This window comes from Geotrypetes seraphini, chromosome 7, assembly GCF_902459505.1.
Source record: "Geotrypetes seraphini chromosome 7, aGeoSer1.1, whole genome shotgun sequence".
Lineage (NCBI taxonomy): Eukaryota > Metazoa > Chordata > Amphibia > Gymnophiona > Dermophiidae > Geotrypetes > Geotrypetes seraphini.
In genome coordinates this window covers 109249939-109391154 of record NC_047090.1, presented here as the reverse complement: position 1 = coordinate 109391154, position 141216 = coordinate 109249939, and the positions used below count along the sequence as shown (strand labels likewise).

Here is a 141216-nt window from a genome sequence, read left to right as displayed (position 1 = left end):
TTATATCCCACAAATTTCAGCTAGGAATCATTGTGGTTTACAATGAGTTACAAGGACAATCGATTGAGATTACAGTGAGGTTCCTTGGATCTTAAAAGGGTACTTCTCAAGTGAGTTACAAAGAAGAGAGATGTCTTTAACATTTTCCTGAAATTGTAGCAAGAGTCACAAACTGAAACGGTAGGCTATTCCAAACTTTAAGCCTTGGAATTTGAAGGTAGACTCGAATAACTTTTTTTCTGATGAACTTGTTGGGGAGAAGGGAAAGCCAGTTTCAGGCGTTGTGGTGGTCTTTTTTTAATATTTAGATATTTATTGAAAATACTTTTTATATTACAAATGACAGCCATTATACAGTATACAAAATCAACTGCTCCCCATCAACCGGATAGGAGCAAATAATACAAACATTTGAGCCATGCTTTTTACATAACAACTGAATCTTGCCTCCTGTAATATTCTCAATACACATTCCCTTATTCTCATGCATGCCCAATTTTCTCCCCATAACTCCAATTCCCCCTCCACAGTTTCCCCCATATCCCCCCCCCCTCCCGATCCCCATACTTCTGGCAGACAACAAAATATGCAATTTTGAGAGATCTCCTAGAGAGCCCGCAATATTTCTTCCAATTTGTTCCATGTACTTAAGTATGGTATGTATTTATTTCTCCTCTTGGCCAGAGCTATCTCCATCTTTCCAATTGATAACAATCGATTTACCCATGCAGTCTGTGATGGTGCTGCAACGTTTTTCCAATGGTTGGCAATAAGACATTTCGCTGCCGCCAAGCCCCATCTCAAAATTTTCGTTTGCCATGGTCTTTCCCTATTGTTGTGTAGCCCCAAGAGACAGCTCTGAGGGGATACCCCCACACATTCACCCAGACATCCAGATAGTGTGTTAGTCACCGATAACCAAAATGGTTGAATGATCCTACATTCCCACCAAGTATGCATAAAGGTCCCCTCAAGCAGACCACATCTCCAACAGAGTGCAGATGTACCAGGGAACATTTTATGTAGTCGATCTGGAGTGTAGTACCATCGTGTTAAAACTTTATAAGCATTCTCTTGTAGTAGTGCACAGGAAGAGGCCTTATAGGTTTCCCTACAAATTGTATCCCAGTCTTTAATAGACATTCGTATGTCTAAATCCCTCTCCCATTGTTTTCGGTACAGGAAAGTGGTTTGTGAGCAGCCCCTCCTATACTGATATATCACAGATAATGGTTTCGGAACTTTCTGTAGTAATAACCATAGATTTTCTATCTGTTCTTTATCTAAGTGGAGTCCAGATCCCCAACCTTGCGCCACCATAAAATGTCTTATTTGCAAGTATGCATAATAGTCATTCTCTGTAATATCATATTTTCTCTGGATAGTGGTAAATGGCATGATCCCATCTTCCCCCAGTAGATCTCTAAATTTTCTAATCCCTTTCTGAGACCACCGATGAAAGGCTCGATTGTCTCGGCCTGCTGGAAATAATGATTCAGTACTTATATTTGCCAAAGAAGAGACCCTGGCCCCTCCACCCATCTGTTTGCGCATTTGGTTCCATAAGCGCGCCAAATGTTGCACAAAGGGGTTTGATATGCTCTGGACCCATCTACTTTGCGACCCAGAGGACCACTGCTTGTTTTTCAGAGGTTCCTCAGCGCTATATAACTGTTCTAATTGTATCCCACTTTTATATTCCCCTATTTCCCAGTCTAGCACTAGTTTCAGCTGTGCCGCCTGATAATACCACATCAAGTTAGGTAATCCCCTCCCACCTACCTCCCTAGGTGCCCACATCAAGGATTGTGAGAGTCGTGGTGATTTACGTTGCCAAACAAAACTGCGTATTTCCTTTCCCAGTCTCTTTAACTCTCCCAAAGGGACCGCCAGAGGTAAAGTCTGAAATAGGAATAACAGCCTGGGTAATACATTCATTTTAATGATCGCTATCCTGCCCCACCAGGACACCCAAAGACTGTGCCACCTTTGTAAATCAGTTCTAATTTTACGGTAGATTGGCAAGTAATTCTTTTCATAAAGTTTTTGGAGATCCGAAGGAATATAGATCCCCAGGTACCTAATTCCTTTCTCAGCCCATTTAAAGGGGAATACATCTCGTATCGCTTTTACCTCGCTCTGTGTCAGAGTCAGATTCAAAATCTCAGTTTTCTCCAGATTTATTTTGAATCCTGAAATCTTCCCATAATTATCGAATATCGTTAAGAGATGGGGTATGGATATCTCAGGTTTTCCCACATACAAGAGGATATCATCTGCAAACATCGCTATTCTGTGCTCTACTTCCCCAATAACAATCCCTACCAAGGATGTGTGACGTCTTATGGCCAACGCCAGGGGTTCAAGCGACACCGCAAACAGTAATGGGGAGAGCGGACATCCCTGTCGAGTTCCCCTGAGGATAGGGAAAAAGTCCGTATACGATTGATTTATCCGTAAACAGGCCCTAGGTGCAGCATAGAGGGCCCGAACCCACTTTCCAAACATGCCTCCCAGTCCCATCCTATCCATTACATCCCAAAGAAACCCCCAAATAACCCTATCAAATGCTTTCTCAGCATCCACTGATATCAAAACTGCTTTATCTTGGCCCCTGCCTGCTTCCCATAATATGTTTAAAGTTCTTCTGATATTATCGCTCACCTGTCTCCTCTGGATAAATCCCGCCTGATCTTGATGTATCAGCGTTGGTAATACCTTCCCCAACCTTTGTGCTAGAACCTTAGCCAGAATCTTTGCATCTAGATTCAATAGTGATATGGGTCTATATGATCCACATAGCAAAGGATCTCGCGCTGGCTTGGGTAACACAACCACCCCTGCCTCTCTCATTGTAGACGGTAACCCACCTCCCTCAGATATTCCATTAGCCACTCTTACCAAAAGGGGTCCCAGTTGTTTCGAGAATTGTTTATAATATCGACTAGTGTACCCGTCTAGTCCCGGTGATTTTCCATTCTTCAACCCGTCTATCACCCCTATGACCTCAGTAAGTTGAATCGGTTCCCTTAAATAGTTCTTATCCTCGTCTGATAATTCGGGTAGCTGTAATGAGTCCAGAAAGGCAGTCTGTTTTTCCTTGTCCCAGTTCTCCGGTTGTCCGTATAGCCCTGTATAGAAAGCTAGGAATTCTTTTTGTATCGCTGAATCTGTTACCCTTACCTCCCCACCTACTCCTTTCTTAATTCTCGTTATGGTGCTCCGATTTTGTTTAATCTGTATATACCTAGCCAGTTGCGCGCTAGCTTTGTTACTATGTTCATAGATATGTAATTGAAATCTTTCGCGCGCTCGTTCCGTTTCTTCTACTTGAAGTTGATACAAGTCATCCCTGATTCTTTGCAATTTGGCCAATATGTGGGGTTCCCCCTTACTCTGATGTTGTAATTCCAATGCAGTTAACTGAGTCCTTAAATTTAGGAAGGTTCGGGCCCTCTGCTTTTTAAACCTAGCCCCCCATTTAATAAATTCTCCCCTAACTACCGCTTTGAGCGCATCCCAAAGCATAGCATCTGATACTGCCCCGTTATCATTTAGTATTAAGTATTCATCAATCACAGATTCCACAGCTGATATCACTAGAGGGGAACTCAACAGGGATTCATTAAGTTTCCAATATCTACCTCCCCCCGTATCTACCATATCTTCACATTGTAGCCACACTGGCGCATGGTCTGATACATGCATCGGTTCTATCTCCGCTGCCCGCAGTCCCCCTGCCTGGTTCCTATGTATCCATACCCCATCCAGTCTCGTATAGACATTCTGTGCATGAGAATAAAATGTATAGGATCTCTGGGTCCCATGCAATAATCGCCAGCCATCTATGAGGCCAAGAGATCCCATTAATGCCCGAAGTGCTGCGGCCGGTTTTTGAAGTGATCTACGCCCTCCCCCAGAATGGTCTACCCCCGGTTCAGGAGGGATGTTAAAGTCTCCCCCTAGATATATCGCTCCCTTTACAAATCTTCCCAGTTTTCCTCTCAATTTGTGATAGTAGGCCTCTTGGCCCGTATTAGGCCCATAAACATTGATAAGGGTCAGAGGTCGGCCCTGAAGAACCCCTTGAATTGCCAAACACCTGCCCTCTTCATCCCGATATTCCTTTTCCACCTGCAGGCCTAGGCCCTTTCTCACCATGATTGCCAAGCCCCCCGCCCTTTTTGATCCTCCCTCCCCCTGATGGGTCCAGAGCATATCAAACTTCGGCCGCTGTATCAATGATACATCCCGTGGTCTCAAGTGCGTCTCTTGGAGAAGACAAATATCCCACTTCATCCTATAGAGTTCCCGGAAAACTATGCTTCTTTTACCCGGGCTATTAAGCCCATTTACATTCCATGATCCTATGATCAGCCCCGGGTCCTTCCCCAGGGTCCTCCCAGCCTTCATATTCCCCCGTCCGCCAGAATCCATACCACCATCTTTACCCCTCCCCCCACCCCCCCTCCAGTTAGCTGATTCACCCATTTTCGAATCAGCCATATTGAGAAGTGAGTCAAACCAATAAGGCCCATTAATACCCCTCTTTCTATGCTTAACCCCAGCACGCACACTGTCCCACTCACATTCATCCGCAGAAAAACCATACGCTCGTTAAGTACCTCAGTCACATCCAGATATCTAAATAATCATGAATATCCGCATGGTACCTCTGCCCACAGCAGTTTAACAACTGTGTCCACCATTACTCCTCCATCAGTGTTTATCCAATGGGAGAGTAAGGAGCACACAGTGGGACAGTACGGAGCACAGAGGCAGCCATTAACCTAGATGCCCCACGCTCCCCCCGTCCACTGAATACCAAGTGTAAATGTCTAATTAACGGTCCAAACTCCGCCTCAGGTAGCTGATGTCGAGGGTCGGACTTCTTCAGCCGTGCTTAGGGAATCACCTTCCCCCGTCCCCAGTAGCGAGTCCTTTCGATTTTCTTCCGAAAAATCAGACGGTCGCCTACATCCAAATTCTTTCAGTGCTATCCATGCATCAGTTACCGTGTCCACCTTCCTGTGTGTCCCATTTACAGTGAATTGTAATCCAAAGGGAAACAGCCACCGATATCTGTATCCTTCAGCTCGCAGTAGTTGTGTAATTTCTCGAAAGGCTCTGCGCTTCTGTAGCGTTGCAAGGGCCAGATCTTGATACACCCCTATTTTCAACCCTTGCCATGCAAAGTCAGGGCGGTGTCGCGCTGCTTGTAAGATTTTCTCTTTCAGTTGAAAATCACTGAAACAAGCTATTATATCTCGATTGCCTGGACCCCTCATTTGTCCCAAACTTCTGTGCACTCTCTGCAGTTCAATCATGGGTGTTTCCCTGGATCCCTCGTCTGCAAGCAGTGTTTTGCAAAAATCTGTTACCACTTCTCTTGCATCTTTATATCTCTCCAAGTCTGGAACCCCCTTGAAGCGCAGATTATTCCTCCTGGAACGATTTTCCAGGTCTTCCACCTGTTTCTTTAAGTCCTCTAATTGCACTACCGCTGAATCTACTGCTGTTGTATTTTCCTCCACCGATGTCTCCACGTGGCTTAGCGTCCCCTCTGCCACAAGAAGTCTGCTGTTTAGTTCGCCCACCTCTGCCCGAAGCTCCCCCAGCGCTGCTTTGACATCCGTCCGCAACCCCACCATTTCTGCCTTCAGGTCTCTGAACCATAATTCAATTTTCCCCTCTATAAGTTGTTCCGTGTCCGAGGTATTATTGTGGGGATTTTCAGGCAGTGAAGTTGCTTTCGGTTCCGCCATCTTGGGAGATGCCTTCGGGGAGCTGGGAGCGTGCGATCGGGTTTTTACCGTCTTAGCGCTTGTAAATTGGAATTTCTCCAATCTCCTCCGACTCGCCATATAATCCGCGATCCTGATTTTCAGCGGGTGTTGCGCCCTGCGTCCCGGGAAGCAATTTATAAGTCTGAAACCGCGAGCCCCATCAGAGCTCCGAAATTAAGCGGCCATCTACCGGGGTGACGTCACTTCCTTCCGTTGTGGTGGTCTTGAGTGATGAAGAGAGTGTGTAACCTCAATATCTGATACTAATCCGTTAAGAGTTCACACCATATATTGCCTTGTAGACCATACAAGTGATCTTAAATTGAACTCTTTTTCATTGGCAGCTTGTATAACTCCTCCAGTAATGGAGTAACCTTTTCAAATCGGCCTACCCAAAAATTTAATCTTGCCGCTGTATGCTGAAACAGTTACAATCTCTTATATTCCCTTTCAGTGATACCGTAATACAGAGAGTTACAATAAATTTTATAGAATTATTTATCATTGATGCCCAAGAATCCTTATTTCATTGTTAAATATGCAGGAATGACCCTAACCAGGAGATTTGGTCTGAGGCATGGAAGAGGTTGATCATCTTGATCTCAATCTTGTTCTCTCTCATTTGGTTAGCAAATGGATACCCTGTCTTGTATTCAAGACCAGCATAGAAACATTGATCAGTTGTATTAAGTAGATTATGGTCTTTTGAAAGTTGCCACTACTAAAAGGGATAGAGGAAAACTTAAACAGAAAATAACTCCTAGCTTGTTCACAGCTGCAACAAATATGTGTTACAAACATGTTGAATAATTTCACATTTTGATAATTTAATTATAAAATATTTTAGAACAATAATCATGATGGTTTTAGAATTATTAATAGGTTAAAAAAACCAATTATTCTGTTGAGCCTGTTTTGCACTTTAGGGGTCATCTTATAAAGCCCTTTCTCTGTTAAAAACATGTTTTACATATGGAATATTGCTATTATAAAATTGCATTTCACAGCAAATATAAATGTGTATTGGCATTTTTGTGCACTATTGGACTGGATCTGGGAGTCCATCTTGTCAAGGTGCATAGGTGCTTTTGTTGCTTTTATAAAATAGGCTTAAAATAGGTGCCTTTTTGGACTTTTCACATAGCTTGTTTATAAAACAAAGTCTATGCAGTAATTCAGATAGTTGTGCAATCTTGTCATGTAAATTGACTCCAACCCTACATCATGGCTTGTAAATCCTTTATCGGATGGACCTACCTTTGAAGGAATACACTTACTAGCTGTTACATGTCGGAAGGTTGAACCTGTCAGTACTTTGATAGGAAATCAAACCAGACCGTTCTTGGTCTTCAGTTCTGTAGAAATAGGTGGATTGTGTTATGATCCAAAGAAACATTTTGTCATCTCATGCAGTGGCTTATTGATCAGCTAGAAACTGCAACATTGCATTTGTTAGTTCATAAACCTGTTTCACAAAGTTCATAATCTCTAGTCTTCAGCAGCAAGCTTTCTTACACATTGTAAGAGCTTCTTTTAAGTAAGCAGAGGAAAAGATTAGGGCTTGAAACTCGGAAGTTTAACTATTAATTCTAAACCATCCTTGTCTAAAAACAGTAGTGCTAACTGCCTGTCTGCCTGCCTGCTAGGAACTTATAGTTCAGCAGAGCAGAATGCTGCTTTTTAACACCCTTGTTCATATTCATTGATGTGATAATGCAGGTGGGCCATCATGTGACACATCCTGCCATTTCAGTCAGCTGGATTAGAGTAGTGCTCTTGATAAACATTATCCCATTTACAAAATGGCTGCTGCTGTAGCAGAGTTAGAATTAGAATTGTTATATTGAGATGTACTGAAAGATCAGACATACACAGAGTAAATATTTAAATCTATGTGTTACTTTGTTGACTTGTGCTTGAGAAAATGAAGTGGCTTTGTCCAAGGTCACGGTGTCAATGAGAGAAGTGAGTTTCCCAGATCCACAACTTGTTTCTCGTACCACAGAGCTATTCCACCTTCCAATCTCAGCCAATAATTTTCTTTTGTAAACCACCCCAGGAAAAAGAATATTCCTGCTTTCCTATTTGAAAAGCCTATAGGTACCTTGTGATGTTTCATCAATGACCTCATAATACCTACCAGGTTGACATTTTGCAAAAAGTATAGATTTATTAGCGTCTACTATAGAGAGAAATGCTGATGATTGATAACAAACCTTGATTTCATCAGCTCGGTCAACTACTATCTTAAGAATAAAAGATGTACATTGATTAGCTAATTAGACAAACTGAGGATACTATAAATCTTTTTTATAAAAGTGATGTAATGTACTTGATACACATTCAGGGGAAGATTTTCAACAGGGCTGTTTAATCCTCTCCTTTGCCTGTGGACCTGCAGGTTGATTTTCCCTTTCAATATGTTTATTTAAAAAGCTATACTGCTAAGCTATTTAGAGGTCACATTGATTTACAAATAAAATACTCGCCAGCCAACTAGTTTCCAAGTTTATTCATTGTTTGATATATCGTTTATCAAATATTACCTAAACGGTTTACAATGGATAGATAAAATTATAAGAAATAAAACATACCAGAAAATGGTATGGTAAATAAAATTAATAACAGGGAATATGTAACAAAATGACAGACTGGAACGGAAGGAAGGAGGGACAGGGAAGGTAAATACAAAAAAAAAGAGAGGGTAGTAAATGGAGGGAAGAGTACAGTAGGGATTGGCTCGCTTCTAGAGAAGCGTTTTATCGGCATCTACGTTAGATGTTACTTGAGTTCTGCTAGAGGAGGATTGTGCTGGGTGGGGGTGGGGCAGGAAGAAGCAGGCACAAGTATTTCAAAACAAAATTTCCATCCATACTTCTACTGGCCCACCCAGGCCCTGCCACCAGTTCCATACGTTTAACTCTCAGAAGGCCAAGGGGTGTTGGGTTGATTAATATCTGTTTTGCCCTTGGAAATCCTTCTGAACATTGCATCCAAAAGCTTGGATAGGATTTGCATGGGTAGGCAGTTATCTAAATATATACCCCCATATTCTGTGTCTAGCCATTGTACACGCACAACTTAATTGATTAATAGGCTTAATTGGTGCTAATAATTAGCAATTAATTCATAACTGATGTCACTTGGAGTTGATTGAAAGTTATGTGTCAACTTGGTAGGCGCATAGCACAAAGTGCTATTTGTCATGTCCAGTGCACATATCTAAAAGGGGGTTAATTGTGGGTGTTCTTTTGAGTTATGCGCAAGTTTTTCACCTCTTCACTGATGTGCGCACAACTTAGGCGCAGGCATTTAGACTAAGTTTTTTCTTTGCTTAATAAAATGGTCAAGCCTACAAGTTATGACACATACCAGTGCTAAGAGTGATTCTTTAAGGTGTGCATAACTTTTATAGAATCACGTTTAGCATCATACTAGTCAGTGCTGATTTTTAGTTGCCATGTATAGAATATGACCCCAAATTCATAACAATAAAGGCAGTGGCATAGCGAGGGTAGGAGGCGCCTAGGACAGTGGCACCCCTCCGCACCCTCCTCTCTCCCCACCGCTCCTTCCTGCCTCCCACTCCACACTCGCACTCTCCCTTCCCTCCCAAGTACCTCTGTAAATCTTCACCAGTGCAAGTGGCTTCTCCAGCATGCACTCGTGCCAGCGCTGGGTTTCCCTCTGATGTCACTTCCTGGTCCTGAACCCGGAAGTGATTCAGAGGGGAACCAGGCTAGCATGAGCAACAGACAGGAGAAGTTGCTCATGCTGGCAAAGATCTCCAGAGGTACGGGGTGGGGGGAGGAATGGCACAAGCGTGGTGGGGTGGGGTGGGGTGGAGAGGTGCCGACACCCCTGAGACAGCACCCACCTCTACTTACTATGCCACTGACTAAAGGTTTACCAGATAAAATAAAGGCAATTCGGTGTGTATAATGGATGTGCACTCATAATTTGAATTTCTAATATAGCCAAATGCTGCTTTACAACTGGATATGAATGTGTATTAAAACAAACCATTGTTCAAACATTATAATGGTAATTTTATAAAGTTGTGTCCACAGCTAAGACCTGTTTTATCTTCAGGAAAGGGTTTTAATAAAATTACACTACAGTATATTTATGTCAATGACAGTATGTACTTTTATGCAACCCTTGTGTGAGGATTCCATGGGGTGTATTAGGAAGAGCATGGGCAGAATTGTGTAGAATTGATTCTATAAACGGCTCCTAACTTGGTAGGCATGAAGGAAAATGGCATATCAATGAAAGTTAGGCGCTGTTTGTAGAATCGCACCTAGCAGCGCCTAAATCAAATTAAGTACTGCTATATTAGGCCAGGGTTTTCACTGATATACTGATATATTAGGCTGGCGCCTAACTCAAGCCATGTCCAAACTCCATCCCTAACCATGCCTAATTTTTGGGTAGGTGCCATTAGGCATCTCGGTGTAGATGCCTACAGCTAACTAATTTAAATTGTTTTTTAATGGCACTTTCCATTATTGATGCCAATTAACCAAATAACAAAAACCCATTAAGGTAGGTGCCTCAATCTAGATGCCTTTCATAGAATCGGGGCTTTTGTGTATAATTCATAAAAATACATAAAGACTTTACATGCATATGCAGTACATTTTAGCTATGATTTATGCAGGTTGTGTTTTGGTTTTTTTAGGCTTTTCTATAAAAACACATATGTATTTGCCTGCAGCTATTATATAGAAATAGCTCCAAAATTAGAACATAAGAATAACCTTACTGGGTCAGACCAATGGTCCATCAAGCCCAGTAGCCTGTTCTCATGGTGGCCAATCCAGGTCACTAGTACCTGGCCAAAACCCAAGGAGTAGCAATATTCCATGCTACTGATCCAGGTCAAGCAGTGGGTTCCCCCATGTCACTCAATAACAGACTATGGACATACATTTGTCTTTTCTACCTAGGAGACCTAGATAAAATCTGGTAGTGGAGTTGGAATCTTAGTAAGCCTCTCCTACTAAACTGTGTAAATCAGTGTGTGTCTGGCAAGCATGTAGTGACTGGCTCATTCTCCGCATCCATTTCTGTTATTAAGTTACAAAAGCATAGCCATCACAAAATTCTCCCTATTTGGGTGATTAACTGTAACAGAGGCTGTAATGATTGTATTGCATGCTTTATCTACTTCCTTCAACACATCTAAGAACATAAGAATTGCCGCTGCTGGGTCAGACCAATGGTCTATCCTGCTCAGCAGTCCGCTCATGCGGCGGCCCCAAGGTCAAGACCAGTGCTCCAAATGAGTCCAGTCTCACCAGTTTAGCATGAACTTGTCCAACTTTGTCATGAAACCCTGTAGGGTGTTTTCTCCTATAACAGACTCCAGAAGAGCGTTCCAGTTTTCTACCACTCTCTGGGTGAAGAAGAATTTCCTTACGTATGTACGGAATCTATCCCCTTTCAACTTTAGAGAGTGTCCTCTCATTCTCCCTACCTTGGAGAGGGTGAACAGTTTGTCTTTCTCTACTAAGTCTAGTCCCTTCAGTATATTGAATGTTTCGATCATGTCCCCTCGCAGTCTCCTCTTTTCAAGGGAGAAGAGGCCCAGTTTCTTCAATCTCTTGCTGTACGGCAACTCCTCCAGCTCCTTAACCATTTTAGTCACCCTTCTCTGGAACCTTTCAAGTAGCACCATATCCTTCTTCATGTACGGCGACCAGTGCTGGACGCAGTACTCCAGGTGAGGGCGCACCATGGTCCGGTACAGCAGCATGATAACCTTCTCGGATCTGTTCGTGATCCCCTTCTTGATCATTCCTAACATTCTGTTCGCACTTTTCGCCGCTGTAGCACATTTAAGTACCTCACGGGACGTGTCGAAGTGGAAGATTATATTTTCTTTCTCAAGGGACCCTCGGCCACAAGAGGGCACCCGCTCAAACTCAAGGGCGGAAAATTTCATGGTGACACCAGAAAGTATTTCTTCACAGAGAGAGTGGTTGTTCATTGGAACAAGCTTCCAGTGCAGGTGATCGAGGCAGACAGCGTGCCAGACTTTAAGAATAAATGGGATACCCATGTGGGATCCCTACGAGGGTCAAGATAAGGAAATTGGGTCATTAGGGCATAGATAGGGGGTGGTTAAGCAGAGTGGACAGACTTGATGGGCTGTAGCCCTTTTCTGCCGTCATCTTCTATGTTTCTATATTGTGCAGATGGCTTCATGGACTTGTCGATCAGAACTCCCAAGTCCCTTTCCTGGGAGGTCTCTCCAAGTACCACCCCGGACATCCTGTATTCGTGCATTAGATTTTTGTTCCCGACATACATCACTTTGTACTTATCCACATTGAACCTCATTTACCATGTTGATGCCCATTTCTCAAGCTTGCAATCCCCTGTGTCTTCACTACTTTGTATAACTTCGTATCGTCCACAAATTTAATCACCTCGCTCGTCGTACCAATGTCCTCAATCTTCGCAATCCCCTGTGTCTTCACTACTTTGTATAACTTCGTATCGTCCACAAATTTAATCACCTCGCTCGTCGTACCAATGTCCAGATCATTTATAAAGATGTTGAAGAGCACAGGTCCAAGCACCGAGCCCTGTGGCACCCCATTGGTGACACTCTTCCAGTCTGAGAATTGTCCATTTACTCCAACTCTTTGTTTCCTATGCTCTAGCCAGTTTTCAATCCATGCGAGTATTTCACCCTCGATTCCATGGCATGCAATTTTCCGAAGTAGTCGTTCATGTGGAACTTTGTCGAATGCCTTCTGAAAATCCAGATATACAATGTCAACCGGGTCGCCCTTGTCTATCTGCCTGTTTACTCCCTTGAAGAGGTGCAGCAAGTTCGTCAGGCAAGATCTGCCTTTACTAAAACCGTGCTGGCTGGTCCTTATCAGATTGTGTCCGTCAAGGTGATCAATGATGTGGTCCTTTATCAGCGCCAATACCATCTTTCCCGATACTGAGGTCAGACTCACTGGTCTGTAGTTTCCTGGATCTCCCCTCGAACCTTTTTTGAAGATCGGCGTACCATTCGCCACCTTCCAATCTTCCGGAATCTTTCCCAATTTGATCGACAGATTGGCTATTAGCTGAAGCAGTTTAGCTATAGTCCCTTTCAGTTCCTTGATGACCCTCGGATGGATGCCATCCGGTCCTGGGGATTTGTCGCTCTTAAGCCTGTCTATCTGCTTGCATACCTATTCTAGACTGACCGTCAACCATGTCAGTTTCCCATCTTCTTTTCCAGCATATAGCCTGATGGGTTCCGGTATGCTGGTAAATACAGACGCAAAAAAATGTGTTCAGTTTGTCGGCGATGGCTTTGTCCTCCTTTAGCACTCCCTTTATTCCATGGTCATCCAACGGCCCTACCTCTTCCCTCGCAGGTCGTTTCCCCTTAATATATAGAAAGAACGGCTTGAAGTTTTTTGCCTCCTTGGCTATTTTTTCCTCATAGTCTCTTTTGGCCCCTTTTACTGCCTTATGGCACCTGCATTGATGTTGTTTGTGCTTATTCCAGTTTTCATCCGTTTTTGACCTTTTCCATTCCTTAAATGAAGTTTTCTTGTCTCTGATTGCTTCCTTCACCTCTACAGTGAGCCATGCCGGTTCTTTGTTCTTTTTCCTCTTGGATCCTTTGTTGATATGCGGTATATATCGATTTTGTGCCTCGGTGACACTGTCCTTAAAAAGGGACCAAGCGTTTTTACAATGCTCTAGCGTTTTTACAATGCTTATCCTCTTCTTAATCTTCTTCCCCACCATGAGTCTCATCCCTTTGTAATTCCCTTTTTGGAAGTTCAGCACCGTGGCCGTCGTTTTGGACCGATGTTTCTCACCTGCATCTAGGTCGAAGCGGATCATATTGTGCTCGCTGCTTCCCAGTATCCCCTCCACTTTTACATGTTGTGCCGGTCCTTGTAGTCCATTTAGAATTAAGTCCAGAATTGCGTTTCCTCTCGTATTTTCCTTGACGAGTTGTTCCAGGAAGCAATCGCCTACAGTATCTAGGAACTTGGTCTCCCTAGCGCAGCTGGAGGTGCCTAGATTCCAGTCTATCCCCGGATAGTTGAAGTCACTCATGATAACTACGTTGCCTCCCTTGCAATTGCGCTTAATCTCGTCTGTCATTTCCCCATCAATTTCTTCAGACTGCCCTGGGGGTCGGTAGTAGATGCCAATTTTGGTTTCCAGTCCATTTGTTCCTGGAATTTTGATCCATAGAGACTCTAACTTATCCATCAGTTGTGGTGTGTTCTCTCCAGTAGATTCAATTCCTCTTTTACATATATGGTAATGCCGCCACCTTTTTGAGCCACTCTGTCTCTGCGGTATAGTTTGTATCCTGGTAGCACAGTGTCACAGATGTTTTCCTCAGTCCACCATGTTTCTGTGATGCCGATGATGTCAACGTTATCTTTTTGTGCCATAGCTTCTAATTCACCCATCTTTATTCCTTAGGCTCCTTGCGTTCGTGTACATATACTTGAGTTCACTAAACTAAGCTAAACTAAACTAAATCTTAGGTTTGTATACCGCATCATCTCCACATTCATAGAGCTCGGCACGGTTTACAGGAGATGGGATGGAAAAGAACTACAATGAAAGGTAGAGGTTTGCAGGAGATGGGATAGAAAGGAACTACAATGAGGGGTTAGAGGTCCAAGTATGAAGAGTTTTTAGAGGGCTTAGAATGCCAGAGATGGAGTAAGTATCAGATTTTTGAGAATAGCCAGGTCTTCAGATGTTTGTGGAAAAGTTGGAGAGAGCTCAGGTTCCGAAGAGGGGAGGAAAGGTTGTTCCAGAGCTCGGTGATTCTGAAGGGAAGGGAGGTCCCTAGTTTTCCTTTATGGGAAATGCCTCTTAATGAGGGGAAGGATAGTTTTGATTTGTGGGTGGATCTGGTGGTATTAGGGTTTGAGGAGTTACAAGAAAGAGGGATACATGGAGGGAGGATTCCATGTAGGATTTTGAAAGCTAGACAGGCGCATTTGAAGTGGACCCTGGCGATTATCGGTAGCCAGTGAAGCTTGGACAGAAGCGGAGAGACATGGCCAAATTTACTTTTTGCGAAAATCAGCTTTGCCGTGGCATTCTGGATTCGCTGGAGTCTATAAAGGTTTTTCTTAGTTAGACTTAAGTAGATAGATTTGCAATAGTCCAATCTGGAAAGGATGATGGATTGGACAAGGACGGTAAAATGATTTTGATGGACCCGTTCCGTTCTTGCATTTCCTTCCCTCTTGTGTCCCTTTCAATCTGTCTTTCTTGTGATCCAGTGGGCCTTCCCCTATATCTTCCTGCACGGTATCTTCTGGTGAGTCTTTCCCTCTTATCTTCCTGCACGGTATCCTCCGGGTATACCGGTTCCCAAACCATCGACTCTCTCTCTCGGTTGACTGTCAGCTTTCCCCTTCTTCCTAGTTTAAAAACTTTTCAATTTCTCGCTTGATGTTGCTTGCAAGTAGTCTCATTCCATCTCTGCTGAGGTGGAGTCCATCCTTCCTGTATAGCTTGCTCTTCCCCCAGAACGCCGTCCAGTTGCACACAAAGTGGAATCCTTCCTCACACCAGCGCCGCATCCATGCATTGATTGCATGCAGCTCCATCTGCCTCTTCTCATCTGCCCTGGGTACTGGCAAGATCTCTGAGAATGCTATCCTTTGCGTTCTGGTCTTCAGCTTCCTTCCTAGCATCCGGAACTGGTCCTTCAGTACTTCCCTGTTGTAGTTCCTGTTGCTCACGTTGTTCATCACCACATGGATCACCACCGCCGTATCTTCTTCTTCCACATTGTCGATGATCCTGTCGATGCGGCTCACTATGTCTTCTACCTTGGCTCCCAGTAGGCAGGTCACCAGCCGATCCAGTCTTCCTCCCGCTATGTGGCTGTCAACTTGTCTGATGATGGAGTCCCATATGACGACTGCTGTCCTCTCTATTTTCTCTTGATCCTCCAGACACAGGTCCGTGTCCCTGGTGTATGTCCATCTCTCCTGCCACAGGTCCGTATCCTTCGTTCTCGATGCTGTGCCATTCATTTCTTCGTGGTGGTTGTCTGTCCGCAGGTCCGTATCCTTTGTTCTCACTGCTGTGTCATCCATTTCTTCGTGGTGGTTGTCTGTTGGATGGTCCACACTCTCTGTAGGTGTCTTTCGGAAGTTCCACTGTTGCTGGTGATTTTCCACGGCCTCCCTGTATGCCTCCTCTATGAACTTCTCCAGGTCTCGGACTTCTTCCGTGATGGTGTCCTCTGTCTTGGTGTTCGTTGTGTCCTCGGTCTCGATGTTCACTGTGTCTCTGTCTTCCTCCTCCATTGCTTGAAGTGCCTCCAGTTCCAGTATTCTACCCTCCAGGAGTCTGACTTGTTTCTTCAGGCTCTGCATTGAGTGCATATTTAAGACCACCTCCCAGAGGGGAGGTAGTCATACATATGGCAGACGATGCAGAAAACTGGATAGCTCAACATCTTGCTTCTGTCTGCTGCTTCCATTGCTGCCTGCTTGCTGGTCTGCTGTAGCTGTTCTCTGTGTCTGCCTGGCTGTGTCCTCTGCGCCTGCTCCACAACACAGTAAAGGTCCTCTGATATGCACTCCAGTAAGTTACAATTTTTTCTTCCTTTATGTACTAGCATTTTACAAAAAGGATTGGTAATAGTTCACATATCTTTGAATGAAGCTAATAAATATGTATCTAATGGGTTGGTCATGCCTTATTACATAGTGAAGTTTAAGTGTGATGAACATTATCTTCATATTTTCATCGGTATGGCCATAATTTACCTTTGAAAATTGTACAGAAAAAAAACCCTTAGAGATTGCACCTATATTTGTTCTTGCAGGTTTTATATTCCTTCAAAATAATATGCATAGTTCTGGAAAACGAAAGCTTTGTGTATTATTTTGAACAGAAAAATATCTAATCATGCCTCCACCCATCTACTTTTTCCCTTGGTAAAATGTGTGTGGTAGAGGTCTCCTCATATATATTTACCTGTGGAAAGGATGGGCAGTTTTCAGATAACCAATTCTCCTAGGTAAAAGGCTATACAAAAGTGCTCTGAAGGGGGATGATTTTCAACGCCAATTCCATATATGAGTGATCGGTTATTACAGATGGCTTGTTATAAAATTGTCTGGATTTTACATGGGTAAAGGAATGTGTGTAATGCCATTTTGTGCATCCTTTTGCCCATCATGTATAGAGGCAATTCAGGGGCAGAAATGGATGTGGGCATATAATTTTAGATTTACAAAACTATTCACATATATTTTTGAGAAACTTATGTATCTTAAATAGTCATAAATGCATGCAGATATTTGTAACAGGAAAATGTTCAAATGAAAATTATGTGGATACTTTCCTTTCAAAAATTGGTGCAACATGAGTATGTATTAGTTACACAGGTTAGGCGGACTGTTGAAATATTACCCTTATGTGTCACTGCTAAGCAATAGCCAAGTCTAAGTCGTCTTTCAGCTATGCATGCAAAAATGGCTTGTTTGAAGGTTTCTATTTTGGAACTATATTCTGATAAAATTACCTAATTTTAGGGTGAAAATGACTGGGGTTTCCTACATGATCCCTTGTCATAAGAAACAGGCCAATCTAGTCCATGTTTATACCCTATACGAATGGATTAGTCATTTTTTATATTTTCATGGAAAACTCAATGGAGCTATCAGAAGAAATATCATTTCATGCTTTCACTAGGGTAAAACCAGTTTTGGATGATCCTTCTCCTTCTGACAGTCAAGTGGTAACACCAAAAACTATCCTGATTGTGAACCACTCAGTTGGCTGCACTGATGGATGGTTTATCAAATACAAACTTGAAACTTGCAAATTTTGGAACAAGGAATAGGACTGAATAAACATCTTTCTTTTTACTCACAAACTCAATCTTGGCTTTTGAAACTTGTCCTAGTAACCACACAACTGCTCAGGTTTTCAAAATGTCGTCAACACATGCAAATATCTCATGCGTATTCAGTGGGGATGGCAAGAAAGCTTGGTTGGCTATGGAGTCAATAGGACAGGTATAGGAAGCCCAGCTCTTCAATCATAGGATCCCTGTTGGGCTAATTAATACAGGCAGACTTATCTTGCATGTATTCTAATTATGAAGAACTACCTACCCTATTGGGAAACAGAAGGAGGAGAGTGTGGTGTACTGGTCTAGAGAAGTGGATCCCCACCCTGTCCTGGAGGACTGCCAGCCAGTCAGGTTTTTGGGATAACCCTAATGAATATGCATGAGAGAGATTTGCATATAATGGAGGTGACAGGTGTGCAAATCAGCTCCATGCACATTCATTAGGGCTATCCTGAAAACCTGAGTGGCTGGTGGTCCTCCAGGACAGGGTTGGGAACCACTAGCCTAGAGAATGACACGGGGACAGAATTTTTACTCGCCCCTGTGGATAGTCATTTTTTATTGTCTATCTCAACCTCAGTCCTTCTACACCAGCATTCTTCAGTAGAACGCTTGAGGTCTGTGGCTGTGCCAAGTCATACTCTGATTATTCCCTCTCTCTTTAAAGAATGACACGGTGATGGTTTCCTGTGGGTATGGGGATGTTTAGAGCTATAGCTTCAACACCCTGAGGTTATGGGCTCCTTTTACAAAGCCGTGCTAGCAGTTTTATCGCACGCACCGGATTAGTGCGCGCTAGCCAGAAATCTACCGCCTGCTCAAAAGGAGGCGGTAGCGGCAATGTAGCATACGCTATTCCATGTGTTAAGGCCCTAGGCGGGGCTTTGTAAAAGGATCCCTATGGGTTCAAACCCTGTGCTACTCCTTGTGACCCTGGGCAAGTCACTTAATCAAATCCTCCACTGCCCCAAGTACATTAGATAGATTGTGAGCCTTCCAGGACAGAGAGGGAAAACGCTTGAGTACCTAATTTGTAACTCATTCTGAGCTCCTTTGGAAGGATGGACTAAAAAAGTGAAAAAAACAAAACTTGAAGCTTGAGAGACAATTTCAGATATTTATGGAAAGAGACTTTTCTTGATTATTGTTTTGTCTCTATTTGCAAAATCAGAGGAAAAGCACAGGGTCCAGGTTCAGGTTATTGTAACTAGAATGTGCAAGGATTCTACTAAATAACTGAAATTAAAAAAATTAATAGTAATACTAGCCAGGTGTTTCCTGAGTGTTAGTGTGATAGGGGATGGTGTTAATAAGAGCTGATAAAATATACTCGAAAGGCAAATTGTTAAACTTAGTATGTTCAGTATATTATAGTGTAGTTTTGAGAATGCCATTTTCCCCTTAGATCTTTACATATTGTGTGAGATGTAATTTTTTAGGGGTTGTCCTGCATGTGGGCAGTGTTGAGTACAAGTGTGAAAAGGTGACAGTGTGAGATACAGAAGGGTGGGTTAACACTTGCAACAAAGGAGAAAGTGGATTTTGAATAAGACAAGAGATGTTAATTGTATTCTGAATTTAGATAGATTGTGAACCCATTGGGACAGATAGGGAAAATGACTGAGTACCTGAGTGTAAAAAAATGCATAGATAACCTTGATAGGCGGTATATAAAAACCTAATAAACTTGAAACTTAAGTGTAGGCTAGATACCTTTTGCCAAGCACCCACCTCAGGAAACATGACTCTTGTCTGTTTAGAAACTCCTTTTCCTATAGACATGAATGGAATTTGCTCAGCTGTAGTGCTCAAGTTCAAACGTGGAGAAGCCTAGAGCGGTGGTTCCCAACCCTGTTCCGGTGGACCACCAGGCCAGTTGGGTTTTCAGGATAGCCCTAATGAATATGCATGGAGCAGATTTGCATGCCTGGCACCTCCATTATATGCAGATCTCTCTCGTGCATATTCATTAGGGCTATCCTGAAAACCCGACTGGCCTGGTGGTCCTCCAGAACAGAGTTGGGAACCACTGGCCTTAGAGAAGGGTCTGAGAGCTCCAGGTAACAAACAGAAGGTTCATATGAATTAGGGCGAATAGACGTTTGTGGTTGTACCTGTGAGTGGTGAAGAGATCTTTTAATGTCATTTCAATTGTACTGCTTGCTCCTCCATGCTGTGATTTGTTTTTTTTTTTTGTTAAACAAATACCTCATGAATGCCTTATTTTACAGCATCTATTTGGTAAAACCTGAATTTGTCTCGCCATCTGTACTCCAGAGACAAAACTGAGTTTTGGAAAATCAATACCTAATTGCATCTTCAATATGTTTTTTGTATTTTATGTGAAAAGTAATATTTAAATGAAACAAAATTAAGTCAATGAAAAATTTTGAGTTTTACTGTAAATTGTAAATCCAAGGATGCTAAGCAGGCTTGGCTTATCTGCTAGAGACAGTGTTGTACAGTATTATAGATCTAGGCCTTGTCTTGGATTATACTGCACAGATTCACATATTAAACTGTTATAACAGTAATGTTTGTGGGCATGATGCTTCTTTTATTAATCTATCTATCTGAAGGTGGCAGAATATCATGATGCCACCTACCAAACTTCAGGGACTTGCATTATTGGTCATTTTAACTATGAAATATCAGAGAATTGAGAGATTCATTTTTCATCCAACCATCGGGTGAAAGCTATACAAACATAATATACCCTTACTGGATCAGACCAAAGGTTCATCAAGCTCAGTAGCCTGTTCTCAATCCAGGTCACTAGTACCTGGCCAAATCCCAAAGAGTAGCAACATTCCATGCTACAGATCCAGGGCACGTAGTGGCTTCCCCCATGTCCTTCTCAATAACATACTATGGACTTTTCCTCCAGGAAATTGTCGAAACCTTTCTTAAAACCAGCTACGCTATCTGCTCTTACTACAACCTCTGGCAATGCGTTCCAGAGCTTAACTATTCTCTGAGTGAAAAAATACTTCCTCCTATTGGTTTTAAAAGTATTTCCCTGTAACTTCATCGAGTACCCCTAGTCTTTGTAATTTTTGATGGAGTGAAAAATCAGTCCCATTCTGTACCCATTCTGTACCCATTCTGCTCCACTCAGGATTTTGTAGACTTCAATCATATCTCCCCTCAGCTGTCTCTTTTCCAAGCTGAAGAGCCCCAACCTTTTTAGTCTTTCCTCATACAAGAGGAGTTCCATCCCTTTTATCATCCTGGTTGCTCTTTTTTTTTTTTTTTGAGCTTTGTTTGTGTTTGTACCTCCCCCCCCTTTCCTGAATTGGCGGATCAGCTCCTTTATAGTTTTTGGGAGATTTTTATATAATAATATATATAATAACATATTTGTATAACAATTCTTTCCTAAGATAATGGTAGATAACTTCACTACCTCCACAACAGTCATGGATTTGATGGGGAAGGGCATTTTCGATAGTACAAACTATATCCTGTGTATCAAAAATGGCCAATAGAAACATCCAGCAAAAATGCATACAAGGTCAGAGTTACTGTCTGTCATAAAATGTCTCCACATCTTTGGAAATACTCTATATAAATTGTCCATCCTCAAGTCTTGCTAATGCATAGAAACTTGCTGCTTGTCCAGACATAGACCCTGGTCGAGCTGGTGGGTCTGATCGAGAGGGTGCTGGTGCCTTCACCAACAGTAGCTGAGGCAGGTCTTATGGACACTTCTGGAGAGACATTATGCTTTCCAAGACAGCTGCACTAACTGTATTGAACTAAGTTATGGGGAGGTTGACTGTAAATATACAGTAGTTTTCCCTAGCAATGGGTGTCTCATCTTTGTTAGTAATGGCAGCACACCCTGTGATGTAGGACTGATGGATGAACTGGTCTGTCGTCTCACACTACCAACCTATGAGGGGCAAAGCCTCCATATTGGTTATCATAGGGCATATACAAGGCCTTGCTATGTGTGTCACCATTCAACCTGTGGGCAACCTATATGACTGTAGCCTTAGGAAATGCGCAACACCTGCTACAAAGAAATAGCTCGCACTGAGTGACTTGTGGCAGGAGGGAAATGTCTACACTGTTTATTAATGCAAACTTGACAAGGTAATCTTGTAACTGATTTGCAAGAGCAGAGTGATGGTACACATCAGGTTGACAATTGTCAGAAGAAACGCACAGCTTTCCAAAAATACATTCAGATGAGTAACTTCTGGCATTGTGTCATGTGTCGAGCGTGATGCTAACAGATACCGCTTTCAAATAACCAAGACAGATATGAACAATGTAATCTCATGGGTAACAGAGTACACAAACAGATAGATCTCTGAATGTTGACACTTGTACAGCTGAAGGGGGTAAAATGGAAAGGGAGGGGTGAAGCCAAATGGGTTACAGCGCCAGGAGGAAGAGAGCAGGAAACACAGATGTGTTTTGGCCCACCACAGCAACCTGTCAGGCACAGGCCAGAGCACAGGGGAATGCAGTGGGCAGCAGCCAAGACTGCAAGAAGGTTACTGGGCTTGATGGAACATTGGCCTGACCCAGTAAGGCTATTCTTATGTTCTAAGCTGCCTCAGCTGGGGTGCTCTGGGTGGAGGGTCCTAGGTTCAGGGGAGGGGTCCCTGCTCTACCTCTGGAGAGGCATAGACAGATAAAGGAGTGGGAGCAGGGCCCAACAAGGGCAAGGGAGGGGGTGTAGGAATGGCCCAGGATAGGGAGGAGCACAGGACAGAACAAGGGGGAGAAGGGAGGCCCAATATATACAAAGGGGAAATGCTGCTGGAAGGGGCTAGTTAACACAAAGGGGGCTGAGGACAGATAGAAGTGGGAGGTAGGGGCTCAGGACACATTTATAGAGCACATGACATACCAAGGGGGAGTGAGGTTGTGCAGGATAGGTCCAGGACAGAAAAAAAAATTAGGAAGGGATGGAGTGCAGGATGGGTCCAGGACAAATACAGGGTAGGAAGGAAGTGCAGGAAAGGATCTGGACACACAAATGGGGAAGGGGAAGGGGAGGGGAGCTAGAGGGAAAAGGCATAGGACTGACCAAGGGGGAGGGACGAGGCAGCACAGGATCAAGGTCCACAGCTTACCTTGTGCCCAGTGGCTGTAGTGTATCTTGTCCAGTAGCCACATCCTGCAATAGAGCAAGGAGGCAAATAGCAGGGACCTGGACCAGCTGCTCTGCCAAGCCTAGCAGAGACTGGTCTAAGCAGAGGTGGTAGCTTACCTGAAGATGAAACTGCAAGGGGGCCCAGCAGGCTCAGTGCATTCCCAGGATCAGGCATCTACCCTGTGGAGACAGAGTTAAACAGTTCATATTTCAGGAATAGCACATACCCAAGTCTTATTATCCATCCAAGAGAATGAACATTCAGGTGAATGGAAGAATCAAAAATAGCAACTAAGGGCCAATGTCTCTGCTTGACGGCTTCCTAATTGGACCAAAAGTAATGTCCAACATCTAGACATTTTCCTGATTGGGCAATAGTTGGAAGATAAGATGTCCACCTCCCAAACGTCCAAACAGGTGCTTTTGGGACAGCTAGAAATGGCTTTATAAATGTCCTGAATGAGCTTTTCAAACCATTCCAGCTGGCCATTGGAGACGGTTTCCAAAAAGCAGCCCCAGCCTCCTAGCTGAAAAGTCAAATTTTCAGAAACTTGAGGTAGAGATGTTGGTGCAGGAGATCCAGGCATGGCACACACACACCTCTGTGCAAATACAAAGGGCAAAGAATGGGCTGCTATTTGTCAGCACCTGAATGTTGTCCAGTGCAACAACAGAGACAATGAGGACTGCAAAAGAAGATGGAGGCAGCTGAAGAGGGATGTCAGGCATGAGGCAGCCAAGACACCTCCAGATGCAGAAACATCAGCACTCTCCCCAGTGAAGCAGATGGTCCTCAGTCTTCTCAACCTGCCACCATCCATGGCGTTGGCAGTTTAGATATCTCAGCCCCAACACAGGCCTTGGGTACATTTGGGGGATGGAAGCTATGTTGTGTGGGTCCCTTTTGGTGCAACCACTCCCAGAGGCAGGGCAAAGGGAGGAGTTGCTTCCAGGGTGCCTGAGGTGGGTGGGGAAGGAGGGCAGTGGCCAGGATCTCTGAACTGCAGTGTAGCAGGGCACCTATGTCATTGGTGCAACACATTGGTGAAAGGATGTAGCTGTTGATAGGTCCTGTGCAAATGCTACTGCTTGTGTCCTGCCTTCCCCCTCCCCAAACACTGTACACACCTTTACCCCACACCTCTGTGTTTTCAGCAGTCCTGTATTGGTGTCAGGCACCTTGGCATATTAAGGAACACTGTTCACCATCACATGGGGCTGCAGCAGGTGGCTATGCAGGGGCAGACATCCTTAAAACACATGACAAGATGCTTTAAGGCACTACTTCTCACCTGAGGACTGGAAGGGCAAAGACAGGAATAGGAGTGAACTGTGGAAGGTGGCAGAGGTCTAGGACCCACATTTCCTCATGCAGATGATGCTAACTTGGAGGTATAGCCAGGAACAAGAGGCCTGCAGGTAACCAGAGCAGAAGACCAAACTGCAACAGGGGAGCCACTTATAGACCCTGCCCCACCAACAGAAGCAACAGGATTTTGAGTCCAAACCATGGATATGTATTCTGTACTTGTCAGTATGAGTCTTCCATCTATTCTTTTCAATGATTTGAACAGATTGTGGCCTGTAGGAACAAGTACATAGTGTACTTTATAGGTGCTTAAGTAGACAATTGTTTGTTAATAGAAAATGGAAATAAGGTGATTCTGTTTATTGGACTAATTTTAATACATTTTTTACTAATTCAAAGACCGTAACTCCTTTCTTCAGGACAGGGATACTGTAACAGCAGTATAGTTTACTGACCTGAAGAAAGAGGTTTTAACCCCTGAAAGCTAATTGAGTAATGTATTACTCCAATAAAATGACAGGCACTAAATTTTCGTCCCCCCATGCCTCCTACCCAAATGCAAAATATAAATTGGTGGGCTTCCCAAAGCTCTGCCAGCTGAAGATCATTCCTCTAAGAAGGAAGGGGGGATTTGTTCAGAGATGTTTGGAGGTTGCATAGAAGAAAAACTGTTCACTGGCACTGGTATGGTAATCTTTGTTGTTTGTTTTGAATTTTAAAATAAAAGAAGTAAATAAGAACATAAGAACATAAGCAGTGCCTCTGTCGGGTCAGACCACAGGTCCATCCTGCCCAGCAGTCCGCTCCCGCGGTGGCCCAAAAACAGGTCAAGACCTGACTGAATTCCCAATTAAATCCTGCCTTCCTATCGAAGTCCTAGCCCTCCGGTCTACACATGCACGACCAGGTTGGTTTACTCATTTCCTGGTTAACTTCCTACACCCGTGTTACATCCCAGCTCCTCCCTCAGTATCCCACGATCCCTCTATCCCTCAGGAATCCATCCAATCCCTGCTTGAATCCCTGTACCGTACTCTGTCTGATCACTTCCTCCGGTAGCGCATTCCAAGTGTCCACGACCCTTTGGGTGAAAAAAAACTTCCTTGCATTTGTTTTGAACCTGTCTCCCTTCAGTTTCTCAGAATGCCCCCTCGTATTTGCTGTCCCCTTCAGTCTGAAGAATCTGTCCCTATCCACCCTCTCTATGCCCCTCATGATTTTGAAGGTCTCTATCATATCCCCCCTGAGTCTCCTTTTCTCCAGAGAGAAGAGCCCCAGCCTATCCAGCCTCTCGGCATATGAGCAGTGTTCCAACCCTTTTACCATTTTCGTTGCTCTCCTTTGGACTCTCTCAAGTACCGCCATGTCCTTCTTGAGGTGCGGCGACCAATACTGAACGCAGTATTCCAGATGTGGACGTACCATCGCTCGATACAATGGCATGATGACTTACCGTGTTCTGGTTGCTATGCCCTTCTTTATGATGCCCAGCATCCTGTTGGCTTTTTTCGAGGCTGCTGCGCACTGTGCAGATGGCTTCAGTGATGCATCCACCAGCACACCCAAGTCTCTCTCGAGTCTGCTGTCTCCCAACAATACCCCCCCTAATTTGTAGCTGAACAACGGGTTCTTTTTCCCTATATGCATGACCTTGCATTTGTCCACGTTGAAGCGCATTTGCCATTTGTTCGCCCAGTCTTCCAGCTTGTCCAGGTCCCTTTGTAGATCCTCACACTCCTCCCTGGTCCTAACTCTGCCGCACAGTTTGGTATCGTCTGCGAATTTTATAACCTCACACTTTGCCCCCTTTTCCAGGTCATTGATGAATATGTTAAAGAGTAAAGGCCCCAGCACCGATCCCTGTGGCACACCGCTCGTGACTCCCCGCCAGTCAGAATATTGACCCTTTACTCCAACCCTCTGCAGTCTACCCGACAGCCAGTGCTTGATCCATCTGTGCACATCTCCTCCCACCCCGTGGTTCCACAGTTTCTTGAGTAGCCTTTCATGTGGCACCTTGTCGAAAGCCTTTTGAAAATCGAGGTAAATGATGTCTATGGGCTCCCCATTGTCCATCCGACTGCTTATTCCTTCAAAGAAGTACAGAAGGTTTGTTAGGCACGACCTTCCCTTACAGAATCCATGCTGGCTTGTTCTCAGTAGGCTATTCCTCTCGATGTGCTCGCTAATGCCTTCCTTGATCATAGTTTCCACCATCTTCCCTATTATTGAAGTCAGGCTCACCGGCCTGTAGTTCCCAGGGTCACCCCTCGATCCCTTCTTGAAGATCGGTGTGACATTTGCCAATTTCCAGTCCTCTGGCACCTCACCAGTTTTCAAGGATAGGTTGCAAACATGTTGGATTGTGCCCGCTATTTCCTGTCTTAGTTCTTTCAGAACCCTTGGGTGGATCCCGTCCGGGCCCGGTGATTTGCCGCATTTTAACCTGTCTATCTGTTTGAGGACATCCTCCCTACTTACCTCTATGTGCTCTAATTTTTCAGCCTGTTCCCCACTCATGAGCTCCTCTGAGTCTGGTATATTAGATGTGTCTTCGTTCGTGAAAACCGACGAGAAGAACGTGTTCAACCTCTCAGCTACCTCTTTATCCTCCTTAATCACTCCCTTCTTGTCCCCATCATCCAACGGCCCTACCTCCTCTCTCGCTGGTCGCTTCCCCTTAATGTAACTGAAGAATGCCTTGAAGTTTTTCGCCTCCTTGGCCAGCCCCTCTTCGTATTTCTCTTTTGCCTTTCTTACCTCCCGGTGGCATTCCTTTTGGCATTTCCTGTGTGCCTGGTGATTTTCCTCTGTTGGGTCCTTTTTCCATCTCCGGAAAGATACTTTTTTGTCCTTTATCGCCCTCTTTACTTCTATTGACATCCAAACCGGGTCCTTTGATCGCTTGTTCTTGCAGCCTTTCCTGAAATTGGGTAGATAAATGGGGGTGGGCAGGGGCGGTACATGGTGAGGAGGGGAAGGGGGCCCAGTGGACTTGTGTGCCTAGGGGCCCTCGATGAATTAATCCTGCCCTGCCGATTAGTTATCTGGTTAGTGGTCTGAATATCAACACTAACCATACAATCTCCAGCTCCAGCCAAGCTCAGCCCCTGGACTGCCTGGAGAAATATCCAACAGCAATGTCCGCTTAGGGAGGAATTCATCAAGGGGCACTAACCAATATAGTGCACGCTAATCGCTAAGACACCCAAATGAATATAATGGGCATCGTAGCATTTACAGCCCAGGTTCTATAAGCAGCACCGTCATCGTCGGCTGCTTAAAAAATGGTCACTGATTGCTGTTTATAGAATTGCAATTTTGTGAAAGATAGGCACCAGAAATATAGGCCAGGGCTTTCAAGGCCTACATTTTCAGCACCTACCTTTCATGTGAATCATGGCTATGGCGGTAGTGGTGTAGCGAGGGTGAGCGGTGCCTGGGGTGATAATGCCCTCTCTCCTGCCCTCTTCCTTGCCCCTTGCCATGTGCCCCCTCCCCTGTATCTTTTTATCTTCGGCGGGAGCAGCCATGAACTTGCTGCCCGCATCGGCTTCGGTGCTCTCTGTGAAGCCACTTCCTAGATTCGGGTCCCGGAAGTGATGTCAGAGAAAGCACTGACGCAGGCAGCAAGTTCGTGGCTGCTCATGCCGAAGATAAAAAGGGTACGGGGAGAAGGGAAGGGGGCAGAGAGCAGGAGGGGTGCCAGTGCCCTGAGGAGGACCATGCCCAGGATGGACCACACTCCCCTTACTATGCCACTGTATGGAGGTGCTTTATGATGCCCTAATGCCACTTCTGGTGATAGCTACACCAGGCATTAGGCATCATAAAGCGTCTTTTTAGCTGCGATGTAGGTGGCTTTTTTTTTTTTTAGATGCCTACATTTTATTTATAAAAACACTTTTACTCATTTTAAACAGTGTTTTCCACTTAAGTTAGATGCCCAGTAGGGCACCTACCATTACCTAACTTAAAGCACTGTTTATAGATTCACTAACCGTATTAGAGCGTTCTGATCCGTGGCTGATCCAATCCTAGGCGACCGATTCACAAAAGACTGCCCATGCCAATGCTCTAATTGCGAACACGCCCACAAGCGATCCCACGGATCGCTGCAGAGCGATCCTGACACATGCGCAGGTTTCAGGTTTATTTAAAAATTTGATATTCTGCCTTATCAAAATTTAAAGCGATTTTACATAATATAAGAACAAAATATAAAAAGAGCGTACGTTAAAAACAAATTACAAATAATGCTACAAACAATCAAACGCACTGACAAATATTAACTTACCAATACAGGATGGAAAAGGGCAGAAATACAATTTGTAAAAAGAGAAAGCGGAGGAGAAGGACCAGAACAAAAGGAAGGGGAATAATAAAATAAATAGTCTAGTATTTTGTAAAATAGTCTAAAATGATTAAAAAAATGGCATGGAACAGGTTTCCATTGACGTCCTTAGAAGGACTATTATACACCAAAAGCATCTTTAAAAAGAAAGGCCTTCAAGTTACTTTTAAATTTGTCAAGGGATGTAGTTTCTCTTATATAATTTGTTGCTGAATTCCAGATAGTAGGGGCCATAACAGAAAAAAATGCTAGTACGCATAGTGTTAATGTATCTTAAAGAGGGGATGGATAGCAAGTTTTGATTAGATGAAAATAATGTATGATGGGGGGTATGGGGGATAAGTAGCCTGTTAATAAAATCAGGTTGGCTGGAAGTTATAGTCTTGTATGTCAGTAACATTATTTTATAGGAAATTCGATGATCTATAGGCAGCCAGTGAGCATTGATCAAAAGAGGTGTGACGTGATCGTATTTTCGTGCTTTTGAAATAATTTTAATGGCAGTATTTTGAATAATTTGAAGATGTTTTATTTCTTTCTTAGTGATTCCTTTGTATAGTGCATTAGTGTAATCTAAACATGAAATAACGAGTGAATGAATAAGAATATTTAATGAAGATTGATCTAATAAGGTGGCAAGAGATCTAATCATTCGAAGACGGTAGAAACATTTCTTAATACTGACCTTATTTGTTCATTGAACAAAAGTTTTCCGTCGAAAGTAACACCAAGAAGTTTAATAGAGGTGACTATCTGAATTGAAACTGATTTTATTGTTATGGGACAGGGAAGGGTAAGACCGTCCTTGACAGGGAAAATCATTACTTTGGTTTTGCTGATGTTGAGGGCTAACATATTTCTGCTTAACCAATGGCTGATTTGTTCCTGTTTCAAGTTAACAGATTAAATATCTGCAGGGTTGTCCAGATCAACAGGGTGGGTAAGTTGAATATCATCCTAATGTAATAAGTGGAGCGAGGAAGATATTAAACAACATTGGGGAAAGAATGGAACCTTGTGGGATCCCATAGTTGTTAGAGAAAGTGTCAGAGGTAGCGCCATTAAACTGGACTTTCGAAGAGTGATCTTTAAAATATGATTTAAACCAGTCTAACACTTGATCAGAGATCCCTATGTCACAAAGCCTATGGATCAACAATTGATGATCTATAGCATCGCAGGCTGATGATAAATACAATGAACTAAGTAAAACTGACTTATGATGATCTAATTGTAGATGGTCTGCGCATGCACTGGCTCTTCTAACTTCCCTCTCGCGCCCCGAGTGCAAACTGACCAACTTTAACTACCACCTCTGCAGCCCAGAAGTAGAAGGGAAAGACAGATCTCTCTGTTTGGAAGGCTGAGCTCGGCTTCCATCCTGAAGCCTGACATTTGTAAAGAGGCTTTCAGAGCACCGGGGGGAGGAGGAGGGGGGGGGGAGCATGTGCAGGGTGGCAGAGAGGCAGTTCCCTTTTTAAAAATGATTTATTGTCGCGAGCCTGTGGTTTTAACCCGTGGGTTTAAAGTGGGTTAAAACCACGGACTTGTGACAATATAGCTTTTTTAAAAAAGGAGCTGTTAACTTGCTTTCCTCCATCCTTCCTCATGGGCTCCCGAGTATGGCTGCATATAAGCGCAGGGCGGCAGAGAGGCAGGGTAGCAGTCGGAAAGGACTTCAGTGACTGGTCCCCAGCAGTAGCTTCTTTGTTGATCGGACAGCCCAGTCAGTGTTCCATATTTTGGTTAGTGAATCGCTGCCTTGCCCACTTCGCATGCCGTTTCCCCTCATTTGCATGCATGGATCGGGATCGGATCGGTACATGATTGGTTTGCTTAGTGAACCTAGCCCTTAGTGCTTGCTAAATTGGTTAGCACCCCTTGATGAACTCACCCCTTAATGTCACTGAATATCTCTCTCACCAGCCCTTATCTTGATTGCAGCATCTGCTGACCAGAAAAATGCCTTTGAATACTGGACCCTGTTTTTGGTGTAAAAGAGGTGAAGCATAAGAAATAGATAACATTTGTCTATCAATCTTTCAATATGTGTTTCCCCACATTAACTGTTAATACTATAAATCCTCCATCTCTATCCCCAGTCCCAGGCACCATAACATTTGTCTAAGCACATTTAAAAAGCAACAGTTTCCAAGGACAAGCTTGGCAGTCAGACCATGCTCTAGTCCTCAGGAGATGTTTTCCTGCACAGCAAAACCTGCAATTATATCCTCCTGTAATTAACAGCTACTAATATGAAATACAGATGCAAAAAAATAATGTACTAACACAGATCTGTGGGAGGACTTAAGAATATCTGCCCAGGGAGATTCTATGAGGTAATTCTATAAGGTGCTGCCTAAATTTAATTGGTAAGAAAGTGTAAGTGCTGGTATTCAAGTCCCATATGCACTTCTGTTGACACATAAGGACAAACAGGGTACTTCTGATTTTCTTTAACAACAAAATGATGCATTGTAAGTAATTGCCAATGGGGTCCTTTTATTAAGTGTGCCATTATGCATTTTTTTCCTGTAGGCTAAGGCCATTTTTATTACAACCGTACAATGGCTGATTTTCTTTTTTTGCATTAATAGCCATACATTAGAAACATAGAAACATAGAAATAGACGGCAGATAAGGGCCACGGCCCATCTAGTCTGCCCACCCCAAAGACCCTCCCCTACCTTTCTCTGTGAATAGACCCCACGTGTCTGTCCCATTTGGCCTTAAAATCAGGCACGCTGCTGGCCTCAATAACCTGAAGTGGAAGACTATTCCAGCGATCAACCACCCTTTCAGTAAAAAAGAATTTCCTGGTGTCCCCGTGCAGTTTCCCGCTCCTGATTTTCCACGGATGCCCCCTTGTTGCCGCTGGACCCTTGAAAAAGAAGATATCTTCTTCCACCTCGATGCGGCCCGTGAGATACTTGAATGTCTCGATCATGTCACCCCTCTCTCTGTGTTCCTCGAGTGAGTATAGCTTTAATTTATCCAGCCGTTCCTCGTACGGGAGATCCTTGAGTCCCGAGGCCATCCTGGTGGCCATTCTCTGGTGGCCAGACTAAAGAGAAACAGCAACACAAATCAAAGATCAATAAAAGTTCAGTGGGCTGTATATGGAGCAGTGAGGCGGAGCAAAAGATAGGAGGAAGTAGAGTTTATTACCATTGCATATACATAAAAGAAACAGAATTATTAAAAATACATGCCAAAACATTTTTATACAACTATATGGACTAATATAAAAATACTTCCATATACAAAATAACATAACATAAAAGATTCATTTTGTAATATGAGCCACATATACCAGGTAGCAGTCACAGCAGTGCAAATCTTCCTGTGTGAATTCTGCAATCACAATGTTCTAATTTTACAGCAAATTGTAAATATATTAAATAAGAGCATATTAAATTGGTAGTATATAAGATTCAGATTTCTTGAGTCTCTGTTATGCCAAAAATGCTTGACCAAACTGATGTGTAATTAAGAAATCTGAATCTTACATAATATTCATTTCTTTATTTTTAATCTTTTATGTTATTTTATTTCTTGTGTATGAAAATATTTTTATATTTGTCAGTAGATTTCTATGAACATGTTTTTAGCATGTATCTTTAACATATTTGTATCTTTCATGTGTACAGACCCATAATGCGGGCATTATGCTGAAACATGGGCCATGTTCGGTCCCTTAATAAAATTTGCTTCCTCCTATCTTTGGCTCTGCTTTGTTGTTCCATCTGCGGACCACTACACTTTTGTTGATTTTCATGTTCTAATGTTGACATCCACGTGCGGTCATTAAAAGTAATTACCAAGAGACCACACACCGCCATTTATTTTCTAGCAAATTACATCACTTTTCCACATATAATCACCCTCCTGGGTATTTGATTATCACTGTAAAATGACCAAGTGCTAAGCCCACCCTAATCCCACCCCAAACATGCCTCTAACACACCCCTTAAGGTTTAGAAACTTTAGATGCACTGGAGACAAAATAACCTGAAAGATGTCTAAAAAGTCAGTTTCAAAAATACCCACTTGGACGTTTTGACTAGTAAGACGTCTGTCTAAGTGATGGTTTATGCCATCTTTTGGATATCTATCTTTTTGGAAAATGAGCCCCATGATTGGTGCAGGTATTATTTTGGGCAGGAGATTTTTATGAAGTCAATTGTTATTTCCTTGATAACAAATGCAACTTCTATGCCTATGCACTTTTCCTGTCTGGAGACCTCCTTACAGAATTACCTGCTAAGTACACTGACAAAAGGGACAATTTTGTTGGTACAGAAATTCAAAAGTACTTTGCTTGTCTTTTAGGATACATACAGCTGGTAACTCTAATCTAGGAGTTGTATGCAGAGATGTGATAAATTATCAAGGTGTGTTAACTTTATCAGGGGAGTCACCTACCATTGATATCTCAGTATATAGGTTGCTGACTCCCATTGCAAATGCAGCTTGTGAGCCACCTCACATGCAGCATTATTCCATGGGCTTGGGATCAGTGGGCCACTATTCCATAGCTCAATGTGCCCAAATCAGTACCATTTGGTCAAATTAGTGGGGTTTAGCACTCCTTTCCAAAGCAAAAGCCTATGCCAGCCATACCCCTCCCCATCTCAAAGGCCCCTCCTATTGGTGCCTTCTACACCTGAAACTTTCTCCTTTCCCAAGGCACATCCCAAGCCTCACCAGCCTCCCAAAGATGAAATGCTCGGGTCTAGTGGTCCAGCCAACCACCAGTCACCACACGCACGTGCCTTATGATTGATGAGAGCAACCTCCCAGTTCCACCCCCTGATCAGTGAGATGGAGCTGTCTGCTGAGCATCATGGCAGAAGATGACTAATTCCTTCAGGGCTGGTCACGTTATGAGGCTGAAGCATGAAAATAGGTAGGCCTGCCATTACCGCAAGACTAGCATCCATCCCCAAAGGATCCCCATGGTCCTGAAGGGCATCCCTGTGGTCCTGGGGGAAATCCCTGTTCCCATGTAGCTTTTAAGTTCAGCACTTTCACTGACAGTGGTGCTGTGCTGACCCCCAAGTACTAGTCTTGGAGTACTACCATTAGGAGTCATATTTCTGTACAAGGGCTTGACTGTCCTTTGGGTGGCCTTCAGATTGGGGAAGGGTATGAGTGGGCTAGCACTATGGGGAGAAGCTTAATTGGGAGGCCTGCAAGAGAGGCTTTCATTTTGAGCAGGCACTCTGCCTACTATTAAGACTAATGGGTACCAGCCCCTGATAATGTGGCCCTGGAGCATCAGGAAGTGACTTTATCTGGGGTTATTTTCCTGTCTCTACTGCAGCTAGCAGTGTGCACCTGGTGTACAGAAATGAATTATTTTTCCTTTTCAGAAGAAGCTATTTGCACTTGTGTTTTAAAAATTGGGTTATGTTTCATGGGTTGTGCTGGCAGGTTGGGTCAGATGTTGTTATCTTAGAGAAGAGCTGTCTTTTTATATTTTATTGCAACACGCTTTGATCTTGGTACAATATCAAATTTGCTAAATGATCACTGTCTGTCTCCAGTCATCTTAAATACTGTATCATGGAAAGCTTGTGCCAATGGAAATGTTGGGATGAGGGGATCTGCAATAACAAAGTGGCAAAGTGGCTGTCCCCGCCAAAAGAAAAACTTTTGGCGGGACAGCCACTTTGCCAATGGTGAATCCTGACTTGGCAAGCTGTGGTAGTAGCAGAATGTTCACATCACAAATACCAGCCAGCTCATATGTCGGTATGCCAATGAGACTGTGAAGACAGAACAACTCTGCAATTAGTTCACCTTGCACCAGACTGGCAAGCTCCCCTACAGGGCTACTGTCTCCCAAAGGGCAGAACCACATGCCGTTCTCAAACTTGTATTAATCATTGGTTTGGAACTGTTGTCTTCCATTGAATTTAATGTTGTTTGAGATTCAAAGCAGGAAGTGTTAATTAACTAGTTTATGCTGGCATTAAAGAACTGGCAACTCCCAATTTGTCATCATTATCTAGTTATAATGTGATTTGCTTCCAAGTGAGAACATGCAAAGACTAGAAAGAAATCTGCTGAAGGGCTACCTCTCCTGCCTAAAAGGATTGAGAGCTGGATTTTCTATAATCGCCCTGCATGTAATGATGGCGCTAAACCATCGTTAAATGCACATATTGTACTGCTCGATTATTAAAATGACTCACCGTGGTCTTTTCCGTGCTTTCTAGCAGTCTCTGATTGTATGGTGAAAATGTAGAAAGAGGTTGTTAATTTTAAAACTGTAGTATAACAAGATCAATCATATTAAAATGACATCTCCAGGTGATTCTCAAAAAGGAACGCACCTCCATTTACAAGGAATTGAGGCCGATAATTACCAGCAGGGTCTGAGCTGTCATAGCCTTACTTTCTTGTCAGTGCCTGAGCGCTGGAAAATAAAGCGATTTAGATTTGCCACCACAAATGGCCCCAATTCCTCCTTAATGGAACCCAAAAAAAGCCTGATAGTCTAGTGTCCCCCCCACCATTGCCACCTCCTGCTGATGCTCCCCCACCCCATATGGAAGATTGGCAGGAGGGATGCCCATTCTCTCCTGTCGCTGGGTTAGGGCCCCCCTGACAGCAAGCTTCCTCCAACAACCTCTCACCACACCAAGCCTGGTGGTCTAGTGGGCCATCCCAGCCTAGTGGGCCATCCCAGCCCCCACCACACCAATCCTGGTAGTCTAGTAGACTGTCTCTCCTGACCCCATGTATCTTTTTTAGAAGACTGGCAAAAGGGATGCTCACTTCATCTCGCCTGCAGACCCACCTCTTCAGAATGGCAGCCTTCCCCTTCCTGGTGCATCCTGAGATGCACTGGGGAGGGGCCTGAGTCCCTGATTGGCCCAGACAACTAAGACCCCCTCCTATGTTCTTAGACATCTGGGCCAGTCAGGGCCTTAGGCCCCTTCCCAGTGCACCCTGGGATGCACTGGGAGGGAGGAGCCTAAGACTGTGCTTGGACCAGGCACCTGGGCCAATAAGGACCTTAGGCCCTTCCCAGGAAGGAGAAGGCCCATTTTGAAGAGGTGGGCCTGCCAGTGGGAGTGATTGAGCATCCCTCCTGCTGGTCTTCTAAAATAGGTAGGGGGGGTTGAGGGGAGCTCAGAAGGGGCCACTGTCCATTAGACCACCAGATATGGTGGGGGGCTGTCAGGGGGAGCTTGCTGGTGGGGTACAGGGGGGGTTGGGGATGGTCCAACAGACCACCAGTCTTGGTGTGGTGAGGGGCTGTTGGGGGCTGTCAGGGGAGAGCTTGCTGCCAGGGGATGCTGGGGGGGGGGGTCTGAGGGGGAATGGCTCACTAGACCATTAGGCTCGGTATGGTGGGGGGCTGTCAGGAGGGCTTTTTTTATTTTTATTTTTATAGGCGCAGCTCTTGTGTATGTGCTGTGCACACACAACATCTGTGCCCATTAAAAAAAAACAAAGCCCCTACTCTCTCTACTTGCCAGTTCAGGCAGGGAAAGCAGGGGCTGCTTTTTTTTTTTTTTTTCAGGCCACTGGCAGAGGGTCTTATATGCTGCCAGCTGCTGACCCAGAAGCCATCCCTCTGATCCAAAATGCAATTGACAACCCTAATCTCTTGAGCATTGGACACATTGATAGAGGCCCCACTTAACACACCTAGTTTGCCTATGCCTTAATCAGCTCAACGTCTTTTGACGCCATTTTAAGGAAGTCAGACAGTTTGATCCCATTTTCATAAAGAGGATAATTTTCTATGATTGTTAATTATCTTATAACCCTTGTAATAGCATAAGGTTCATTTTTTAAAAAAATAGGCGCTTATGTGTATTAAATTTTACTTTTTTTAAAAACACAAATTAAGTGCTTTTGTTATCATTCTAAAGAAGCTGTATTTGTCATAACAGATGGTTTATTATAAGTTTTTATTAACTTCTTGTAACAGATAACTTTATCTATAAGTATTTTGATATATTTTATTGAGTGGAGAAAATTGAAAATAATACATTTAATGTCATGTTATGAGGTTTGTTTTTATTCATTACCCAGATGTCTTTTATTGTTTTATAGAGAACCTTTCTTTATTTTCAATCTTTTGGATTATGTTTGTTCATAAACATAAAATCAGTTTCTAGACCGCATAACCTCACAGTTCTATGTGGTTTACAAAAGACTAAAAAAATAACAATTGGGAAGAAAATGAAGTTAATTACCCAAGAACCTTGAAAACAAATAAGTTCTCAAGTTTTTCCTAAATTCTAGATAGGAAAGTGAAATAGTAAGCAATTGCTTGAAATTTTTTCCCAAATGGAAGCCTGATAAGAGAGCATATGTTCATGATATCTTTTAAACTTGCAACCCCTTGCTGATGGATAAACAAATAAGAATTTTTGTGTAGAAGCTAAAAATAAATCCATCAAGTACAGTGGAGCTTGACCCATCAGAACTCAATAATAAATGGAATACAACTTAAAGACAATGAGTGCCTCAAGCGGTAACCAGTGCAATTCCTGAAACAACATAGTGACATGATCAAACTTATTCAGTCCAAATATGAGTTTAGCTGCGGTATTCTGAATAACTCGCAGCCTAGAGATAGTTCACAGGATTTTAAAAGCTATCTGGAACACTGAGCCTGTAGAATTCTGTGAGGCAGAGTTAACCAGCTTCCTCCATGAAAGACATATTCTTCTGAATCTGAGGACATTTCTCTTAGATCCTCTAGAGGGAGTAGGAGTGCAGGTTTACTGCCAGTCAGCACAGGTCCCTCAAGAAGTTATTCCATTTTCCACCAGGGAGGGGGGAAGAGAGCACCAAGAACATTCCCTCTGCCTGAGTTTGGGGCATGGCAGTCAACTGTTAAATGCCTAAATAAAAAGTGGCTAGCATCACTCTTTGGAGTACATGTAAACAATCAATACTTTCATACACATCTTCCCCAACCTACTCGTTTGTTCCTCCCCACATCATCCCCCTTTCTTCCCTTGAGGAAACCACAATTTGTAACTATTATCCCCTAATGTTCTTTCCTTATGTTTCATAGTTCGTCTGTACTGTTAATTTGTCGTAGCACCTTGAAAATTGTTAATGTAAAATAACTTGTTTTATTGTTCTATACTATAATGCTTTTATTATGTAATTCGCTTAGTTTTAATAGGCGAACCATCAAATTTTAATAAACTTGAAACTTGAAACTTGAATCACGGCTAGGTAGCCGCTTTAGACCATGGAACGTCAAAGTAGGCATGGCCAATGCTGGAAGTGGCGCTAGGCAGGCTAAAGTGACTACCTAGCTATGATTCAAAGCAAGATAGGCAGCCGAAATGTAGGCCCAGAAAACTCTGGCCTACATTTCAGCTGCCTATCTAAAGTCAAGCCGCAGCAGCCATGAGCTAATCATGGTGGGGAAGTTATCCCTGATCAGCTGAGCCAGCAGTGCTCCCTGCCACACATCTGTTTCAGGGAGTCCTGCCACACATCTGTTGTTTTTTTGGGGGGGCGGAATTATCCCTGCTGCAATCAGATGAGTGGCTGTGGCAGGGGACCCCTGACATCAGCAGGAGGGATGCCCACTCCCTCCTGCCGGAACCCCCGAACCCCCCTCGAAGTTCCCCGGTAGGAGGGATGCCCACTCCCTCCTGTCTGCAGGCCCCCCTGAACCCATGACATGCTCCAACCACTGAAACCCCTGAACCCCCACCCTGACACCCCCCAAATCCCAACTCCCCTGAACCCATGACCCTCCCATGGAGTCTTAGGTAACTGGTCAATTAGAGTCTTAGGCCATTCCCAGTGCATCCCAGAATGCACTGGGAAGGAGGCCTAAGACTCTGGTTGGCCTAGGTGCCTAAGGCCCCTCCTATGGGCCCCTCCCCAGTGCATTGCACCGGAAAGGGGAAGGCCCACCATTGTGAAAAAGCAGGCTTGCCAGCCGGAGGATATAGGCATCCCTCTGGCTGGCCTTACATCAAAAGGTATGGGGGATTGGGGGGTATCAGAGTGGGGGGTTGGGAGTATTGGTGGTTGGGTCATAGGTTCAGGTGGTTTGGGAGGGTGGGGGTTTGGGAGTATTGATGGTTGGTCATGGGTTTGAGGGGGCCTGCAGGCAGGAGAGAGTTGGCATCCCTCTTGCCAATCATGGTTGGGGGGAGGGGTGCTACAAGGGTTCTGGCAGGAGGGAGTGGGCATCCCTCCTGCCATGGAACTTTGAAGGAAGGTTCTGGCAGAAGGGAGTAGGCATCCCTTCTGCCAGGGTACTTCGAATAGGGGTTCAGGGATTCCAGCAAGAGGGAGTGGGCATCCCTCCTGCCGATGTTGGGAGTCCCCTGCCACAGCCACTCAGGTGATCGTGACAGGGGTATTTTCCCCCTGAGCCAGCAGGACTTCCTGAAGCTTCAACTTCAGGGAGCACTGCTGGCTCAACTGATCAGAGATAAATTCCCCTGTCATGATCAACTTATGGCTGCTGTGGCCTGACTTTAGGATCCCATGGCAGCAAAGATAGGCGGCTGATATGTATGTAGGCCAGGGTTTTCTGGGCGTACATTTCAGCCACCTATCTTGGCTGAATTTAGGCGCGATTCTGTAATCAGTGCTTTTGAGTGATTGACACACAATCGGCAGCTGCTTTTTTAAAATCACCGGCTACAGTGGTATTAGCTCTGATGCTCATAGGAATTCTATGAGCGTTGGAACTAATATTGCCGCAGCCGGCAATATAAAAAACCTAATGCAGCTTTGTAAAGGGGGGGGGGTAATTGGCAAAATACCCTTAATAGCCTCAACAATTGGTAAAATTAATTGGGTGATAGGCACCTGATTCTATAAAAGATAGGCGCCTATAACATGGCCCTTAGTGGCACCTAACGCCTAACGCCAATTAAAACCGCTCTATTTGACAAATTCCTTGCCTAATCAGATGACCTCTCTCAGGTATTCTTTTCCCCATGTTTCTCCAATTTATTATGTAACATCTTTCTTCTTGCATTCTGTAATTCGCTGATTGTCCAGCCTTCTTTCTATGTGAACCACCTAGAAGTCACTTTGACTATGGCGGTATAGAAAAATAAAGTTATTATTATATCTCCTAACTGCTAATTTCCCCCACCAAGGGGGCAATTCTGTAACAGGGAACCTTGAAGGAGTCTTTTCTATAAAGGAGTTTAGGCATGTATGCTCCAGTATAGAATACTAGCCTAACTGAGTATCAACATATCTGACATTTAGGCGTGAGCAGTTACACCAACCATAGAGCTGATATAGTGTTGGTGTCTAAGTGTGGCATATACCTGCTCACAGTATTCTGAAAATTATGTACATAAGTGGGAGCCCTGTCTATGTTCCGTCCTGCCCTCCTTGCACATACATACAATGGGCTCCTTTTACTAAGCTGCGATAAGCACTAGTGCATGCTTATCACAGCTTAAAAGGATGATTTTCTATTTGATGTCATGGAAAGTCCCTCCTTGAGGGCCGCAATCCAGTCGGGTTTTCAGGATTTCCCTAATGAATATGCATTGAAAGCAGTGCACGCACATAGATGTCATGCATATTCATTGGGGAAATCCTGAAAACCCGACTGGATTGCGGCCCTCAAGGAGGGACTTTGAGACCCCTGTGTTAGATCTTTGCATAGATTGTTCATTTTTAAGAAGTTAGGGCCAGATGCACTAAGGGCTCCTTTTACAAAGGTGCGCTACAGGTTTTAGCGCCTCCTTTTAAGCAGGTGGTAATTTTTCAGCTAGCACGCGCTAATCTTGTGCGTGTGCTAAAAACGCTAGTGCACCTTAGTAAAAGGAGCCCTAAATATTTTTCTCCTGGACATCAGACTAGATTTGATTTAAATCAAGTGTATTCACTCTGCAGCCCCTTTCTCTCCCCTTATGCTCCCCCCCATGAATTCTGTTCATCGAGCAATCCCCTCTTATCCATACCCTTCTTCTCCACTGCCAACTCAAGACTCTATGCCTTCTATGTTGCTGCCTGAGTCATTACATCAGGCTATCTCTAGCTGTGCTCAAATCCAAGTGAAAATCCCGCTTTTTCTGAGCTTGCTTTCAACTCCTAACTCCCACTTACTGTAAAATTACCTATGTCCATCTTATAATTCTCTCTGCAAGAAGCCCCCTAACCCCTGATGATGCATCAAAACCGTGGAGGACAAAGGCGCGCCAACAATCCCGCGCTGACATTTGAGCGCAGGAGAAAAGCACGCTGCTGCTTACGCCGCTTTAAGGTGTTCCTTTTTACGGCCTGAGAGTGTGTGGGGGAACCCCCCCAATACGCTTAGAAGTCCTTGTGCTCCTGTGGGGGGGGAGTGTGTGAACCCCCCACTGAAAACAAAAATACGGGAGTTTTAAGTGTACTGGGGGGGTTCCCCCCACCCCCACGGGAGCGCAAGGACTTCTATGTGTAGTCGGGGGTTCCCTCCACACATACCCTCAGACCGTAAAAAGAAACGCCCCAAAGTGGCAGAAGCGGCAGCACGCTTTTCTCCTGCGCTCAAATGTCAGCGCAGGATTGTCAGTGAGCCGTTGTCCTCCGCGCTTTTGACACCCTATCCTAACCCCTATATATCCTGTCTGACTGTCCAAATTACATTGTAACTCTTTAGAGCAGGGTCCATCTACTGCATGTCAAATGTAAAGCGCTGCGTACGCCTTTCAGTGCTATAGAAATAAGTAGTAGTAGTTAAAAGGGCTTATCGTGAGACGCTCTGAGACATCTTGTGTCTTCAAATGTGTGCACGAAAACCATGTGCTAGAAAATTCTAATTTTACTGGGAGGGGCATTTCTAAGCTAATCAGTGCCTCTACATTGCCACATGCAGGTTAGCATGGGATTAGTGGGTGAGCCCTTACTGCAGTGTCTCTCAAACATTTTTTTTTTTAGCTCCGGAACACTAAACAGAGAAAAATGTTTTTTTGTGGCACTTTATAATTGAAATTATAAAAATGCATAACCAACAAAAATTAAATTTGCGAGTTATTTTAAGTAAGCTATGTATGGCTAATTGTAACTAAAGTAGATAAAATAGAATTGCTAATCAATGTAATGGATGTGTTTATTTCTGAGTGAAAATTAATTCAAAAGGTGGCTCAATAGTCAAAGAATTAAAAAAGAAAATATATTTTTTTTAAGTGGCTCGATAGTCGACAAGCAAACACGTATTTCATCATCCACGATTTACAGTTGTTCTCATATTTTAAATCTAGTTTCTGTCAGAACTGAAAATCCAAGTTTGCAAAGATAAGAAGATCCAAACGGTAACAAAGCCTTGATTGCTTTGTTGCTCAAGTTATGATAACTACTGCATAAAAAATAAAATTACTTGCCAATAGTTTCCAAGGACCAATCACGTCGAGGAATTCTTGTCTGGGTGATTATATCCTTACGCACACAGACGCTCATAACATTGACAGATGTGATATACATGCCATCTATTCTTGTGTATACTTATGAAGGGAATTTTTAAAAATTAAAGTAAAATTCTGGAATCTCTCTTGGCACACCCAGCATCTTTTTGGGGCACACAGTTTGAAAGACATTGCCTTACCACCTACAAAACAGATGGTGGTAAAGGCTCAGCAGTAATGTTTGGTAATGGCCATGCTGTAATCATCAGCTTAGTACTGAGACGTACCTCTGCACGGCTTCATTCTGGAGATTACACAAACACTGGATTTTTTTCTTAAGGATTTGTTGCTATGCTCCAGTTTGTTTATCATAATAAGAAACAGTTTGGACCCCTGAGGAAGATGTGTTAATCGAAACACGGACCGTGTTGGGTCCTTGTTTCTTTAGAATATAGATGGACCACTTTTTATACAACGTTCTTTTGACTCAAATAAAGTTCCTGCATCGAGTACGTCAGCTCTGCAGTTTCTTCTTTAGTTCCATGCACTATAGGGCTTCTTTGCACCATAGCTGGAAAACGGCAAACCAGCAATTTTCTAGCTATGGTGCAAAGAAGTCTTATCGTTGCAAAAAGCTGAATAAGGGCAGTTTCTACCGCAGTTTTGTAAAAAGATCCCTATGTAATTAAGAGGGTATTTGCACAATAGTGCTTAAATGGAATGGTGGCATATATATGCTTTTAAGGCCCTCTTTTACCAAGCCAGGCAGGTGAGTGCCAGGCGGAAAATGCTCTGATGCCCATTCAATTCCTATGGGCATTGGAGCATTTCCCGTGTTGGCATGTGCTGTCAGGCTTTATAAAAGGGGGTCTAAGTGTGCACATACACACATAGCTGAACAAATGCAGATTAGGTGCTATTCTATAAACGACACTCTAAGTTGGGCTCCGTTTATAGAATACATATAGTGCTAGGATCCACAGAAAAGTTTTAGGTTTGGGGATTTATACTAAATGAAACCTGGTGTAATTCCCCGTGCCTTAGGCGCAGATGGTTCATAGACAAGTCAGCGAAAGACAAAGGCGCGCACCGACAACTGAGCGCAAGACGGAGGCACGCGCCAAAGAAAATTACAGTTTTTAGGGGCTCCGCGGGGGGTTTTGTTGGGGAGCCCCCCAGTTTACTTAATAGAGATCGCACCGACGTTGTGGGGGGTTTGGGGGGTTGTAACCCTCCACATTTTACTGTAAACTTAACTTTTTCCCTAAAAACAGGGAAAAAATGAAGTTTTCAGTAAAATGTAGGGGGTTACAACCCCCCACACCTCCCACAAAGCAGCGCGATCTCTATTAAATAAAGTGTGGGGGTTCCCCCCCCATGCCTCCCCCATCGGAGCCCTAAAAACAGTAATTTTGTGCAGCACACACCTCCGCGCTGCGCTCAATTGTCTGCGCGCGCAGATCAACATTTTCTGAAACACTGCGCACAAGCAAGTATTTACTTTTATTTCATTTCGTGTACTAATGTTTCCCTGAGTGTGTGTTTCCTGAAAAAAGTTAATGCAGGAGCACTTGCCACCTCCTATTTAGAGCCTCGGTGCTAATTTCCAGCTTAGGCCCCTAACCCAGGGAAATAAACAGCAGGCCTAATTTAGAAACCTCAGTTTCAGGAGCCTAATATTTAGGGGTTCAGTTTTTCAGGGACATTGGCCTCATCATGCCTGAGATCTGAACCAGTCTGTAGTTCCATGACACACTAGGCCATTGGTTTTCACTCTGTCCTCAAGAGCTGCCAACATATCACATTTTCATGATATCTCTAATATGTGAGAAAGAAATTTGCATATTAGGAAAGCTAGTAGGCATTTAAGTCTCTTTCATGGATATTCATTTGGGATATCCTGAAAACCTGATGCATCAGTGACTTTTGGTGACTGGGAGTGTAGACTGTGAACAAGTCTCTACTACAGGGGTGGGCAATTTCTATACACACAGGGCCACCACAGCAAATTAGCAAATGCACCATATAGTTCAATCCCAACAAAACTCAATGTGATGACTGAATGAGCATAAATTATTACCAGAATGGTCTGTTAACTGTGCACTTTTGTCTTTCCAAACAGTTGTTGTGAACATGTCTTGTCCCATTGTTGTATCCCTCAGTGGTTCCACTAACAACAAAACTCTGGTTAATAATGTTTGTGTGGGCCATTTTCTGTGTACTGCATGCTTCCCATCGTCTTGGCACTAAATATCAACAAAACTAAATCCATTTTGTTTAACTGGAAGAAAGAATTATCACTCATAAAACCTTTCTACCTTAATAATATTCCAATTAATTTGATACCCTCAGTTAAAATTCTTGGTATATTGATAGATGAGAAACTTTCATATCATGATCATATTTCCCTCATAGTCAAAAATTGTTTTTATAAACTTCGTCAATTTAGGTCAATTTCCAAATTTCTTACTCCATCCTCTTTAAATATATTAATTCATTCTTTCATAATATCAAAAATTGACTATTGTAATGCCCTATTTCTAAATATTACTAATAAAGAAAAAAGGAGACTTCAGATAATTCAGAACACAGCCATAAAATTAATTTATAAAGCAAAAAAATTTGACCATGTTTCCCCGCTCTTAATAGATGCCCATTGGTTACCTATTGGCCACAGGATCCTGTTTAAAATATTGTTACTTATTTTTAAGACATTGGCATCTAATGAGCCACAGTTTATTTCCAGATCACTGATTCTATACAAACCTAAACGTTCCCTACGATCATCTGATCAAAACTTGCTCACGGTGCCGTCATTGAAGATTATTGGGACCAGAAGATTAGATATGTTCACCGTTATGGGCCCACATTGGTGGAATACCCTGCCTCAGTTTATTCGAACTGAACAAGATATAGTAAAATTTAAAAAACTGTTAAAAACCCACTTATTTAAAGATGCCTATGATTCTTAATATTAGTTCTTTTTTAATTAAATCAAACACTATACTACATTGTGCATTGGTACTATGATTCCCTCCCTTTTGTTTTTTCCTTTTTTTCTAACCATACCCAAATATTGTAACTTTTAACCCCATTCCTTAAACTCATGTCTGTATTGTTTAATTTTGTTATTTGAATTTATTTTGTAAAGTTTCTTCTATCTTAATTATAATATGTACATCGCCTAGTAATTGTAATAGGCGATTCATCAAAGATTAAATAAACTTGAAACTTGTATCCCTCAGTGGTTCCACTAACAACAAAACTCTGGTTAATAATGTTTGTGGGCCATTTTCTGTGTACTGCATGCTTCCCATCGTCTTGTGGGCTGCATAAGATCTAGTGGTGGGCCACAGGTCGCTCAGCTCTGCTCCACTGCGATTTCTTGCATACTCCTTCATGTTTGTCACCAACAGAAGTGTTAGTGTTAGTTCATTGACTGATAGCATAAATTAGGACATCACAAATGCTGCACTTGATAGTTCCTTTAATACCAACTGTTGGATCCTATTACCGTACAAGCATTTTTATATTTTGTGAAAACAATTTCTAAGCATAAAAAGTAAAAACCAGCATAAATTACACCATATATTACATTAGTGTACACAAAAGAAAATATTACATCACTTTGTTAGGATCTGCAAACCTTATTACACACATATATATATATATATATGTATATATATATATATATATATATGTATATATATATATATATATATATTGTATGTCATTTAATACAGTAAAAGGTTAATTACGCAAACAGTCCTTTTTTATTATTATTAGGATCATACCAACCCAGGCCAGGCACATTTCTAGTAAATTTTTCACCTAAATCCATTCACGTATTAACATAGCACAATAATAAACCTCTCTTTTCTTTCTGGCTATTGTTAATATTACTACAAAAAATAAAGAAAAAATGCAGAGGCTCAAGGATGGCTCCAGTGTAAAACTCCTCCAGCCTTCGTCTCTGATGATGATCAACTTTATGTAACAGCAGTTCCGAATGTTTCATCAGCAGTCTAGCGCACAGGTGAAGTAAAATTAATGTAAACAAAACAGTCCTTTTCTGCATAAAACAAAAAGTGACTAAACTCGTTATACAACAGTTTTTGTTTGTTTTTTTTCACCACAGATGTCCACAACAATACTGACGACCTACAAGGCAGCCCTTCACCAGTCAATGAGGCCTACCCAGGCTAAGCGTCTTTGGACCCTAATGGCGTTCCAGTGAATCCTTGACTAACAAAAAGTTATAAAGGCCCTTATTGCTTAAGTAGTGTATTCATTCTGTAGTCCATATCTCTTGCTGTCCTTTCCATAAGGAAGGCCTGAAGAATGTAGCCTATGAAAACCAAGATTGATTGTACAAGCATTAAGAGAAGAGCATTCAGTGACTATGGAATTTGTGTGCTCATTATGATGTCATCCTGCTAACATAACAGTTTTGCTGCATAACTGTCTGGACTGAGTGCATAAAGGCATCAATACTGTGTCTTTATAAGTAGGAATGCAAAGCCTGAGGTAGAAAGAACAGCTTTACTAACTACTGACAAGCAACAGAAAATAGTGATCAGCGACAGTGAGGCGTTAACAGTAGAGATAGTCAGGGCTATTTTCCAGCAGTTCTGATATCATTATATGAAAATAGAGCAAAACCAGTTTATAATGCACTGATCAATTTTTTCGAACTGATCCGGTAGCATTGTTTATCCTTGCCTTTCATAAGTATAGTACATAGGTGAAACCGTGCGAGACATAGCTGCGCGGACAATGGAGTGCCGACAATCGCGCGCAAGACATCTGCGCGCTGGATTTAAACAGTATTTTAAAGCACTCCGAGAGGCGGTTGGGGGGGTTTGGTTTGGGCGGGGGGACCCTCCCCCCACTCTACTTACAACTGCGCTCCCATTGTGGGGGGTGTTGGGGACACACACCATTATAGAGGAAACAACCTTTTCCCCTCTTTTTTAGGGAAAAAGTACAGGTTCCACTGTAATGGGGGGGGGGTGTTTCCCCCCCCCCCAACGGTAGCACCAACAGCTCTAAGTGGGGGGGGGGGGTCCCCCAATACACATCCCTTGGAGCGCTTTAAAATACTGTTTATATCCAGCACACAATTGTCAGCGCTCCATTTTCCGAGCGGCTTTGTCTTGTGCGGTTTTGGCCCGTCACTGATAAAATGTATTGGAACTGATGTGCAGACCCCATGGGACATCCATAGTGTGCTTTTAGATAATTTCTCTCATGTTACTTGGAAACCATGAGGTTAACCACAGATTATACTGTATATACTGAGCAGGTTGTGCACTTGATAAAGTCTGATTTCCACCCCCACCCCCCGATCAATAATAGGGGAGTACCAGGTAACAGGAGATTTGTTGCAGTGAGGACTTTAACATCACAAGGAAGCAACATAGTGCTACTTTTCCAACCAACAGCTGCAGTGGTGATATACAACTTTGTATCAGTCAGTATATGCTCAATTTCTGAATAATAGCTAATCTAAATAATATGAGACCTAATATGTGTGTTCAAAAATACCAAAAGGTGCCAAAAAAATACAAACACACTAAACAAATTCAATGATATTATTTTTTACCAGAGGAAAATACCTCAAAATACCCCACTGTCGAGTATTCACACTAGACACCTTATCATCATTGATCAAAAAAAAACTGTTACTTTTTACTTTATTTATATATTTTTTTATTTTGAATTATCTTTTCAAGTGTGTTTCCTCAAATATTCAATTTTTTGCAAATTTAGCAAATATGCCCTTATCATCACATCAATCAACTTGTGTGGCATTGTAAACAAAGAAGAAAAATATATACAAGTCTAGCCAAGTTGCCACACAAGTTGATCTGAGGAAACACACTTGAAAATATAATTCAAAATAAGAAAATATAAATAACATAAAAAGTAACAGAGGTATTTTTTGACCAAAGATGATACCCTGGAACCCAAAAATAAGGTGTCTAGGGTGAACACTTGACACTGGGGTGTTTTGAGGTCTTTTCCTCTGGTAATAATAAATAAATAATATTATTGAATTTGTTTAGTGTGTTTGAATTTTTTGGACAATTTCTGAATAAGCCTGTGCACCCCTCCAACCTCTCACCCTAAAATATCACCCTAAAATATCCAAATTATCAAAAGATAGCCGAAGAATACTCTCACAGTATTATGGAAATTAATACTTCTAATTAGCACAGTATTCTATGACAACAGCATTACCATAGTACAGTGCTAGGTAGAATTACATGCCATGATAATATACGCATAAATTTATTTAACATTATTAGTCAAAAAATGTCAGAACTAATCTAACATTTGTTCTGCACTTCATTCACCACAGTGTAAACTGTCTTATTGATCCTCAGCGGGCCACCAGGCACTCAAACTTCTTTCATAGTGCCGGGCTTTATGCTCCCAATCGTCATCGGATCATCGGTTTCTATTAAATTGTTTAAATATTTATAATTTTTTAAATTTTATATAAGCTCTTAAATAAATATGTACTTGGCTGCCGTGACTGAAAGTACCCTGCCACAAAAATGGATTTTTCAGCAATGGAAGGGAGTGGTAGCCTTGAAAAAGCCCTTTGAATTTCACAGGCAAAACATGTTGGTTAATCTACCCCCGCATGAAGCGTCTTTGCACAGCTAAGTACTTTTAGTACATATTTATTTAAGAGCTTATATAAAATAAAAAAGTTATAAATATTTAAACAATTTAATAGAACCCGATGATCCGATGACGATTGGGAGCCTAAAGCCCGGCACTATGAGAGAAGTTTGAGTACCTGGTGGCCCGCTGAGGATCAATAAGACAGTGAATGAAGTGCAGAACAAATGTTAGATTAGTTCTGACATTTTTTGACTAATAATCACTGGATAGTTCTTCATTCAAGTTGATAAAGTAGTGCCATAGGCTAACATAAATTTATTTAACAGACATTAATAATATCATTCCAGTGGTCTGTAATGCATACTGAAGACTTCTGCCCCTCGCTCATGCTCACATCTCTTGGCCTTTTCTCTATTTTAGGTTTCTGATTATACCTGGTCATGATTGTGAGTCCTGAAATATAGCTGGTAAATCCTACAATTCAAACTGGCTTACCTTTAATATGCTTTAAATATGACAGTTTTTGAGTTCCTTCTAGTGCCATCCCTGGCAATGTGGTAAGTTCTGCATGTGGCCTTTATGGGGGTAACTTTTCTGATTGCCCACACCAATACAAAGCCTGTACGTACTTTATAGCCATGGACTTTGCCCCAATCTTCAAAGTGCAAGCTTGTACGCACATTCACTTTGAAAATTATTTCAGGAAATTTACCTGCACGTATTTGCACCTGCTAATTTGTACAGGCAGTTTATTCAAGAAAAAAATGCACACATTTTTGAAAATCCAAACGTATGCATGTCTATACCAAAACCTTCCCAATCCTACCACCAGGAACACATTTTGTTACTATGGGTAAAGTAAAGTAATAGCTATAGTGGCCAAATGTACGAGGGATCTTCAAAACATTTCCACACTTTTCTTTTTTTTCAAACATTATTTATTAAATATCTCAAAATCAAAGTATATAACATTTCCACATAATCACCCTATTTTGCCATACATTTTTCCCAGCGGCCTACCAACATGCCCTCTTATCACTTCCGCCACCCCAACCATTTCCTAAGAAATTATGAAAGTGCAAAAACTTTTTGAAGAACCCTCGTATGTAAGTTTACACACAAATGTTGTAGGTAATTTTCAAAGTCTATTTCCACAGATATGTGTTTTAACTGCAAAACCAGTACATATGAATTGTTTGGGAGACAAACCAGCCTGGAGTCCATGGCTATAGAAGAGTAGTTCTTAACACAGTCCTTGAACACACCCAGCCAGTAAGGCTTTCAGGATACCTACAATGAATATGCATGAGATAGATCTACATTCGATGAAGGTCATGTAAGCAAATTTGTTCATGCATATTCATTGTGGATGGATATCCTAGAAACCTGACTGGCTGGGACTTGGTTGGGAACTTCTGCTATAGAACTCAACAATCCTTCAAAGACTTTAATAACAACCTTTCACTTCAATTTTTTAGAGGAACAGAAGCAGTAACATATCAGTACATATTATTTCAGGAGCCTAATGGGTGCCTATATATAGGGGTCCAGCTTTTCAGGAACATTGGCTTCATCATAACTGAGATCTGAACCAGTTTGTAGTTACATGACACACTAGGCTCTTGGTCTTCACTCCTAGTACTCGAGAGCTGCCAATATATCACATTTTCAGGATATCTCTAATATGTAAGAAAGAAATTTGCATATAGGAGAGCTAGTAGGCATTTAAGTCTCTCTCATGGATATTCATTTGGGGTATCCTGAAAACCTGACCTTTGATGACTGGGAGTAAAGACTGCACATAGTTCTACTGCAGGGGTGGGCAATTTCTATACACAGAGGGCCGCCACAGAAAATTAACAAATGCTTCATATAATTCATTGCCAACAATATGATGACTGAATGAAGCTGTTATTATTACCAGAATGATCTGTTACTCTATAATTCTGTCTTTCCAAAAGTTTTGTCCCACTGTTGTATCCTTCAGTGGTTCCACTGACAACAAAACTCTGGCTAATGATGTTTGTGTGGGCCATTTTTTGGGTACACTTCCCATAGTCTTAGCCGCATAAGAATCAATGGTCAGAAATAGTTAGATTTACCATTTACAGTGTGCATTTTGCATATTTATTTTTCTAATATATAACTATATGGTTATGGTCACGCACAGTATTTATCTTTAAAGAGTCTGGCTCAAAAGCAGAGAGTAGATTTTGCAGTGGAAGGATGGAAATGATCTTTTTAAAATTCTTCTTTGGCCACTCTGGCACAAATCCATATAACACATCAAAAGCTAAACAGACAGTGTACCACTAATAACTAAGCTCCTATTGGTGAAGACCCGGTCTATAAATCTAAGTTTTAGTTTAGTTTAGATTTAAGTATTAGACCAAGAGGCTAGTACAGGAATCTCAAAGTCCCTCCTTGAGGGCCACAATCCAGTCAGTTTTTCAGGATTTCCCCAATGAATATGCATTGAAAGCAGTGCATGCACATAGATCTCATGCATATTCATTGGGGAAATCCTGAAAACCCGACTGGATTGCAGCCCTCAAGGAGGGACTTTGAGACCCCTGCTAGCACTATACACAACTGGACTTGGATGTCAGATTTTATTACTTGTTCCAAATAAGTTCATGGTGAATTACAAGTTCAGGAGCCATTAGTATTTTCTTTTTTGATTGGGTTTCTAGCCTAACTTTGAATTTGAAGCAATTTGTCTGGGAGAAGCAGGATCTAAGCATCAGCCGTCCCAGTACTCAGCCCGCTGCTCTAATCATTAGGTTCCTCCTTCACTCCTAATAAGCTTACTTAGGAGACTAGATTGACCAAAGAGATTTAACATGACACTGGAATGCCAAACTAAGAGTGGGATAAGGAGGGCATTCTATAAAAAGCATTCAGATTTCAGTGCCGGAAAAAATCATCAGGGAGCGCTGTGCTGAAAACAGCACTATGGGTTGAGACCTGTTTACAGAATAGCGCTTAGAGCCCATTTCCATGACAAAACTGTGGGCATTTTGGCATGGAAATGGTTTTATTCTATAACACCTTGCACAACTTTTAGGGACACTCCTGCCACACCTCCTTTTGAGTTGTATGACAGAGGATTTAGGCGCACAGGGGTTATACTGAAGAATAGGACGTGGGAAGATGCATGTGCAAATTTAAATTATGGACAATTAACTGCAATAATTGATTACTAACATCAATTAATTGCAATTATTTGGTTCATCAGCTAATTAATTTGTATGTGGATTTTCTAATCTAGGCACCATATACAGCATCTGGGGATAAATGTCTACTATACAGTAGCTGCAACCTCACAGACAACAGACAAATTGTGGAGACAATTCTCTAACTTGGAACCTTAAGTTAGGCATCTTGATGCAGTGCCAATTCTATGATGGCATCTTGGCAGCAAGATTTTGTTATAGAATATACTGTAGCACAAATCAGCATCAATGCACCTACATGGCGTGCATGAAAACGTCAATATTTAAAAGCTTAAATGGGCAGAAAAGGCTCCTACCCATTAAATCATAGTGGCTGGTCCTAGAGCAGTGATGGACTGGGTCAGGAACTGCTTGAGTGGAAGACGACAGAAGGTAGTAGTCAGAGGAGATCGCTCTGAGGAAAGGGAGGTTACCAGTGGTGTGCCTCAAGGTACGTTTCTTGGGCCTGTTCTTTTTAACATTATTGTAAGCGATATTGCTATCTAGTAAGATTTGCCTCTTTGCAGATGATACCACAATCTGAAATAGAGTAGATACCACTGATGGTGTGGATAACATGAAGAAGGACCTAGAGAAGCTTGAAGATTGGCCCAAAATTTGGCAGTTAAGATTTAATGCTAAAAAAGGTAAGGTCAAGCACTTGTACTGCAAAAGCCTGAGGGAATGGTACAGTTTAGGGCAGTGTTTCACAACACGCAGTACGCATACCCTTAGGGGTACGCGGGTCTTTTGTTGGGAGTATGCGGCCTGGCTGCCACAGAAGATATTCCTGCCCGTCCTTAGAAGCTGCCACTGCTGGGGATCTCACCTTCCTGCCCGGCCCCTGCCATTGCTGGGGATCTTGCCTTCCTGCCCACCACCTGCCGCGGCTGGAGATCCCTCTCTCCCAGCCTGCTTGTCCGTGTCCCCCCTCTCCCTTGAAGCCAACCGAGTTCTTTCCATGCAGCACATAAGTAGCTGACCCGGAAACTTTCCCTTCGATGTCAGAGGGAAGACTTGTGGGTCAGTCACATGCAGCGTATGAATCGCTGCCTATGCCATCTCTGCAAGGAGTGCCGCTGAACACAGGAGCGAGTGTGGTTCAAACAAGACGCTTCGGGGGGGGAGGGGGGGAAGTGGGATCCCCAGCGGCGGCGGCTTCTACGGATAGGCAGCTACTTACATGCAGCTACTTATGTGCAGGGAGGGGGTAAGAACTCGACACAGAAGGAAGAGAGGGGACATGAACATGGGACACAGAAGGGAGGGAGGAAGGGGACACTATCTTGAGACATAAGAAGGAGGGAATAGAAAGGGAAAATTGTTGGGAATGAATGTGTGAGTAAGAGGGAAAGATGGCACATGGGGAAAGGAAAATTGGTCAGAGATAGGTGAGAGAGATGCATGGATGAGAGGGAGAAATGTTGGATATAGTGGTAGAGAGGGAACAGAGGGACAGATTGAAGGAGATTGCAAGGGGAAGGAATTTTGGACATAGTGATGGAGGGAGAGATGTGACATTGTGTTGGAGAGGGGTGATAGAAGGAGAAATGGGCATGGGGCTGGTGGGCAGTGATGAAAAATTTCTAGATAGATTCCAACATAATTAATTTATAACAACATTAAAAACAACAATTACTTAATAAGCTTAATACCTCCTTAAACAAAAACATTTTCAACAAAATCCTGAAACAGTCAACATCACCAAGCCCTCGCAGTTGCTCAGGTAATTGGTTCTATAACTGTGGTCAATGCAGGTAGAAAATAGATTTCCTATATTTCTCGTGGTGAATTACATGAACAGAAGGAACCACCAGGGCATTACTGTTTCAGGGATCGTAAGTTCCATGTTGGTCGATAAATACAAAGGGAGTCTAACAAAACTGGAGATTTCCACCTGATCAGTGTTTTAAAAACAAGAAGCAACAATTTATAACAAATGCAATACTCAACTGGCAACCAGTGCAATTCTTTAAGAATGTGATGTGTTCAAATCTAGAAGTTCCAGTAATTAACCTTGACACAGAGTTTTGAGCAACCTGTAAAGATCTCAAATATTTCTTAGAAATACCCATTTGCAAGGAATTACAATAGTCAAAATTGGGAAAAATTAGATTTTGAACAACCAAATGAAAATTAGAACTGGTTAACACTGACTTCAAAGGGAACAAAAGCTTCAGCTTAACCCTTTCAGGACCATAAGGATCGTAGGCCAATTTTTGTGGTTTTGACGACATTTTTATGGTAAAAAGGGCTTGCAGATGCCAAAAAATTGATTTTTTTTTGTGAAATATCATTATTTTTTTTTTTAAAAATCACACTTCTGGCTTATGGACAGTGTGGCAAGTGAATCTTCTCGTCAATCTAGCAACGACGCTAATGAATGAATGTCGGAACCAGTTTGTTTACATAAAGGCAGTATCATATGGAATCCGTACATATCAAATTTAGAACTGTAGACTATCCCAATCAAAATTTACAGGATTTTAAAGTTATGGGACAAATATGTCCCTTGGTCCTGAAAGGGCTAAAAAAGATTTTTTAAGAACATAAGCAATGCCTCCACTGGGTCAGACCCGAGGTCCATCATGCCCAGCAGTCCGCTCACGTGGCGGCCCAACAGGTCCAGGACCTGTGCAGTAGCCCTCTATCTATACCCCTCTATCCCTTTTTCCAGCAGGAAATTGTCCAATCCTTTCTTGAACTCCAGTACCGTACTCTGTCATATTACGTCCTCTGGAAGCGCATTCCAGGTGTCCACCACACGCTGGGTAAAGAAAAACTTCCTAGCATTCGTTTTGAATTTGTCTCCTTTCAACTTTTCCGAATGCCCTCTTGTTCTTTTGTGTTTTGAAAGTTTGAAAAATCTGTCCCTCTCTACTCTCTCTATGCCCTTCATGATCTTGTAGGTCTCTATCATGCTCTTTCATCTTCAGAGAAGTATCCAAATATACACATAAAATTTTAAGTGTTTTTTAAAAATGAAATAGTCACTTCCTTAAAAATAACCAGTGGAAAATCATAGATAGCATGACTCAAACGCAAAATAATTTTCGTCTTCTCCACATTCAGTATGAGACGGTTATCAACCAACTGGTTACTAATCTTATCCAAAGAGAAATTTAAAAAATCTAACATTTCAGCATGACTTGGCAAAATCTTAAATACAAACTGAATGTTGTCAGCATAAAGACAATATTCAACTCCCAAAGATTTCAACTCTATGCAAAAAGGCACAAGAATAACATGAAATAGTATTGCAGAAAGAGATGAACCCTGAGGAACACCATGTTTCATTAAGGGAAAAACTCTGAAAAAAAATTCTCATCCAACACACAAAAGTAACAACCATCCAAAAAAAGATTGAAACCAAATGAACACTGTAATAGTAATCCCAATTTTGCTCAGTCTATGCCATAAGATATCGTGATTAACTGTAAATGCAGATGATATGTCTAAAGACATTAACACAAAACTGTCACCTCTATCAAACCCAGTACAAACAGTATCTAATAAAGAGACAAGTAATGATTCTGTATCACGATCATTCCTGAAGCCAAATTGAAACTTATCCAGAATCTGATTTTCAGTCAGAAATTCAGTTGACTGAAGAACACCACTCTTCTCAACAATCTTAGACAAAAAAGGAAGATTGGAGATAGGATAATTATTCACATTTGATATATCCAGGATTAGACTCTTTAATAAGCAAGTACCCACTGCTTTTGTTATTCACAATTTCACAAACCACTTTCAAAGTGACATCCTTTAAGCTCTTTACCAATGTAGGATGGCACACATTTTGTGGACAATATGAATTACTCACACCTTTTAATAAAGAAGACGCTTGTTCATAATTCATAACGCTAAGCTCAGACCACTTATTACACGTGTCGGGTACCAATTGTGTATCGGAAAGAGAAAACATCCCCCTCAAAATGAGATGTAATTTTCTCAACTAAGCCCAGAGCCATGTCATGAACAGCACTCTTATTTAAGATATCCTGGGAAGTTAATTTGGCCACAGTCTTAAACAATTCCTTCATTTGAGATGGAGATTCCTCAATTCTCTTATTATAAAATGCTTTTTTTTTTAATCTCTAAAATTTTAAAACAATAAGATTGCTGACACTCCTTATAATCATCTAAATTTGGTTGACAGGGCGTTCTATGCCACATTCTTTCTGCTTTCCTAATCCTTAACTACTCTTTTACTCATTCTCAAATCATCATTATACCAAGGTGCAAAGTTGTTTCTAAACAGTCACAGATACTATCTAAAGAAGTTGCCAAGGTCTCATTCCAAATTTTGATTGCTTCATCAAAGGTTTTACCAGAAAACTCAAAGTCCTTATCTCTAAGGATTATTTCCAAAGCCCCTATCTCAAACTGGGGATGTCTTTCAATCACAAGCCCCTTTGCACATGAAGCGAGTCTCTTTCATTTTGAAAGGAATGAGGGGGCATAGGATGATGATGAAAGGGGATAGATTCAGAACTAACCTCAGAAAATACTTTTTCATGGAAAGGGTGGTGAATGCTTGGAATGGCCTAATGTGCAGGTGTTGGAGGCAAAAAGTATTATCTGAATTCAAGAAAGCTTAGGATAAGTATGTTGGATCTCTAAGGGAGAGGAGGGGATAGTAGATGGCATAGTTAGGTACACTAGATAGGCTATATGGTCTTTATCTGCCTTCACTCTTCTCTTTTTCTTTTTAGCAGCACTTAACTTGATATTGCCATTGAATATTTGCTCTGACTACTGAGGCACTATCTGGTTCGGGAGAAATTCTACAAACGACATCTTAAATTAGGTGCCAGTAGGCACCCTACCAGCACCTAAGTTAATAGGGAAACGCCGTTTGAAAAGGCAAATAACTTTAAATTTAAAGCGCCTACTAGTGCCTAAAAAACAAACAAATACCCAAATTGTACCTCTGGAGTAGAGGTCTGCACAGGAACGGGGATCACGGGAAACCTGCGGGTCCCATGGGAATCCCTACAACCCACAGGACTCCCATGGGGACCCCCCTCTAGCCAAAGGGACTCCCACGGGGATGGAAGGCTTTGGAAGCAGGGTTTGTCCATATAATATAATGGACACGTCAGCCTTAGTAAAAGAGGGGGTTTATAAGTTAATTACCTGAACAGAAAACAAAAAAAGGGTTCCACCAAAGAGATTCCACAAGGAAAACAGCAGCGCAAACACTAGAGAATGACACGGTGGCGGTTTACCCGCGGCCACCGCATTTTAGCCGCGGGTCACCCGCCGAAAACGGGGAAGAAAACTAGCAGTCGCTGCGGCGACGGGGACAAGGCCATTCACCGCCCGCGGGGCGGTGAATGGTCTTGTCCCCGCAGTGAGGCATGAAGGATCGCGCGGTCCCCGCAGCTCACACCCGCCTGCCCAATCGATTCTAGTGTTTAGCCAGCTCTCTCCCTTCTCCTCACCTTAGTTTGTAGATTTTCTTTTTCGGCGACCCGCACGCTATCAGAGAGCCGCGCACCCGCTGCTGCTCAGTTTCATCTTCTGCTCTGACGCAACCGGAAACAGGAAGTTGCAGCAGAGCAGAAGATTGAACACTGAGCAGCCGCGCGTGCGCAGCTCTTTGGGAAAGCGTGCAGGTCGCCGAAAAAGAAAACCTATAAACTAAGGTGAGGAGAAGGGAGAGAGCTGGCTAAACACTAGGATCGACACAGCAGGAAAGAAAGGGAAGGACTGGCAGGTGAGCCAGATGCTAGAAGCAGGGGGGGGGGGGAAGAAAGAGGGAAAAAAGCTAGATGGGGTTGAAAAGAAGAGACACACTGGTATGGAAGAGGAAGATAGGGGAAATCTGGACACAGGAAGGTAACAGAAAGAGGGGAAATTATGTGCATGGGGCATAGGGACAGAGACATAAAGGGGACATGCCATGGGGATGGTATATGGACACAGGGGGGGGCAATGACAGATACATAGGGGAGATATTAGAAATGGAGAAAATAGGAGCACAGAAGCGAGATGGTTTGTGGGGATGGGACAGGGACCGAGCTTGCAGGCTCCAGTGGCTTGCACAAATTACATTGTAACGTGCCATGAAAATAAGAGGAAGGAAGGTAGATAGGCCACGCGAGAGGAGCTGAAGGGTAGTAGAAAGGAACAGATGGTAAAGGAGGGAGGGAAGGGTGGTGGTGGAAAGGAATAGAACAGACATTGAAGGAGGGTGGAGAGGAACAGACCCCCAAGGGAAATGTGGAAGACAGAGTGGGAAGAAGACAGATGCCAGACTATGCGGGAGCGGAGGGAAGAAGATGGGTGCTAGACCAATTGGGGGGAGGGGTTAATGGAGAGGCACAGTAACAGCAAATGGAAGACGCAGAGAGAAGACACACAGTGGATGGAAGGAATTCAATGAGAAGATGTGGAAAGCAGAAACCAGACAACAAAGGTAGAAAAAAAATTATATTTATTTATTTATTTTTTTGCTTTAGGATAAAATAGTATATTAGTTGTGTTGATAAAAATTTATAAACAAAGCCCTGCCAGCTGAACATCTCTTTCTCTAGTTCAGCAGCAGGAACTTTGATTTATAAGAAAGGAATAAGCTAAATATTACAGTACTAAGGCTTATATGGATGCAGCGGGGACGGTGACGGGGCGGTGAATGGGATGGCAGTGGCGGTGACGGGGCGGTGAAAGGGATGGCGGTGACGGTGACGGGGCGGTGAAGGGAACGGCGGTGACGGGGCGGTGCAGAGGATGGTGGGGCCGGTGACGGGGCGGTGACGGGGACAGATTTTTTCCCCGTGTCATTCTCTAGCAAACACAAAAGAAACTGTGGAATTGATGATCCTGTCAGAAGTAATTGCTGCTTTTATGGGGACGGGCGGGGGTGGAGGTAATCCCTTGCCAGAAGTGGCGTTAGGTGCTGCAAAGCACCTACATAGGCACAATGTAGGCCTGAAAAACCCTGGTCTACATTTCTGACGCCTATCTTTTCTAGAGGGATGATTCTCTATACGGCACCATCATGTGATTGACACATGATCGGCGGCCACCGATATCGGCGCCATATACCAAATCCGGGTCTTAGTGCTGGGGCAGTCTGAGGAGAGATGGGGAAGAGCCAGAAGTTAACTCAGCACTACAAATATTCATTACCAGTACCCAAACCACCCAGGCAATTCTATAAATGGTGTCCAAAGTTACATGTGTAAAATTGAGTGCAATCCGGAGATGCGCATGCAACTAAATCAGCTAATGAGCCCATTAACGATAATAACTGGGTCCAATCACTTACTCACATTAATGCTAACAGTTTGGATTTGTGCGCACATCTTGCTATGTTCTGCTCTGTAAAGATACCTGTGCAAATCTTTTAGTGTGCAACTCAAAGGGGGCGTGGCTATGAGAGGAGCTTGGGCGAATCAGGGGCTTTTCATTAAAAATGTGCATAGTAATACAGAATACTGGGGATCAGTGCCTAACTTATGTGCCAGGATTTACACTAGGTTTTAGTTGGTATGAGGGCGAATCAAAAATGAAAGGAAATTGTTAAATTTTGAGATAACTGGAACACAGCTAGTGAAATTCAACACATGTACTCGTACGTTGCCTGTTGGATAGTTCGTCCACTCACAGTGCAGCGCTCGGCCTTTAGCCACGAGGTCAGAAACATGGACACTCCATTGCAAGATTGCACCATCGAAGAACAATGTGCAGTAGTGCACGTTCTTTGGGCATAGGGCATGAAGCCTATGGAAATTCACTATCGGATATTGACTCAGTACGGACATAGCACCATGAATCAACAAAAGGTTTATGAGTGGATAAAAAAATTTAAAGAGGGAAGAACAGGTGTAACTGATGAAGGTCATTCTGGTTGTCCATCAACATTGTGCACCCAAGAGCACATTAAAGGGTGGATGCTTTGATAAGAAAAGACCAACGGATAACGGTGCTTTAATTGGCTGCAAATTTGGATATCAGCTATGGATCTGCATTTGCCATAATGCTAGATGACTTGGGATACAGGAAAGTTTGCACACGATGGGCTCCCAAACAGCTTACTGATCTGCACAAGCAATACGTGTAGATGTTGTGACCCAGTTCCTGAGATGGTATGAAGAAGATCTGAGTATTCTGGAGAGAATTGTCACTGGCAATGAGACATGGGTGCATCACTGTGACCCATGGTGTCAGGTCAAAAGCGCGCCGCGACAAAGGCGCGCCCAATTGAGCGCAGCGCGGAGGCGCGCGCCGCTCTAAATTACTGTTTTTAGGGCTCTGACGGGGGGCGTGGGGGGGGACCCCCCCACTTTACTTAATAGACATCGCACCGTGTTGTGGGGGGTGTGGGGGGTTGTAACCCCCCACATTTTACTGAAAACTTAACTTTTTCCCTGTTTTTAGGGAAAAAGTTCAGTTTACAGTAAAATGTGGAGGGTTACAACCCCCCAAACCCCCCATAACACCGGCACAATGTCTATTAAGTAAACTGGGGGGGGTTCCCCAACAAAACCCCCCCATCGGAGCCCCTAAAAACTGTAATTTTGTGCGGCACGCACCTCCGCGCTGCGCTCAATTGTCGGTGCGCGCTTTTGTCTTTCGCGCCGTTGTCTATGAACCGTGACCCACAGAGCAAAAGACAAAGCATGATGAAATAAAGGAAGCGGTTCTCACCTGGCTTCCGGAGCAGCCAAAAAACTTCTCTGCAGGAATGCAGAACCTAGCTGAACAGTACAACAAATGCGTCGTCTTTCATGGGGACTATGTTCAATTGCTCACAGTTACTTCTATTAAAGTCATTAAATTTATTTTGCCTTTACTTTTTGATTTACCCTTGTATAAATCTCAAAGTTTGGTGCAGAAATTGGCTCAGAGTGCTATTCTATAAACAGTGTGCAACTTGGAATGCCATTCACAGAATAGCGTGCTGTGCAGATTTGTTTCAATACCCAAATTTAGGTACTATTTATTGAATCTAGTCCATAATGGTGTTCTAACTGTGCCCAGTAAGCTACTTGGGTATGGGACTAAATAGCCTTGCCTGGATAAATTCCAGGCACTGCCAAACATCCAGATATTCAGTGTTGGTACTTGGATAGAGTCTGAGACTGAACATCTAGGTCTATTTTAGATGATAGAAAGCCAGGTTTTAAAGAATCATGGACCCCACTGGCTGAATATTGCCCCATAAATTTTTTAAGGTGCTCTAATGAATTAAATACACACTAACAAATGCATATCCTTAGTAGACCTATAATGCTCTTGCTTTGGATTATTTATTCTTATAAATATTAATCAGGAAGAAGTTAATTAGTAAAACTACCTTTAGTACACTAGATGCTATATAATTTGCACAGAGCAGCATATACAAAGGACATATAAATTTGAGTTGAGACATCTAAGTTGGGAAGTCTCAAGTTCTACTAGCCTGTTCGGAAACGCATGGAAAATTGGATGGCCTTGCACAGGCTACATATAGAGTTAACCTCCATTTTAGAAAAATGAACATGTAAAATGTCAAGGGGGCAACACAAGGACATATTTTATTTCTATTAATGATTTTTTTATGTGCTAAATAAGTTAGTGTTCTTAGTAAAAGGACCTCTATGTAAGGGAGAGAAGCAATCCAACAAGAAATAGGCCTAAAGGCCAACATGCAGAAATCAATCCTGAAGGAGCCCAACTGAAAGTACAAGAAATTCGGATCTTTATAAATACATATCCACCCCACATTAAACTTGTTCCTGGGAATAGGGGTTAGTGAATAATAAAAAATACCACTTTATGTATGTTTTGATTGCAAACTAATGCTGGCAACTCACTCAAATTTTTACACCCACCATGACCTATTAACAACTTTTTACCAACTATCAGCGCACTCACATTTGAACCCCTCCCAAGTAGTTAATCAATTAGGAGGTTGATATATCATACAGATCAAGGGATTCAGTTCATATATATTTATGTGGATATGTATTTCTAAAGATCTGAATTTCTTATACTTTTAGAGCCCAACTGAAAAGCATGAAATATTTACATGGAAGAATCTACATCTGATGAGGATTTGCTGCAACCCTCCTGAGTAGAGATAAAATGTTCCTCCTGAAGGTGATACAGTAGTCATTATGCGGCCCATTCCTTTTGAGTCTGTTGCAGTAGAGTGCTGATGCTATTTCTGGAATACACTCAATCTGAATTGTAAATCACACACAACTCATGAATATGCCTCTCCCTCTCTCTCTCTCCTTTACTACTGACATCTGAGACAATAATCCTTTTAATGCAATGGGAGAGCAGATTCAGCCAGGAACTTAACCTATACTGCAGAAGAAAGGAACTGAACAGCAATCGAAGGAAAGCTGCTGTGCTTCATGCTCCAAGGGTTGGATATGTATTTTAACCCTTTAATTGGCAGAGGGTGAAACGGCTGCTTTACATAACTTGATGTTGAATGAGTGCCAAGTAACAGGCATTTGGAGATGCAGATCCCCCATAAGAGCCACAGAAGACACATGTTGCTTCTGAGCAACAATGCAAATAAAGGGTTAATAATCTCATTTAGAGCACAAGCCAGCCTGTTTTTTGCTCACTGCAGGATTACAACTTCCAAGGGGTAAATGATATTTTTTAAAATTTACCAGGCAACTATTTGCTTGCTTTAGCCCTTAATATACAGTATTTCTTTTATATATGCTTCCTGTATATACAGTATATATCTTGGATTCACCTTAACCACCGTGGTACAGAATTCAAAACCAACTAGTGTCGTTTCACAGTGGTTCTGGACTATTTAATGACTTCTACTTTACGTGCATCTTGCTACCAGCAATTTACCAGCAGACCCAAGAATTTTTTTTTTAAAAAAAGAACACATGGAGGTCAATAATCAGCTGCACAGACATATCTAACTTAGATGGCTTCAAAAATATACATGTTTGCAATGGTGCTATCCATTGATGCAGCCCTGCTGAATATGTGCATTCATTTGAAATGACACGGAAAACGTCAATAGCATTTCCTATGTCATTTTTTTGCCTGAAACAGGAAACCTCTCAAAATTGCATGTTTTTTCTTGTGTCACAGTGAGTACACACTATTTGCAAATAGGGCAAACTCTTTATGAACTTGTTATGGTATTGCCTCTTAAAAAAAAGGTAACAAAATTAAAATTTCCATAAGCAACATGGAAAACAAAACAAAATGAAAAGTTCTCAGCCCAACTAACGAGGGCTAAACATTAATCCAGCGATTTTCTACTTTTTTTGTTCTGTATTTTTCTGACAGAACAAAAAAAAGTGGAAAAATCACTGGAATAAGCACATAGCCCTCAGTGGAGACTTCCCCAACCTTGTTGGTTGGGCTGAGAACTTTGCAGCAGCCCCTCATAACTTTCAATGTCCAATTCAGATGATTCAAGTTATACCTGGTATTAAATCCAGATATTTTAGCAGTTGAATATTCTCACTCAGATGTTTACGTAAATTATCAAGTCAATATTCGGCAAGTATGGTGGATTATTTTTATAAAGTCAGTCACGTATATTCTACAGTATGTGACTGCATGTAAATTGACATAGAGCCCGCTGACACTGGCTATATAGGTAGTGGTAATATTCAGCTGCTATGTGGTTTAATTTATCACAATGTTTTTGCTATCCTAAATTAAACTGCCCAACTATATATACTGGCCTAAATATATGCACCTTGTCAAGAATGTAGGTGTGTGAGCAGAGTTTGATTATAGAAACAGAGAAAAATGGCAGCAGATAAAGGCTGTATGGCCTATTCAGTCTATCCATCTATATTATCCGCTATCTCTTCCTCCCCCCTAAGAGATCCCACATACCTGTCCCACACTTTCTTGAACTCAGTATACAGTGTATAAAAGGCCTTTATAAAATTACCCCCTATGGAAGTCTTTCTATAAGGAGAATGTGCATAAATCCCATTATTCTAGTAATTTACATGCATGTGTGAGGATATTTGTAAATAACAATAATCCAACTATGCCCTCTTTTTGTAAGTATGTGCGTATCTCTGATAAGACGCAAGTTGCAGCAGGTGGGTGGGGTGCACACTTATGCGCATAAGTTCTAGAACATTATAAGATATGCACAAATCTCCTGAATCTAGGTAAAAGCATTTTCACTAGTTCTACAGCTAGCATAAATACTCAATTCTAAAAACATATGCGTGCACATAACCTTTATACTAGTATTCTATCAAGGAAACCCAAGGTTGAGATTCTCTAACTGGCACGCCTGTTGGCGGCGCCAGTTAGAGAGCTGCGCCTCCAGCAAAGGTAGGCACTAGAAAAGTAGGCCAGGGTTTTTCAGGCCTACATTTCCGGCGCCTACCTTTGATGGGAATTGTGCCTCCCTAGGCGCTTTACAGCGCCTAATGCCACCTCCACCTACAGTGGCATTAGGCGCTGTAAAGTGTTTACGGAGGCATGATTCCAGAGCAGATTTTTAGGCACCTTGAAAATCAGTGAAATATGTCATTTAAATAGCATTTTTCACCGAGCTTGGGTGCCTACCGGCGCCGTTTACAGAATCTGGGTCCATGAGCCTACTTTCCTTATAGAACAGGCTGTGTATATGAGCCCCTTTACAGAACTGCCTTTATGTAGGTAATTCAATAACTGTGCACTTATTCTATAAAGTGGGGGCCCAATATTCAAAGCATTTATGCTCCTAACTTTGGAAGATATACTCCTAGATTTCTATTTGATATTGCAGTTCTTCCCCTTTTTCCTATTGTATCTGTAAGTCTGAATGTTTAAGTCACTGTAAAATAACCTACTTTTTAAATTGTATACCGCCTAGAAACTCTGTATAGGCGATTTAACAAATTTTTAATTTAGTTGAGATGAATTGTCAGCTAAGAAGTTATGCGCTTAAGTTTGGCTGAAAACAGGGCACAAGTTTAGGAGGTTAACTTAGAAGTTCAGCATTTACTGAATACTATCTATATATGGCGCTCAAAATTGCATGGGCAAGTTTGCACACACAATTTAAGTAACGAACAAATTAACACCTATAACTGGGTACTAACAATCAATTATTGGCGCTAATTGGCACCAGTTTCAATTTGCACATGCATCTTGCTAAGTGGCTATTCTATAAAGATGTGCGCGCAAATCTTTTAGTGCGCATACCATGAGAGTGGCCATGAGAGTGGCATGGGCTGGTCTGGGGCATTCACTACAGATGTGTGCCGTATTACAGAATTCGGAGGATCCGTGCCTAATTTATACACAAGGATTTACACCAGGTTTCAATTGGTGCAAAACCTTGCGCCCAAAGTTGGGCACGCATCTCAATCCTACGTGCTGTTCTATAAACGGTGCCAACTCAGAATGCCATTAATAGAATAGCGCTGAGTGTGCATTTTTTTTTGGCATCCAAATTTGGGCACCATTTACTAAATCTAGTCCTAGGTGTCCACTTTCCTTTATGGATATATAAGCATGAACCTGCTTAGGTTTGAGCACTTACAGCTTCCTTAGAGCTAGCATGTGTGCATCTAAAGGCCACCTACACTCTTCCCCGATTCTGCCTATGTGCGCACTTATTTGGATTTTTGGCATTTTTATTTAAAAAATTTATCACTTACTTAAAAACTAAGCAAGTTACATAAAACATATGCCATTATTATCAAATTCCATCCTCCTTTCTTTTCCCTCCTATTATAAACAGGCTCCTTATGATGCCATGATGATTAGCATTTGCTGACCACTGCCGGCGTTAAACCCAGTATTCAATGCCAGTCTATGCCGGGGTATAAGCACAGAATTTCTGGGTTTGCGGAGCCAACTGGTTGTGGTTTACTGCATAAAGATAGGACTAACTTTTACGCAGCCCTATTTATACATTTAACCTGGTCGGTTAAAGTTCTGAATATTGGCACTTAACTGGCCAACTGCCTCCGTAATGCGCCCAAAATAGCTGGTTTTCATTTCGGTGCTAATTGGCTATTTTCAGCAGCACTAAGAACATAAGAATTGCCCCTGTCGGATCAGACCGGAGGTCCATCGTGCCCGGCAGTCCGCTCACGTCAGCCCCTCAGGTCCAGGACCTGATAGTGCTCATACCCTAAAACTGTCATACGCTTTTCGCTTATGTCCTGTAGATAACCTTCTATCTATACCCTGTAATCCCCTTCGCTTCCAGGAAGTCATCCAGTCCCATTTTGAAACCCAGTATTGTACTCTGTCCTATTACCTCATTTGGAAGCGTGTTCCAGGTGTCCACCACCCTCTGAGTGAAGAAAAACTTCCTTGCATTCGTTTTGAATCTGTCCCCTCTCAGTTTTTCTGAATGACCTCTTGTTTTTGTTGTCCCCGCTAGTCTGAAGAATCTGCCCCTCTCCACCTTCTCTATGCCTTTCATGATTTTATACGTCTGTATCATGTCTCCTCTCAGTCTCCGCTTTTCCAGGGTAAAGAGCCCCAGTTTGTCTAACCTTTCGGAATATGAAAGGTTCTCCATTCCTTTTATCATCCTAGTTGCTCTCCTCTGGACCCTCTCAAGCATCGCCATGTCTTTCTTAAGGTACGGTGACCAATATTGGACACAGTATTCCAGACGTGGTCGCACCATTGCTCGATACAATGGCAGGATAACTTCCTTCGTTCTGGTTATGTGCTGCTGAAAATGACCAGTTAGCCCTGAACAGGCAATTTAATGGCCAAAAGCCATTTCTGGATGTTTAAATCATATTGAAAATCAGGCATAATCGACATAAATGTTGGCACCTCTTTTATGGAATTAACCCCTATACCTCTAAGTAATGCTGTCCCTGGAAAAACCAAAACTCCACCCCCTGTTTGGGCAATTAACTTTGACCATAAAATAATTTATTTGTCTGAAATTTCCCTTTCAGCCCCTAGGAATTTGTCTTTATGAAAATAACCTATATAGCTGGTGCCAGTTCCATAAGTGCTTTTAAATATCAAGCTCATTGGGGTTTATTTTTTTCTTTTTGAAACCACTCAATAGAAAAATCAAATGTCACTCATGCCTGACTTGACATTATTTTAGAAATCATGCAGTGACAGTTTTGGGAAGGCATGCAGTTCTTTGTGGAGGCTGAAAGTATTCCTTGAAGTCCTCTGTTACTTTCTTCGCTTTTCGAGGCTGGCTGTGTTGGGAGTGAACGCCAGACAGCTGCTGAGGGGGGAAGTCAGAACCGCTGCAAGGAGGGAAGGCTATGTCTACATCTTCTAGTGGATCTATATGGTAGTCTGACCACGTGGTACAACGTAACTATATGGAAAAACACCCACAGTGGAATTATGTACTACTAAGGTATCTACTCCCAGTCTATATGTTATTATCAAAATACCTCAAAATATTATATTATATTCTTATGGGGTGAAAAGCCTCAGAAAAAAAGATATAAGTTATCTGATGAATGAATGAATAATATTAATAAGAGTGGTTAGGTAAGGGTTTTTTTGCCTATGATTTGATTGGGATCTAGTGACTTGATCACGTTTGAAACCCAGCTGGGTTAATTGCTCCATGCTCTGAGGCTTTCCACCCCGTAAGAATATAATATAATGTTTTGAGGTATTTTACCTTATATTACTATACTGATTGTGATAATAACATATAGACAAAGAGCAGGTACCTTAGTAGTGCATAATTCCACTGTGGGTGTTTTTCCAATATACAGTTACATCTTCTAGTGGCCAGGGAAATAGGAAATGAATAGGAGGCAGACTTCTATTGGCCCAAAAAAACCCTTCAGACTGGATGATACTCAATATGAAAAGTAATCCAAGCTGCAGATAACAGCTCCCTTATTCTAGAGCAGGGGTGAGAAAACTTACCCAGTTGGGTTTTCCGGATTCCCCCAATGAATATGAATGAGATATATTTGCATGCACAGTTTCCATTGTATGCAAATAGATTTCATGTATATTCATTGGGGAAATCCTGAAAACCTGACTGGGTTGCGGCCCTCGAAGACCAAGGTTGCCCACCCCTGTCCCAGAGCATAGGTTCACTTTGCCTGCTTACTTTAGGAGAGGGCACTTATCTCCCCCAGTCCACCTCAAATTACATCTAGACAGAGATGGATAAAGAGAGAGCCTAAAAGATTTTTTTTTCCTTATTCATTTGGAACAGAGGATCTTATGGGTAACATCTAACAGAGGAATTCTCCTTCTATTGTAAAAGAACAAACTGGTTCATCGCTGACAATGCTGATTCCTATTAGGGAAACCATTTTTTCCTATTTTGTGACTTTAAAATTTAGAACCATGTGGGGATTAAGCGGTCCAAAACAGGTTTAGGGAATAAAAAGCATGAAAGGAAATGGGATGCTGAGAAGCAAACATTACAGAAAACATTTGACAAGGGTCTGAAGCTCAAGTCCTTGAGTACTACAAATAGGCCTGGATTTTAGGATCTCTGCTATGATTAGTCATGACCCCTGTTTGCACATAGCATCTCTAGTTTACAGTCATTTTACATAGTTTTGTTATGGTTAAATCCAGACTAGAGAATGACATGGGGACAAATTTCTCCCTTCCCTGCAGGAACTCAATTTTCCTGTCCCGTCCCTGCAAGTTTTGTTGCTGTCTCTGCCCCATTCCTGTAAGCTCTGTCTTAACCACACGAGCCTTGGACACTGATGATTTTTAAGTGTTTGAGGCTTGTGCAGATGAGGACAGATCTTGCAGGAATGGGGGAGGGACAGGAAAAGAACTTGCCAGGACAGGATGGGAAAATGAGTTCCCATGGGGACGGGGAAAAAATTTGTCCCCATGCCATTCTCTAATCCAGACCTCTCTGTGGCTCTCAAGGATAAAAATATGAAACTCCATAAGACCAGGGCAGAAGAGATTTATGGGAAACTCTTCAGTCATTTACAGTCATCTCCCCAAACCTCCTTCAACAAGAATATATGAGGATTTGCCTTTTCTCCCTATACAATAAGATTTGTCTCTATTTTAATCTGCAGTATTTTCTGTATGTGCTTCTACTATGTTAATTACAGTACAAATAAAGGGAGAAAGGGAGTCCCCAATATGTTCTTTTCTTCTGAATCTAAAAACAAGTGTCCAGAGAAGTTTGTTACTTTTAGAAGTATAACTTTTTTTGTAAATAAAAATCCATTTTTGCTTCTACAGCAGCCCCTAACCATACAATTCAAGCAGAAGAAGCAGCCAATCTAAGAGTGTCATTTTGTGGCGCTTCCATCAAATTGACACCACTGCCCCAAAGAAAGATCTGCAAAATGGCTGACTTTCTAGTACCGGGGGACTCCAGGGTGGGTTGGTAATTGTGCAGGCAAGCATCCAACCTCTTTTCAGTCTTAATGAAAGGAAGGGCATAGGGATCTGAGTGGTGCCAAGAGTGTGGAAGAAGGATATCCCGCCAATCAGCATCCAGCATCAAACCTGTGGAGACCCACCAGCTCCTGTTTCACGGTGCTTCTTTTTCTTTCTGGGAACATCTGCTGAGCTTCATCTCTGCCAGCTGAATATATCGGACAACATTGGTATCTGGAGTTGAAATAAATCATAAGAATAAAAAACAAAGGCAGTCACGCACACAGAGTTCTAAGATTTTCCTGGTCAATCTTCAAAATTATTTCACCAGCCAAAAATGACTGCGGACAGTTAATTGCTTGTTTGAGGTTATCTGTTAATTTTCACTGGCACTCATCTGGTTATTGCGGCTGAAAATGATCGGTTAGGGTTTAAGGCCAGGATTTTCTAATTGACGCCCAAGCTTAGTAAAAACGCTGTTTAAACAATGTTTTTAACTGTTTCAAGGTGCCTACCAGTGTCTAAAAAATCGGTTTTGGAATCGCGCCTCCATAGGTGCTATAGGCCACCTAACACCACTGTGGGCATGGCTAATGTCAGAAGTCAATACAAGCCAAATCACCGACTCTATTAGTTTTCAGACCTCCACTGAATCAAGCCAGCATAAATATCAACTGGAGAGTCTTGAATGGTTTTGTCAAGTATACACTTTTCAACTTACAGACCTCAGTGGTACCATCTGTATGCCGCTAAACTTTAGATTAGGCACCCCTAATCGTCATCGGTCTCTTATAGTGATTATTTTTTTTAATTATTTTTAAATATTTTAAATATTTCAATAAATATACTCATCTTAAACATAGACCTACGTTTCGCCCCTAAGGGCTGTATCAAGGAAATCCCCCTTAGTTCACACAGCTCATGCTCCCCGCGTTACAAGTTTAGTGACAAACTTTGAAACTTGACAAAACCATTCAAGACTCTCCAGTTGACATTTATGCTGGCTAATGTCAGAAGTGGCATTAAGCAGCCTAGGTGATTCTTGACAAATATAGGTGCCAGAAATATAGGCCTGGAAAACCCTGGCCTACATTTCCGGTGCCTATCTTTCCAGGAGGCATAATTCTCTATATGGTGCTATCACGTGATTGATACACAATTGGCAGCTGCTTTTTAGGTGGCTGCCGATATTGGTGCCTTATAGAGAATCCGGGTCTAAGTGAAAGCCAACTATTTAGGGGTATTCCGGGGCCAGAGTTTGCAATTGGCCGCTAAAATGACAATATTCAGGACTTAACTGATCACGACACCTGCATAAATGGGATCGCATTAACCACAATCCTATCTTTATGTGGCAACCCATAACCAATTAAGTTTTGAATATTGACTTAACTGGCGCTCACGGACAGCAAAATGCTCATTGCAGCCGGCTGATGATTGATCCCTTAATTTTGCAATTCAAAACTTTTTAATAACAGGTTACGAGGGGGTGCTGAAAAGTTTTCAGCCCAACCAAGAAGCAAATGACATAGATATGGTTCTATTAATGTCAAAACACAGAATTTCATTTCTGCAAATTGGCACTTAACGAAATAAGATAACGCTTCAGCTACAGTGGCAAAATAACACTCAGAATTTAGAAAGTTGGTTGGGCTGAGAACTTTTTAGCACACACTTGCAGAATTTTTACAATGATATTACCCTTTAAGAAATTAGATATTCAACTGATAGGATATTTTAGGCCTATTGTCTGGACTAAGGCAGACAACTCAGCAATTTAACATAGAGAAGTGTTGCAATAGTCAGGTAACTCAGGCTCTTCCATGTCTTAAAAAAAGTATCTTTGACTGCAAACAATAAAACAGCAAAAAAGACGTGTGTGTAGGGGGGGGGGGAGACAAATTGGAAATTCTGCTATTTTTGCTAGATGTCCTATGGTTGGATCACTGAAGGAATCACTGTGGTCCAGGTTGTTATATGGGAAAATTATGTTCTTACCTAATAATTTTCTTTCCTTTAGACCAGTAGTTCCCAACCCTGTTCTGGAGGACTACCAGCCAGTCAGAATTTCAGGATAGCCCTATTGAATATGCATGGGGCAGATTTGCATACCTGTCACCTCCATTATATGCAAATATCTCTCATACATATTCATTAGGGCTATCCCGAAAACCTGACTGGCTGGTGGTCCTCCAGGACAGGGTTGGGAACCACTGCTTTAGATATAGCAGATGAATCCAGAGACAAGTGGGTTGTGTCCAGAACGGAAGATTAGGTTTTTTTCTTTGGTAATCTTCTTTCTCTTGGTCCCCAAAGGATAAGCAAGGTGTTTCACTTCAATTCACGAACTGGGTTTTACAGAAATCCAAACACTTTTTTCTTCTGCTCCTCCCACTTGGCTGAGGAATACAGAGCCCCCTGCAGTAATGTCCAAAAGCAACTGAATAGCAATGGAACAAAACATAGACACAAAGGGGGCATGGGGAATCTCCCCGCTACACAACATCATTCTGTTCTGCTCTGTAATATAAAAGAACAATTAATAAATAGGTAACAGAAAACATCCCATGTTATGACTTTTGGCTTTGACTTTTCTCAGTACATACAACATGTCTTCTTTGCTGCTGGTGATGAGTGTTGTATTATCTGCATAGCATAGGTTGTTTATATTTTGGCCACCAACTTTGAAACCGACACTCTCTTCTTCCAAATTTGCTTTTCTGAAGATGGTTTCACCGTACAGATTGAACAGGTAAGGTGACAAGATGCACCCTTCCTGACACCACGTTTTAGTGTAAACCAATCAATTTTGCTGTAGTCAGTTCTCCATGCAGCTTCTTGATTTTCATATAGGCTCTTTATCAGTTGAGTTATGTGTTTGGGTATTCCCATTTGCACTAGAGTTCTCCATAGTTTATATGATCCACACAGTCAAAAGATTTGCTGTAGTTGATCAAAAAGACAGGTCGTCCAAGTGTCGATAATTGAAATGGGTTTTTACCTAGAGACTTTTTAGGCCTCTGAATCCTGCTGTGTGCCCAGAGCAGACAGGGGCATTTTTGGAGGAGTGGTTAAAGCAGGATATGGGCCGACCTAGACTTAGTCATACTGCAGGGATAATCAAAAGTTTGACAAGACTGCTTAGACGATGTGACTTAGGGGATCTAAAAACAGGTATAAGTGCCCAAAAAGTATCCAAAGTGACCAGAGAACTACTGCAGGGTGTGACAAACCCACTGCAATTCCAGGTTTTGTCACAGGAAAATTTAGGAAAACATACAAACCCTGGTGCAGGAGGGCAGACCAGGTCAGAGCCCATGACAGAAAAATAGCTGACTACTATATGAACAGTGAGGATGAGACTGACACAGAATGGCAGGACAGACAGAAACAGGAAAGTTTTGCCTTACCTAAAGCAATGCCAAAACAAAGCAAGAGACTGCTGCCCTGCTATTACCCTGTTCATGTGAGACAGAAACCAGAGAGAAAGTTTTCTCTCAGAGAAACGTCACAGTCTAAGGAAGGAAAGCCCTTCCCCCCACACAAGCCAAGGGGTGTGATTTTCCTCAGCTTAAAGAGAGGTTGAGGAGAGAGCCAGGGGAGGAGAGACAGAAAAAAGCGCAGAATGGGAACGAGTCAGAATGGGAGCAGCCCTGATTGGGAAATGACAGAGGAGAAAGAAGAGGTTAGCTTGACTCCAGATTGTCTACTCTCAGAGCCATGAGGAGAGTGGTGCTGGGACAGAAGTTTGGCCAGAGCAAATGAAGGAAGCTTGAAACAAAGGTGAATTTGCTGGATGATTTTTCCTTGCTGCCTTTTTCCTGTATGCAGACAGTGGGTGCTGCAATTGAAGTTACATTTTTAGACTGTAAAGTTTTCTGCATTAGCTCTGCGCTTTAAACCTAAAGAACTGATTCTTTTGCTAAGCAGAGCAGTGGCTAAAACTTGCTCAAAGGCTGAGCAGGAAAACTAAGCCTGTTTTGTTTTCTGTGATTCACTGGAAGCAGAGCTCTGTGTACAGGCACCAGCTGCTAGCTGTTGCCACGGCAGCCCATTTGATTGAACTGAGCCTGCATGGTCCTCAGTAACTTTTGAAAATCTCTGAGGTTAAAAGCTTTCCTGTTCTCATTGATATGTTTGTATCAGCCATGTTAACAATCATCCTGTTTTGATGAAGTTTATCTGTGCCTGCTGCATGAATGCCATATAAAGTTTCTTTATGTCTCAGCAAGACCATTTTGTACAGAATTCTAAACCTGCTGTCTCTCTCATGGCTACCTGTGCTTGTAGCCCAGCCTTGATTACTAGGAGTATTCCTGGTGTGTATAAAGTACTGCAGTAAGATTCATCTTGAAGTACAAGACAGGTTTTGCTTTATTTGCCACTTTGTAAATGGTGGAAAAGTTGTCTGAATGGATTGTTCTGAGAAAGTTACAAACATTTCTGAATTTAAGCTCTGGTGAAGAGAACTGTATTTACTTACCTGATAAAGTCCAGAGGCCGTGGTTTGAGTTAAAGTTTTGGTGGCCAAAAATATAAACCTTTTCCTTCTTGTTTTATTTCCATGATTACATTGAAGCCTGTTGTGGAATTACAGTATGAACATTGCTTAGTGCTGAACAAACTAGCCAATGCTATGAACTTTGATTTTGAGGCCAGTGGCCAAATAAAACCCACATTTGTCTTTTGCCGACTGTGTGATCTATTCATTGAAAGGTCTACTGAAGAGATCAGTTCTAGGCTGTTGCCTAGAGTTAAAAGTCCTGAAGGGCTCCCCTAGTTCCAGGGGGAACACCCCAAACCAGAGCAGTGTGTCACTACCCAGCTGCCTGCCACGCTCTTTGGGGACACAGGTGTGATAAGAGACAAAGTAAAGACCCCCATACACTCCCCCTGTGTTCACTGAGCCCCTCATACCGCCATAAAAATCAGAATAAATATGTACATACCTACCTCCGGAACATCAGCACTTGGCATAGGACAGCCTAGGAGAGCTGTACAGATGTGGCTTAAGTAGTCTGGGGGGTGAGCTAGTGAACCATAGAGAGAAGGGCCCAGGCCCATAAGCCAATCTAACCACTATATTTATGGTAAAAAATGTGAGGCCACCAAAAACCCCCAAAACACTACTGTACTGCCATTTAGGTGGCACCTACAGCCATAAGGGTTATTGGGGTGGTAGACATGTGGGTATAGTAGGTTGTAGGTTTTTTTTTGGAGGGGCTCACCATGACCAGCAAGCGAGTTGTGGTGAGATGTTTATGTGGCATTCTTTTTGTGAAGTTCACATCAGTGCCCTGTAAGGTGCCCCACTGCTCTCTTGCTATGTCTGGGTGGCCAGTCCATCACTTTGCTGGCCCCTCCCACGTCCAAAAAGTCTTGTTCTAGACGTTTCAGACTTGGATGAATATTTGGTCGAGAATGTGGTATAAAGATAGACACACTGGCAGTCTGAACAATCAAGCGACTGGACGTACAGAGAGAAGATAAAAATAAAAAAAAATAAACTTTTTGATGTACTTTTCAAGAATGGACCTTTTGTGGCTACTGACTTTGTGCGACTAGTGCCCTATGTCCAAATTGGACGTAGATGCTTCTTTCAATTATGGCACGCCACAGAAACAAGACAGAAAGAAGATTGACTCATTTGAGCTTTGGTGATGGAGAAGGATTTTAGGCGTGCCTTGGACTGCCAGAAAATTAACAAATCAATTCTGGAAGAGATCAAACCGACTATGTCACTTGAAGCCCAAATGATGAAGTTATGACTGTCTTATTTTGATCACCCCATCAGAAGAGAGATATCACTGAAGAAGGACATCATGTTTGGGAAGATCAAAGGAACCAGGCGAAGAGGGCAACCTGCAATCAGATGGCTGGACACGTTGAAAACAACCTTGGGGATGACGCTGGAAGACCTTTCTGGACTAGCACAAAACTGATTTCTTTTTAGACCTGCAATTCATCAAGTTGCTAGGACTTGAACACGAGTCAATGGTACCTAACAACAAACAGAAGACATAGGCAAGAACAAGGCAAGAACATGGAATCAATCTGCCACGTGCAACAAACACAAACTGGAAACTTGCCTTCAGAAGAGACATGCACCTGCATGTACAGAACGAATCCTTACAGGGCTGTCTGCAGGCAGAAAAGTACCAAGGTCTGAAAGTTGAAACATCTGAGGCAGAAATATGCAGGTGATACACAATAGACATAATAGACAGAGGGCAGGCCTACAGAATCTGTCAGGGACTAACAGAAAGATTACCAAAGGTGATGTACCATAGCAAAGGCAATGTCTAGGGTGGGACAGAGGAGTCCACAACACTGAGGCCTCAAATGCGGCACTGGACCAAGCCACCACATCCAGTCTGTAAAATTTGGTAAAGGTATGGAGAGAAGACCAAGTGGCCGCTCTACAAATTTTGACCAGATTAATCACTCGAGATTCCACCCATGAAGCGGCAACACCTCTAGTCGAGTGAGCAATATAAGTTAACGAAACGGCCAGGCGGATCCATCTGGCAATAGAAGCCTTAGACTCCAGCTTGCTCCACCTGAACTGGCTAGTCAGGACAAAAAGATGGTCAGAAAGACAGAAGTCATTGGTCCTCTCTAAATAGTGTAACAAGACTCTGTGTACATTTAGTTTTTGCAATATCTTATCCTTCTTTTCTGACCCGGTGGAATGAAAATCAGGTAGCCGAACTTCCTGGTTAACATGGTAATATACAGTAATAAAACAAAAAAACAAAGTAAATAAGGTAATATCTTTTTTATTGGACTAACTCAATGCATTTAATGTTCAGTTTTCAAATGTAACCCTTCTTCAGATCAGAAATAAGCACATATTGACAATTATCAATATATATAAGGAAAACATGAAATCATTTCAGGTACAGTTTTACAGGAAGAGGGAGGGGTGGGTAGGTAGGTAAGCAGGAGACAGCCTGGAGCCCCATTAAAATTCTTGCTACTGCCTGAACTGAGCAGGTGTCTGTGCCTGGCCCCCCATCCCTCAGTGATGGCTCACGGAACTGACAATCCTTAGCTTTCCACAAAGCAGAAAAACTGCTCTTAGTGCTTCTCTGAGCACACTTATTTTGCAATTGAATTCTATACATATAGCATGTGTATTTAGTTCATGAATCTTGTGCATATAGCACGCGATTAAACATGCATATTTGAGCTTACAAAACGTGCATTTCATATATGTATCTAGTGCAAAAGGAATCCTTAGTTTGCAAGTGTAAATCCGTGCACCTGTTTTGTGCCATTCTGCTTATTGGGGGGCATATTTTTATGCATGTATCGGACTGCAATAATTGGCTGCTCACAAAGGGCGGATGACCATATTTTGGCACTTCAAGAAGGTCATGGGCGCTTATGGAAAACACGGCCTCCCTTCTTCCTGCATGGGAAACCAGAGTGCCATCTCCAGCCGATGCACTCTCTAACAGAGGAGTCGGTGCGGCAAACGGACATAGGTCCAACAGTCTTAAACACTCTGAACGTGTGAGCTCCAGATATTGTAATATTAACACCATGAAGATCATGACGGTAATAAAAATTTTTAAAGAAACACCAAACAAAAAAAAACAGCTAACTGAAGAAGAAAGCCTCCAGGAGCAAGAGGGATCTCACTTCTGTCAGAGTAAGCAGCTGGGAAAACTCTTACCTGAATCTGTATCTTCCTTTTTTTATTTTAAACTCAGTCTGTGGAAAAGAGATATGCACAGAAGCCTGAATGGAAGGTTAAGGACCTGGGGTGACCTAATGTATCCCCAGAAGAATGAGGAAGGGACCTGGGGGGACAAGGTATAACCCCCTAAAGCTGGAACTGCTCAGCCAGAACAGCCCTTAACTCAACTGACCAAGGCCTGGACAGGAGCTAACAAGCAGAAACCATGAGCTGTGAGAAACACATCCATCTGCCTGCTGGAGATAGAGTATACTGATTTGCCAGGAGGCTGTACATCTAATAATAAGGCTGAGTTTAACTCAGTACTCTATTTCCATCTGCTGGTAGAAGGACACAACCCACTTGTCTCTAGATTTATCCGCTGCTGGAGCTAAGGAAGCTGATATAAATAAAGAATTGAAAAAAATAAATCTTTGGTGACTCTGGTCCCATATGGTCTGAAAGCTCATTAAAATAATATGTGAAAAAAGCAATTGTCTCACCTGTTAAACAAAATAAGTCTGAGAGACCCACTTGTAAAGTCTTCATGAGACAGTTCAAGGTTGCAGCTGTAGGCAAAGTTCTCAGTCTAAAACCTACATGTTGCTGGATAAGGTAAGTCATGGAGGCACAGTGTTGTGAATTGACCAAGATCACACAATTATAGAGGCTGTATCTGAAATCCTGAGTCACAGGCCTAAACCTAACCTTCTCCCAGTCTCAACAACTACTCCTACTTACACTTGGCCAACATATATAATGTGTGTGAGAAAACCCATAAAACTGCTTATTTTCAAGATTATAGTTATGTTGTACCCAGCTGCACTACTTATAATTACATCAGTTGGTTTTCTTTATGAAAATGCATTTTTAGCACAGTCTGTTAGATCCCTCAGTTCCTGCACTGCAGATGCTAGAAAGTCTCAACGTACTGGGATGTGCTTTGGCTTGCAACAACCCGTTGACTTAGCAGAGGCCTGGAGTTCATGAAATAACAGCTGTTTTCCATGTTTCTCCAGGTTTGATGAATAATGTTTCCTTGTCCTCCATGTCAACCTGAGGAAGAATTTGAGACAATATGGATGGAAATCTATCTGTGCAGAACAATATCGATCTCCTATGCCCATTTGAACAAATTCTTCTCAAAAGCACAATTTATCAGGTATATTAAGGCTAGAGGACTTCAAACAAAAACTGAACGAGGAGAGAATGACGGGTGTCACCTCAAGGATTTCTGTCCTACAGCAGTGCTTCTCGGTGTTGTTTTGGAAGCACACCTGACTGATTCAGTTTTCAGGAGATCCATAATAAATATTCATGAGATGTGTCTACACACATTTCCAACATATGCAAATGTGCCTCATTTATAAAGACTGGGAAAACTTTTAAGAAAGAGCATTTCTTTTGTACTATTTTTGGAGAAGTGACTGGACCTAGAAACAGTGGGCTGATTTGGAAGTCCCAACAGAGTTGTGACTTATTGTTGAGGGTGATTAGACACATTGAATAGACAAGCTTTTTGGTTTTTAACTTTAGGATAATAAAAAACCAGAGTATGAATTATTTAACCAAACCTGTGAGTTGGTGTCTACACTTCCCCCTCCGTATTCACGAATGATTCGCTTATTCGCGGTTTTAAATTATAAAAATTTATTTTCATTTTTGGGCTATTTTAGGCCCTGTAAGCCCCCCTTAAGCCTTACCTGGTGGTCTAGCGGGTTTTCGGGGCAGGAGCGATATTCCCACGCTCCTGCCCCGTGCAGATCGCACACAGGAAATGGCTCAAGAGACTACGGGAGCTCAAGGCAGCCATTTCCTGTGAGCGATCTGCACGGGGCAGGAGCGTGGGAAAATCGCTCCTGCTTGAAAACCCACTAAACCACCAGGTAAGGCTTAAGGGAGAGGGGGCTTTCAGGGATTAAAATAGACGGGGGAAGCAGGTGTTAGGGGCAGAACCGGCCCGAATATTATTTGTGTTTTTTTAATATTCGCGAGCCAACTCTGCCCCTAACCTCTGCGAATACGGAGGGGGAAGTGTATTTCCTTCTACACTGGAGTAAGACTAAATAGTCAGAAACTGTAAAGAAGCAAAGTGTACCCCTTCTGCATGAACATTCTATGAATGCATTCTACCCAAGTATTACAATATTTACTAGGGGTATCCTAAAAATCTGAGCCATTGGTGACCCTCAAGGACTAGGAGTGAAGACTAAAGTCGTAGTGGATTAACTTGATTCACTTGAATATCTGCCTCCAGTAGTTGTGCTTTTTCTTCATACCTGTTGGCTGTCGGCTCCTGGATTCTTTTAGGTAGTATAGTGCTTTGTCGTAGTCCCCAAGGTGATAGAATGCCACACCAGATCGATAAAGTGCCTTGAAATTCTCCCCTTCCTTCTTGAGTACTTTGAGGCAGTATTCTTTAACTCTCTCATAATTCACTAGCTCAGCCTGGAGCAGACATGCTGTGACATTAAAAAAAAAAAAAAAGAGAAGAGGGGGGAAATTAGTAGCAATCAAGAAGCTGCCACTAACAGATCTTTCTTGATACCTAACATACTAACTGGTGGTTGAGCATTGTTTACTGCAGTAGTCTAGTCCAGTAGTCCACTAACCTTCTATATTTATATATGGATCTGTCTTTGGCCTCAGTCCCCTGGCTAGAGTAGTGTTTCTCAACCTTTTCAAGCCAAGTATCCCCTAAGCCTAACAAATACGAACCGAGTACCCCCACCCAAACTCCACCTCAGACCCGCCCAAACTCCACCCCCATAATAATAATACTAATTGTAATGCAATTACTTCCATCCATTTTTCATACACACACAATATAAATTTATTAATACATAATGGTAGCCACAAAATTTTAAAAAACACAAAACACACTGTATGCAGAGAAAATGTTAATTATCATTTATATTCGGGGGGTTTTCAAAGAGGTCAAGGCAGATGACTTTAAAAATATGCAATCTCACCTCAGTAACAACTATAGAAAAATAGACAAATATAGTGCAAAATATAGACAGCAGATATAAATTCTCAAAACTGACACATTTTGATCACTAAAGTGAAAATAAAATCATTTTTCCTAACTTTGTTGTCTGGTGATTTCATGAGTCTCTGGTTGCACTTCCTTCTGACTGTGCATCCAAATTCTATCTATCTATCTACCGTATTTTCGCGGATATAACGTGCGCGTTATACGCGTTTTTACCTACCGCGCATACCCCTCGCGCGTTATATGCCTGAGCGCGGTATACAAAAGTTTTTAAACATAGTTCCCACCCCGCCCGACGCCCGATTCACCCCCCCAGCAGGACCGCTCGCACCCCCACCCCGAACGACCGCTCGCACGCGCTCCCACCCGCACCCGCATCCACGATCGGAGCAAGAGGGAGCCCAAGCCCTCTTGCCCGGCCGACTCCCCGACGTCCGATACATCCCCCCCCGGCAGGACCACTCGCACCCCCACCCCGAAGGACCGCCGACTTCCCGACAATATCGGGCCAGGAGGGAGCCCAAACCCTCCTGGCCACGGCGACCCTCTACCCCCACCCCGCACTACATTACGGGCAGGAGGGATCCCAGGCCCTCCTGCCCTCGACGCAAACCCCCCTCCCTCCAACGACCGCCCCCCCAAGAACCTCCGACCGCCCCCCCAGCCGACCCGCGACCCCCCTGGCCGACCCCCACGACCCCCCCACCCCCCTTCCCCGTACCTTTGGAAGTTGGCCGGACAGACGGGAGCCAAACCTGCCTGTCCGGCAGGCAGCCAACGAAGGAATGAGGCCGGATTGGCCCATCCGTCCTAAAGCTCCGCCTACTGGTGGGGCCTAAGGCGCGTGGGCCAATCAGAATAGGCCCTGGAGCCTTAGGTCCCACCTGGGGGCGCGGCCTGAGACACATGGTCGGGTTTGGCCCATGTGCCTCAGGCCGCGCCCCCAGGTGGGACCTAAGGCTCCAGGGCCTATTCTGATTGGCCCACGCGCCTTAGGCCCCACCAGTAGGCGGAGCTTTAGGACGGATGGGCCAATCCGGCCTCATTCCTTCGTTGGCTGCCTGCCGGACAGGCGGGTTTGGCTCCCGTCTGTCCGGCCAACTACCAAAGGTACGGGGAAGGGGGGTGGGGGGTCGTGGGGGTCGGCCAGGGGGGTCGCGGGTCGGCTGGGGGATGGGCGGAGGTTCTTGGGGGGGGGCAGTCATTGGGGGGAGGGGGTTTGCGTCGAGGGCAGGAGGGCCTGGGATCCCTCCTGCCCGTAATGTAGTGCGGGGTGGGGTTAGGGGGTCGCCGTGGCCAGGAGGGTTTGGGCTCCCTCCTGGCCCGATATTGTTGGGGAGTCGGCGGTCCTTCGGGGTGAGGGTGCGAGTGGTCCTGCCGGGGGGGGGGATGTATCGGACGTCGGGGGGGGCATCAGGCTTTCAGGATGGGGACAGACCTTCAAGGGGGGACAGGACTTCAAGGGGGGACAGTGCACGGAAAGTCAGGGGGGGTGAACGGAGAGTCGGGACAGCGCACGGAAAGTCAGGGCAGTGCACGGAAGTCAGGGGGGGTGAACGGAGAGTCGGGACAGCGCACGGAAAGTCAGGGCGGGCGAAAGGAGCGTCGGGCATCATGCGCATTATATGCCTGAGCGCGGTATACAAAAGTTTTTGTACATATCATCGTGATTTCTGCGCGCTATACCCCTGTGCGCGTTTTACACGGGTGCGCGTTATATCCGCGAAAATACGGTATATTTATTTATATTTCTTTCATTCTTTCTGCCTCCTACATGCTTCCTCTCCTCCAGACCTCATTCCATTCCCCAAACATCTCTCTCTGTCCTTCCATGTGTCCAACTTTTCTTCCTCTCTCATCCCCAGATCATTTTTCACCACTACCCACCAACCCCATGCCCATTTCTCCTTCTATCACCCCTTTCCAACACCATGCCACATCTCTACCTCCGTCACTATGCCCAACATTTCTCCCCCTTGCATCCCCTTCAATCTATCCCTCTGTTCCCTCTCCACCACCGTATCCAACATTTCTCCCTCTCATCCTTCCATTCCCCATGCATCTCTACCTCACTCCTCTCTCTCTCTCTCTATGCCCAATTTTCCTCTTCCTTTCCCCATGTGCACCATCTCTTTCCCTCTCACTCACAAACTCAGGCCCAAAAATTGTCCCTTTCTATTCCCTCCCTCTCTTGTGTCCCATGTTTATGCCCCCTCCCTTCCTTCTGTGTCCCGAGTTTGTGCCCCCTCCCACTCACTGCCTTTCAGCCTTTGTCCCACTCCCTTCTTCCCTCCCCTGAAGCTGACTTGTTCTGAAGCCTGCCTACCTGCCCCTCTCCGCTGAAGCCACCGCCGCCATTGTGATGCCTCCCTGCCATTGTCAGCACGCCCGCTGCACAACCCTCCACCCCTGAAGCCAACCCAGAGCTGACACGCTCCATCCCTCCCCAGCAGAAACTCCATAGCAGGGACTGGCCATGGCTGCGTGCAGCGGCCGACCCATGAGACTTTCTCCTGATGTCAATTCTGACGTCGAAGAGAAAGTCCCGGGTCAGCCAATTGCTGCCTGGCTGACCCGGGACTTTCTCTCCGACGTCAGAATTGATGTCTGGGGGAAGTCTCATGGGCTGGCCGCTGCACGCAGCCATGACCAGTCCCTGCTTCGGAGTATCTATTGGGGGAGGGATGGAGCATGTCAGCTTTGGGGGTGGAGGGTTGTATAGTGGGCGTGCCGACGGTGGCAGGGAGGCATCCCGATGTTGACGGCTTCAGTTGGGGAGGGGGAGGGGGAGAGGGGGCACATAAGCAGGGATTTATAGCGAGAGGCAGGGAGACATCCCTGGAGGCGGCCAGGCCGTATATTCCCAACAGGCGTCCCGCATGTACTGCAGGTTGAGAAACACTGGTCTAGAAGTATATGTGTAGGAAGTATCTTGGTCACATGGTTTCCCTTCATTTTTAAATCGTTTTCAATAAGCTCACTTTTTCCGTCTGCTAGCAATATTTTTATTAGTGGTTTATTAATGCTATTCTTAAATTATACCTGTGCTTTAAGATGGACTTGACAATAAAGGGGTTCATTTCAAAGCACTTAGTACACAAAGAGGGACATTTTTGATAGAATGTATAAGTTCGACTTTGCTTCTGTTCACCCAAGTGCGCACAAAATATGTGTCTAACTGCTTTGAAAATGAGCCCTTAAATATTTTGAGATGATCCACGAAGGTGGATACAATGCAGAGTATAAACCAGAAATTCTCATAAAACTTAATTTAAGCTAATTCTATAAAGTAGATGCCAATGCTGCAGGTAAAGGGCCAGAATACTAGCACATATGTACATATGTGCAACCCATATACACATAACTAATATTCTGGCTATGCTCTACATAATAGTATCTAAATGGGATGGAGAGTAGTTTGAAAGTAAGCGTACCCATGGGCACAGTCTGGGTAAAGCATAGGTAGTTTTCAAAGTTATAGACAAAAATTATACAGAATGCTATAATTTATGCACATTTGTTTTATCAGTCTAGATGTGCGCACTTACACCAGCAACATGACAGTGTGACTATACCTAAAATGTATGTGTTTTTGACCCGTTTTCTATAAAAAAAATTTGGTACCTATGTTCTTTTATAGAATAGGCTTCAAACTGGTGCCCTCTATAGTAGATGCCTCCTCGTGTGGAAGTAGGAAGAAGTTAATGGACACAGATTAATGGGGGAGGAACGAAAGGGGTAATAAAGAGAGAGTGATAGACCTAGAAAAACTCTAATAAGAAGAGGGAAGAAAAGGTTGGTTTATTTAATTGAATCTTTCAATTTTTTGTTACATACAGTAAAATCTCAGATATCCGGCACCCATGGGGATTGGTGGATGCCAAATAAATGTAGTTTCTGGTTATTTGAGAGTTACTGCTAAAATAGTTTTGTCTCCCTACCCACCTCACTCTATCATCCCCCATCCCCATTTGTAGGTCCAGTATCTGTTCTTCCCTTCTTTCTGGGTCACTTTCTCTCCCCTCCCCTTCTCTCCCACTTTCTCCCCCCTCCCTTACCTGAAGTAGCAGAGCCAGTCCTGACAACTCCTTCCCTCCTTCTGTTCACAAAGCAGTAGAGCTGGTCTCGACATCCCCTCCCTCCATTCCCGAAGCAACAGAGCCGGTCCTGACAACTACCCCTACCTCCCTCACTCACCCACAGTTGAAGCGGCAGCCAGCAAGCAGAGGAAGCAATGGTAAACAGACAGCTTCTGACCATCACCGGCAGGGTCTTTCCTCTGCCACGTCGGAAGTGACATGGCAGAGGAACGGCCCTGCTGGGGCTGGCCAAAAGCTGCCTGTTTACCGCCGCTTCCTTTGATCACCGGCTGCCACTATAGCTTCGGGTGAGTGAGGAAGGTAGGGGTAGTTGTCAGGACCGGCTCTGTTGCTTCGGGAATGGAGGGAGGGGATGTCGAGACCAGCTCTACTGCTTTGTGAACAGAAGGAGGGAGGGAGTTGTCAGGAGTCAGGACTGGCTCTGCTACTTCAGGTAAGGGAGGGGGGAGAAAGTGGGAGAGAAGGGGAGGGGAGAGAAAGTGACCCAGAAAGAAGGGAAGAACAGATACTGGACCTGCTTCGAGGAGGGAGAGGATTGTCAAGACCGGCTCTACTGCTTTGTGATTGGGGGGAGGGAGGGGATGCCTAACGATGCCTACCTGTAAAGTAGGTGTGGTTAGGGGTAGAGAATAGGTGTGGTATACTTAGGCATCACTAGGCATGTGAGTCAGGTGCTGGTAAAACTTGGCCAAATATATTAGCTCCTACCTCTATGATGCATAGCAATACCTAAAAATACCTAGGCGCTGATAGGCATGATTCTATAAAAAAAACACCTAGAAGTTAGATGTAGTTAGGTGCCATTTATATAATCAAGCCCTAAACAACATCTTTCAAAAATGTCTTAAATTGTGCTACACTGAATCTGGGTTTGGTGTGCCACCTTAACATGCACTAAGCCCAGATTCTAACACCCTTTAGTAAAAGAGCCCCTTAGTTGCTATTTGGATCCACAGCATACACAGGGGAAAGGGATTGAGACTTGTAGTTTTACAACCACACTCAAAGCGGTTTACATACAGGTACTTCAAGCATTTTCTCTGTCCCGGTAGGCTCACAGTCTATCTAATATACCTGGGGCAGTGTTTGGAAGGAGGCATGTTGTAGGTGTGGTTTGGGTGGGCCAGAAAAGTACATGTGCATTTCCAAATGTACAACAGCAATGTTAAAAAATCTGGAATTTGGCATTTACACTTGTTCTGAGGCAGGCATAAGTATCCATTAACATTTGAGGTCTTTTTACTAAAGCTTAGCATGCACTAATGGACATTAATGCACATTAAATACTGCATATCCTGTTTTATACCTACAAACCACATGGCACTTAGCACACACTAATGTCCGTTAGCACATGCTAAGCTTTAATAAAAGCTTTATTTGGACCTGGGGTTTCATTTACATGATTAAGGAACAATTCCACTTACCTCTCTTTTGTTAAAAACAATCTTAAGATTTCATAAACAGAGGGTTGTTTTTTGGTTGGGTTTTTTCTTAGCTTCATAGTTTGCTCTTCATGGAAATCCAGCTTCAACAAATCTACATGCGAATGCCCATGCTTATACATGTAACTTGCAAAGTCACCACTTACATGTATAAATGCTAGCATATATGAGAGCAGAAGTGTGATGCCGTTTAATGAACATGTTTCGTTATATAACAGCTGCGCTCACTGTGCGTGTATTTCCTAAGGGCTTATAGATATTTTACAAAAGTCTCCACATTGACCGAGCCTTTTATAAAATATAGTATTTTGCTAACTGTAAATGTTTCAATTTGACATCCCTTTTCTACCTAGACACCTTATGCCACATGAAGCCTTTTATCTCCTAATCTGGGCCCAGATCATCAGAAACGTATGTTCTAAAGACTATACCACCCCTATACCAGCACCTCCTCACCAGCACCCCTGAAAAACAATCCATATCTGTTACCATACTGAAAAGTACAGATCCTGAACAGAGCTAGGGTGTCTTGTCTTTAGGTTAATCCATAGAAACATGAAGGCAGATAAAGGCCAAATGGCCCATCCAGTCTGCCCATCCATAGCATCCAAGTAAGCAGAAGCTACAGGAATGCTCATGGCCTGGTTGGGAACTGAAGAGAAAGGAAAGCAAGAGCTGAGTGTCACACAGGCCATGATAGTGTGACCATATGGCTCCAGAAAAAAGGGGACGGATTGAGACATCCGGGTTTTACTTCCATTGAAAGCAATGGAAATAAGGAGAACAGATTGAGACATCTTGGTTGCTTTCAATGGAAGTAAAACCCGGATGTCTCAATCCGTCTCCTTTTTTCTGGAGCCATATGGTCACACTAGCCCATGCAGGACTGAGATTTGCCTCTCTCCTTAGCTTGACAAAATCTAAACATTCCTATCTGGCAGGCTCTTCCTATTTCTAACTCCTCATTGTAGATCAATACTTTTGCAGCACTGGCAATGCATATTTCAAATACTCATTGAAGGCTGCACAGTGTGTGCCCTTGGGTATTTTCATGGAAGTTAATAAGCTCTATTTAGACCCTTTAATTTAAAACATAAATGAGCTGCCAAAAGAATGTATATCATATGATCTTTTTTTTTCCTTTTTCCATACCTTCCACCTCCTAGCACCCTGCTGGAGGTGTTTGTAAAAAATAGGTAATACCTTCCTGCTTGCTAACTAAAAGCTGAAATAAAGCAAAGCAGAAATACAGCTTGATTGCTAATGACTAGCAATAACTCAAGTAGTTAATAAGTCTTAGACTCTTTTAATGAAATATCTTAGGAAAATTAAAGGTTTAGTCACATTTTCAAGTTGACGCTTGTTCTTTTCACTTTCTCTTTCCTGATCCACACTGGCAAAACACAATGCTGAACAAGAAGGTCTACTAAGGCTAGTCTCATGCCCTACCCCCTCAGTGCCTTTAATGGATGTAAGCATGCTCAGCAAAATTAGAATTCTAAGCTAAATGTAAGAGAAATGCAAACTTACTGACTAAAACTAACAAGAAAGGACTTAAAGATCCGGGGTTTCCTATCACATTATAAACCATTAAATTCTACCGTTTTATCACTTTCTGATCATCCTTACATCTCTCTCTCTCTTTGTTCCTACCTAATCTTTTCCTCTTGAGAAGGTCATTAGAATGCCTTTATAACTCACTTATATATTATAATACTATTGCAATTTCTTTCTTATACTATCCTGACCTGAGGGAGGAAGTTTTGGTCTCCAAACGCGCATTAAAAAAAATATTAAGTTGATCCAATAAAAAAGTATGATCTTATTTTCCCTTTCTGTGTAAGTTTTATTAACCTCTTACATGGAATAACACAAGAACCATGCCACAACATTTTGACATTGTTAAACGTTACCTACTGCTCATGCTAGATCCTATTCCGAGGTAAGTAAAAATCCTGGTAATTCTCACAATTAACATGTGGTAACTATAAAACTCCTCTGTTAACTGATGAGGATGTTCCCAGCATTTCTGGGAGGGCTGCCATGAAGCTAGTGCAGAGAAAAAATAGCTAATTGCATGGTAGATAGCATATGGTACAACCAGCTACACTTCGGGTAGTATTAACTGCTTTGCATTATTGGTCAATTTAATTAACATATAGTAATTGTCTTCATGTTAAGTGAAAAGTATAGCTCTTGTCCCAAAATGTTTTCCACATTAGCGATTTAATTCAGGGATTACATGTACTAACAGTTAATGTATGGCAATTCCCATGCTAAACATCTAATACAGTTCAGTAAATAGGCCCCATATGTTTTCCTGAGTATGTTAATTCCCTGCATGTTTCAGGGTACACGTAAAATAGTCATATCACACTCCACTAATGGCACAGCGGTCCTTACAAACAGGGTTGCCAGCTCAGCCCACATTATAAAACAAGCTAACCCCTTCCATTTGTGCAGGCCTCCATTCCATAATGGTAACCAGCTGCATCCATTCTCAGGTCTCCAATGTCTCTCCTTGACCTCCTATCTGCAGAGTCTCCATCCTGTGGCCTCCCTTTCCTCTCTCTTCCCCTGGATCTTCCTTTTTACCCATGTTTGTCAAAGTTCAGTACATAAAAAAATAAGAAATACCATACAGAGTCATTTATACCCAGGAATAGGCAGTGGCTTTTCAAGTCAAGCTGGTAAATAATGGTTTATTTACCTTTCCTCTAGGATCTTATCTAAATTCTTCTTAAAATCCAGCTATATCAAGTGCTTTCACCACATCTTCTGGCAACAAATTCTACACCTTAATTTTTCATTTTAATTTTGCATAAATAACTAAGCAGTATACAATAATATATCAAGGATTATGGGTAGAAAGGGAAGACAAGACACCCAAAAAAAGGAAATAAGTTAAAATCAATATAAAAAACTATCCCAGTGTAGAACAACCACTATAATAAAACCCTTACCACACATGCGCAGTTCAAACTTCACGATCCCTGCGTCCCTGATCCGTAGCTCCGTGGCAGACATGCGCAGTAGATGTTTGCGATGCATACGGCAGTGGAGCCTGTGGCGGTTTGTGGTGTGTGCAGCGGTTCCGGAGAAAAGATGGAAAAAGGGCAGGACAGTGATAGTGACAGCAACAGTGGTGATGATGTGAAGAAGCAGCAGTCCAAGTCAGCAAGGAAACCAAATCAGAAGGAAAACAGAGCCTGTGCTGAGGGGAGAAAAGACCAAAAGCAGACCTCCAAAGGTGGATAAAGCAAGGAAAGAAAAACCAGAAAGAGCCATCTGTGCAAGAGAAGCTGCAGAAACTCCACAGTGAGATCAAGTTTGCACTGAAGGTCGATAACCCTATTCGTTGCTACAAAGCCAACAAGGATGTGATGGAGAAGGCTGCTGAGGTTTACTCACGCCTGAAATCCCATGTCCTGGGACCAAAGATGGGGCCACTTCAGAAAACAAACAAAAACAGCATGACTGAGAAGGACAAAGCTGAGAAGAACGATGAGAAGCTAACAGGAGAGGAATCTGAGAATGAGAGAGAGAGGAAGGAGCCCTATGCAGATGTTTCTGCCCCAGTGAATGATGAATCTGCAGCCCAGCAGAATGAGAGTGGTGAAGATAAAGATCTGAAAGAAGACCACAGTTTGGGCAGTGTAAAGTGAGAGGTGCCGACTGAAGATACGCAGAATGACACACAAATTGATGCTGAGATGGAAAAGTCAGGCAGTGACAGAGACAGACAGAAAGACAGACAGACAGACAGCAGCCAAGGAGAGAGAGAGAGACAGACAGAAAGACAGACAGACAGACAGCAGCCAAGGAGAAAGACAGACAGACAGACAGCGGCCAAGGAGAGAGAGAGACAGACAGACTGCGGCCAAGGAGAGAGAGAGACAGACAGACTGCGGCCAAGGAGAGAGAGACAGACAGACAGAAAGAAAGACAGACAGACAGTGGCCAAGGAGAGAGAGAGAGACAGACAGACAGAAAGAAAGACAGACAGACAGTGGCCAAGGAGAGAGAGACAGACAGACAGAAAGAAAGACAGACAGACAGTGGCCAAGGAGAGAGAGACAGACAGACAGAAAGAAAGACAGACAGACAGTGGCTAAGGAGAGAGAGACAGACAGACAGACAGTGGCCAAGGAGAGAGAGACAGACAGACAGAAAGAAAGACAGACAGACAGTGGCCAAGGAGAGAGAGACAGACAGAAAGAAAGAAAGACAGACAGATAGCGGCCAAGGAGAGAGAGAGAGAGACAGACAGACAGAAATAAACACAGACAGATAGCGGCCAAGGAGAGAGAGAGAGAGACAGAAAGAAAGAAAGACAGACAGACAGACAGATAGTGGCCAAGGAGAGAGAGAGAGATACAGAAAGACAGACAAGACAGCGGCCAAGGAGAGAGAGAGAGACAGAAAGAAAGATAGACAAGACAGCGGCCAAGGAGAGAGAGAGAGAGACAGAAAGAAAGACAGACAGTGGCCAAGGAGAGAGACAGAAAGAAAGAAAGACAGACAGACAGACATGTCTACTCTAGCACCCGTTAATGTAACGGGCTTAAAAACTAGTCATCAAAAATTCTTAACAGGAAACAGTAGGAACAATCAAAGTTAATGGTAAACCCTTGCTGTCACCAATGTCATGCTCCAATCATGATGCCACTTACAAGGAATGATCTAATTAGAGGAAAAAGCTTATTGTGCATTAGGCGAAAAAAATACTTCAGCTGGCAGGAGGGAATGTCAGCAGCTGCTGCACTGCCTTGACAGTGAAAATAAGGTCTACAGGGTGACCTATACTCACTGTCCCTGTGGTGATGCCATCTCTTTCATTGTTAGCTTCCTTAGTAAACAGGAAGTCCATGTGGAATGGCTGACAGGTTCCTACAAGGACATTTAGAACACACTGCCTTATAGCACGCGTGATTACTGACAAGACAGTGCTGCTGGGCCCAAGACTCAAAAGTTGCACATGGGGTTATAGACAGCTCCATTTTTGCACCAAAATGCAGGAGTTAAATGTCGGCATTTACATCAAGTTTTACCTGATGTAAATATCGGGGGCCAACTTTAGGCATGGAAATTGGCATGAAGCACTATTCTATAAACCAGGGGTGCACAACTTCAGCCCTTGCCAGGCCAGGTTTTCAGGCTTTCCCAAATGAATATGCATGAGATCAGTATGCATACAATGGAAGCAGTGAAGGCAAATCTCGTGCAAATTCATTGGGGAAATCCTAAAAACCTGACTGGATTCGGTCCTTGAGGACCGGAGTTGTGCACCCCTGCTATAAACAGTGCTCAATTTGGTACACCATTTGTAGAATAACACGCTGTGCCAATTGTTTTGCACCATTTATAAAATTCCTCTCCCCTAGTACCTAATGTACATACTGTGTTTCCCCGAAAATAAGTCCTAGCATGATTTTTTAAAGACACTTTTAATATAAGACCTATCCCAAAAATAAGTCCTAGTTAAGATCGACCCCCGAAGCCACCAGGACACTCCTGACTCCATCCCTGACACTAGTGCTGCCCGATTTGCCAATCATCTCTCCCTTCCTCTCCTCCACCCCAATTCTTCCTCTTTCCTTTATCTCCCTCTCCCCCCCCCCACCATGTGCAACGTCTTTCCTCACCTCTCACCCATCCCGTCCGCTCCAAAAGAATTCAAAACAGCAGCGGTGGTAGCATTCTTAATGAGCTGCTTCACTGCCTTCCCCGACGGGGCCTTCCCTCTGTCGCGTGGCTTCCCTCATCAGTGACGTGGCAGAGGGAAGGCCCCAGCAGGGAAGGCTGTGAAGCAGCCCATTCAGAGTGCTGCCGCTATTTTGGGAGGCCTTGGGAGCTGCTGCACAAGGGGGGGGGGGGGAAAGAGAAAGAAAGGAAAGAGGAAGAATTGGAGTGGCGGAGAGGAAGGGAGAGATGATTGTTGTGCATGAAGAAAATAAGACATTCTCCAAAAATAAGCCCTAGTGTGTTAGTTTTAGAACACAAATTAATATAAGATGCTGTCTTATTTTCGGGGAAACATGGTGTTTGGGCCCAGATTCTATAAAAGATTCCTAAAGTTAGGAGCCTAGATCGAAACACCTAGCCAATCTAGATGCCTAACTTATTTAAAAAGCTTAAAAAGCTTATTTTAAAACACTTAATAAGTTTAATTGGCTCAGTAATTAGCTTAACTTAAAATTAATTGCTTTGTAAGTGCCTAACTTTCACCTAGGTGCCTAGTCCAAGATGCCTACCAGAAAGTGGGCCTTCTTAAGAGCGGATTGTGAGCATGTTTTGCATGTGGGCATCTAAACTGGACTTAAGTCGCCGGTATTCAGGCCAAGAAAACCTTGGCATAAATAGGGGGGCACCTAAGGTTTTAATGCCTACTGGCCCCTAAGTCCAATTTAGGCACTGCTTGGTGCAATTCTATAAACAGCGCCTAACTTATGATTGACAAGCGCTATGCATCGCTTTTCTCAGCACCTATGTTTTAGGGGCTGTTTATAGAATCTTGGTGTCTAACTTTAGATGATCTTTCTTGAATTTACCCCTTAATGCCCATCGGTCTATATGTGAAGGTTGGTTGCCTCTGCTATGTCTTCAATTGTTTGATGAGCTGACATCCCTAGTTGATGGACTTGGATACAGTGGAAAACATTCCTATTTAAGACAATGGTAATGGAAAGTCTCATCTCAAGAGTCAGAGGACTCGGAGAGAGAAAGGTTACAAAAAATTTGGGAGCATTGTATCATATCATTCCCTTAGAAAAAGTCAAGAAGCAATGCTCAATTACTGAGGCAGCTGAAGGTTGCAGACCCTAGGTAAGGAGGGAAAGACATTGCCGCGGTCACACATTGCAGCAAACTTCGGTGGGCAGATGCTGTGTTATTTTAAGGTTAGCCTGTGGGAGGATGATGCAGTATTTTCAGATATGTGCACAAGGTGGTAGCACAGTTGTTTCAGGTTATCATGTGAAGGATGCCGGGTATCTGCAGGTTATTTGTAATGATGATACAGTATTTTCATGTTAGTATGTGGGTTGGAGGTGCAATACCTTCAGGTTTGCAGGCGAGGCGATGGTGCGACAGTTTCAAGCTAGGAGGTGGGAAGCTGGTGCAGTAATTTCCTGTTTATAATGAGGGGTACGTTAGCAGAAGTTCATCTGGACGGCGCATTCTGGGTGTCGACTGCCACACTGTCAGTGCTCAGAAGTGCAGCCTCAATTCATTCCTCTGCAAACTGTGCGTGGGAGCTGTGAAACCGAAAGGGGCAGGAAAACAAAGCAATGGAAATCTCCCAGGAAGGGGGCGGAGAGGACAAATGTTAATGTTTCATTTTCCTTATTTCCAGTTGATGTGACCTCCTGAAATACGTTATAGGCAACAGCTGTCAGCTTATAAATGCTTTATTCACTTTTTTTTCCCCCAACAAGAATATTGTCCATTTGTCAGCCCTTAACTCTTGTCCTTGTGTGCCCTCCATTGTTTCATTCTGCAGACCATTCACTCACAGGCCACAGCAGGTAGGTACTAACTAGAGCTAGTTTCAATGAACTTACGGTATCTCCTATCTGAATTCAACCAACAGTAGTTTGGGTATCTTGAGCAGATAATCACTCTCTTCATTTTATTTTCTCATGGATTTAGTTGTTAAGAAAGGTGGGGGTTTTTTTTAAGTTCAATCATCTTTATTGAAATTTACATTTTTTATAATAATAAAGAGCAGCAATTGACCGATAGATTGATTTAGCAGCTTTCTCCCATTTACGGCTGTATGAAAAAGTTTAGGTACCCATAGTCAAACTGTGGAGGGAAGATATCAATACAGATACTGTTATTTGACTACAAAAGTCGAGTTATATTAACACAGATTCTCAATGAATATAATGAAACCCTGTGATAAAATAACCTGAAACTCTAGTCCACGTTGATAACTCCCCTTCAGTGAATCCCTAAATGAACAGAAGCAGATGCAATCTCTACATGGTAGAAAGTTAAACATGTAGGACAAAAAAAGCATACCACTCTCAAAGAAATTTCACTGGCTATAAATAAAGCAAATGGAGAAAATGATAATAATAAATGAGACACCTCAGTACGGGCCTAGGTTAAACATTAATGGCTTTCATGGCCCCAGGCAGAAAACTCAGAGATGACAAGCACCAGGTTTAAATAAACCTAAATAAGTTCTGCCCCGCCCATCATTTGGACTCTGTAATAAATACTTAGATAACCACTCAGTAAAAGAACTTAGAGAAGGAGATAGAGGGGAAAAGAATGTTTAAAAAAGTCCCGCCCATAGGACGCTATCAAAGTTATCAAAAGTGCAAATGCTAAAGTGCAAAATATCCACCAAAAATTCATTCACAGTTCATAATCTAAAGTGCAAAACATAAACAAAAAATAAGTCATAAAATTTCATTCCAAAGTTCATCAATAATGAATACGTGAGAATGTCCCAACGTATAAAATTGCAGATCACAATTCATTAGGTCCATTCATTAAACTTGTCTGGTACAAGAAATATTTCATTCAAAGTTAAACATGACATCCTTGTGTCATTTTTTAATGCAAAGTTGCTATGATATTTATTTGCTCATTTTAATAGATTAAAAAACTAGCTGACTCCCCCCACCCCCCACCCCCTTTTACAAAAACGTAGCATGTTTTTTTAGTGCAGGCCGCAGCAGTAACAGCTCCAACGCTCATAGGAATTCTATGAGCGTCAGAGCTGTTGCCGCCGTGGCCAGCACTAAAAACTGCACTACAGTTTTGTTAAAGGGGGAGTGAATGTGGCTTGTGCACAAGTTTAGACACCTTTCCAGTTGATTCATTACTACTTTTAAAAAAAAAATTCTTAATAAAATAAAAAAAATTGATTAACTCATTAGGCCTTCAGTTGGTCAGGTAAAAAAACAGTTCTGAAGTAGAATACATGCAGATCCTCCTAAACTCTCAGCTTGTGGCTGACATTTTCTGTACTTTTAACAAGCATAGACTCCTCTAAACAGACATCCGAGCATTTGAAAATAAAGGCAACTCACTCTTAGCAAGGGAAAGCTATAAAAATAATCTCTAAATATTTTCAGTTAGCAAGTTCAACTGTCAGAAACATTAAGATATGGACATGGGGTGGGTAGGAATATTTTTTAAAAATTTTGAGTGCAAATTTTTGGATAAGTAGAAGGGGGGATGATATATGTATTTGTCACAGAAAATAATTCTGATTGAATTTAAGGGCTGTTAAAGTGTAAATGATTGTATATGTTGCACTTATTTTTTGACTTTAAAATTAATAAAGATTTACAAAAAAAAGAAAAAGAAACACAGGTACAAGGGGGCACTCAGAGAAATTGAAAGGGGGAAGGTTTAGAACAAACGCCAGGAAGTTCTTTTTCATCCAGAGGGTGGTGGATACATGGAACACGTTACCGGAGGATGTAATAAGCAGGAGCACGCTACAGGGCTTCAAAGAAGGTTTGGATAGGTACCTGGAAGTCAAAGGGATTGAGGGGTACAGATAGGAGTAGAGGTAGGTTATAGGGATATGATTAGAGGATTAGAGGCAGTTACAAAATTAGTCAGGGACACTGTTCAGGCAATTAGGCCTGATGGGCCGCCGCGGGAGCGGACCGCTGGGCAGGATGGACCTCTGGTCTGCCTCAGCGGAGGCAACTTCTTATGTTCTTATGTTCTTAAATGGACATTAGATGGAACTGAAGTTGTCAAGACAAGATATGATAGAGGAACTAAAATCTGCCTGAAAGCTGGTAAGAATTGCAAAACAGAACTCAAAGCCCACTGCAGTGGGCGTAGCGAGGAGAGCGAGTGGCGCCCCTCCCCACCCTCTTCTCTGCCCCCAACTCCTTCCCTCCTCCCCTGCCTAGCGCCCCCTTCCTTTCCCCCGTACCTCTTTAATTTTTCTGCCGTGAACAGAATCACGAACTCGCTGCCCGTGTTGTACTGGCTCTCCCTCTGACGTCACTTCCCAAGAGGGGGACCCAGAAGTGATGTCAGAAAGAACAGACTCCAACATAGGCAGCGAGTTTGTGATGCTGGTCACGCTGGGAAAATTAAAGAGATACGAGGGAAAGGGCACACGTGCGCGGCGGGGAGGAGGTGTGCTGGAGCCCCAAGACGGCTCCCAGGGTGGACTGCCTGCCCCCCCTTTCCTATGCCACTGGACCACTGCAAACCACCTGCTGAAAAGTTCAGCAGACAATGGAGTATCACAATAACATAGTAGATGACAGAAAACAAAGACAAATAATATCACAGTACTAAAGAAAAAATGGGGAGGTGGAGGAAATAGGGGGAGGGACTTAACCAACTGAGTGTGACACCCCTGAGATGGTCATGGTCCCGCAGGACCCCCAGCTCAGTCCAACCAGAAACAGGGGTAGACAAAAAGGTCCAGGAAGGATGTTGGGAGTTGTATTATCCACACCTTGCATTATTGGGCATGTACCTGCTGTACAATGCAGGTAACTTCCCCATTATTTCTCAGAAGTGTAAAAGTCGTTTCACACATGTTTTGAACTGAAATGCTCTATGCTTGGTTTACATACTCCTGTCTGTTAGAGATCTACTATAACATAACATAACATTTTTATTTGAATACTACGGTTCATAGTCTAAAGCACGCGAGGACAAAGGTGCGCCGACAACCGAGCGTGGACAACTGAGCACAGGACTTCATCGCGCCGAAGAAAAACCGTATTTTAAAGGGCTCTGACGGGGGGTGTTGGTGGGGAACCCCCCCACTTTACTTAATAGAGATCGCGCTGGCATTGTGGTGGGTTTGGAGGGTTGTAACCCCCTCATTATACTGGAAACTTAACTTTTGCCCTGTTTTTGTGGGGGTACACCCCGCACACCCCCCCCCAACATGGCAGCGTGAGGCAGCGCGATCCCTATTTAGTAGAGTGGGGGGTTCCCCCCCACACCCTCCATCAGAGCCCTTTAAAATACAGGTTTTCTTTGGCGCGATTAAGCCCTGCGCTCAGTTGTCTGCGCTCGGTTGTCTGCGTGCCTTTATCCTCGCGCGCTTTTGACCAGTCACCATCAAGGTATATTATGAATTAATAATTAATAGTAGTAGTAGTACTGATAATCTTTAACAGAAGGAAAGACAAAAAAAACCCATCAGGAATCGAGAGCATTTTGAAAAGGCCAATGCAAAATGATCCAAAAGATAATCTGCCTGTCTTCTTACTACGATCTTTTGTAGTTACCTTCTCAGCTACTACTTTTGAGAACCAAAGCGGTCTTCATTTTCTCTTACTTTTACTTACTTTTCTTACAAAATGCCCTTATAATAGCTTTTTTCAAGTTTTTTTAAATTAATATTTTATTTATTGAATTTGTTCAATGATCTGAAACAATGTCAAAACAGAGAATTTTATTTCTTCAAATTGGCACTTAGTGGTCCTTTTATTAAGGCGCACTAACCGATTTAGCATGCACTAAGGGCTCCTTTTACGAAGGTGCGCTAGTGGTTTTAGCGCACGCTAGACGCTAATGCCTCCATAGAGCTGGCGTTAGTATTTTCCGTGTAGTGCGGGGTTAGCACGCGCGGCACTGTAGCGCGTGCTAAAAACACTAGCGCACCTTCGTAAAAGGAGCCCTAAATGCTAAGGCATCCATTATATTCTATGGGCGCACAATAAATCGGTTAGCACACCAGCTACAGCTCAGCATTTAGGAAGTTGGTTGGTTGGGCTGAGAACTTTTTAGCACCCCCTCATATCTTATTTAGCCCACAATATAGGGGGGAATCATAGAACTGAAAACTATAAGAAAATTATATTGCAGAGTAGTAGCACCAACTTCAAATACAGTCAAACCTCAGTTTACGAGTGCCACCCCCCCCAGCGATCTGGCATCCCCCCCTGCTCGCATCGTCTCCCCCCCCCGAGCACCGCAACGATATCGCTTACCCTGATTGGGCACCGGCACCAGCACCAATGCACAGGAGGTGCCGGTGCTCGAAGATCCTTCCTCTTCTGGCCTGGGCTGGGCTGGGCGGTGCAATGGAGATCCTCCCTCTTCCCTGTGCTGGGCTGGACTGGGCTTTGAGCATTCGCGCATGCTCAAAGCCTTCTGGTCTCGCTCTCTCCGAGATTCTCAGATTCAGAATCTCGGAGAGAGCAAGACCAGAAGGCTTTGAGCATGCGCAAATGCTCAAAGCCCAGTCCAGCCCAGCACAGGGAAGAGGGAGGATCTCCGTCGCACCGCCCAGCCCAGCCCAGGCCAGAAGAGGGAGGATCTTCGGGCACCAGCACCTCCTGTGCATTGGTGCTGGTGCCGGTGCCCAATCGGGGTAAACGATGTCATTGCGGTGCTCGGGGGGGGGGATGTAGGATCATGGGGGAGGGGGGCTATGGAGCAGCGTCGGTGGCCTCAAGGGGAAGGGGATGGAGCAGCGCCAGTAGCCTCGGGGGAGGGGGGGAAAGGAGGAGGTGGAACGAATCAAAATGAGTTTCCCTTACTTCTTATGGGGAAACTCGCTTTGATATACGAGCAATTTGGTTTACGAGCATACTTCTGGAATGAACTATATGCTCGTAAACCAAGGTTCCACTGTAATTGTTAGCTGGTTCGTGCTAATCTATGAAAGGCGCAATGATCTCGGAATTTACAATAGCTCTAACACGTTTTCTAGCTACAATAAATTCTAGCAGTTGCTTCGGATCAAAAAACAAAACGATTTTACCATTATAAGTTATACAGCATTTTGCAGAAAACTTCAATATATAAGTGGCACTGAGGGAAAAAACTCTCTCCTTTTTTGGGACACTTGTGAAATATCAGGAAGAATACAAATTACTGAACCTAGAAACTGCTTAAGCATTATGCTTGAAATAAGATCGAAGAACAAAATCCCTATCATATTCTAATGCAAAAGTCCTATCAGATAAAACTTCCAGGGACCTTTCGAAAACAAAGCTGACAAATTCATCTCTCCTTGAGCAGATTTTACTGTTTCAGCCCACTTCTAATATTAAGATATTGAGTTTTTACAATTGATAACATTGGGAATCTTGGAAAATTCAATATTCTCAAATTGTTCTTTTTCTGTTGACTTTCCATATATTCTATTTTCCTCATAAACACAGTTCTCTCCTGATGCCTGTATGATTAATGTCATTCTGGTATTTTTCTCTCTTAGCACTATGGGCTCCTTTTATTAAGCCGCGCTAGCGGGGTTAATGCGCGTGGCTTTTCATCACGCGCTAACCCCCGCGCTGGCCTAAAAACTACCGCCTGCTCAAGAGGAGGCGGTAACGGCTAGCGCGGCTGGCGGTTTAGCGCGCAGTATTACGCGCATTAAACCACTAGCACGCCTTTGTAAAAGGAGCCCTATATCTAGTTTTCTTGAATCCAACCTTTTGGGACCATTTTCAGCCCTTACTTTGGGCTCCTTTTACTAAGGTGCGCTAGCATTTTTAGGGCACGCAGGAAATTACCGTACGCTATGCTTCTAGAACTAACGCCAGCTCAATGCTGGCGTGAAGGTCTAGCACGCGTGGCAATGTAGCATGCGCTATTCTGCACATTAAAGCCCTAGTACACCTTAGTAAAAGGAGCCCTTTGTAGTTACCCATTTGGAAAATCATAATGGGTTTATTTTCCTTTTTATTTATGTGGGGTTCTTTTCAAATTCAAAGAGGTTCTTTATTGAGAATGCCAAAGAAAAAAAAACCATATATGATAAAGGCATCAAACTTTCATCAACTTCTTCAAGGTCTATATAACCAACCGTTTTCATTCAACCAACACCTTGAATAACAATCTTACATGTCTTTAAGTCATCATTTTTTCAACCCTCAGTGGTGCTACTGCGTGCAATAAAGAGTTTCAACACACATAGACTCTACGCACCAAAGTCGTCATCGGTTTTAGTTTTATTTAAAGTGCTCAATAGTCCCATCTGTTTTATAAATAGTCTTAATTTATTAAGTTTAAATACTCATCTTTTTTTTAATGCAAAAACGCGGCTTAGGAGGTCTACATTCCTTCAAGGAATCCCCCTATGGAGCAACAAAGCATTCAATCCATTTAATCAAGTTTAAACCTCTTTTCATAAATATAATTTCATCAACCTACTTACCGTAGTTAGTCATTTAAAAAGTACTACCTTTTATTCTGCCGGTGCAATGTTTCCCGTGTTTCCAAATTCAACTGAAAACATGGCTGATGCTTTTTTCTTCTTATACAACGTTCAAATGAGCGTGCTGACGTCACATTCTCATAACCAGTCAATGGGGAAAAACCCTCACTAATGTAGCTATCTCCTATTTAACCTTATATTAGCGTCATCCACTCTATTTCAGCATTCAAACCATCTGATTTACAGAATTAAGAGTGAAAATCCATTTCTGCTATTTAAAATTGAGTCTTTCTTCATAATTCCATACCTCCCACCAGATCTTTAACTTGGTCATTAATCCTCCATTTTAGATCTGAGATGTTATGCTTCAAGGAAGCAAGAAATTTCAAACCATTTTTCCGATATGTGAAAGGGAAACAGCCAGCGAGGGAGGAGGTGGGGCCCCTGGATGAGGGTGACCGGAAGGGAGTGGTGAAAGAGGAAAAAGAGGTGGCTGGTAGGCTAAACAAGTTCTTCTCGTCGGTCTTTACAATAGAGGACACATCCAGTGTGCCAGAACCGGAAAAAATCTTCAGGGGAGATCAAGAGGGGAAATTATCATGCATGGAGGTAAGCCTCGAAGACGTTCTTAGGCAGGTAGCTAGATTAAGAACGGACAAAGCTCCGGGCCCAGACGGGATCCACCCGAGAATACTGAAAGAGCTCAGAGATGAAACAGCAGAGTTACTGCAGCATATTTGCAACCTGTCCTTGAGAACAGGGGTAATCCCGGAGGACTGGAAGATAGCGAATGTTACACCGATCTTCAAAAAAGGATCGAGAGGCAACCCAGGAAACTACAGACCGGTGAGCTTAACCTCCGTTCCGGGGAAGATGGTCGAATCAATGATCAGGGAAGGTATCAATGAGCATATAGAAAAAAATAATCTGATGAGATCGAGCCAGCATGGTTTCTGTAAAGGCCGATCATGCCAGACAAATCTACTGCATTTCTTTGAGGGGATAAGTAAGCAATTGGACCAAGGTGACCCAGTAGACATTATATATCTAGATTTCCAAAAAGCCTTTGACAAGGTGCCCCATGAACGCTTACTGAAGAAACTGTGGAGTCACGGGGTGGAAGGGGATGTGTACAGATGGATCAAAAATTGGCTGGCGGACAGGAAACAGAGGGTAGGAGTAAAGGGGCACTACTCTGACTGGATAGGGGTCACAAGTGGTGTTCCGCAAGGGTCAGTGCTGGGACCATTGCTGTTCAATATATTTATTAATGATCTAGAAACGGGGACAAAGTGCGAAGTTATCAAGTTCGCGGATGACACAAAACTCTCCAGCAGGGCCAGAACTGTTGAGGAATGCAAAGAATTGCAAAGCGACCTGAACAAACTGAGTGAGTGGGCAAAAAAATGGCAGATGAGCTTCAATGTGGAGAAATGTAAGGTCTTGCACATAGGGAAGGGGAACTCCATGTACAGCTATACGATGGGAGGGAGGGTACTCGGGGAAGGCAGCCAAGAAAAAGATCTGGGGGTATTGGTAGATAACACAATGAAGCCGGCGGCACAATGTGCAGCGGCCTCAAAAAAAGCGAACAGAATGTTGGGCATTATCAAAAAAGGTATCACTACCAGAACAAAAGAAGTTATCCTGCCACTGTATCGAGCAATGGTGCGCCCACATCTGGAATACTGCGTCCAATACTGGTTGCCATACCTCAAGAAGGACATGGCAATACTCGAAAGGGTCCAGAGGAGGGCAACGAGGATGATAAAGGGTATGGAGAACCTTTCATATGCCGAACGGTTAGACAGGCTGGGGCTCTTTATCCTGGAGAAGCGGAGACTGAGAGGGGACATGATAGAAACTTATAAAATCATGAAAGGCATAGAGAAGGTGGAGAGGGACAGATTCTTTAGACTAGCAGGGACAACTAAAACAAGAGGTCATTCAGAAAAACTGAGAGGAGACAGATTCATAACGAATGCAAGGAGGTTCTTCTTCACTCAGAGGGTGGTGGACACCTGGAACGCGCTTCCCGGAGAGGTAATAAGACAGAGTACAATTCTGGGGTTCAAAAAGGGACTGGATGACTTCCTGGAAGCGAAGGGGATAACAGGGTACAGATAGAGGTTTACCGTACAGGACATTGAGCAAATAGGGTATGGATATTTTAGGTTAGGTAGGGAACACTTTCAGGTCATGGACCTGGGGGGCCGCCGCGGGAGCGGACTGCCTGGCACGATGGACCCCTGGTCTGACCCGGCAGAGGCAACGCTTATGTTCTTATATCATGCCAATGCTGAGCAAGAGGGCCTCCACGTTTCCCATGTTAATTCTAGATTTGTGTTTAGTAAGCATAGTTGCAATTTTCCTACTAGTACGGCCTACATAAAGGAGATCACAAGTTCTCAAGCATGGTGTATTTGAGGTTGCTTAATATATCTTTTTTGTAGCTGGATCCATCCAAGATGGACCAGTCATAGCTTGAATGCACCATTGGCATCGCTCACATGTGTCATGTGCATATGTTTCATCTTGATCATGAAGTTTAATTCAAACTTATGTAACGAAAGCATATCACCAATTGTTCTCCCTCGTTTGAATGAGACTATATGCAATTCTTGAAATAGGGGACTAAGCTGCAGAACACCCCAACATCGTTTCAAAATCTTAAAAAAGCCCCCACTCAAAGCTGAAAAAGGCAAAACACATATTAATCCTTCCTCCTGTTTATTCTCTTTCTTCTCCTGTATCAACAGTGCTCTTTGAGCGAAGCATGCTCTTAAATAGGCTTTCCTAATCCCTGGGTAGCCCCGCTCTTTAAACCGCATAGTCAGAATTTTCGCTTGTTTATCATATTCATCTAAGTGTGTACATAGTCTACATCAGTGTTCTTCAACCGCCGGACCATAGACCGGTGCTGGTCCACAGAAATTTTCTGCCGGTCCACAGGGCCGGCACATCCATCGGGCCTAAGACAGTGTTCTTCAGTCGCCGGTCCACGGTGCGATCAACGCGGCGTCTTCGGGCCAGCTCCCTGAGTGCTGCAGTGCACAAAGCATGGGAAAAGGCTCCTACACGCGTCCTGCGCCTGAACCAGAAGCCTTCTCTCTGATATCACAATGTCAGAGGGAAGGCTTCCAGATGAGGCGCGGGATGCCCACAGCTTTGTGCAATGCAGCACTTAGGGAGCCAGCCCGAAGACGCTACACTGATCGCACCATGGACCGGCCTGAAGATAACACCGGGGGGCAGGCCAGAAGGCAAGGCACAGCATGGAGGGAGAGAGACAACAACGATAGGGGGAATGCTTTTATTTTTTTAATTTAGTGATTGGTTTGTCTGTTCAGGAAGAAATGCATTTGTTTCTTTTCCTCTGGGGTTATACTGCTTGCAGAGTGTTGCATCTTAGGGTTTGTTTGTAAATATTAGTACTTTTAGTTTTTGGTCCTGCATTTGCATGGGGTTATCTGTTTTCTATATTGTGTGTGTGTGTATATATGAAAAATGAATGGAAAAAATGTTGTTACAATTAGTGTTATTATGGGGGCGGAGATTGGGTGGAGATGGGCACAGCTTAGCTCAGGGTTCTTCAACTGCCGGACCGCGGACCAATACCGGTCCACAAAATAATTATTTTATTTCCGTTGGTCCATAGGTGTCAAAAGGTTGAAGAACACTGGTCTACATATCCGTAGAAATTGGCTTATCGGGATGGTATAGTTAAAAAAATATGGGTGAAAACTCAGGAAATGAAGGAAGTTATTGTGTTCAACCTCTTTTCTATAAAGTGGTAATTATTCTCTGATCTTCTCCTTTCATTAGCAAAAGATCTAAATAAGCAATTCTAGTTGGATGATATAACATAGTAAATTTTAAGTGAGTTTTGAGGGTATTAATCCAATATAGAAAGGCTTCTAATTCTTCTTGAGAACCCCACCCCCCCATAAAAAAAATCAAGACATCATCAAGATATCTCCTCCATTGTTTTACTTTTTAAAAAGCCGGTGCTGGATATATCATTTCATTCTCAAATTTAGAAACATAGAAGCTAGCCACAGATGGAGCCAGCACAGCCCCAATGGCTACCCCTTTAATCTGATTATAAAATTCCCCATTGTACCAGAAATAGTTGAAATTTATCATCAATCTAGCCAGTTCCAGTAGCCATCCCACACTGAACCGCCCCAAGTCCTTAGTCAAAAGAACTTCTTCTATAATTTCTAAAGCTGCCACTTGAGGTATTTAAGAACATAAGAACATAAGAAGTTGCCTCCGCTGGGTCAGACCAGGGGTCCATCGCGCCCAGCAGTCCGCTCCCACAGCGGCCCATCAGGTCCATGACCTGTAAGCGATCCTTTGTCTAAAACCTTTCAATCCCCATTATTCTTCTACCTATGCCCTTCCATAATCCTATCTCTACCTCTATCTATATCCCTCAATCCCAGAGCCTGTATCCTTCAGGAACTTGTCCAATCCTTCTTTGAATCCCCTTAGTGTACTCTGTCCTATCACATCCTCCGGAAGCGCATTCCAGGTGTCTACCACCCTCTGAGTGAAGAAAAATTTCCTAGCATTGGTTCTAAACCTGTCTCCTTTCAATTTCTCTGAGTGCCCCCTTGTTCTTGTAGTTCCCAATAGGCTGAAGAATCTGTCCCTTTCCACCTTCTCTATGCCCTTCATGATCTTGTAAGTCTCTATCATGTCTCCTCTGAGTCTCTGCTTCTCCAGGGTGAAGAGCCCCAGTCTTTCCATACCTTTTATCATTCTTGTCGCTCTTCTCTGAACCCTCTCAAGTATCTCCATGTCCTTCTTTGGGTACAGCGACCAATATTGGACACAGTATTCCAGATGTGACCCCAGAAACATCTCCCATGTCTTCCAAAATCCTTAATAGGTGAGAAGAATCTTTCAAGTATGATGTAATTTTTCTAACTTACGTTCTTAAGAAGTTATCCCAAAAAAAACTTTGATAGTGGTTCTAGTACTGAATTCTTTGTCGAAACAATAGGGTGTACCGGGGAGGTGATTGCAAGTCCTTATGTACTTTGGGGAGCATATAAATCTTAGGAGTCGAAGGGCATACCTCAGTGAAAAAAGAAGCTTCATTTTTCATAAGCGTTTTCCTTTTGACTCCCTCATCCACCAAACTTTTTATTTCTATTTTTAACTGTTTAACCAGATCTTCCTCTAATTTGATATAGGCTGTCTCATCATTCAACTGACGTTGAGCTTCCTCATGATATTTTTCCCGATTTTGTATAGTAATTGCTCCCCCTTTATCAGCACAAGTTATCAAAATGTTCACATTATTCTGCAATTCTTTCAATGCTTCTACTTCTTTTTTAGTCAAATTTAGACCCCTAAGCTGCATTTTTGCATTTAAAAAATGAGTATTTAAATTTAGGACTGCTTTTACTAAGGGCTCCTTTTACAAAGGCACGCTAGTGGGGTTAATGTGTGCGACTTTTCATCACATACTAACCTCCGCGCTGGCCAAAAACTACTGCCTGCTCAAGAGGAGGCGGAAGCGCTAGCGCGTCCGGCGGTTTAACGTGCGCTATTATGTGCGCGCTATTACGTGCGTTATTATGCGCTATTACGTAGCGTGCCTTTGTAAAAGGAGCCCTAAGCTGTGCTAGCATTTTTAGCGCGCGCTAAAGATTAGCGCATGCTAACCACGTGCTAAATGAAAAATTCTAACACAAGCTTTATGGAGGCGTTAGCATTTAGCATGTGCGGTATTGTAGCGCACGCTAAGCATGCGCTAAAACTGCTAGCACACCTTAGGGCTCCTTTTATTACGGTGTGCTAGCATTTTTAGCGCACGCACAAGATTAGCACGCGCTATAGCACGTGCTAGCCAAAAATCTACTGCCTGCTTAAAAGGAGGCGGTAGCGGCTAGCACGCTACTCCGCGCATTAAGGCCCTAACGCACCTTTGTAAAAGGAGCCCTTAATAAATTAAGACTATTTATAAAACAGATAGCACTATTGAGCACTTTAAATAAAACTAAGATCGATGACGACTTTGGTGTGTAGAGTCTGCATGTGTTGAAACTCTTTATTGCACGCAGCAACACCTCTAAGGTCTGAAAAAAATGATGATTTAAGGAAAAGAAAAAAAACAAACACTTGAACATGGGAACAGTTAGTACCACAGAAAAAGACAAGACTTAGCATAACAGCACACAATGGTGTCCATAAAGCATCAAAAGTGAGCAAAGCGAATGATCTAACCTCTATATCAAGAAAAATCTTTTATTTACTTTTTTTAGCACAGAGATCTATTGCCCCTTTTATGATTCCTTTCTATTTGGCCCACTGTCGTTTCATTTCCCTTATCTCCTCTCATCCTGCCAGCTCCTCTTTCAGGTATTGTATTATTTTATTAAAGTCACCATATTTCAAGTCCAGTACTTTCATTTGGCCAAAGACTGTTTGGCCCCAATTCACAGATTGGAAAGGGATACTAAAGCTCTTTAAGAGGTTGATATTAAGTTGATAAAAAAGAAAAACTATGATCCGTGATAACTTCCAGCAAATGGAGAATTAAAATAAACATTTAAATACCGTATTTTCACGCATATAACGCGCGCGTTATACGCGTTTTTACCTACCGCGCATACCCCTCGCGCGTTATATGCGTGAGCGCGGTATACAAAAGTTTTAAAACATAGTTCCCACCCCGCCCGACGCCCGATTCACCCTCCCAGCAGGACCGCTCGCACCCCCACCCCGAACGACCCGCTCGCACGCGCTCCCACCCGCACCCGCATCCACGATCGGAGCAAGAGGGAGCCCAAGCCCTCTTGCCCGGCCGACTCCCCGACGTCCGATACATTCCCCCCCCCCCGGCAGGACCACTCGCACCCCCACCCCGAAGGACCGCCGACTTCCCGACAATATCGGGCCAGAAGGGAGCCCAAACCCTCCTGGCCACGGCGACCCCCTAACCCCACCCCGCACTACATTACGGGCAGGAGGGATCCCAGGCCCTCCTGCCCTCGACGCAAACCCCCCTCCCCCCCAACGACCGTCCCCCCCATGAACCTCCGACCGCCCCCCAGCCGACCCGCGATCCCCCTGGCGACCCCCACGACCCCCCCACCCCCCTTCCCCGTACCTTTGGTAGTTGGCCGGACAGACGGGAGCCAAACCCGCCTGTCCGGCAGGCAGCCAACGAAGGAATGAGGCCGGATTGGCCCATCCATCCTAAAGCTCCGCCTACTGGTGGGGCCTAAGGCGCGTGGGCCAATCAGAATAGGCCCTGGAGCCTTAGGTCCCACCTGGGGGCGCGGCCTGAGGCACATGGGCCCAACCCGACCATGTGCCTCAGGCCGCGCCCCCAGGTGGGACCTAAGGCTCCAGGGCCTATTCTGATTGGCCCACGCGCCTTAGGCCCCACCAGTAGGCGGAGCTTTAGGATGGATGGGCCAATCCGGCCTCATTCCTTCGTTGGCTGCCTGCCGGACAGGCGGGTTTGGCTCCCGTCTGTCCGGCCAACTACCAAAGGTACGGGGAAGGGGGGTGGGGGGGTCGCCAGGGGGGTCGCGGGTCGGCTGGGGGGCGGTCGGAGGTTCTTGGGGGGGGGCGGTCATTGGGGGGGAGGGGGGTTTGCGTCGAGGGCAGGAGGGCCTGGGATCCCTCCTGCCCGTAATGTAGTGCAGGGTGGGGTTAGGGGGTCGCCGTGGCCAGGAGGGTTTGGGCTCCCTTCTGGCCCAACTACCAAAGGTAAGGGGGGTGGGGGGGTCGTGGGGGTCACCAGGGGGGTCGCGGGTCGGCTGGGGGGGCGGTCGGAGGTTCGTGGGGGGGGCGGTCGTTGGGGGGAGGGGGGTTTGCGTCGAGGGCAGGAGGGCCTGGGATCCCTCCTGCCCGTAATGTAGTGCGGGGTGGGGTTAGGGGGTTGCCGTGGCCAGGAGGATTTGGGCTCCCTCCTGGCCCGATATTGTTGGGGAGTCGGCGGTCCTTCGGGGGGAGGGATGTATCGGACGTCGGGGGGGGCATCAGGCTTTCAGGATGGGGACAGACCTTCAAGGGGAGACAGTGCATGGAAGTCAGGGGGGGTGAACGGAGAGTCGGGACAGCGCACGGAAAGTCAGGGCGGGCGAAAGGAGCGTCGGGCAGCATGCGCGGTATACCCGTGAGCGCGGTATACCAAAGTTTTTGTACATATCATCGTGATTTCTGCGCGCTATACCCGTGTGCGCGTTTTATACGGGTGCGCGTTATTTGCGTGAAAATACGGTATATGTTTTGTCAATTTTCCTAAACCTCCAAAAAAGACTCTTAGGCCCTCTTTTACTAAGCTGCAGTACTCTCCACCCCCCTGCTCCATAGCCCCAGCTACCCCACAACACATACCATATACACATACTCACCCCTACACCTCAGATATCTCACCCACAGCAGACACTCACCCATGTTCTTACTGTCCTAGGTACCCCCTACATACTCCACATATACTCCACATGACTTACATAAAACCTTCCAGACCCTTGCACACTGCAACCCTCTGATGTCCTCCTACATACACTATTCTAGATGCCCCTCAATTTCCAACTCTATCCCTCCCTCCCCACCACCAAATGGAATACTGAAGGAGACTTGCTCCTGACTTCTACTCCCTTGGTAAATAAGTATGGTTTTATAATTTGGCTTTTTATAGTAAAGGAGTCCATCTTAAGTTTTCTAGCTGAGGCCTATTCAATCCTAGCTACACCACTGGATGAATTTCTTCATGAAGGTGGTTAATATATCCCAATATTTTATAAATATATATAAAATCCCCGAGACAAGAGAATCTTTGGTAATAATGAAAAGGCCATATCAAATAAACAGATCAAATATTCTACTAAACCCTATATACAACTAGAAGCTTGAGCAAATAACCAACTAGTGCTGCTAAAGAGAAGATCCTCTGACAGGTGGACTTCCTTTGAAACTTATTCCAGATAAGAAGATCAATACATCAAAAAATATTTTGATCCTCTATCTTTTAGATTATTGGTGCAGACATTGGTCCTATCTATATTGGATTATTGCAATATTGTTTATTTGGGTGTTCCTAAAAATTTTTTTTGAGAAAATTGAGAATAGTACAGAACATGGCTGTCAGTCTGATATTTGGGCTGAAGAAAAGTGATCACATTAGTCTCTACCATAGACTGTTGCACAGGTTGCCGGTAGAAGCAAGAATAATATCTAAGTTCTCTTGTATTTGCTTTAAGCTGGTTTGGGGATTGGCCCCTACCTATCTTTTGTCTCATTTCGTGCTATAGAACCCTATCAGGATAACCAGAAATCGTAATTTATTTGCCTATCCAAAAATTATTGGTTGTAGATACAGGTCTTTTTTGGATAGGACTTTTTCATTTCAAGCAAGTAAGCAGCAGTCCTAGTTAGGTAATTACATCAGTGGAGCCAGGCTGTCTTACGGCGCATTTCGGAAAGAAATTAAGACTGTACTGTTTGATAAATTCATTTCCTAAATAGAAGTTATACTAATAACAATAATTCTACTCTGACTACTCTTAGGAAATTGTTGTATTCTTGCTATTTGTATTTTGTACTTCGCTGATTGTCCAGCTCTCTTCAATGTAAACCGCACAGAAATCGTCTGATTGTGGCGGTATAGAAGAATAAAGTTATGTTATACATATGTTATGTTATGTAATGCCCGATTCCATACACAGGTTAACCTTAATTGAGGGAGAGGTTCCTGCTCTGTCATCCAGTTATCTGCCAGCAAGATGTACGCTGTTAATAAGGATAAGGATAGATTTTTCTTGTAACATACTTGTGGCCGTATAAGGTCTTTTAACCCTTTCAGGACCATAAGGATCGTAGGCCAATTTTTGTGGTTTTGACGACATTTTTATGGTAAAAAGGGCTTGCAGATGCCAAAAAATTGATTTTTTTTGTGAAATATCATTATTTAAAAAAAAAAAAAAATCACACTTCTGGCTTATGGACAGTGTGGCAAGTGAATCTTCTCGTCAATCTGGCAATGACGCTAATGAATGAATGTCGGAACCAGTTTGTTTACATAAAGGCAGTATCATATGGAATCCGTACATATCAAATTTAGAACTGTAGACTATCCCAATCAAAATTTATAGGATTTTAAAGTTATGGGACAAATATGTCCCTTGGTCCTGAAAGGGTTAAACGTGGGCATCCAGGTGAGCCTGTTATTTTAAAACCACAGTCTGTCTCTAGACTGCAGACATTCTAAAACACTTTCTAAGTGACCAAAATGCTGGGCTTACATTTAAGACCTAATTTAGAATGAAGCTATCAGTGCGGAAGTGCTGAATTTCCTGGTTTCTTTGTGAGGTAAACACTATTGTTACAGGCATAAAGAGCATATTTAAGATATAGGTGCACTGTGAAATACATTCAATATATAAGACAGGTTATACATGGGTCATCCAGTGGCACTGGCAGACCAAGATCTAAACGTAGTTTGCTCAGGCTGCTAGGCAATTGATTGTGGCTGAGCTCTAAGCTGAACTGCTCTAATATTAAGTCAATCTGCAGCCCAGCACTTAAAGCAGGCCACTCTTATAGTTAGGGAGTTATCAGACAGGCACCATAACAGGAGGAAAATACCTTAGGGAACATCACTTTCTTCTGCAGTGAAAAGGGCCAGTTTAGCCATTAGGTAAGACTAGGAAGCAGCTTCTGGGGAGCAGCAAGGAATAGCATAAATCAACACAGTACAATAGGTCCTAACAGTCACAACCATCGGCACATCATTTACCCTTAGAAAGGGTGGCAGTTTGCTTAACCTGTTGAAAATTTATCTCATTATGATGTGCAATTATGCATTTTCACAGGACTGTTCTGGAAGAGATGTGGTCGGGGCAATCACAATTGTCTATTTTATTATTATTGAAATATAAAATGGAGGAAGGAGGGGGTATAAGGCTGAAGGTTTGCCTATGATGCTTAATATGTTTGCTCCAGCCCTGAGGGTGAATCAAGTAGTGTGGCTTGCTAGGTTACACTCTTGAATGAACAGAAATGAAGAATGGCAAACATAAAACAATATATTTTATTTATTCAATTTTCTCTACCATTCTTCCATGGGAGCTCAAATTGGTTTACATTAGATACTCAAGCATTTTTCCCTGTCTGTCCCAGTGGGCTTACAAGCTATCTAATGTACTGGGGGAAATGGGGGGATTAAGTGACTTGCCCAGGAGCAGTGTGGGCACTAAGGACATAGGAAGGGTTTGAACCCAGAACCTCAGGGTGCTGAGGCTGTACCTTTAACCACTCTTCCTATGATGATACCATTTTATTTCTTGAGTATCTATTGGGAGCAGACACCTTCCGTCCCCAGGTCTGAAAATGAATAAAATATATAGCACTGTTCACTCATTGCTATTCATTTTGCTTTGGACCAAAATAAACGAGTGTCAGTTTTCAAAAGCTAGTCAAGAAGTAAGGTAATACCTCGTTATTGAAATAATACCATGGGGCTCATTTTCAAAAAAAAGAAAGACTCCAAAAGATGGTATAAACTGGCACTTGGACGTTCTAATTGCCAGGAGGTCCAAGTGTCGATTTTTTTGAAATCAACTTTCTGGACATCTTGCTAGATTTCTTAGGTGGGTTTGTATGTGTTTAACACTTGGATGTCTTGTGGTGATAATTGAGCATTTCCCAAGACATCCCACATGTGATTTAGACATCTAGAGCTAGACCTGTTTTAGAAGCATCAAGTGCCCAAAAGATACCCAAACTGACCAGATGACCACTGGAGGGATAAAGTAAAGACACACACACACTCCCACAGTGATCACTAACTCCCTCCCACCTCTCAAAGATTTAAACAAAACAGTACATACCTGTCTCTAGAAATGCAGCATCTGGTATATGGAAGTTTAGTAGAGCTGCAAGTAAGTGTCTGGATTCTTTTTTGCAAGGGGCGATCAACAATTTAAGCTATCTTGTCTATCTAGTAAAGGTATCAAAGGAACCAAAGCTTTTGGTCAATCTCTGTCCTTCAAGTTTACCCAACTTTGGAATGATCTTCCACTTTTTTTTTTTGCAAAGTTTTAATACTCTTTCATCCTTTCGCAAGTCTCTGAAAACCATCCTGTTCACCAAACACTTTGGTAATTAATTCCACTCCCACTTCTGCTATGTTACTATGTGCTTAATTTAATTACTGTTTTATATTTTCATTATCTTATCTAACTACTGTAAACCGAGTCGAGATTCCTTGGATTGAAGACTCGGTATACAAAACTAAGCATTAGATTAGATTAGATTACCTGGTGGGTGGTGTAGTGAAACACAGACCCAGGCCTATATCCCACTCTACCCACTACATTTATGGTGGAAAGTGTAAGCCCACCAAAATCCCACTATATTGCCATATAGGTGCCACCTGGAGCCACAAGGGCTATTGGGGTGGTAGACAGGTGGGTATAGTGAGTTCTGGGGAAGTTTTGGAGGACTCACCACACATTATAAGGGGGTTATGGTAAAATGTGTACCTGACACCCTTTATGTGAAATTCACAGCAATACCCTCTAAGGTGATCCACTGCTCTGCTGGCATGTCTGTGAGGTAAGTAGTAGAAATGGTTGCCCCTCCTACGTCCAAATGGCTTGGGTTTGGACATTTGGAACCTGGACATTTTTGTGGTCAAAATGCCTAAAAAACTTAGACATCCTAAAGTTAGACGTCCTGACGGCCAAGATGTCTATGAGAGTAGGCAATTATAAAAAAAAACACAAAGATGGACATCTAGCGGTTACAAAAATGGACATTTCTCCACTTCAACTTTTGAATGTCTTGCAGGAGACATCCAGAGTCAGACTTAGACATAACATAGTAAAGGACAGCAAATAAAGACCTGAACGGTCCATCCAGTCTGCCTTATAATTACATGCATAACAATTTCAAGATTAAAGTATCTTTTTTCTTTGTTATTTATGGGCCATAGACCTTAGAAGTCTGCATGGTACTGTCTTTAGGTTCCAACTACTGGTTGCCGTTGAAGCTCACTCTAGCCTATTCAAACCATCTCATCATTTGCAGGATCATGTGCGTAAGGTGCACTAATCGATTTAGCGCACACTAAATGCTAACGCGTGCATGTTAGTCTATGGACACGTTAGTGTTTAGCACATGCTAATTTGATTAGCGTGTGCTAATCAATAGCACACCTTAATAAAAGAGGGGGGGAATAGTGTTTTGTTAGTAATTTATATTTTTTAATACGCAAATGGTACAATTTATTTTGCTTACTTATATTAGGGAGTTTGCCCAATGAAAGAGATAAGTTTATTTCCACCTGAGCAAAGGCAGCTTATTATTATTGCTGCTTGGTGAAGGGTTCTCTCTATTTTCATATAAATTTATTTGTCTATGAATGCAGCTAACATTACCGGTCTTTTGCAGTCTGCTGGCTGGCTGTGTTTCACTGATGGGCTGCCCAGGGAGGAGGGAGCGGCTGTTGCCTAGGATACACATACTTCCTGCCTATAGCTATCATTCAGCAGATAGACACCGAGAAAAGGAAAGGAGACTAACTCTGATAAATTTATTGGCATGATAATTTCACGTGTATTGCCAAAATAATACATTTAATTGTTAAGATGAAGGGAATTGAAAGAAGTTAGTGGTTTGGAGAGAGAATGTGGATGTGAAATGCTGGAAGAAAGCAGAAAGCTCCTGCAAAGGTAGGAGAGGCTGGATGAGGGAGAACGGAGGCTTGGAGTGGAGCTGTGGAATAGAAATTGAGGAACTAGGAACAACTTTATCTCATGAATATTTATTGTGGAAATCCTTAAAACCTGACTGGCTAGGTGTGCCTCCAGGAGAGGCTCGAGAAACACTAAATTATAGAATATTATAATTTAAGTATGTTATTTGCATGCTCCAGCCAGGTGCATGCTGTGGCAAACTACAACCCATCAAAATATGAAACTTACGTACTTTTCCACTAGTCGGTATTTTATAAGAGGCCACTTATACTAGCTCCTGCTGCCTAAATCTAAAAAGCCCTTTTGTAGAATAACACCTCCCCCTTCCCACCTCCTGGAATGTTATTCTGTAGATAAATATCAGAATCACAACAATTTCTTGAGCATAAAATTTATTTTTTTATGCTGACACTTACGCAGATACAATTTTTTTTCTGCTTGTACCTGTGCACAGAACCATTATCTCCTGCTTTGTTTTAAGAAGTTGTGAGTACTGCTATCAGGGTGGATTTTATTTAAATGAAATCAATTTATTCACAATTTAAATAACTTATCAGAAAGATTTGATTTAAATCACGCTTGTGACATTATGACTGGATTAATGGAATTCAATTACCAAAAAGTTTAAACACTGCATGAATATACACGGTCGAGTCACCTCTGACATAAGGGATGCAAAGCCAATGAACAAATGCATGTGTTGTGCACAGACTTCGGGTATATAATGTGGGATGTCAGCAAGTTGCTGTCATGGAGAAATAAGCGCGATTTATTAGACACTGAAAAAGGCATGATCATTGGCTACCGGGCATTTCAGAAATGGCAGAGTTTGTGAACTGTTCATGGGCTGCTGTGGTTAAAGTGTACCCTGAGAGGATAAATGGAACCTTTTTGACAACCCGACATGGTAACTATGGGGTAGCATGAACTATCGATGTGAGAGGTGAACGTCAGCTGCGCAGGTTGGTGCGGGCCAATCGGCATGCAACCGTGGAGCAACTCACTGTCCAAATGAACCAGGGGCTTCCAGATGTGTGCCCAAAACAACTGTGCAGCAAACCATGTTGTGAATGGGGCTCTGGAGCAGACGGCTGGTGACTGAACCCGTGCTCACGAGGGTTCATTGCAAAAAAAATCTGCAATTTGAATAGGAGTACTGACATTACACTTGTACAGACTGGCAGAGGGATGCCTTCTTAGATGAGTCATATTTTGAGCTCTATTGAATGGGTCAGGGATCTCAAAGTCCCTCCTTGAGGGCCGCAATCCAGTCGGGTTTTCAGGATTTCCCCAATGAATATGCATTGAAAGCAGTGCATGCACATAGATCTCATGCATATTCATTGGGGAAATCCTGAAAACCCGACTGGATTGCGAACCCTCAAGGAGGGACTTTGATATCTCTGGAATGGGTGGACGTTAGCATGCAGGCGTGAAACCGCAGAGAAAAAACACCTAGCAACCATTGTTGGACATACACAAGTTGGTGGTGGCAGCGTTATGGTCTGTGGAATGTTTTCTTAGTATGGTCTGGGTTCCTCAATACCTCTGGAAGGCACTCTCAATGGATATGGGTATCTCTCCATCCTTGCCGATTAAGTACACCCATCCATGTTGACAGTCTTCCCTTTGGCCGATGGGATCTTTCAACAGAACGTGACGTCATACCAGCAGAATTGTTTACTAGAGGATTGCAGAGCATGACCAAGATTTCCAGCTACACTTCTCCCTCTGTATTCGCTGCAATAGGGGATTAACAGAACCGCAAATACAGCAAAACAGTGGATAACTTTTTCATATATTATTCACTGTTTTCTATTAAAAACTATCGTGAATATGATGAAACCGCAAATAACATGGTGGGAGACCTGGCCTGTTCCTGAAGGAGAGGCAAAACATGGTGAAGAAAGTGCTGGGAATCAGAGATTTTCTCTGTAAACGCTTGGGGGCTCATAATCGAAAGAGAAAAACGTCCAAAAACCGGCCTAAGTCGGCACTTGGATGAACATTTCTCAAAAACGTCCAAGTGCCGATAATAAAACCGGGTTTTGGACGTATTTAAAAATGACCTAGGCCTTCATAGTGCCGCTCAATATCCAAAGCTAAATGGGGCGTTTCGGGAGGCGTGTCGAGGGCGGGAGTTGGGCGGGACGTGGGCCAGCTTAGACTTAGTCATACAGCATGTTTAACCCAAAGTTTAACAACAGAGCCTAGACGGAACTTGGACGTTGTGACTTAGACCAGTGTTTTTCAACCTTTTTACACCTATGGACCGGCAGAAATAAAATAATTATTCTGTGGACCGACATCGGTCTGTGGATTGGAAGTTGAAGAACACTGGGCTAAGTCGTGGGCCAGACCCCGCCCACATAATAGTACTAATTGCACCTTGCACGTCCCGTGCCTCATCTGGAAGCCTTCCCTCTGACGTTGCAACGTCAGAGAGAAGGCTTCCGGTTCAGGCGCAGGATGCCCGTAGGAGCCACTGACCATGGCTTTGTGCACTGAATCAGTTAGGAAGAGGGAGCTGGCTCGAAGATAACGGCGCATTGATCGCACCGTGGACCGGCGGTTAAAGAACACTGTTTTGGGCCTGATCCACATGCTGGCCCTGTGGACCGGCACTGGTCCATGGACCAGTGGTTGAAGAACACTGACTTAGACCACGGTAAAACATGGTCTAAGTCACAAAAATCCACCTAAACTCACCAGATAAGCACAGAAAACACATAACACAGAACCCCATACACTACCCCAGTGATCACCAACCTCCCCCATAAAAATTTTATTCACAACTTTAAATTTCAGCCTCCTAACCATCATCACCTGGCCGCCTGGCATAGGAAAGCCTAGTTGTTCAGTCCAGAGGCAGCTTAAGTCGTCTTGGGGGTGGGTTAGGGACCCTTAGAGAGGAGGACCCATGCCCATAAGCCCTTGTAATCACTGCATTGATACATAAACATGTGCACTGCCCTATACACCATCTAAACTCTTTTTTTTACTGGCATATAAGTGGCTCCTGCAGCCATAAGGGCTATTGGGGTGGTAGATAAGTGGGTCTAGGGGATTCTGGAGGTGGTTTGGGGGCTTACCATAACCTATAAAAGGGAGCTGTAGGGAGGAGAAGACATGGTACCCTTTTTGTGAAGTTACAGCAGTGCCCTGTAAGGTACCCCACTATTTAGGTGGCTTGTCTGGGTGTGCAGTCCATCACTTTGCAGACCCCTCCCACGTCCAACAGGGCTTGTTCTAGGCGTTTTGGACTTGGACGGAAAGTTGGACAGAAATGTGGTATAAAGAGAGACGATTTAGTGGCTTGGATGATCAGATCGGCAGGACATATAATTAGACGATTTTCGAAAGTAAAAAAAAGTTGGAAGTATCTTTTGAAAATGTGTCTTAGGCTCTTTTTAACTTTGCATGACTTGCGAGATTGATGTAAATGGACTTAGATGTCCCTTTCGATTATGCCCCTTTTGGAATCAGCGATTTCTCTATGCAAGCTGATGTAATTTGGGGGGAGGAGCCAGCAAGCTAAAAACCGTGAATATAACATAGTCACATTGTAGATGACATGCAGATAAAGAACTGAATGGTCCATCCAGTCTGCCCAACCTGATTCAATTTAAATTTTTTTATTTTTTCTTCTTAGCTATTTCTGGGCAAGAATCCAAAGCTCTACCCGGTACTGTGCTTGGGTTCCTACTGCCAAAATCTCCGTTAAAACCTACTCCAGCCCATCTACACCCTCCCAGCCATTGAAGCCCTCCCCAGCCCATCCTCCACCAAATGGCCATATACAGACACAGACCATGCATGTCTGCCCAGTACTGGCCTTAGTTCAATTTTTAATATTATTTTCTGATTCTAGATCCTCTGTGTTCATCCCACGCTTCTTTGAACTCAGTCACAGTTTTACTCTCCACCACCTCTCTCGGGAGCGCATTCCAGGCATCCACCATCCTCTCCATAAAGTAGAATATCCTAACATTGCCTTTGAATCTACTACCCCTCAACCTCAAATTATGTCCTCTGGTTTTACCATTTTCCTTTCTCTGGAAAAGATTATGTTCTATGTTAATACCCTTCAAGTATTTGAACGTCTGAATCATATTTCCCCTGTCTCTCCTTTCCTTTAGGGTATACATATTCAGGGCTTCCAGTCTCTCCTCATACGTCTTCTGGTGCAAGCCTCCTATCATTTTCGTTGCCCTCCTCTGGACCGCTTCAAGTCTTCTTATGTCCTTAGCCAGATACGGTCTCTAAAACTGAACACAATACTCCAAGTGGGGCCTTACCAATAATTGAAACCGCGATTGCTGAAACCGCGAATACGGAGAGAAAAGTGTACTTCCCTGGCCTCTGAATTCGTCAGACCTTAACCCAACTGAGAACATTTGGGACCACTTTGATTGCATGTTCGATGACTGGATCCACCACTAAGCACCCATCAGGAACTGTTGGATGCACTATAGTCTGCAAAGCTCTAGATCCAGCATCTTATTGAGTCACTCCGATGGCGTATTGCTGTCATCCATACTGCCTGAGGCAGTTATGCTAGATATTAGCAGGTGGTCATAATGATGTGACTTGACCGTGTACAGCCTCGTATATAGAGGAAGTGCGCTAGATTCTAGATTTACATTGTAGCAAAGCCTATGACAGTGTTCCATACAGGTATCTAATAAATAGTATACTGAGTGCCCTCGGTATGGACCTCAAAGTGATGGATTGGATCAGGAACTGGTTGAGTGGAAGACGATAGAAGGTAGTTGTCAATGGAGATCACTCTACGGAAAGGAATGTTACCAGTAGTGTTCCTCAAGGTTTGAACATAAGAACATAAGAAGTTGCCTCCGCTGAGGCAGACCAGAGGTCCATCCTGCCCAGCGGTCTGCTCCCGCGGCGGCCCATCAGGCCTTATTGCCTGAACAGTATCCCTGACTAATTTTGTAACTGCCTCTAATCCTCTAACTATTACCTACCTCTACTCCTATCTGTACCCCTCAATCCCTTTGTCCTCCAGGTACCTGTCCAGACCCTGTTTGAAGCTCTGTAGCGTGCTTCTGCTTATCACATCCTCCGGTAGCGCGTTCCATGTATCCACCACCCTCTGAGTGAAAAAGAACTTCCTGGCGTTTGTTCTAAACCTTTCCCCTTTCAATTTCTCTGAGTGCCCCCTTGTACTTGTGGTTCCCCGTACTTTGAAAAATCTGTCCCTGTCTACTTTTTCTATGCCCTTCATGATCTTGAAGGTTTCTATCATGTCTCCTCTAAGTCTCCGCTTGGGCTTGTTGGGGTTTGTTTTTCTTTAACATTTTCATAAGCGATATTGCAGAAGGGCTGTCAGGTAAGATTTGCCTCTTTGCAAATGATATCAAAATCTGCAATAGACACCCTTGATGGTGTGAATAACATGAGGAAGGACCTAGCGATGCTTGAAGAAAAATTTGGCAACTAAGATTTAATGTTACGAAATTGCAAGGTCATGCATTTGGGCTACAAAAACCTAAGGGAACAGAACAATATAGGGGGTGAAGAACTTCTGTGCAGGAAAGAGGAGAGAGACTTGGATGTGATAGTATGTGATGATCTTAAGGTGGCCAAACAGGAAAAGCTAGATGGCTGAGGGGCGATATGATTGAAGTCTACAAAATCCTGAGTGGAGTAGAACAGGTACAAGTGGATGGATTTTTCACTCCATCAAAAATTACAAAGACTAGGGGACATTCGATGAAGTTACAGGGAAATATTTTTAAAACCAATTGGAGGAAATTTTTTTTTACTCAAAGAATAGTTAAGCTCTGGAACACGTTGCCAGAGGACGTGGTAAGAGCGGAGAGTGTAGCTGGTTATAAAAGGTTTAGACAAGTTCCTGGAGGAAAAGTCCATAGTCTGTTATTGAGAAAGACATGGGGGAAGCCACTGCTTGCCCTGGATCGGTAGCATGGAAAATTACTACTCCTTGGGTTTTGACCAAGTACTAGAGACCTGGATTGGCCACCATGAGAACGGGCTTGATGGACCACTGGTCTGACCCAGTAAGGCTATTCTTATGTTCCTATGATGCTAGTGTGCGTAGGGAGAGAGGTATTGACACCTGCGCTTCCAGAGGGCGAGATGGGACAGAGTACGGTATTAGGGTTCTAGAGGGGATTAGATGATTTCCTGAAGGAAAAGGGGATAGAAGGGTATAGATAGAGGATTGTTATACAAGTCCTGGACCTGATGGGCCATCACGTGAGCGGACTGCTGGGCATGATGGACCTCTGGTCTGACATAGCAGAGGGACTGCTTATGTTCTTATGTTATGTTTTTATGTACCCCTGTATAAGACTCCGGTGAGACATCATTTAGAATATTGCGTATAATTCTGGAAACCGCACCTTCAAAAAGATATAAACAGGATGGAGACAGTCCACAGGAAGGCTACTAAAATGGTCAGTGGTCTTCATCATAAGGCATATGGGGACACTTAAAGATCTCAATATGTATACTTGGAGGAAAGGCAGGAGAGGGGAGATATTTTAACTTCATCCTATGCTCTCTCATTCCTGAGCTCCAGAATGAGAGGGCATAGGATGAAGTTAAGAGGTGATAAGCTCAGGAGTAATCTAAGGAAATACTTTTTTAAGGAAAGGGTGGTAGATGCGTGGAACAGTCTCCCAGAAGAGGTGGTGGAGACAAAGACCATGTTTGAATTCAAGAAAGTGTGGGACCTCTTAGGGAGAAGAGGAGATAGTGGATGCTGTGGATGGGCAGACTGGAAGGGCCATTTGGCCTTTATCTGCCAACATGTTTCTATAATTAAAAACTAATCCTTAATTCATGATGAATCACTTTTGGACCATAATGTATTTTAAATAGTTTCAAGTTTATTTAAATTTTGATATACCGCTTTTATAGTCAAAGTGGTTTCCAATTAATATAAAGTTTTAAAAAGATTTTTAAAAAATAAAATAAAGGGAACAAATTCACAATTACCATACAGATACAACATGATGCAGATGGGCAAATAGACAAGATAGATTTTTCATCAAAAAAGCATTTTATTTAAACAAATTGAATTTAAATCAAAATATCCGATTTAAATTTTAAAAAATCCAATTTTTTTTTAAATCAATTATTTTTATCCACCCTGACTTCTATGCTCACAGCAAAAGTTAGAAACTAACATTAAATCCTCACAGGCCCTACTGCAGAAGAATAAACTAACTACTACACCTCAATCCTGGCATTCAAGTTCTAGCATGGTTTCATCTTAAACTCTTCTGCATGCTTCTTCTATGCATTAGGGCCAAATAGCTAATAGCCTCATTACCATTCATTTTAATGAAGGTGTGCTCTGGTTTCAAATATAAGATTTTGGGCACGGTCAACTTTTGCACAAAACCCTGTTCTGCATCTTGTGTACAGATGTTGTGCTAACCCTGCACTATCATCTGTGCTAGCCTTCTGTTTTTGCTCCAAGATTGGCAAATATTTTCATTTGGAAAACCTGCTCATTTTTAAGTCACTAAACCATGATCCTGCTGATAAAAGCTCTAGAGGAGAACTAAGCCACAGCACGAATCTGAAGCAGAAAACCACAAAAAAGGCTTCATGTGGACTCAAAGTAGGTCAATTACATACCTAACTGGAAATCTTTTATATTATCATAAAAAAGATCCCACCACACAGGAGACTGTCACCCACCCTTTCCCAAAAGGAAATGCAGAATAAGTCTAGGAAGCAGAACATAAATGTCTGGACATCATCTTAATGTTTCTTTGTGTAACCCAGACATCAGACTTTCCATTCACATCTGGAAAATTTTCCCTGGCAAGCTCTAACATGGTTAATCACAAAAAACAAAACTAAAGGTGAGTCTCCCTATGGTAATGTTATGTTGTGCTCATAAATCACTATCTTTAAACCTAAATTCAAACCAGGGTAGGTGACACAATTATGTGTCACCTGTATGTCTCATACCCTTCTTATATTGTTTATTGAAAGCTTCTATACCGCTACTAATGACTGGGGAGTTAATTCAGAGCAGTTTATATTTGTTCTTTAATTACAGGATATAAGCCAAAGATAAGGGATGTTTTGATCTTAATTAAATAACAAATTTGTGCACTGAAACTTTACTTATGAAAGTCTAAGACTTAAACTAGCCACCAAATGATACATTTAAATAGAAAGTGTTGAAAAAACTACACACAAGTTCCTCAGTTTGCCACACAGTTTTTGACGTATGGTAGCTGTCCTCATAGGAACCAAGTAACGTCTAATTTTGTTTTTTTCTTTTTTTTATATATATAAATGAATAACTTATAAAGTGCTTGTACTAGTTTTTCATGATATAATTGCAATAGTAGCAAAAGTAGCAATTACTTATCTTTTTTATATGTATGTCAAAGCAACTGGGTCTGGCTCAATCCCCACCGACGCGTTTCATTATTTCATCAGGGTCGGGGAAGGAGAACGCAGAGCAGTTCAATATCTTAGCAGAACGCTAAATCCATAGGTAATGAGCCGGGTACCGGGTACCGGCTCATTACCTATGGATTTAGCGTTCTGCTAAGATATTGAACTGCTCTGCGTTCTCCTTCCCCGACCCTGATGAAATAATGAAACGCGTCGGTGGGGATTGAGCCAGACCCAGTTGCTTTGACATACATATAAAAAAGATAAGTAATTGCTACTTTTGCTACTATTGCAATTATATCATGAAAAACTAGTACAAGCACTTTATAAGTTATTCATTTATATATATAAAAAAAAGAAAAAAACAAAATTACACGTTACTTGGTTCCTATGAGGACAGCTACCATACGTCAAAAACTGTGTGGCAAACTGAGGAACTTGTGTGTAGTTTTTTCAACACTTTCTATTTAAATGTATCATTTGGTGGCTAGTTTAAGTCTTGATCTTAATTAGGAATATCCAGAGGTTTTTTTAAAGTTTTTTTTACATATATAGCTACATCTAAAGACTTCTTACCGGCTTATATGTATATTGAATTAAGTTCATACAAGCTTGAAAGGAGTGAAGTGGGACTTAATGTGAGTCTTAGCAGAGCCAGTGGAAGGGTGGTAGATACCGTATGTGAACCTTCAGCCTTATACTCCCTCAGTTAACTTTCAGGCCCCTAGCCTGTAGCCCACTCAAGATTTGGATAATTAAATTCAATAGTCACGATCATCAAACAAACATCCTAGAGCAGGGCTGCCCAAGTCCGGTCCTCGAGATCTACTGGCAGGCCAGGTTTTCAGGATATCCACAATGAATATGCATGAGAGAGAGATTTGCATACCAAGAAGGCAGTGCAGGCAAATCTCTCTCATGCATATTCATTGTGGATATCCTGAAAACCTGGCCTGCCAGTAGATCTCGAGGACCGGACTTGGGCAGCCCTGTCCTATAGTATGACCAGATGACTGCCAGGACATATTGTTTTGCTATGGCTACAGTTGCTTTTGCTGTCCCCAAGAAGCTGCTGCCCTAGGTGACCATCTAGTCTTGACTTATAGTTAGGCCAGTCCTGAGTCTTAACATATATTTCTGACCTGTGCATGTGTTGCCAAAGTAAGACCTGAAGAAGGCAATATTTGAAGGACTTTATTTGTTTACTTGTTTAAAACTGCCCTTTGAAAACTGCCCCCATCCTGTCCGTGGTAACATCTTCATGAAAATGCAGAGAAAAATAATGAATATATTTTCATCTACAGAGGGGGTAGTCAATGTTCAGCCAGCTTACTTACCTGTATAAATGACTTCTGAAAATTTCTCTAACTATGAATAATACCAACAGTAGGTCAAACTTACCATATCTAAAAAGGGCAGTAACAAGGACAGTTCCTGGGTTCTAGGGCAGGACTCTATGCTCTGTCTGATTACATTTCTGGCCTGGTGGCAAAATGTAACATATCTAGCTGCCAAAGTTAATGTTTCTCTCATTTCCTTGCTCAGTCGAAAAACAAAAATAAAACTGCAGTGGCAATGAACAAGATTCCAAGTCTTTAACTGACAATCATAAGAAATAAATATCAATAAATATAGTCATAAAACAGTTTGTATCCAAAAGGATTGATGAACTCGGACCCGACACCATTATTTGATATACAGCTGATAAAACAGTATCTAAGCAGTTTAAAAGTAAGGAGAACAAGGGAAAAAGAATATAAGATACAGAAGAGGAGGTATTGGTTGCAAATTGTAGTAAACAGTGCATATGCTACTCGGGATGTGTAATATATTTTTAATTTTTTTTTATTTATTCAATTTTCTATACCGTTCTCGCAGGGGAGCTCTGAACGGTTTACATGCATTTATTCAGATACTCAAGCAGTTTTCCCTGTCTGTCCCGGCAGGCTCACAATCTATCTAATGTACCTGGGGCAATGATATTAAAGAGACTACCTGCCTCTTCTATCAAACTGCACTGCGCTGCGCTGTCCACCACTTTTTCAGTGAAGAAGTACTTCCTGGTGTCGCCATGAAACTTCCCGCCCTTTATTTTCAAGAGGACACCCACTGAAAATAAAGGGCGGGAAGTTTCATGGCGACACCAGGAAGTACTTCTTCACTGAAAGAGTGGTGGACAGCTGGAATAAGCTCCCAGTACAGGTGGTTGAGGCCAGCAGCGTGCCAGTTTTTAAGAATGGTTGGGATGCTCATGTCGGATCTCTATGAGGGAAAAGGTCATCAGAGAGCGATTAACTAGGGGGGTGGGTCAATGTAGTGGGCAGACTCGATGGGCCTTGGCCCTTTTCTGCCGTCACTTTCTATGTTTCTATGGTGAGCCGCGTTGAATGGCCCGCGCTGCTCCCGATGCTCATAGAGTTCCTTTGAGCGTCGGGAGCAGCGTGGGCCATTCAGCGTGGCTTTCTGCACTAAAAACTGCTAGTGCACTTTGATAGAAGAGGCCTTAAGACATAGAAGGCAGGAAAGATAATGAAAGCATCAGATGGGACAGTAATTCAGCATCCAAACAAACTCAGAAATCCTGTGCACCACACCAAAATGTTAGATTGGTGGCTGCTTTAATCTAGGTGCAACTGCTAAATCACATTTATATTACATGTTTTAAACCAAATTTTGCACTGCTTAGAAAACCCTATCCTCGGCAGAAGTTAAAGCTGATGAGTATCATACTTCCCAAATGAGATGAATAAAAGTAATCACAGAAGCCATCAGTAGGATAATCAACCCTAAGGACTGCAAATTTCTTTGCACATGAGGAACAGTGCTGCAAGCAATTCTCCTGTAATCACTCAGCATACCGCAGCTCTTCAGTTAATTGGAGAGTCTTATAACGGAGAGGGATATTTTCTATTGCAGGGTGGATAAAATGGAACGCACTGAGGGGCCACACCTAGAGCTAATTCAGAGAACAGTAAAAGAAAATCACAATTCAAGTCAGAGCTATTTTAAGAGAAAAAGCAGGACCCAGCAGGAATCACAAAGGAGTGGAATACAAGTTCCTTACACAGAACTGGACTGATCCACCTATGAGTCCACCACAATCAAGCCATTCAGGGTCAGTACAACTCTAATGTAGCTCACAGCCTCTAAATAAGAGGCAGTTGGAGAGCGGAATGGCCACCACTGACAACTGAAGCACTTGCCTCTTTCTGTGACCCCTACGTGATTCAAAACTATCCTCTGATATCTCTTGCGACACTATACAGTTTCAAACCTTGGCCTCTGGCAGCAAAAGTCATTCTTCTGGCTGGCCCGGAACTTCCTCTCCAACGGCAGAATTGATGTCGGGGAGAGGAATGCTGGAATTTGCTGCCAGCAGACCCTTCATACTTTCCCATTCTTTAGTCCTACTCCTTTGCAACAATTTCCAACCTCTGCACCACCTTGCCCCCACCCCCCCCAAGTCTCTGTGCAGAGCCCAATTTTCCCTGCCGCTCAGCCCCTCATGTGACTAGAAGCCTTCCCATTGGCTGGATTCTACCACAGCTTCTGTACTGGAAAGGGGAAACTTGGAAAGATGTAATAGGCTAAACCCTGAAAATGCCCACACACTTAGCCATCCTTCTGGTTTTGAGACACGCAGTTTACCAACTTTTAGAATCCTGAAAAAAATCCAGACTATTGGCAATCCTAGCCCCTGAATTCTAAGCACATCTTAAATTGTCTCCCCCCCCCTGACCTTTGGCCCAAGGCACATGCCTAGTTTGCCAATACCTTAATCCAGCTCTGCTCCCCAATTCCAGATGTTTCTGGCTTTCAGGTTCCCTCTGCTACTTACAGCCATCCTCAATGCTCATCAGCCTTTGGTTGCTTTCATGTTTCCCCTGTCTCCTTTCTACTTCAATCCCACCCCAGTCCCAGCACCTTCTGAGTTTTATTCACTATTCTTACCTCTCCCTGGGATTCTCAGCTCAAGCTACTATCCTGTCACTTCTGCACCAAAAAAAAGACTTAGCACTCAGAACCTCTAGCTGCTTATTCTCTTGAATCTTTTACACAAGTCACTGCCTCTGGATCCTTCGTCCACCAAGAAGCCTCTCCAATGAAGACAAAACAGTCATGCATGTACTGTATAAACACCCCACAGCACTGTTAACATGATTTTGAGCTACCAAACCCTGAAGCCCATACTGAAACACAAAGGAACTCCACTGCTCTACTGCATGCATGGTACAGTAATTCAGAATGAAAACAGGAAATGACTCAAATGACTCTAAAAACACTTTTTCCATTGACCAAGAGGAAGAATGGGCTGATCATAGCCCACATTCTCACTCCAAGATCATCACCTGTGTGAAGACAATTGCAGGAAACAGTAGTCATGGGAAACAATGCACGCCATTATAGCAGAGAAGATGCAGTCTGACTGATGAGGGGAAAGGAAGCCTGTACTCCCATGGTCAAAGGAAAGAACGGAAGGGGCAGCAGCCATAAGATGTACCATAGAGGTAGGGATGGGGAACCAGCAGAGAGGAATGAGAGAGACTTATAGCTTACAAGCTTTGGAGGGGGTGAAGAGAGAGACAGTCAACGCAAACACTATTCTCTCTTCCTACCTGTCCTGCCCTGACTCTCATGCACCAACTAACATGGTCCTGACCAGATTTAAACTAGAGATTTAGAGGGGCATAAAAAAAAAAGTCTAAGTCCCATTTTGGCCTAGGCAGTGGCATACCTAGTATATGTGACACCAGAGGCCCATCATTTTTTGACACCCCCCATCTATATGAAAAATATGATTTTTAGTAACAATCCACATATCGCACAACAAGAGTGTACCTAGGAAAAGGCAGTATCTTAAACACTGCAGTGAGCACTAGAACACCAACACATACATTGTAAAACGAAACAAGCCAGATCCTGCAGTCAATTGATCCTGTACAGTCGATGCTATCAGAAAGCCATGTCCCTTTCATACATACAGACAGATACATCCTCGCCCACTATGGAATAATCACAAACTAAAAATAGAAATATGTAGACAAAAGTTAAACTGAACTGCCAAGAAACCAGACTCTGCATACAATGCAACACCACAAAAACAGTAATACATGTCCTCTAATACTGTGCAAAATATAAAGACAGATGTAAATTTGAAAAAACTGATACATAACAATTACCACTTTACAAATTAACAAATAAAAATAAAACAAATAATCTACTATAATAAAACCCTAAGCGCGCATGTGCACTCTTACCTGCGTGATCCATGATCCCTGATCTGTGATCAGTAGGTCTGTGGCCGGCAGGAGTGCGCATGCGCGCATACAACAGTCCACTTCACGCCCGGCGCAGCACCCTCCTCACTCACTGTAAGTCAGTTTGTCGTCGGCGCACCCCCCCCCCCCCACCCACAGTGCACCCCTCCTCGGCGCACCCGAACTCCCATTGACCCTCCCATTGCGAGGCGACCAAAAACCTCCTGGATCCAGCAGCGTATGCAGCACTCTAAACATGCTGCTTCGCAGCCTTCTACTGCCCTGATTCCCTGATGACATCGAAACAGAGACTCGGCAGAGGAAATCATGGACAGTAGAAGACCGCGAAGCAGCGTGTTTAGAGTGCTGCGTACGCTGCTGGAGTCGGGAGATTTTTGGTCGTCTCGCGGTGGGAGGGCAAGTGCGGTCGGTTACACGGCGGAGGTAGTGGCGGGGGGGGCAGGTAGATTAGCCCTCTGGTAGTGTATATTCTGGCAGGTAGAGCAATGTACGAGCCAGCAGTGTTAATTTGTTTATTCTTCTAGCACCCGTTAATGTAACGGGCTAAAACACTACTGAGAAATAAGAAAATACTATTTTATTGGACTAATCACCGTAAGCTCGGTCCCCATCCCCACAAACCACCTGATTCCATCCACACAAGCCTTGAATTGTTTTATATTGAACTTATTATATTAAAGTATAAAAAGAAACAATTGACAATTTATAAATCAGCGTCTTCTCCCCACTATCTCTTCCCTATTTCCCTTCAGCGTCCTCAGCCCACTCTCTCTCCACTTTCCTTCAGCGCACACACATAAAAACAAGCAAGTAATTTTATATCATTTTCATTCTATTCATTCATAGAAATTAAAGTCTAAATAATGCCAGTCACATAACAAAACATGATTTTACAAAAATAATTCTCTGCACAGTCAAGCCTGCAAGGATTACTAGATATCTTTCAGCAGCTTCCCTCCCTCCCTCCCCCTTACCTTCGTGGCCAAGTCAAAATGATCTACCAACAATAAAATTTTAAAAACACAAAGCACACTGTATGCAGAGAAAATGTTAATTATCATTTATATTCTGCGGGTTTTCAAAGAGGTCAAGGCAGATGACTTTATGCAATGTCATCTCAGTAACAACTATACAAAAATAAACAAATATACCCCCTCCCTTTTTACTAAACCACGATAGCGTTTTTTAGCGCAGGGAGCTGCGCTGAATGCCCCACGCTGCTCTCAACGCTCATAGGCTCCCTGCACTAAAAACAGCTATTGCGGTTTAGTAAAAAGGGGGCCATAGTGCAAAATATAGACAGCATATATAAATTCTCAAAACGGACACATTTTGATCACTAAATTGAAAATAAAATCATTTTTCCTACCTTTGTTTGGTAATTTCATCAGTCTCTGGTTGCACTTTATTCTTCTGACTGTGCATCCAATATTTCTTCCCTTCTTTCAGCCTCCTGTATGCTTCCTCTCCTCCAGACCTCATTCCTTCCCCCAACTTTTTCTTTGTTTCATCCTGCCCCCTTCTTTCTTTCTATCTCCATGCCCCCTTTCTTTCTGTATGTCTGTCTTTCTCTCTCTCTCTCTCTCTCTCCGTGCCCCATTTCTTTCTTTCACCCTGCCCCAATCTTTCTTTCTCTCTCCCCATGCCCCCTTTCTTTCTCTACGTTTGTCTTTTTCTCTCTCTCTCTCTCCATGCCCCATTTCTTTCTTTCTTTCACCCTGCCCCCTTCTTTCTCTCTCCATGCTCCCTTTCTTTCTCTGTCTGTCTTTCTCTTTCTCATCGTGCCCCATTTCTTTCTTTCACCCTACCCCCTTCTTTCTTTCTCTTTCCCCATGCCCCCTTTCTTTCTCTATGTCTGTCTTTCTCTCTCTCTCCCCCATGCCCCATTTTTTTCTTTCTTTCTTTGTTTCACCCTGCCCCCTTTCTTTCTTTCTGGCTCCCTGCCCCCCCTTTCTTTCTTTCTGGCTCCATGTCTCCTCCCCCCCTTTCTTTCTTTCTTTCTCCCTGTCCTCCACCATGCCACCGCCATTGGGAAACATGCTGCTGCCACCGCCACCGGGGAAAGGCTGCCATTGGCCTAGGTCCAGTGGCGTACCAAGGGGGTGGGGGTGGTCCGCCCTGGGTGGACACCCCAAGGAGGTGCACAGTTGGCCACCCACTGGAAAATAGGCTGCCACCGGGGAAAGGCTGCCACTGCCGCCATCGGGAACAGGCTGGCGCCTTTCCCTGGCGGCAGCCTATTTTCCAGTGGGTGGTCAGCTGTGCACCCTCTTGGGGCGTGCACCCAGAGCGGACCACCCCCACTCCCTTGGTACGCCACTGGACCTAGGCCCTAAACGCTGAAAGTAGAAGCAGGGAAAATATCCATTCTCAAAAAAAAAATGTCCAAAATGAGGGTTTTTTTTGAGAATGGCCTACCTCTACATTCAGCAGTTTAAACGGCTATACCACCACTACGTCTACACTTACAACACATTATCAACCCCAAAACAGCCTAAGCCCCAAACGCCCAAAACCAGACCTTTTAAGCAAAGGAGGGGCCAGTCCTTCACCTAAAAGCTGGATTCTGTAACCGGTGTCTGTCAAAAACAACACCGGTTACAGAATCCACCCTCCCATAATGATTGCAGCAGGAGAGATGGCTCATCTCCCCTGCCGCGATGGCGATTGGCCCACCTCTGAGCTGCCGCGACCCGTGGCAGGAGAGATGTCCAATCTCTCCTGCCATGATCCACCCCCTCCCCCACCAAACCAATACGGGCAGGAGGGAGCCCAACCCCTCCTGCCCCGGCGACCCCCCCCACTGCCCCGACCCCCCCAACCGCCCCGACCCCCCCATGACCACCCTCCCGAACTCCTGATTGCCCCCCCACCCGGCGACCCCAAAACACCCCCCACCCCTGACACCCCCTTTACCTAAAATCAGTTGGCCAGACAGACGGGTCCCAAGCCCGTCCGCTCATCAGGTCCGCCATCCGCCAAATGTTGAGCCTTAGGGCCTGTTTGGGCCAGGCGCCTAAGGCCCTGCCCACAGGAGGGGCCTAAGGCAACTGGGCCAATTCCGCGATCCTCACCCCAAAGTGCCGTGGTTCGCGGCAGTTGGGAGATCTCTATTGCAGCAGGGGAGATGAGGCATCTGTCCTGCCACGATCGTTGCGGTAGGGGGGTGGGGCAGGTTGCTGGCAGGAGAGATGCCTCATCTCCCCTGCTGCAATAGAGATCTCCCAGAGATAGATTGTGGGCCTACTGGAACAGATAGGGAAAATACTTAAGAGTACTTGATTACCATCTGATGTATTGTAAAATCGCATTGGGTAAATCTCTTCATGAAAAAGTAGTTAATAAGGCCCAATAATAAATAGACAGTGTGACATAACATTTTCATTCACTATGGATCAACGTTCAAAGAAAGTATACAAGTGACGTGGCTGTTTTTTTCCCTTGTAGGCTCTCCATCAAATTTCAAAGAGAAAAATTAAAACAAGTGCTCAAGTCCATGTTACTCTTCACCCCCAGCAACACTCTCTTATTTGTATATGTATTTAATAGGTGTATTTGCTGAACATGCCTATGTGTTTGACAATTTTTCAAAAGCAGAACATTTTCTGAGCATAAAATTCAGCTTTGTTTTCTTTTTGTGTGTGAACATGCCTTTGAAAAGTGGTCTCCAGCCAAATTATACAAAGCTCTCTCCCCTCCCCAGACCTTGAAATCCAAGAGACACAAAGGTGTTAGCTAATTAGAAGGTTGGACTCAGGGGATTCTAGACTTTCATTCTAACCAATTAGCCATTCAACTGTACTAAGTTATTAAAATTAGCTCCTGCATCTCCCTCCAGTAATGACCAACTCCAAGCGTTCTTGAAAATGTAAATGATCACTCAAATGCAATATTAATTCATTTTAGCTCTAAAAATTCACAATCAGACCAATATTCAAAGCAATTATGCATTGGGAGGGTAGACTTTGGGCCAGGGTGAGAACAGCCCTAAAAATTATCCAAATACTAGAAAAATTCAGCTGCTACATGGACAATTTATATTTTCTTTTTAGCAAAGTTGAATAGCAAGTTTAAACTTAATAGGTAAAGAGTAATTTTATGAGCCAACTAAACTGCAAGACCCTGGGCTGTAGGATTATGGTCTTAGGGCTGGATTCTCAAAACTCGCCAGTAAAATCTGGCGAGTCGATATAGTGGCCGTAGTGGGAGTGATTCGAGTTTTTCAGGCCATTCTCAGCATGGGTCAACTGATTGACCAGCAGAGAGAGAGCAGCAGAAGAAAAAGTCCCCCTACAGCTGACATCCCCTCTTGCCTGCCACTTCCCGCCCTCTCCCCGCCTGCACCCTGTACAAGAACAACAGGAGGGATGCCAAGTTCTTCCTGCCTTGGTCACAGCAGCCCAGATCCACCTGGACCCCACACACATCCCTGTACCTTGGCAGGAAGGACACCCACGCCTTCCTGCATCGGCTGCCGCTAGCCAAACCTGCCTGGACCACCCACATACACCTGTGCCTTGGCAGGAGGGATGCCCACTCTCTCCTGCTGCTGAAGTCCCTTACTCTTCAAAATGGCGGGCCTTCCCCTTCCTGGTGCATCCTGGGATGCACTAGGAGGGTTCTAAGGCTCTGATTGGCTCTGGTGCCTAAGGCCCCTCCCCTGGTTGAAAGTCCCCTCCCAGGCCTTAGACACCAGAGCCAATCAGAGCCTTAGGCTCCTCCTAGTGCATCCCAGGATGCACCAGGAAGGGGAAGGGCCACCATTGTGAAGAGGTGGGCCTGCCAGCTAGATGGAGTAGGCATCCCTTATACCATCCTTCAACTTAAAGGTAATGGGGGCAGCAGGTTGTCGGGGGGACCCATGACAGGGAGTGAGCATCTCTCCTTCCACAGCATGGAGGTGTCCAGGGGGGTCCAGGCTGCAGTGACCGATGCAGGAGGGAGTGGGCATCCCTCCTGTCGATCTTGTACAAGGTGTCAGGGGGCATCAGGGAGTCCAGGCAGTGGTGGGTGAGGGGGAGTATCAGCAAGAGGGGGTCTTTTCTTTCCGCTGCTCTTTCTGCTGGTCAATCAGCTAAGCCATCAGAACTCAGGGAGACCTGTGGCTCAGTTGATCGGGGCAGGGAGAGCAGCTTTGACAGAAGGGCGGAGTTGTGCTTAGTGATTGTTCTTCTGAGCAAGCACCTGGCACAGTTCCTCCCTCCCTTTACTGGCAATTCTCTGCACAAATAGCATGCACATAGTTTGCATGCTATTATGATGAGAATCACCCGTAAAAGTCAAATTGCTCCCACTAAGGCCACTACATTGACTTGCTGGATTTTACCTGTAAGTTTTGTGAATCCAGCCCTTAATGATTTCATAATGTGTATCTTCAAACATGGATCTAGACTACTCTAGGGAATAAGATATCCTTAAAGCCATAACATGATATATTTCAAGTCTGTTTCAAAGCAATATTACAAAGCATTATTGATGTAAAATAGCAGGACAGGTTCTATTTTATGCAAATTTTTGAATTTGAGCTCTTATTTTTAAGGACAGCTATAAGTGATCTCTAAGCCTTGATTTTCTCCCTTAAATATACTGTGACTTTAAAACTGAAAAGCCTTACTTGCCAATTTTTCCAGAAGCAAGGAAATTAATCAACCATGCCCAACCCAGCTAGATTTAAAGAGAACAGAGAACATGCATGCAAATTGCCGGGCTTTCTCAGATCAGCCCTAAGCATGTCCAGACGACTCCAAAAGTCCAAAACTTCAAAGAACAGCAACTGCAGAAATATTATTAATTAGCAGGAACCACAGGGTTCCTCCTGTCTCTATCTCAGACATTTAGCAAAAATATATACAAACATTTAATATTGTCATTGGAAAGGCCATAGCATGATACGGAAACTGATTTAACTGCATTCGATACGGTAAACAGCATTAGCACTCAGACACTTATCAACTAACTCCATTATACGGCAGAGGAGAGCATTTCCAATCTAACAAGCAGTCAACGTTCTCTGTGCATTTCCTGTCCCCTAAGCCTGGCTAGTGGCTACAGTATAGCACTCCTCTCTGCCGATCACTCTCCATCTTCGGCTGAACCGAGAAAAAGAAAACTACATCCACCTTCAAAAGCTACATTTTATTTTTATGCTATAAACGACAAGAAAGGCACGAAGACCAAAAGGGGGGGAAAAATGCAGAACATTAAGTGAGATTCCTTTCATCCCCAATCTGTCAACATGATTAATGACCCGGCAGATCCCCCTTTTCTGATACCTTTGTGCGAGATCTACATAGTGCATCCCTAGTTGTTGTTATTTTTTTTTTTTTTTAAGACATCCCTCCCTTTCTCCCGTCATCTCCAAATAGCCCCCTTCCGAGCGGGAGGAAAAACACGCATAAATAAGCAAATCGAATTTAAAGGGTAGGGGGGGGGGGGGGGAAAAAGGCACAAGCTGTCTCTGACCTGCCAGGCTGTTGTAACAGTCAATCTCGATGCTCTCCACCATCTGGCTTTGCTCTTCGGTCAGCCTGCTCTGCCTCGCGGCCGAGGAGGAAGAGGAGGCAGAGTCTTGCTCGCGGTCCTCCTGTGACAGCAGCAGCCCCTTCAGCTCCAGAAGCGCCCGGTGATACTTGCCGATGGCTTCCCGGAATTTCTTCTCCTTATAGCATTGCGCTCCCTGGCTCTTGAACTCCAGGGCTCTCTGGATCAGGTCCCCACTGTCCACAGCCTGGCCGACACAGGGACCCCCTTTCATGCTCACTGTACCCCCATCGCAGGAATCCGATCGGGAGACTCTGGTGCCTGTCCCGGAGCACGTTTTGCCGAGATGCCCATCTCCTGTTCTCGCCGGATTCAGCCCGGCTGGATTTTTCCTTTCCATCTCACTGGTTGGTGTCTTTTCCCCCTTTTTTGTTTGATTAGAAGAAACAAAAATCAAGCGTGCTATTCATTTCTATTTTCTTTTTTACTTGGTTGCATCTCTTCTCTTTATTCCAATTTTTTGGGTCTGCTTCTCTCCCGGCGTTGATCCCGTTTTCTCTTTACCCCTTTGTAAACCTCCAGGCTCTCTGATGTCTGAAATCTCGCTGCCTTATTTTGCACTACAGTACTGTATATTATTGTTGCTGACCCGGAAGGAGCTTAGGGGGCAGACTACGATACGATTGCTTATGTTTTTCAGCCCTGTCTGATGCAGTGTCAAGAGGCTAGTAGTGCTTACAAAAAAGGCAAAAAAATATGTATATATAAATATATATATATAATTACAAAAAAAAGGGTCTTCTAAAAAGATGAGACAACAAAAACCCACCTTCCTGCGATTTACAGCCAACAACTTGTGCTCTTAAAGGAACAGTGTCTCTATTTCCAAGCAATGCTGATTTTTTTTAACTATTTCTAGCCCTGGGCGAGTGACTGCTTGCATGCAACAGAACGGGTGCGAGCAAACTCTGCTTTCCTCCAGTCCTGATCAAATGCGCTACCCGCGCGGACCTGTAGAGCGCATCCTGGTAACCCGCCTCGCCCAGCCAATAAGCGGCGCATGCGCAAGACCAGACAAAATGTTCTCGTGCCCAAGCTTGGAGCGTGAGGCTTGCTGATCAGGATAACGTGTGTGGTGATGACGCTGATCCGTCCATGCGAGAATGTTTTGTGATTTTTTTTTTTTTTGCCAGCTTCTGTAGGTTGTTGAGCATCCATAATATTAAGCAAACTCCTTGTCCTGGGAAAAGGGAATTTGTATTCAATTTAACACCCCCATTGATTTGAAAAGTTCACTCTTAGAGCTGCTGTCAGTTTCATTTGCTTTGTTTGGCTGCAATAACCAGGACCTCTCCTGAGATTTATGCACAGTGTGTGTTTTGTGTTATGCACTAAGATTACAGTACTTATGTTTATTAAAATACTTATACCACCCTTTGCAATACCATCAAGGTGTTTTTCTCCCATATCTGTCCCAGTGGACTCACAATCTATCTAGGTACCTGGGGAATGGAGGTTAGGTGACTTGCCCGGGATCAAGCATGTAACCTCAGGGTGCTGAAGCAGCGGTCCTAACTACTACCTTTCCTCCTCCTCCTCCTCCATGTAGTAAGGGGCTTTAGTGCACAAAAAAGTTTCTAACTGGGAAGTTACATAGTGAATGACAGCAAATAAAGACTTGAACTGTCCATCTAATCTGCCCTGTAATAACATGCATTACAATTTCATGATTAAATTGTCTTTTTTTTTTCTGGGTCATAGACCTTAGAAGTTCACCAGGTAGAAAAAAAATTTGTCTCCGTGTCATTCTCTTACTGGAATTGCCATTGAAGCTCACTCCAGCCTATCCAAACCATCTCCTTTACACACTATTAATTTTAGTACTATTGATACAGAAATACATGTTAAGCTGCATGTTCAGTTCTGTTGAAGAAAACTGCCTCTGAAGTCTAGTGCAGTTTTTTACTTCCATAATAGTGCTGAATTTTTACTTCACCTCCAAAGGTGGCAGTAAAAAGGTGTTTGTTTGTTTGTTTTTTAAATAGCTTCTCATTGACTGATGGAAGTTGTTGGGAAGGGGGAAGTTTAAAAATCCCCCAGAGATCCCCCAGTTGAACACCAATGGAAATGGGGTTCCCAGTTTTGAAATCCACAGATGCAAGATATCTAACTCAAGGACTTCATGTCCCAGGAAGCCCAAACCTTGGAACCCTGCAGCAAGGATAGCATGCTTTGGAATTCTTGGAACTATCAAGTTAGAGAACCCTGATCCTGAGAGCACCCAAACTCATCCATCCTTTAACCAACCACCTCCACTCATCTATCCAATCATCCAAGTATGCCCACCCATCTATGTACCCCCCCCCCCATCTGTACTTGGTACATAGGGGCTAGGAAGGGGAGTTGGTTGATGTGATTGGGGGATTTTGACCCAGAAGAAAGCTAAGCTGCTTGAAAGGTATTACCAGTAGTTTAAACCTAAAAGAAGGTGATAATAATATTATAATAGAGGTTATTGTCGAGACTGAAGTAGTGCATTTAAGAGTTGAGGAGGAACCTAGTGGTTAGTAAATGAGAATGACACGGGGACAGAATTTGTCCCCGCGGTTAACATAAGAACATAAGAATAGCCTTACTGGGTCAGACTAATGGTCCATCAAGTCCAGACGGTAACCCTTTCTCACGATGACCAATCCAGGTCCCTAGTACCTGGCCAAAACCCAAGGAGAACCAACATTCCGTGCTACCAATCCAGGGCAAGCTGTGGCTTCCCCCATGTCTTTCTCAATAACAGACTATGAACTTTTCCTCCAAGAAATTGTCCAAACCTTTTTTAAAACCAGCTACACTAACCGCTCTTACCACAACCTCTGGCAATACGTTCCAAGTGGCAGCTTAACTATTCTCTGAGTGAAAAAAAATTTCCTCCTATTGGTTTTAAAAAGTATTTCCCTGTAACTTCATCGAGTGTCCCCTTGTTTTTGTAATTTTTGATGGAGTAAAAAATTGATCCACTTGTACCTGCTCTACTCCACTCAGGATTTTGTAGACTTCAATCATATCTCCCCTCAGTTGTCTCTTTTCCAAGCTGAAGAACCTTAACCTTTTTAGTCTTTTCTCATACAAGAGGAATTCCTTCCCGTTAATCATCTTGGTCACTTTTGTTTGAACCTTTTCTAATGCAGTGTTGCAGTGCAAGGCTGTGTTGGTTTGTAGCGTCACACGATTCGGAGCAACGGTTTGATCGTTGTGTTTTAGAGCATATTTATCCAATTGATACCCAAAGACTCCTAAGACTCCTGATGCAGGCCGGGTGGCCGAAACATGATCATGTCGAGTCAATGAGTTACTTTGGATGAAAGAGTTATTTTGGATGAATAAAGACATTTGGATTTATCAGATGAGTTGAAAGACACTTTTTGTGCACCATCTTGATTGGACATTTCCACTTTTGCTCTTGCTTGTTTGTTTTTTGTGGATTTGTTTCCCCTGTTTTAGTGTGAAAGATCATATTAAAGCCACACAATCTGCAGGGTAAGGAAGAGGCACTGTCGGTCAATCTGGAAAAAGAGAATAGTTGTCTTTTATTTTATTTTGTTTATTTCTATATATATTCAGGACATGGCGGGTGGGTGGGGGGAATCTTTTTGTTTTATTCTTGATTAAATGGTTGGTTGGGAGGGGAGGGATATTTTTCTTTTGCATTGTTTTTGATGGAATTTAAGTGCTTATGTCGATTATTAATGTCTATATAATTCCTGGCAGTTTGTATTAGTTTTGAGAATTAATAAAGTAAAAAAAAAAAAGAGAGAGAATGAAAAATATGTCTACATTGGTGTGATATACAGGCCTTCTTCACAGACAGAAGAAGTGGACAGAGATTTAATAGTAGGCTTTCAAAATATAGCTATAAAGTGGGAAGTATTACTAATAGGTAATTTTAACATGCCAGATGTAGGGAGATCCTAGATTATCTACAAGAACTGTTCCAGCAGTTGATAATGGACCCCACCCTGGATGGGGCCATATTGGACTTAGGCACAGATGTTCTAAAATCGCTGTTAAAATCCTTTGGATCACTGTAGTGCCAGTAAATTTAATGATTTCAAAATGAGCAATGCTGGAAGAACCTCACATGCAAATGAGGTTCACAAAGGTCCACGGAAATTGCATCCGATCAGTCATTAGATGAGTGCAATATTCTACATGACTGATAAACCTTTAACTTTTAAGAAATCACTGCGGAGATCATTTGATTAAGCAACTTAAAAACCAGACATAACATTTTTAATGCACTGTTCAATTGGCAACCAATGTACAATTTTCAGATTAGGAGTAATATGATCCTAACATGAAGCTCCTACCAAGATTCTTGCTATAGCATTTTGTGCTACTTGCAAAGCTCATATATAGCTTTTTAGTAAACCCGCCAAAGGACTGTTACAGTAATCAAAAATTGGAAAATCAGTACTTTGAACAATTAACCGAAAATGAGTCTCATTCAAAAAACTTCTTACTCTGCTTATCAGCCTCAGCTTATGAAAAACTGAGCTAATTATTTTAGATACCTGATATTCCATACATAATGTAGAGTCCATTATCATTCCAAGATTTCTCAACTTCTCTACTATTGGAATTCCAATGTCCTTAATCTTAAAATTGTTTGGAACATCAGAAACTTTATGATCATCCAGGTACAAGATCTGCATTTTAGCCATATTTATCTGTAATTAGTTACCCCTCATCCATTGACCAGTCACCAATAAATACATTCGCAGTGCTTTTATGGTATCATCAACAGATTTATCAATTTTTATAAGAAATTGTATATCATCTGCATAAATTTTGAAATTAAGTCCAAGACTGAAATACTTACAGATAGGTAATAAAAAGATGTTAAAGAGGACAGCTGATAAACAGGAGACCTGTGGCACTCCTGTAGGACATTGAAACAGTGCAGATGTTTTACCAATGAATGTAGCACAGTAGACCCTAGCGTTAAGAAAGGATACAAACCAATTTAATACTGAACCATCAATTGATCTTAACCTATTAATCAGAATGGAGTGATTAACAGCATCAAATGACACGGATATATCCAAACTGATCAAAACCTCTAATCACATCAAATGGTGATAGCGATAGCATCAAAGTATCATGCATTGCACAAAATCCAAATTAATTACAATCAAGAATATTATGAACATCCAAGAAATCTAGTAACTGATCATATACTGATGGTGTGAATAACATGAGGAAGGACCTAGCAAAGCTTGAAGAATGGTCTGAAATTTGGCAGCTAAGAAATGCAAGGTTATTCATTTGGGCTGCAAAACCTGAAGGGGGCGAATAACTTTTTTGTACGAAAGAGGAACAGGACTTGGATGTGATAGTATGTGATGATCTTAAAGTGGCAAAACAGGTTGAAAAGGAGACAGTGAGAGCTGGAAGGATGCTAGGGTTTATAAGGAGAGGTATGGCCAGTAGGAAGAAGGAGGTATTGATTCCCCTTTATAAGACTCTGGTGAGACCTCATTTAGAATATTGTGTACATTTCTGGAGACTGTACCTTCAAAAAGATATAAGGATGGAGTCAGTCCAGAGGAAGGCTCCTAAAATGGTTAGTGGTCATCATAAGGTGCATGGGGACTTAAAGATCTCAATATGTATACTTTGGAGGAAAGGCGGGAGATATGATAGAGACGTTTAAATACCTATGTGGCATAAATGCGCATAAAATGAGTCTTTCAAATGAGAAGAAGCTCCAGAGTGAGAAGGCATAGAATGAGGTTAAGAGATGATAGGCTCAGGAGTAATCTAAGGAAATATTTTTTACAGAAAGATGCTTGAAATCAAAGACTATGTCTAAATTCAAGAAAGTGTGGAACAGACATGTGGGATCTCTTAGGGAAAGCCTTGGGCAAACTTAAGCATCCCTAGGCACCTCTCTGCACCTGTGACATGTCTACAGTGTAGGCAGCCTCCCTTGGGTTGTATTTTTTTTTTTTTTTTTTTAGAAAAACATGCATTCTGGTTGGCTGGTTAGTGGTAGGATGCCTACCGCTCCTGGCCACTCCTGGCCAATCTTCATTGGCTCCCAGAGTCCAATTCAAATGCTCTTGCCTGGCTTTTAAGATTATTCACGGCATCCTTCCTTCCCTAATCCCACTTTCTTTCAACTCCTCGTGCCCTGACTCCACCAGGACCGCCCATAAATTAAATCTATCCTTCCCCTCCCCACATGGTATTCTCCACGCAGGTAAATTGGGAAAATCACTTCTTTTCAAAATCACAGGTCTCTGGAATGGCCTTACCATCCCGCTGCAGAACCTGAGCTCCCTCCATTTATTCCGCAAGCAACTAAAAACCTGGCTCTTCTCTAACATGTAATTTCTTTTCCCTTACTTTTCCACTCGATTTATAAACTTATGTAAATCTTTTCCTACCCTTTCTCATTTTTAAGTTCTTGTAAACCGTGCCGAGCTCTACTTCCGTGGAGATGATGCGGTATATAAACTTAGGGTTTAGTTTAGTTTACCGCTGCCTACAATTGGGATGCCGTTTATAGAATTTGCCCCTGTTTTAATCATCTGACACAAGTGTCACAGCTTAATTGTTCATTGAATGAAAATATATGTTCTCTTATTTGTTTTCTAAGTATTAACATATAACTTCATGGAGTATCCCCTTGTCTTTGTACTTTTTGAAAGAGTGAGCAATGGATTCATTTTTACCTATTCTGCTCCACTCAGAATTTTGTAGACTCCTCAGCTGTCTCTTCTCCAAGCTGTAGAGCCCTAACCCCTTAAGCGTTTCCTCATTTGAGGAGAATTCCAATCCCTTAATCATTTTTGTTGCCTTTCTAATTCTGCAATATCTTTTTTTGAGATACAGTGACCAGAATTGCACACAATACTCAAAGGGCCCTTGTACCATGAAGCAATATGGAGCAAGTCACTTAATCCTCCATAGCCCCAGGTACGTTAGATAGATTGTGAGCCCACCGGGACAGAGAGGGAAAATGCTTGAGTACCTGATTGTAAAAACCGCTTAGATAACCTTGATAGGCGGTATATAAAATCCTAATAAACTTGAAACTTGATTATAATATTCTTTATATTATTTTCTATTCTTTTCCCAATAAATGCTAACATTCCGTGTGTTTTTTTTGGCCACTGCTGCTACATACTGACACACCCACTGGCAAAGTACATACCATCATTTCAAAGCACACTTTTGCACAAGTCAGTGTTTATGCATGCTTATGGCCACTTCTGTCTGTAAATGACTAAAATACCACCAAAGTTGGTAAGTACTTTACAGCTAAAAGTATACACCTCCTTATAAAATTACCCTCTTTCCCCCAAATTCTGTATATGGCACCTTAGGTTATGCATGCAAATCAGTGTACACAGTCAATCTGCATGCACAACTTAATTGTCATTTCCTGTGCAGAATACTGTTGGGTTGTAACAACAGTGATCGATATTACAGCCACAAAAGTTTGTGCCTGTTTGTGCTTCCGAGGTTGTGTATTCTCGCTTAATATCTATGAGTAGATTGTACATTTACCATAAGATTATGACTCCTGATGTAGGCTTTTAAGTGTCAAAACATGGCCCTGTGTTGAGCTTTAGCTTTGTGATGGACACTGAGAGCTCTTCTAACCTATTACTTAATAAAATTGTTGTTTGGACCTCTCCAGGTCTCTTTCCCCCTTTTTCTGGAAGACCATTTATCTGGCCCTGCTCTTCTTGACCGACTTAGGGCTAGATTTACAAAGCAAACCGAACGTGTACCGATCGGTTTGTGACCCCTTAGCGACCAAATTCCCCTCCGGCCCGATTCACTTACCTCTCTCTGCCGACCATTCTCCGATCTGCACATGCAAATGAGGGGAGGGACATTCAAAAGTAGGGAAGGCAGCGATTCACAACACAATCAATCCGATCCGACTGGGCTAGCCGATCAACTGAAAAAGTAACTGCTAGGGACCAGTTGAAAATGTCTTTCCAACTGGAAGCCCTGCTCTCTGCCCTGCCTGCTTCCCCCTGAATGCCA

The 141216-nt window shown here is 43.1% G+C and overlaps 1 protein-coding gene across 2 annotated transcripts; it reads right to left on the bottom strand.

Annotated features, from left to right (window-relative positions):
- Positions 1-45300: 45300 nt before the first annotated feature.
- Positions 45301-134229, bottom strand: TTC9 (tetratricopeptide repeat domain 9). 2 transcript variants are annotated; one of them, XM_033951817.1, is made up of 4 exons: positions 133138-134229; positions 78887-79069; positions 69067-69157; positions 45301-46149 (listed from the first exon to the last, which is right to left on the bottom strand). In XM_033951817.1, exons 1-3 carry the CDS (start codon positions 133553-133555, stop codon positions 69078-69080), a joined length of 681 nt encoding a protein of 226 aa, XP_033807708.1. In that variant the 5' UTR covers positions 133556-134229; the 3' UTR covers positions 45301-46149; positions 69067-69077. The 2 variants fall into 2 exon arrangements, with proteins under 2 accessions (XP_033807708.1, XP_033807707.1); XM_033951816.1 differs by lacking the exon at positions 45301-46149 and having other exon boundaries at positions 68382-69157.
- Between the last annotated feature and the right edge of the window lie 6987 nt (positions 134230-141216).

What these genes read in the sequence shown, in the direction of transcription:
- TTC9 (XM_033951817.1), bottom strand. Translation starts at nt 133,555, where the DNA reads ATGGAAAGGAAAAATCCAGCCGGGCTGAATCCGGCGAGAACAGGAGAT. An exon ending in CTGTTACAACAGCCTGGCAG is followed by an intron (nt 79,070 to 133,137) that starts GTCAGAGACAGC and finishes TTAATGTCACAG; the next exon opens with CATGTCTGCTCCAGGCTGAG. An exon ending in CAGGAGCCGACAGCCAACAG is followed by an intron (nt 69,158 to 78,886) that starts GTATGAAGAAAA and finishes TTTCAACTCCAG; the next exon opens with ATACCAATGTTGTCCGATAT.